This window comes from Lolium rigidum, chromosome 2 (genome assembly GCF_022539505.1).
Source record: "Lolium rigidum isolate FL_2022 chromosome 2, APGP_CSIRO_Lrig_0.1, whole genome shotgun sequence".
Lineage (NCBI taxonomy): Eukaryota > Viridiplantae > Streptophyta > Magnoliopsida > Poales > Poaceae > Lolium > Lolium rigidum.
This window is the reverse complement of record NC_061509.1, coordinates 14,176,871-14,321,049: the sequence shown is the minus strand read 5'-3', so window position 1 is coordinate 14,321,049 and position 144,179 is coordinate 14,176,871. Positions and strand designations below refer to the sequence as shown.

The window sequence follows — 144,179 nt, the reverse complement described above, 5'->3', positions numbered from 1 at the left end:
TGGGTAGCTAGAAGAACAAAATCATATATAGTATCATATTACGTGTACCAAATTAATGAGAACCAATCTTTTCCTAAGAGAAAGTAATTTTATTTTCCAACTGCTTAGTCTCATTGTAGCATTTTCTTCTATTCAACATTGGTAGTTGTAGGGATTCGTAGCATATAAAAAAAAATTCCTACCGCAAGAATGAATAACAAGCCAAGATAATCTAGTAGATAGTAGCAACGAGATGAGACCAACATACACTCGAAGATCGCTAAGTGTTAACGAGATAAATCTCATGGATGATGTAGTCGACCACTTGTCGCTCTCAAGAGCGCGTAGAGGATCTTGATGGTGCCGCAATCGGGCAGCACCTCCGCACTCGGTCACACGTACGGTGTCGATGAAGACGTCCTTCTCCCCGTTCCAGTGGGCATCAGAAGTAGTAAATCATCCTCGGAATCCCGGCAACACGACGGCATGGTGATGGTGGTGGTGGAGAACTTCGGCAGGGCTTCGCCGTAGCCATGCAGGAGATAGGTGGAGGAGGGTGTTGCTAGGGTTTGGAGAGAGGGGCTGGGGCGCCGGCTTGGAGCCCTTGAGGTGGTGCGGCCAAGGTGTGGCCGGCCCCTCCCCTCCTCTCCCATTTAAATAGGTGGAAACCCCTAGGGTTAAATCAAAGTCCTCATAGGGGTCCAATTGCAAAACCTACCATAATGGGAAACCTTGTCAAGGTGGGATTCCTCCCTTTCCTTGTGGTGTGGCCGGCCATGGAGGTGAAGTCCACCATGGACTCCACCTTCCCAGTTGGTGGTTCGGCTAGGGCTCCACCTGCCATAGTGAAATATTCCGGATGATTCTAGAACCTTCTAAAACCTTCCATAAATTCATCAGACCATTCCCAAACTTGGAAATTGACTTTCCATATATGAATCTTATTCTCCGGACCATTTCGGAACTCCTCGTGATATCCTGGATCCCATCCGAGACTCCGAACAATATTCAAACTCCATTCCATATTCCATATCTACTTAAAACAATATCAAACCTTAAGTGTGTCACCCTACGGTTCGTGAACTATGCAGACATGATCGAGACACTTCTCTGATCAATAACCAATAGCGGCACCTGGAGATCCATAATGGCTCCCACATATTCAACGGTGACTTCGTGATCGAAAGAACCATTAATATACGATACAGATTCCCTTTGTCACGCGACATTTTACTTATCCGAGGTTTGATCGTCGGTATCTCTATACCTAATCCGACCTCGTTACCGATAAGTACTCTTTACTCCTACCGTGATATGACATCCCTTGTGAGCCAGTCACATGCTTGTAAGCTAATTGGATGACATTCCACCGAGAGGGCCCAGAGTATATATATCCGTCATTTGGATGGACAATCCACTATTGATCCACGTGCTTCAACCTATACTTTCCGAACAATTAATACCACCTTTATAACTATCCATTTACGAAGTAATGTTTGATGTCATCAAAGTATCCATCTGGTGCAGGTGATTAACATGATCTCATGGTCGAAGGATTAGGTTACTATGTATCTTAAAGCTTGTAGCAAAATGAACTTAATGACTTGATCATATGTTACGCTTACTATGGGTGTGTGTCCATCACATTTTCACCTAATGATATGATCTTGTTATTAATAACATGCAATGTTCATGATCAGTAAACCATGATCATCTATTAATCAACAAGCTAGTTTAACAAGAGGCTTACTAGGGACTCTTTTATGTTTACAAAACACCCATGTATTAATGTTTCCGGTTAATACAATTATAGCATAGGATGTAAAAATTTATCATGAACACTAAGATATAACAATAAACACTTTTATTATTGCCTCTTGGCACATCTCCAAGAATCTCCCACTTGCACTAGAGTCAATAATCTAGTTTGAATTTGTAAAGATCTAACACCGTGGCCTTCTAGTGCTTATCATGTTTTCTCATGGGAGAGGTTTCAGTCAACGAATCTGACACGCTTAGAAACATATGTATTTTGCAATTTATTTGCGTCTCCACGCATCACTCATTTTTCAAATGAGTCGGCATTAATCGTATATGTTTGGTCTTCTGGTGAAACCTTAATTCCGAGGTCTGAAATATGTTACCAAAATTGTCACACACAATATAACTTTATAGTTCTGACACTACCGGAACTATACCAAGTTCTAAAAGAACTCCTCGACTCAAACACCCTCAGTCATTGTCAAAACAATGATATACTCTGCCTTCGTTTGTAGAATCCGCCATAATATTTAGAATTTATCTAAATCTAGCATAGACTTCTTCTAGCCCATTGTGCTACCTTTTAATGAACACTCGGCCTAATTGAGATTGAAATTCATTTTTATATATGATCAAAACTAATATCGGTGCAACACCTTACAACGAGTTATTTGTCATTACCCCATATAAAACTATATATTTATATCATCGGCACTGTCAAAGCACTCGGGGATATTCTTACTGTTGTCCAATGATCATCATATGAATCATTCTGATATATGCTCGTAACATCTTAGAGCACAGAACATCTAATTGTGTACATATTATTCGTGATCTAAAATCACTCATGTGTTTTTACTAATTGAGTGTCAAGTACTCAAGTCTTGTTAAAAATCCAAATGGAAAAGAACACCTTCTTGACTATTTCATATTGAACTACTTCAATATTTATTCTATGTATTTTGACTTAAACTTATTATGCGCTTCAATCTATTTTCATCGATCTTGGCGCTAAATATATTTTTAGTCCATATGCTTTCATTGAAGTTAATTTACAATGAAACCTTGTAATCACATCAAGTACATAATTACATCATTTCTAATCAACTTTATGTCACCCACATAAAATATTATAAATATGTATCACCGTTCCCCACTTAATTTCTTGCAAATGCAAGCATATTCATCATTTCCGATGAAATCAAAACTCTTTGATTATTTCATCCAGTGAAGATTCCAACTCCGCGATACTCACTTCATCCAGTGAAGTTTGTATATCTATCTAGTATTCTACGGACTGGCAAAACTCTCGGTTGTATCTTGTATACACCTTTAATACACACTTCTATTAAGAAATGTATTTCTGCCATCCTACTAACATAGCTCATAAAAGAAATATGTAGCGATTACTAGAATAATCCGCATAGGGTATAAGCATCGCTACGGAAGATCTAATCTTATCGCAGCCAACTCTTTGAAATTTGTCGTAAACAACCTTTCGACAAGTCGAGCTTGTCCAAGGAAATTACATCCATGTCCATTAATTTTATAGATCCACTTACTTTCAAAAAGTATTTATTCATTCAGAAGGTTTCTCATGCTCGAAGCTTGATTATAGATACTATCTTGGATTTCATGGCACTTAGTCATTTAACGGAGTCAGGGCCCATCATAGCTTCTTCGTATGTAGTTGGTTTATCATTGTTCGGAATCAATCCTTTGTCCATAAATCATTTATTTGATCACAAAGTAAACCATACCTACAAGGTTCAATAGGTACTAAGATCTCCATGGCTATAACACTTTGTAGACATGGGAGCCATGAGCGTCGTGGCTGCTTCCGGAACCATTTCCGACGTTGCGCTACTTTGCTCATCATGCTCAGTGTCGTTGCCTATTTGACGGTACCTCGGAGGAGGGATCCTCACTAGGGGTAGAAGAAGTAGGGGCCATCGGGCGGAGAGTCCTCGGGACGGTGGTATGCGATTTACCAAGCTTTGGAACACCTTCACGATGACAGGGCCTACTGGTGCTTGTCTGGAATTATCTGGGCGCTTTCACGTTGTTACAATGAGTTGTCGTCGTGCCTCTAGGGCTCCCGGGATCTGGCTTATAAAGGCACCAGGATCTAGGGTTTACACGGAGAGTACTAGCCGGAATACAAGTTTCCTAATTACGGAATATTACATTGCCGTCCACGTCAAGGATCCGACTTTCCTTACACGCCGTACTGGATCCTGCTACCCCTGATGGTCTAGCCCGGATCCAACTTCCAGGGTTGGTCGGTGGATCCGGCTCCTCGTTCCTGGGTTGGACTTCATCCATCTTGATCTACATCAACTGGGTCGCCCGATAGGCCATACGCCACCAGCACCATCTATGGGCCACCCGGGCTTGCAGGATCTAGCCACCGTCGATGGTACACCGATGAAGTATACCCACAACACTCAGGTTCATCAACCTTATCGAGTTCCACTGTCCTCTCACTCAAATATTTCCCGAGAAACAATTTCTTGGAAATAAACAAGAGACATCGACAAACACTTTTGTCTTTGACTTCATATTGGAAAGAATTGCCAATTTGTTCTCTGGGATAACCAACAAGGACATTCATCCGATTTTGGTTGTAAACTCATTTACTTATGATATGCATACCAAAATTAAGAAATGACTATTAGGGTTTATACCCATGCCATAACTCGTATGGTGTCATTTCGACGGATTATGATGACACTCTATTTAGTGTAAAACGGTAGTCTCTAAAATATAATCCACAAAAATATAATGGCATCATTTTATTTTATTTTATCTCATCCTTAATCTAACAAAGTTTGGATACGTCTCTTGAATACTCCATCATAAATATGGTATTCCGAGAAACGTAAGTTTTTGAACAATTTCACAACTCTTTAGATGTTCGCTAAAACTCGTAATTCAAATATTTCCACCATGATCCAATCATAGATATTTGATTTTTCCATTACGATGATTTTCACTTCATGCTGAAATTTATTTGAATCTATTCAAATGTTTTAGAATTCTTCCTCGATCATCGAATAAATATGTCCATATATATACACTCAATTCATTGTTAGAAGTTTTATGAAGTAGAAGAATCTTACGCACACAACTATACCTAATGAACCATATACATCATCATGTATGTTTCCACTAAGCTAGTTGCCCGTTCAACTCTTGGACTATGCATGGTGTTTCAGTTATTTTCTTTTAGAAAAGATTTGCAAGTGTCAAACGATCCAAAATCGAATGACTCCAAAAATCCATTTGCACGGAGTTTCTTCATGCGTTCCTTTCTAACATGACCTAAATGGAGGTTCCACAAATAAGTGAAATTCTGATCATTTGCCTTATGGCATTTTAGCGTCAGTGTTATGCATGTGTGTTTCACCACTAATAACTTATCCATCGTACATGAAGTATGGTCATAATTTGACAACTCATTGCATTCATTTGACCAGAGCAAAATAACAATTATTAAGTTCTTTATAATAAATCTCAAGGGCTAGGTAGAATGCCAACGACGAACATAATAACAATTTATTTTGTTCCGGACGTGCATTGTCACCATATTCCTTGTCAGTCACTTAGGCCATTATATTCTTATATTGTGTTGTATTGTATGACATCTCATACCAACCAATATGGTACAAATACCCAAGAATTCTATTATGTGACCAATCAAAGAATACATCCATAACTTGTATATCATTTATATACACCTGAGCTAGACTTTCTAGTATTTATTTCCTTTTGCCAAAATCTTTTGTAGTTTCTCTTTCGGTTTTCCTCATATTTCGGAAAACACTCAACATCAATAACTTCTAGGCTTGTTGGTCAAATACCAACACCCTTCAGTTTCGTACTTTGAAGTTGATCATCACATGACAAGTGTTCCGGATTTCACTAATAGTAACCTTTTAATATGATGAAAATTTTCACTCATAATTTTATCCATCAAATCATGACAACTTCATGATGAAGCCACTATGGTTTATATGTAGATACATGAATAACTTTAGTGCCCAACTAGTTGGAGGATCAGGATGCCTAGCGTCTTTGACCTTCGTACATTCCCATAAAACTTATGAGTTTATGCAGTCTCACTATTTTATATTCTATCATCTTGTAATAAGGTCTTAGATATCATATATATCTCCCACCTTGATTATTTCTGAAAACAAAATTTTCACCTCCTTACTTTTCTAATTGATTTGAACATCAAGTTTCATGGAGACAAGATAATTTTTGGATATTAATTGAAACCATTGCTCTTCGAATTAGCAATTTGAGGGTTACCAAAAGTTTGCAATAGAACTTAATCATTTCTTTATTCTCTAATAATACGGTTCCAGTCCGCAAAGTCACTTGTCAGATTTAACAGTGTTTCTATCTCAATTACAAGCCTAGCACAAGGTAGAAAACGGATGTCAATTCTACAAAATTTAATTCAAATACAATTCAGACTATGTTCAGGATAAATTGAGTTTACTATTAATTCTTAAGTTAACTAGGTGAACTCCCACTCAAAACAACATCCCCCACGTTGCCTTAGTGATTACGTGAACCAAATCCACTACACCAAGTCCGATCATCACGAGAGATGATGTAACTTCAATGGCGAACATCAACATGTTCATCATATCATCTATATGATTCATGCTTAACCTTTCGGATTGTCGTGTTCCAAGAATATGTCTGTACATACTAGGCTCATCAAGTTAAACCTAGGCTCATGCATGTGTAAATCTGGCTTGCACCCGTTGTATGCAAACGTTGAATCTATCACACCCGATCATCACGTGATGCTTCGAAACAACGAGTCTTAGCAACGGTGCTAACTAAGGACGAACACTTTATTATCTTGAGTTTTAGTGAGAGGGGTCATCTTATAATGCTACCGTCGTGATCTAAGCAATACAAGATGCATAAAAAATATTAACATCACATGGAGTTCATAATGTGATATGATATGGCCATTTTATCTTGCGCCTTTGATCTTCATCCCCAAAGCACGGGCATGATCTTCATCATCAACGAGCATGATCTCCATCATCATCGGCGGGGCATCAAGGTCAATGGTGTCATCTTCATGGTTGTCCACCACTTGTAGCAACTATTACAACTACTTTGAAATAAAACTACTACATGATGAATCGATATGAAATTAAAGACAACCATAAGGCTCCTGACGGTTGCCACAGTACAATAAGGATCATCTCATACATCAAATATAATCATAATCACATCATGTCCATATCACATCACCAACCCCTGAAAAAACATGTTAGACGCCTCTAATTTTGTTTGCATATTTTACGTGGCTTGGGGTTTTCGAGTAAGATCCGATCTACCTACGAACATGAACCATAACGTTGATACAAGTGTTGTCAAGTGCAGATTGTAAATTGGATCTTAACTATGGTGAGAAAGACAGACGCCCATAAAGCCACTTACGCAATACAAGTTGCATGTCAAGCGTGGAGCAAATATCATGAACGCGGTCATGTAAGGTTAGCCCGGGCCGCTTCATCCAAACATGCCGCAAGATGCAAAGTACTACTTCCATTTCAAGGAATAAGGCATCCTCATTTTACGTGCTTTTTGTTTGACCAAGAATTATTTTAAATAGATAAAATTTGTTTGTATGAAATTAGTATCATAAAAATGTTCTTTTCAATACGAATCCTACGATACTAATTACATATAATATAATCATGATTTTGTGCTCAATTTTTATAGTCAAAGTTCGTCTTAGAATACGTGTGCGCCTTGTTCCTTGAAACGGAGGTAGTACACGATAAGCAAACGACAACAAAAGCATCAACACCCATAAAATCATTGTGTTCTACTCATACAACTAATCTATGCATAGACACGGCTCTGATCCCACTGTAGGGATTCGTAGCATAAAAAACAAAAAAATTACTACCGCAAGAACTAATAACAAGCCAAGATCTAATATAGTAGATGGTAGAAACGAGATGAGACCAACATACCCTCGAAGATTTCTAAGCGTTAACGAGATAAATCTTGTGGATGATGCAGTCGATCACTTGCCGCTTGATACGTCCCAAACGTATCTATAATTTCTTATGTTCCATGCTACTTTTATGATGATACTCACATGTTTTATACATATTATATGTCATTATTATGCATTTTACGGCACTAACCTATTGACGAGATGCCGAAGAGCCGATTCTCGTTTTCTGCTGTTTTTGGTTTCAGAAATCCTAGTAAGGAAATATTCTCGGAATTGGACGAAATCAACGCCCAGGGGCCTATTTTTACACGAAGCTTCCAGAAGACCGGAGGACTTAAGAAGTGGGGCCACGAGGCGCCGCCACAACGGGCGGCGCGGCCCGGTGGCTGGCCGCGCGGCCCTGGTGTGTGGGGCCCTCGTGTGGCCTCCCGACCTGCCCTTCCGCCTACATATAGTCTTCGTCGCGAAACCCCCGATGCGAGAGCCACGATACGGAAAACCTTACGAGACGCCGCCGCCAATCCCATCTCGGGGATTCGGGAGATCGCCTCCGGCACCCTGCCGGAGAGGGGAATCATCTCCCGGAGGTCTCTTCATCGCCATGATCGCCTCCGATCGATGTGTGAGTAGTTCACCCTCGAACTATGGGTCCATAACAGTAGCTAGATGGTCGTCTTCTCCCCATTGTGCTATCATGTTAGATCTTGTGAGCTGCCTATCATGATCAAGATCATCTATTTGTAATCCTTCATGTTGTGTTTGTTGGGATCCGATGAATATTGAATACTATGTCAAGTTGATTATCAATCTATCATATATGTTATTTATGTTCTTGCATGCTCTCCGTTGCTAGTAGAGGCTCGGCCAAGTTGATACTTGTGACTCCAAGAGGGAGTATTTATACTCGATAGTGGGTTCATGCCTCCATTAAATCTGGGACGAGTGACGAAAGTTCTAAGGTTGTGGATGTGCTGTTGCCACTAGGGATAAAACATCGATGCTTTGTCTAAGGATATTTGTGTTGATTACATTACGCACCATACTTAATGCAATTGTCTCGTTGTTTGAAACTTAATACTGGAGGGGTTCGGATGATAACCTCGAAGGTGGACTTTTTAGGCATAGATGCATGCTGGATAGCGGTCTATGTACTTTGTCGTAATGCCCTGATTAAATCTTATAGTACTCATCATGATATATGTATGTGCATTGTTATGCCTTCTTTATTTGTCAATTGTCCAACTGTAATTTGTTCACCCAACATCTGCTATCTTATGGGAGAGACACCGCTAGTGATCTGTGGACCCCGAGTCCTATTCTTTACATCCGAAATACAATCTGCTCGCAATTGTTCTTTACTGTTCTTCGCAAACAACCATCATCATCCACACTATACATCTAATCCTTTGTTTACAGCAAGCCGGTGAGATTGACAACCTCGTTGTTACGTTGGGGCAAAGTTCTGTGATTGTGTTGTGCAGGTTCCACGTTGGCGCCGGAATCCCTGGTGTTGCGCCGCACTACACTCCTCCGCCATCAACCTTCAACATGCTTCTTGGCTCCTACTGGTTCGATAACCTTGGTTTCTTACTGAGGAAAAACTTGCTGCTGTGCGCATCATACCTTCCTCTTGGGGTTCCCAACGGACGTGTTAATTACGCGCAATCAAGCTCTTTTTCTGGCGCCGTTGCCGGGGAGATCAAGACACGCTGCAAGGGGAGTCTCCACTTCCAATCTCTTTACTTTGTTTTTGTCTTGCTTTACTTTATTTACTACTTTGTTTGCTGCACCTATATCAAAACACAAAAAAATTAGTTGCTAGTTTTACTTTATTTACTGTCTTGTTCTCCATATTAAAAACACAAAAAAATTAGTTACTTGCATTTACTTTATTTAGTTTGCTTTATTTACTACTGCTAAAATGGGTACTGTTGAGAATACTAAGTTGTGTGACTTCACTAGCACAAATAATAATGATTTCCTATGCACACCTATTGCTCCACCTGCTACTACAGCAGAATTCTTTGAAATTAAACCTGCTTTACTGAATCTTGTTATGAGAGAGCAATTTTCTGGTGTTAGTTCTAATGATGCTGCTGCCCATCTTAATAATTTTGTTGAACTATGTGAAATGAAAAAATATAAGGATGTATATGGTGACATTATAAAATTAAAATTGTTTCCTTTCTCTTTAAGAGGAAGAGCTAAAGATTGGTTGCCATCTCTGCCTAGAAATAGTATTGATTCTTGGACTAAATGTAAGGATGCTTTTATTGGTAGATATTATCCTCCCGCTAAAATTATATCTTTGAGAAGTAGCATAATGAATTTCAAGCAATTAGATAATGAACATGTTGCTCAAGCATGGGAGAGAATGAAATCTTTGGTAAAGAATTTCCCAACCCATGGACTGACTACTTGGATGATCATCCAAACCTTTTATGCAGGATTGATTTTTTCTTCGTGGAACCTATTGGATTCAGCTGCTGGAGGTACCTTTATGTCCATCACTTTGGGGGTGGCAACAAAGCTTCTTGATAATATGATGACAAATTACTCTGAATGGCACACGGAAAGAGCTCCACAAGGTAAGAAGGTAAATTATGTTGAAGAAACCTCCTCCTTGAGTGATAAGATTGATGCTATTATGTCTATGCTTGTGAATGGAAGATCTAATGTTGATCCTAATAATGTTCCTTTAGCTTCATTGGTTGCCCAAGAAGAACATGTTGATGTGAATTTCATTAAAAACAATAATTTCAACAATAATGCTTATAGGAACAACTACGGTAGACAATCGTAGGCCATATCCAGTCGCTTAATGGTAATAGTTATGGTAATTCTTATGGAAATTCTTACAACAATAATAGGAGTGTACCCCCTGGTCTTGAAGCCATGCTGAAAGAATTTATTAGTACACAAACTGCTTTTAACAAATCTGTTGAGGAAAAGCTCAATAAAATTGATATTCTCGCTTCTAAGGTTGATAGTTGATACGTCTCCGATGTATCGATAATTTCTTATGTTCCATGCCACATTATTGATGATATCTACATGTTTTATGCATACTTTATGTCATTATTATTCGTTTTCCGGAACTAACCTATTGACGAGATGCCGAAGGGCCAGTTGCTGTTTTCTGCTGTTTTTGGTTTCAGAAATCCTAGTAAGGAAATATTCTCGGAATTGGACGAAATCAACGCCCAGGGTCTGATGGCGTGTATTTCACACGTTCGTTGGGCAACCCCAAGAGGAAGGTATGATGCGCACAGCAGCAAGTTTTCCCTCAGAAAGAACCAAGGTTTATCGAACCAGGAGGAGCCAAGAAGCACGTTGAAGGTTGATGGCGGCGGGATGTAGTGCGGCGCAACACCAGAGATTCCGGCGCCAACGTGGAACCTGCACAACACAACCAAAGTACTTTGCCCCAACGAAACAGTGAGGTTGTCAATCTCACCGGCTTGCTGTAACAAAGGATTAACCGTATTGTGTGGAAGATGATTGTTTGCAGAGAAAATAGTAAAAACAAGTATTGCAACGAGATTTGTATTTCAGGATTAAAGAATGGACCGGGGTCCACAGTTCACTAGAGGTGTCTCTCCCATAAGATAAAAGCATGTTGGGTGAACAAATTACAGTCGGGCAATTGACAAATAGAGAGAGCATAACAATGCACATACATGACATGATAAGTATAGTGAGATTTAATTGGGCATTACGACAAAGTACATAGACCGCCATCCAACCGCATCTATGCCTAAAAAGTCCACCTTCGAGGTTATCATCCGAACCCCTCCAGTATTAAGTTGCTAAACAACGAGACAATTGCATTAAGTATGGTGCGTAATGTAATCAACAACTACATCCTCGGACATAGCGCCAATGTTTTATCCCTAGTGGCAACAAGCACAACACAACCTTAGAACTTTCTCATCACTGTCCCGGTGTCAATGCAGGCATGAACCCACTATCGAGCATAAGTACTCCCTCTTGGAGTTAAAAGTAAAAACTTGGCCGGAGCCTCTACTAGAAACGGAGAGCATGCAAGATCATAAACAACACATGTATAATAACTTGATAATTAACATGACATAGTATTCTCTATCCATCGGATCCCGACAAACACAACATATAGAATTACAGATAGATGATCTTGATCATGTTAGGCAGCTCACAAGATCCGACAATGAAGCACAATGAGGAGAAGAAAACCATCTAGCTACTGCTATGGACCCATAGTCCAGGGGTAGACTACTCACTCATCACTCCGGAGGCGACCATGGCGGTGTAGAGTCCTCCGGGAGATGAATCCCCTCTCCGGCAGGGTGCCGGAGGCGATCTCCTGGATCCCCCGAGATGGGATCGGCGGCGACGGCGTCTCGGTAAGGGTTTTCCGTATCGTGGCTCTCGCCTCGGGGGTTTCGTCGACGGAGGCTTTAAGTAGGCGGAAGGGCAGAGTCAGAGGCGGCTAACGGGGGCCCACGCTACAGGTCGGCGCGGCCGGGGCTTGGGCCGCGCCGCCCTATAGCCTGGCCACCTCGTGGCCCCACTTCGTGTGTTCTTCGGTCTTCTGGAAGCTCCGTGGAAAAATAGGGCCCTGGTGACGAGGGATCACCTCGGCAATGCCTACGTATTGTAGACTAGGGTTTTCGGGAGAGCGACGATGGAGATTCCGGGGTCGAGATTAGGCACACGACGTACCCAGCCTTCGGGTCCCTCGGTGGAGGATCCCTACGTGCCGCTAGCAATCCACTATATGAACATATGTTTTACATGGTGTCGCCGTAGGCGGAGCCGTGTTGTCTATATTCTCGTCTATCTATTGTCCCTCTTTCGGGTGCCCTGGCTAGCTTTATATATGCAACCAGCCTAGGGTTTTACAAGAGTCCTAGTCGACTACTTCTTCGGGTTGCCTTGTTGGGCCTTCTCCATATTGGGTCTTCTCCATATTGGGCCGAGCCAGGTATACTAATAATGAGTACCCGAAGGGTATGCCCATGTCAGTAGCCCCCGAGTTTATAGGGAAGTCGAAGACTTGCGTAGAAACTCCAAGCATTATCATTTCCGAAGTCGAAGAAATACAAGGCGAGGTCCATGTCGTAGATCATGTGTAGCGTAGATGATGTCGACGATTCTTGAAATTATCGGGTGCGCGGTAGCGCTCCCGATGGGAGTAGCCCCCGAGTCTATGGACAAGTGCTTGCACTTGGGCATAAACTCAAGTTGTACTACTCTATGAAGAACTTAACTATATTTCTGAAGGACTTGATGAAATCCATGGGCTCCCGATGGGAGTAGGCTCCACTCGAATCGTAGAATCGAGTTGAGTCTACAAAGCTTGATTGTCGTAGATGCTGTCGAAGTTATCTTTCTATCGGGTGCGCGACCAGCGCTCCCGATGGGAGTAGCCCCCGAGGCTACAGCCAAGTGTTTGCACTTGGGTGTAGGCTCAACTTGCTTTTAATCGACACCACAATTTTTCCTCTTGTATCTTGTCGGGAGAGTGAACAACGCTCTCGATAAGAGTAGCCCCCGAGCCTATGGGCAGGTGCTTGCACCTAGGCATAGGCTCAAGTTGTACTACTCGATAAAGAACTTGGCGCAGCCCCTCTTTTATCGAATCCAGGCCATTGCTATTTTTATTTGACATTGATATCTATATTGTACAGGGATAATGGTAATTGGGGCTAGTTCATCCGACGGATCGGTACTAGTTAACTCGCTCTAGTGGCAATCCGCAAAACCTACTTCAAGATCACGTCCCCGGACATGATCTCGGGATACTGGTGTAAACTTCGACAGGTGCCGCTTAAGGTCTTACCATTCTGTCGAGTCCCGAGCCATATTTATCGGGTACCTAACGCGTCCGTTAGATTTTTCTTCGTATCTCGTTGATACGGATAAAAGTAGCAGAGCGCAGTCTTTGGCGATGCCACGCCACACAGAACGGATCTGGGGTCTTACCTTCGCAAAGTTTTGCGGCATTCAGAAATTGTTCGCAACTTTGGCGTTCTGAGAATATATTGTCGAGTGCCTTGTTCGGCTGATGCAATGACCCATTTTGCGGGTTCTTCTATATTTTTTTTTTCGGGCGTGATGAGACAGCCGAATATATTGAGTTCTTCTATATTGTCGGCAGGCACATCGCCGATACTTTTGCTCGGAACAAATGACGAGTCAATGGACCCGAAGATTTGTCTATCCTCTCTCTTTTTTTTTCTCCTTGATGATAATTTTGTCGAGTTCCTCCTTCAGGAAAATTTCTTCGGGTCCTATTTGAGGACAATTCTTCGGGTCCTCCCTGAGGACAATTCTTCGGGTTCCTCCTTCAGGAAAATTTCTTCGGGTCCTATTTGAGGACAATTCTTCGGGTTCTCTTTGAAGATAATTCTTCGGGACCTCCTTGAAGATATTTTTTCGGGACCTCCTTGAAGATAATTTTTCGGGACCTTCTTTAAGATAATTCTTCGGCAACTCCTTGAGGATAATTCTTCGGCAACTCCTTGAGGATAATTCTTCGGCACCTGTTCTTTCTTGAAGACAATTTCGTCGGGTTCTCCCTTATATACTTTGAAATTTGCTTTCTCATGCACAAATAAACAAACTTTTTCTATCTTTTCCTTGACTCTCTTTTTCGCATGCGGTGTCAGATGCTCGGATTCAATGATATGTAAAGTGAATATATGTCGCGCAGCCCCCGAGCGTCGGGTGCGGCGAAAGTAAACGATAATCAACTTTGTGCAAAATAAAAGAACACTTAGCTTTTTGGACACGATGAAGTCGACGCGATGAAGTCTTCGAGTGCGGAGAAGAAGTCGAGCCGAAGTAGAAACCACCAAATAGCGAAAATAAATGCCGCCAAATTATTTGATGAAGAAATAGCCGAGCCCCCGAGCGCTGCTGGGGTGATGTCATGATTGTTGCTTAGACGCCGTGTCACCGTTGTTACTCAGGGCGAAGTCGTTGTCGAGCCCCCGAGTATTATCCGTGTCGCCGAAAGAAGGCCATTAAGGATGAAATACTGAAGATGAAGTCCGAGATGAAGTACTTGAGATGAATCCATATTAAAGATTACACCATCATATATTGAAGATGAATCCGTCGATATCATAGAGGATGAATCCATTGACCCGAAGAATCCAGTAATAACCATAAAAGATGAATCCGTTGATATCATAGAGGCTGAATCCATTGAGCCGGAGAAAATAGTTCCAGTAATAACCATAGAAGATGAATCCATTGACCCGGAAACGCGTCGGGTAATATTGTATAAGTGAACCAATGATAACCTTATAAGATGAATCCGACGAAGACAAAATCCAGTAAGCCGAAGGAGAGGGATCCACTGAGCCGAAGAAGATAATTTCACTATGCCGAACAAAATAAATCCACTGAGCTGAAGGAGATATATCCAGAGCCGAAGAAAATAAATCCACTGAGCCGAAGGAGATATATCCAGAGCAGAAGAAAATAATTCCATTGGTGTATTTGCGGTAACGATAGAATGGCGCAACCCCGGAGTATTTGAGTGTGGCAAAAGTAAACAAATAGTCGACTCTTTGAAGAGAAAAACTTAGCTGTTATCGAGTGCGACGGAGTCATTGCTGAAGCAAGTCGGACAGACGCAGTAGATCGGCGAGTCCATGCGGTGTTTTAGCCGAAAGTAGTTGACGAGGTGACACGGTCGAAACGGCGGGTCCGTGATGGGCGAGCCCCCGAGCGTAGAGAATATGCAACGGTGAAATAGTCGGAGCTTATTCCAATCTGTTGTGTTAATTAAGCGCAAAAATATGTGCACAAATAATAGTAGCTGAAATAAATTTGACGAATAATAATTAACTGGAAATATAGCACCTGATAGCCTTTGCGTCGGATGGAAAATTCGCGACACCGAGTGTCTATTGACGAGCGTATGCTGGCGGATCCACGATTACGAGTTCAACGGTATACGCAGTCTCAACAAAATATTCTTCTTGCCATGTACGCACGGCATGATAACTCGCTATTGTGATTGCAGCTTTAGCATCTGAAGTCTGCTCAATGTGCCTTCTTTATTCAATGTTTCTTGACATGCGAATACACGATCTTGTTTTGCCTTCTCCTTCTCTCCTTTTGTCTTGCTTGCAGGAAACACCTCCTAGGGACTTGGCCCATCACGATTATCTCTTTGATCACTTGTACCTTTTCTTCCATGATGCGCAGCCGGCAAAGCCAATGATCCAAGGAATCGTAGCAGCTAAAGTTGGCTCCAAAGCCTTGTACCGTAGACGGATCTCACAACGATTAGGAACGAAAAAAAAAACTTACGCCGCGCCGGTTAGATGTACAGCGGCTGGAGTCCCGATAACGATTTTTTCTTTGAGATGCGGTCTGCCTTCCGCCGCCGTGATCTTCGCAGTCAATTTGGCGACGATTAAGCGTATCATCATGGAGCATCCCGCGTACGTCTTCACGAAACACACTGTGAAGTTGTCGATGAAGTTGAATACGCCGGCGAATACAAATCAGCCAGATGCGATCTTAGCTTTTTCTTCGTGTTTTCCAACTCGTTGATGTTGTTGATGATGAACTCGACGGATCCCGCCCGGATGACAAAATCCAGTCGTCGCGATTCCCACAGACGGCGCCAATTGACGAGGGATCACCTCGGCAATGCCTACGTATTGTAGACTAGGGTTTTCGGGAGAGCGACGATGGAGATTCCGGGGTCGAGATTAGGCACACGACGTACCCAGCTTCGGGTCCCCTCGGTGGAGGATCCCTACGTGCTGCTAGCAATCCACTATATGAACATATGTTTTACATGGTGTCGCCGTAGGCGGAGCTGTGTTGTCTATATTCTGTCTCTCTATTCTCCCTCTTTCGGGTGCCCTGGCTAGCTTTATATATGCAACCAGCCTAGGGTTTTACAAGAGTCCTAGTCGACTACTTCTTCGGGTTGCCTTGTTGGGCCTTCTCCATATTGGGTCTTCTCCATATTGGGCCGAGCCAGGTATACTAATAATGAGTACCCGAAGGGTATGCCCATGTCACCTGGGTCTTCGTTTCGTCCAATTCCGAGAATATTTCGTTACTAGGATTTCTGAAACCAAAAACAGCAGAAAACAGGAACTGGCACTTCGGCATCTTGTTAATAGGTTAGTTCCAGAAAATGCACGAATATGACATAAAGTGTGCATAAAACATGTAGGTATCATCAATAATATGGCATAGAACATAAGAAATTATCGATACGTCGGAGACGTATCAAGCATCCCCAAGCTTAGTTCTGCTCGTCCCGAGCAGGTAAAACGATAACAAAGATAATTTCTGAAGTGATATGCCATCATAACCTTGATCATACTATTTGTAAACATATGTAGTGGATGCAGCGATCATAACAATGGTGATGACATGAGTAAACAGGTGAATCATATAGCAAAGACTTTTCATGAATAGTACTTCAAGACAAGTATTAATAAGTCTTGCATAAGAGTTAACTCATAAAGCAATAAATCAAAGTAAAGGTATTGAAGCAACACAAAGGAAGATTAAGTTTCAGCGGTTGCTTTCAACTTGTAACATGTATATCTCATGGATAATAGTCAACATAGAGTAATATAACAAGTACAATATGCAAGTATGTAAGAATCAATGTACAGTTCATACAAGTGTTTGCTTCTTGAGGTGGAGAGAAATAGGTGGACTGACTCAACATGAAAGTAAAGAGAATGGTCCTTCAAAGAGGAAAGCATCGATTGCTATATTTGTGCTAGAGCTTTTATTTTGAAAACATGAAACAATTTTGTCAACGGTAGTAATAAAGCATATGAGTTATGTACATTATATCTTACAAGTTGCAAGTCTCATGCATAGTATACTAATAGTGCCCGCACCTTGTCCTAATTAACTTGGACTACCGGATCTTTGCAATGCACATGTTTTGACCAAGTGTCACAATGGGGTACCTCCATGCCGCCTGTACAAAGGTCTAAGGAGAAAGCTCGCATTTTGGATTTCTCGCTTTTGATTATTCTCAACTTAGACATCCATACCGGGACAACATGGACAACGGATAATGGACTCCTCTTTAATGCATAAGCATGTGGCAACAATTATTATTCTCATATGAGATTGAGGATATATGTCCAAACTGAAACTTCCACCATGAATCATGGCTTTAGTTAGCGGCCCAAAGTTCTTCTCTAACAATATGCATGCTCCAACCATGAAGGTGGTAGATCTCTCTTGCTTCGGACAAGACGGACATGCATAGCAACTCACATGATATCCAACAAAGAATAGTTGATGGCGTCCCCGAAACATGGTTATCGCTCAACAAGCAACTTAATAAGAGATAAAGTGCATAAGTACATATTCAATACTACAATAGTTTTTAAGCTATTTGTCCCATGAGCTATATATTGCAAAGGTGAATGATGGAATTTTAAAGGTAGCACTCAAGCAATTTACTTTGGAATGGCGGATAAATACCATGTAGTAGGTAGGTATGGTGGACACAAATGGCATAGTGGTTGGCTCAAGGATTTTGGATGCATGAGAAGTATTCCCTCTCGATACAAGGTTTAGGCTAGCAGGGTTATTTGAAACAAACACAAGGATGAACGGTACAGCAAAACTCACATAAAAGACATATGGTAAACATTATAAGACTCCATACCGTCTTCCTTGTTGTTCAAAACTCAATACTAGATGTTATCTAGACTCTAGAGAAACCAAATATGCAAACCAAATTAGCAAGCTCTAAGTATTTCTTCATTAATGGGTACAAAGTATATGATGCAAGAGCTTAAACATGAGCACAACAATTGCCAAGTATCAAATTATCCAAGACATTATAGCAATTTACTACATGTATCATTTTCCAATTCCAACCATATAACAATTTAACGAAGAAGAAACTTCGCCATGAATACTATGAGTAGAGCCTAAAGACATATTTGTCCATATGCAACAGCGGAGCGTGTCTCTCTCCCCTGAAGTGAATGCTAGGATCCATTTTATTCAAACAAAACAAAAAACAAAAACAAACCGACGCTCCAAGCAAAGTACATAAGATGTGGCCGAATAAAAATATAGTTTCGGGGAGGAACTCGATAATGTTGTCGATGAAGAAGGGGATGCCTTGGGCATCCCCAAGCTTAGACGCTTGAGTCTTCTTAATATATGCAGGGGTGAACCACCGGGGCATCCCCAAGCTTAGAGCTTTCACTCTCCTTGATCATATTGCATCATACTCCTCTCTTGATCCTTGAAAACTTCCTCCACACCAAACTCGAAACAACTCATTAGAGGGTTAGTGCATAATAAAAATTCACATGTTCAGAGGTGACACAATCATTCTTAACACTTCTGGACATTGCATAAAGCTACTTGGACATTAGTGGATCAAAGAAATTCATCCAACATAGCAAAAGAGGCAATGCGAAATAAAAGACAGAATCTGTCAAAACAGAACAGTCCGTAAAGATGGATTTTATTAGGCCACCAGACTTGCTCAAACGAAAATGCTCAAATTGAATGAAAGTTGCGTACATATCTGAGGATCATGCTCGTAAATTGGCTTAATTTTCTGAGCTACCTACAGGGAGATAGACCCAGATTCGTGACAGCAAAGAAATCTGGAACTGCGCAGTAATCCAAATCTAGTACTTACTTTTCTATCAAAGACTTTACTTGGCACAACAAAACTTAAAACTAAGATAAGGAGAGGTTGATACAGTAGTAAACAACTTCCAAGACACAAATATAAAACAAAAATACTGTAGTAAAAACATGGGTTGTCTCCCATAAGCGCTTTTCTTTAACGCCTTTCAGCTAGGCGCGAAAGTGTATATCAAGTATTATCGAAGGGTGGTGCACCTACAGCGGGGTTTGGAGTTTTCTCAACCATGCATAGTATATTGGATACATAAGTTTCAGCGTCTCCATTTTCATTAGTCTTGGGCTTGCTACTCTCATCGAACAAATTTTCAGGAACAAGCCAAGCATAGTTATGTTCTAGTGCATCATTCATAGCTAGGAGTTTACATGGTATGGGTGCTTTGATCTCCCCACCATCATTAATATTATTAGTGTATCTTATTCTATCCATGTCCATCTTTTCAAGGAGACTAACAAAATTAGTATGAGAACCAAGCATATTAAATTTAGCAAAGACCTTCCTAGCTTCTCTTGCTAGACCACCAAATTCTCTAAGAAGGGTTTCTAAAACAAAATCTTTCTTTTCCCCTCTTCCATATCACCAAGTGTAAGAAACATGTGTTGGATTATAGGATTGAGATTAACAAATTTAGTTTCCAACGAGGCGAACTAAAGCAGCAGCAGCAATTTCATAAGTGGGAGCAAGGTCTACCAAGTGTCTATCTTTAAAATCTTCAACGGTACTAACATGGGTGAAAAATTCTTCTATATTGTTCCTCCCAACTATAGACCCTTGTCCTACCGGTATGTTCTTTGCGGTAAAATCAAAAGGAAACATGATGAAATAAGTAAAGTAAATGCAAGTAACTAATTTTTTTTTTTTGTTTTTGATATAGCAAACAAGATAGCAAATAAAGTAAAGCTAGCAACTAATTTTTTTGTGTTTTGATATAAGTGCAGCAAACAAAGTAGTAAATAAAATAAAGCAAGACAAAAACAAAGTAAAGAGATTGAGAAGTGGAGACTCCCCTTGCAGCGTGTCTTGATCTCCCGGCAACGACGCCAGAAAAAGAGCTTGATGGCGTGTATTTCACACGTTCGTTGGGCAACCCCAAGAGGAAGGTATGATGCGCACAGCAGCAAGTTTTCCCTCAGAAAGAAACCAAGGTTTATCGAACCAGGAGGAGACAAGAAGCACGTTGAAGGTTGATGGCGGCGGGATGTAGTGCGGCGCAACACCGGAGATTCCGGCGCCAACGTGGAACCCGCACAACACAACCAAAGTACTTTGCCCCAACGAAACGAGTGAGGTTGTCAATCTCACCGGCTTGCTGTAACAAAGGATTAACCGTATTGTGTGGAAGATGATTGTTTGCGAGAGAAAATAGTAAAACAAGTATTGCAGGCAGATTTGTATTTCAGTATTAAAGAATGGACCGGGGTCCACAGTTCACTAGAGGTGTCTCTCCCATAAGATAAAAGCATGTTGGGTGAACAAATTACAGTCGGGCAATTGACAAATAGAGAGGGCATAACAATGCACATACATGACATGATAAGTATAGTGAGATTTAATTGGGCATTACGACAAAGTACATAGACCGCCATCCAATCGCATCTATGCCTAAAAAGTCCACCTTCAGGTTATCATCCGAACCCCTCCAGTATTAAGTTGCTAAACAACGGACAATTGCATTAAGTATGGTGCGTAATGTAATCAACAACTACATCCTCGGACATAGTGCCAATGTTTTATCCCTAGTGGCAACAGACACAACACAACCTTAGGGGTTTCGTCACTCCCCAGGTGTCAATGCAGGCATGAACCCACTATCGAGCATAAGTACTCCCTCTTGGAGTTAAAAGTAAAAACTTGGCCGAGCCTCTACTAGAAACGGAGAGCATGCAAGATCATAAACAACACATGTATAATAACTTGATAATTAACATGACATGGTATTCTCTATCCATCGGATCCCGACAAACACAACATATAGAATTACGGATAGATGATCTTGATCATGTTAGGCAGCTCACAAGATCCAACAATGAAGCACAATGAGGAGAAGACAACCATCTAGCTACTGCTATGGACCCATAGTCCAGGGGTGAACTACTCACTCATCACTCCGGAGGCGACCATGGCGGTGTAGAGTCCTCCGGGAGATGAATCCCCTCTCCGGCAGGGTGCCGGAGGAGATCTCCAGAATCCCCCAAGATGGGATCGGCGGCGACGGCGTCTCAGTAAGGTTTTCCGTATCGTGGTTTTTCGCCTCAGGGGTTTCGCGACGGAGGCTTTAAGTAGGCGGAAGGGCAGAGTCGGGGGGCTAACGAGGGGCCCACGCTATAGGTCGGCGCGGCCAGGGCTTGGGCCGCGCCGCCCTATAGCCTGGCCACCTCGTGGCCCCACTTCGTGTGTTCTTCGGTCTTCTGGAAGCTCCGTGGAAAAATAGGGCCCTGGGTCTTCGTTTCGTCCAATTCCGAGAATATTTCGTTACTAGGATTTCGAAACCAAAAACAGCAGAAAACGAGAACGGCACTTCGGCATCTTGTTAATAGGTTAGTTCCAGAAAATGCACGAATATGACATAAAGTGTGCATAAAACATGTAGGTATCATCAATAATATGGCATAGAACATAAGAAATTATCGATACGTCGGAGACGTATCAATTACCACCACTAGCAATGCTAATGATTCACATGTTGCTGCACCTCCTACTATCCATGATAAAATAATTGGTGTTAGCAATGCTTCTACTCCTAGTGCAAAGCGCGCAAAATTACCTGAAACTGCTAAAATTGCTGAAACTGCCTGTGATAAAACTGCTGAAATTTTTTCCAACCTTGGGGATGATAATCCCATTGCTTTAGATTGTAATGATTTAGATTTTGATGATTGCCACATCTCTGAAGTTATAAAGTTCTTGCAAAAACTTGCTAAAAGTCCCAATGCTAGCGCTATAAATTTGGCTTTCACAAAACATATTACAAATGCTCTAATAAAAGCTAGAGAAGAGAAACTAAAACTTGAAACTTCTATTCCTAGAAAGCTAGAGGATGGTTGGGAGCCCATCATTAAAATGAGAGTCAAAGATTTTGATTGTAATGCCTTATGTGATCTTGGTGCAAGTATTTCGTTATGCCTAAAAAGGTCTATGATATGCTTGACTTGCCACCATTGAAGAATTGTTATTTGGATGTTAATCTCGCTGATAATGCTAAAAAGAAACCTTTGGGGAAAATTGATAATGTTCATATTATGGTTAACAATAACCTTGTCCCCGTTGATTTTGTTGTCTTGGATATTGAATGCAATGCATCTTGCCCCATTATATTGGGAAGACCTTTTCTTCGAACCGTTGGTGCTACTATTGATATGAAGGAAGGTAATATTAAATATCAATTTCCTCTCAAGAAAGGTATGGAACACTTCCCTAGAAAGAGAATGAAGTTACCTTATGATTCTATCATTAGAACAAATTATGATGTTGATGCTTCATCTCTCGATGTTACTTGAGATACACTTTACGCGCCTAGGCTGAAAGGCGTTAAAGAAAAGCGCTTATGGGAGACAACCCATGTTTTTACTCCAGTATTTTTGTTTTATATTTGTGTCTTGGAAGTTTTTTACTACTGTAGCAACCTCTCCTTATCTTAGTTCTATGTTTTGTTGTGCCAAGTAAAGTCTTTGATAGAAAAGTAAGTACTAGATTTGGATTACTGCGCAGTTCCAGATTTCTTTGCTGTCACGAATCTGGGTCTATCTCCCTGTAGGTAGCTCAGAAAATTACACCAAGTTACGAGCATGATCCTCAGATATGTACGCAACTTTCATTCAATTTGAGCATTTTCGTTTGAGCAAGTCTGGTGGCCTAATAAAATCCATCTTTACGGACTGTTCTGTTTTGACAGATTCTGTCTTTTATTTCGCATTGCCTCTTTTGCTATGTTGGATGAATTTCTTTGATCCACTAATGTCCAGTAGCTTTATGCAATGTCCAGAAGTGTTAAGAATGATTGTGTCACCTCTGAACATGTGAATTTTATTATGCACTAACCCTCTAATGAGTTGTTTCGAGTTTGGTGTGGAGGAAGTTTTCAAGGGTCAAGAGAGGAGTATGATGCAATATGATCAAGGAGAGTGAAAGCTCTAAGCTTGGGGATGCCCCGGTGGTTCACCCCTGCATATATTAAGAAGACTCAAGCGTCTAATCTTGGGGATGCCCAAGGCATCCCCTTCTTCATCGACAACATTATCAGGTTCCTCCCCTGAAACTATATTTTTATTCCGTCACATCTTATGCACTTTGCTTGGAGCGTCGGTTTGTTTTTGTTTTTTGTTTTGTTTGAATAAAATGGATCCTAGCATTCACTTTATGGGAGAGAGACACGCTCCGCTGTTGCATATGGACAAATATGTCCTTAGGCTCTACTCATAGTATTCATGGCGAAGTTTCATCTTCGTTAAATTGTTATATGGTTGGAATTGGAAAATGCTACATGTAGTAACTCTAAAATGTCTTGGATAATTTGATACTTGGCAATTGGTGTGCTCATGTTTAAGCTCTTGCATCATATACTTTGCACCCATTAATGAAGAAATACTTAGAGCTTGCTAATTTGGTTTGCATATTTGGTTTCTCTAGAGTCTAGATAACATCTAGTATTGAGTTTTGAACAACAAGGAAGACGGTATGGAGTCTTATAATGTTTACCATATGACTTTTATGTGAGTTTTGCTGTACCGTTCATCCTTGTGTTTGTTTCAAATAGCCTTGCTAGCCTAAACCTTGTATCGAGAGGGAATACTTCTCATGCATCCAAAATCCTTGAGCCAACCACTATGCCAATTGTGTCTACCATACCTACCTACTACATGGTATTTATCCGCCATTCCAAAGTAAATTGCTTGAGTGCTACCTTTAAAACTCCATCATTCACCTTTGCAATATATAGCTCATGGGACAAATAGCTTAAAAACTATTGTAGTATTGAATATGTACTTATGCACTTTATCTCTTATTAAGTTGCTTGTTGAGCGATAACCATGTTTCAGGGACGCCATCAACTATTCTTTGTTGGATATCATGTGAGTTGCTATGCATGTCCGTCTTGTCCGAAGCAAGAGAGATCTACCACCTTTATGGTTGGAGCATGCATATTGTTAGAGAAGAACTTTGGGCCGCTAACTAAAGCCATGATTCATGGTGGAAGTTTCAGTTTGGACATATATCCTCAATCTCATATGAGAATAATAATTGTTGCCACATGCTTATGCATTAAAGAGGAGTCCATTATCCGTTGTCCATGTTGTCCCGGTATGGATGTCTAAGTTGAGAATAATCAAAAGCGAGAAATCCAAAATGCGAGCTTTCTCCTTAGACCTTTGTACAGGCGGCATGGAGGTACCCCATTGTGACACTTGGTCAAAACATGTGCATTGCAAAGATCCGGTAGTCCAAGTTAATTAGGACAAGGTGCGGGCACTATTAGTATACTATGCATGAGACTTGCAACTTGTAAGATATAATGTACATAACTCATATGCTTTATTACTACCGTTGACAAAATTGTTTCATGTTTTCAAAATAAAAGCTCTAGCACAAATATAGCAATCGATGCTTTCCTCTTTGAAGGACCATTCTCTTTACTTTTATGTTGAGTCAGTTCACCTATCTCTCTCCACCTCAAGAAGCAAACACTTGTGTGAACTGTGTATTGATTCCTACATATTTGCATATTGTACTTGTTATATTACTCTATGTTGACTATTATCCATGAGATATACATGTTACAAGTTGAAAGCAACCGCTGAAACTTAATCTTCCTTTGTGTTGCTTCAATACATTTACTTTGATTTATTGCTTTATGAGTTAACTCTTATGCAAGACTTATTAATACTTGTCTTGAAGTACTATTCATGAAAAGTCTTTGCTATATGATTCACCTGTTTACTCATGTCATTACCATTTTTTGATCACTGCATTCACTACATATGTTTACAAATAGTATGATCAAGGTTATGATGGCATATCACTTCAGAAATTATCTTTGTTATCGTTTTACCTGCTCGGGACGAGCAGAACTAAGCTTGGGGATGCTTGATACGTCTCCGACGTATCGATAATTTCTTATGTTCTATGCCATATTATTGATGATACCTACATGTTTTATGCACACTTTATGTCATATTCGTGCATTTTCTGGAACTAACCTATTAACAAGCTGCCGAAGTGCCAGTTCCTGTTTTCTGCTGTTTTTGGTTTCAGAAATCCTAGTAACGAAATATTCTCGGAATTGGACGAAACAAAGACCCAGGGGCCTATTTTTCCACGGAGCTTCCGAAGACCGAAGAACATACGAAGTGGGGCCACGAGGTGGCGACACCACGTGGCGGCGCGGCCCGGGGGGCCCGCGCCGCCCTATGGTGTGGCCCCTCGTCCGGCCCCCGACTCTGCCCTTCCGCCTACTTAAAGCCTCCGTCGCGAAACCCCGATGCGAAAAACCACGATACGGAAAACCTTCCCGGAGACGCCGCCGCCGCCGATCCCATCTCGGGGGATTCGGAGATCTCCTCCGGCACCTCGCCGGAGAGGGGATTCATCTCCCGGAGGACTCTACACCGCCATGGTCGCCTCCGGAGTGATGAGTGAGTAGTTCACCCCTGGACTATGGGTCCATAGCGAGTAGCTAGATGGTTGTCTTCTCCTCATTGTGCTTCATTGTTGGATCTTGTGAGCTGCCTAACATGATCAAGATCATCTATCCGTAATTCTATATGTTGTGTTTGTCGGGATCCGATGGATAGAGAATACCATGTCATGTTAATTATCAAGTTATTACATATGTGTTGTTTATGATCTTGCATGCTCTCCGTTTCTAGTAGAGGCTCGGCCAAGTTTTTACTTTTAACTCCAAGAGGGAGTATTTATGCTCGATAGTGGGTTCATGCCCGCATTGACACCGGGGGAGTGACGAAACCCCTAAGGTTGTGTTGTGCTTGTTGCCACTAGGGATAAAACATTGGCGCTATGTCCGAGGATGTAGTTGTTGATTACATTACGCACCATACTTAATGCAATTGTCCGTTGTTTGCAACTTAATACTGGAAGGGGTTCGGATGATAACTCGAAGGTGGACTTTTTAGGCATAGATGCAGTTGGATGGCGGTCTATGTACTTTGTCGTAATGCCCAATTAAATCTCACTATACTTATCATGTCATGTATGTGCATTGTTATGCCCTCTCTATTTGTCAATTGCCCGACTGTAATTTGTTCACCCAACATGCTTTTATCTTATGGGAGAGACACCTCTAGTGAATTGTGGACCCCGGTCCATTCTTTAATACTGAAATACAAATCTGCTGCAATACTTGTTTTACTATTTTCTTGCAAACAATCATCTTCCACACAATACGGTTAATCCTTTGTTACTAGCAAGCCGGTGAGATTGACAACCTCACTGTTTCGTTGGGGCAAAGTACTTTGGTTGTGTTGTGCAGGTTCCACGTTGGCGCCGGAATCTCTGGTGTTGCGCCGCACTACATTCCGCCGCCATCAACCTTCAACGTGTTTCTTGGCTCCTCCTGGTTCGATAAACCTTGGTTTCTTTCTGAGGGAAAACTTGCTGCTGTGCGCATCATACCTTCCTCTTGGGGTTGCCCAACGAACGTGTGAAATACACGCCATCACCAAGTTGATAAGACTCACATTGGTACTCCATCTGTGAGCAATGAGGATGAGAAAGTTAGAGAAGTGATCAAGTGTGCAAACTTTTATGTAGAAATACAAGAAAAAGTAGAGCATGAATTTCTCATTTGGAAAAAGATCTGAAGGATAAGAGTGAGAATAATTTTTTTCACAAGTATTCACTTTATTGGTTTTGAAACTAAGTTTTTCAGACGTCCATTCTAACTAGGGTCTCCTAAGGTCAACAATGGCTCTGATACCAACTTGTCAACACCCGGATTTTTAAGTCAAGATGCCTATTATGCCATTCCTCGCAATCCCCGGAATATTGTTTTTGCGAGACATAATAGATTGATATCACAACACATCATTCATTACATACCATAATCGTCTTACAAACAAAGGATCACATGATCCAGTCTCATTACAATAATAGAAGTTCTATTGATCAATTACATAACACATAGCGGAAGCGAAATAGTGTAGTAGTAGTCCATCTATTCCACAGGCAACTGTTGACGTCAGGAGTGATCCTAGTTGTCGTAGACGTCCTGCTGTCCTTCTTCTGGGTTCTGATACTCCTCTTCATAGTCTGGCCATTTGAATAGCCAGGGACACAGCCATGAGTACTTTAAAGTACTCGCAAACTAATACTATTGTAAATACTAGCAACTATAGTAAGGGGGTGGTAAGCTCTAGTTTCATTTGCATAAAGCCAGTTTTATTTCATAAGCACTTTAATAATCAAAGCCTGTTTATTTAACTCAAGTGGGAACATTAGTGTCATTCCCACAACTCAGTTGTGATTCAAAGTCAAAGTCACCTTTCAATTCAAGTCACAAGTCACCATTCATATTTTTAGAAAAAAATTCTGATGACGGAACAGTATGGCCTTTCCAACTGTCCATGACCGCGGACGCGGCTATTCGAATAGGTTAAACTCTGCAGAGGTTGTACACCTGTGCCACAACAATTGCAATAGTTCGTCAGGGGTAACTGGCCCTGATTTATCATACGCAGTACGCGAACTACCAATCCTAACCTTTCATTTACATACCCTAGTATAGGAACTTCTCCCCATGAGCTTGGCCTCCCGGTGAAAACAAACCGTCAACCCGGGAACTGCACAGGGCTTGGGTAGGACATTCACCTCATTTCACGTTATTTCACTTTCGAGGGAGGCAGCCTCGGCATAACCCCTATGACGCTTGTTCAGAGGGAACCCATACTAAAATACATAAGTTTCCAGTTAAGCCTTACCCAGATTCAGGTATTGTGGGGATACTTAAGAATTGGAATGGTATCGCATCCAAACCCAACCATCAGTTTTTGGTAAGTTTCACCAAGTCATTCACAAGTCATATTCACCTTCAAAATCTTTCAATAGAATGACTCATCATTCCAAGGTTTTCAAAGTCATTGGTTTTTCACAAGTTCCCATTTAGAGTAGTCAATTTTAGTTTAGCACTAGCCACTAGTCATAAGGGGTGCTAATCAACTTGTATTGCTCTAGGCTAAGTTTTTTGCTCTTGTACTACTCCATAACTAACCAAGTGAATCATAAATCAAAAAGTAACTTTGATAAATAAATTTCAATAAAACTTGTAAAGTCAAAACTTGGGATAGGATCATTAGGCATAAAGTAAAAGGTAATGGTGCCTTGCTCTTGTAGAGCTTTGCATTATTCTAGTTGCATTGGTAATAGCTTGCCTTGATTGGGGTAGTGCTCAAAGTTCTCTTCTCCTTCCTCTTGGTAGAATACCTCCTCCTCTTGATAGTCTCCGGTACTAGCGTCTAAAAACGAATACGAGGATACAATCACCAAACAACACTTAAGTAAACTTAATTTGCCTTAATGTCTCACACAAATGATCTAGCATCACTACTTAACATTTATCAAAAATTAGGCTAGGGTTTCCTTATTTAGTATCAGGAAAATAATTTCCTCTCATTGAAATCGGAATTAAGGTTTCTATGTAGTTCTTTGGAGAAATACTTTCCTCTTATTGAATCTTCTTAAGATTTAATCTTCTCAAATAACCATGTATGATCACATGTTGACCAGGTCAACACTTCACACTTATCATTTGAGAAAAAATGATTTAAATGAGATTCATCATCTCATGTGATTTACATACTCCCTCCGTTCCTTTCTATAGTGCCTATAGATTTTTGGCATCAATTGCCCCCTCCCCCGTTCAGCTCCCACACAATATGCGTGAGAAAAAATCCATACAAAATTGGAAACAATTAATTGAGATTCCTAATGCATGACCCAACGATTCCTTAAAATAAGGCAGCAATGTTTTACTTTCCTTAATTGAACTTGGCTGCACATATATGGAGAATCAACAAGAGAGATTTGTGGGATTTGTTATGATAAGTTAGGAAGATATGGATTTCCCAATTTTACGTTGATTTCAAATCGTTCAGCTAGGGGGTCTTGTGTAAAAATACTATTGCGCTAATTTCCGTGCCAAAAAACTATACGCACTATAGAATGGAACAGAGGGAGTACTACTTTGATTTAAGTTCCACAAGTGAGCAAGTATGAGACCATCTAACTAAGGACCTCACATTACTTCATAACACTTGGGAATGTGATTTAAATGAGGTGCTACACCTCATAGATTTAAAATCCTAAAATTTGAAATGGTTTAAATGGGCTAGTATTGACTACATAGCCAATATTTTGCTTCTAGCCCATGATCATGTACAGAACCCATATCATATTTTTTACATAAACAATTAAAGTTTGTGAAATGTGAATTATAGCAATTGGATTCACTTCAAAATTCAAATTGGTTGATTTTTAAGATTTGTTTGAATACTGAAAAGTCTCTAACTTGTTATTTTTGCTATTCAAATTCTACAAAAGCTATGAGGTTGAAACCAGTGGGGTTAGCTAGATAATTTCATAAGGATTCTGGAACATTTTGAATCACTAAATTTGGGTTTGTAGATTTGAAACTATTTAAATTCTAGCAAAGCATCTGCAAACAAAATTGACTGAACCGATCTATTTAAATTCAAAACTTGGGCCAAGGCGGGAAGGTAGATGGGCCGAAAGGTTTAAAACGCAGAGGGGCCAGCCCAACTATCGCTGCGGCCAACTGACAGTGGGTCCCAGCGGTCAGCGACAGTTAAACGCCAAAGCGGTACCTGCGAATAGGAGCCGTGCGATTAGATGGCGATCGGACGGTGCAGCTGCGTCGTCTTCGTCGACGAGATGGGGTTGCTGTCGCGGCGGAGGTAGGGGGTCGGCGGCGAGCTGGGGCTCCCGCGATCAACGGCGACGAGGCAGGGCGACGTTGTCGAGGACGGGGAGTGCACTGGTAGTCGCGGCGAAGCTTGAGGTGGCCTAAATCGACGACGTCGATGAGCTACTGGCGCAGCGGACTACGATAAAATTCCGGCGAAATGGGAGCTAATTGAGGAGGGGAAGAGGTTGAGGAGGATCAGAGAGAGGAGGGAAGCTTGTTGGTGTGAAGAAATCATCCAGGGGAAGCCGGTATTTATAGGAGCGAGTGGTGTCCGAGGGTGCGGGGCAGGCTCGACGACGGCGATGGCGCTACGGGCTGCGAAGGGGCAAGGCGATGGGGGCGTGGTGTTGCAGGCATCATGGCGGAGCTAGGGAGCGTGCTGGCGCAAGAGAGGGAGGAGGGGACGGCTCAGATAGCTTCCGTGTCTGCGGCGGGTACTGGCGGCTAAATCGTCGATCATGGCGACGGCGATGGGGCATGCGCGAGCTAGCGAGGTTGTCTAGCAGCTAGAGGGGAGTGAGGTGATGCTTGATGCAGAGCCAGGGCTGCAGGGGAGGGCGAGAGCGATGGCACGACGGCGTGCTCTGGCGCGTCCAGGACGGTGCCCGTGCGTGCTCTGGCATCGTACTGGGCGTGTCGGGGCATGCGTTGTGTGGCCAATGCCGTGCGAGTTTCGAGCCAGGGAGGGTACTGCCGTGCGTAGGAGAGTGTGGGCGTGCTTGCTGACATGGTGAGAGGGATAGGAGAGGACCAGGGAGATCGAGTGCTTGTGTGTGGGCATGGTACACGACATGGTTGAAATCTTGATTATTGCTTCACTTTTATCAGTGCAAAATGGTAGGGCTTGATGCAGAGGAGGTACAGGAGCAACAATGATCAAGGATCAAAAGGGGTTTAGGCAATGGACCAGTGGTTAATAGAGTATATGTCAAATGCCAAAGTGTGCCTTCCAAGTGCTCGACACAATGGCCGCATGAGATTTTTGTTTGAATTTTGAAAATCTTTTTGGTGCATCTCATTCATATATTTAAAGAGGTAGAATGGTGGTGGTGGTGGTCAATTTGATGTAGGTTTGCAAGATTTCAAAATGGGGGTTGATCTTCTCTTTGTTTCAATGTCTCCACTTGGCATCTCTATTCTGGTCAACCTAGGCAGAGTCAACACTGGTGGTCAACATCAAAGTGGTTCACCTTGACATAGTCTTGGATGAGGTGGAAGAAGGTAGGAGGTTTTAGTTTAGGAAACTTATAATCCAGGGGTGCAAAGAGGGCAACATTTTATAAAAGGGCCAAATGACCATTATCACATGTATGTGGAATTTGAATTTTTCTTTGATTTGAATTGGGTTTCTTTGATGCAAAAGGGTTTGTTTTTGATATATGAGTGTTTTACATGCAATGGCACAAGCAAAGGTGGCCTTGGTTAAAGATTTGAAAAGTGGGCCAAAGTGTATGTGAGTGAAATTGGAATTTTCTCACTATTTAATTTCTCTCTATTTGATTTGATTTTTCTTGACTCCAAAGTGATTCTTATTAGTTTAGGAACATTTCCAAACCATTGAAACCATTCCTAAAGGTCTAGTTGAAAGATTTGCAAAAATGGCCATAAACACATAAGAGGTGATATGTCAATTTTCCTTATTTTCCTCTTTTGTTTATCTTGCTTTACTTGGGCATGGGTTAGGGTCCATTTAGTGTGAGATTAATTTTAGAGATGGTTTCACACCATTTGGGTAAGGTATAAGTGTATAGAAAAAGATTTGGGTAAAATGGCTATGTGCCACATATGCCTCTATGCATATGTTGCATTTGATTTTTAATTTGATTTGGCTTGACCCAATTGATGTTGTTGAGTGTTGAAATGGTATAGAGGAGTGACCCAACCATTCACAACCAGTCTTAGGGTCAAGATTCTCAATTTCACAAATTTGCTATTTGCTCTCATATGCCTCTATGGCATTTTTTTTCTTTTTAAAATCTTTTGTTTCACCTTGGATTTGGTTTGATAAGTACTAGGTGAAGTTTATGAAGGTTTTCCAAACCTCTAAACAAGGTATAAAGGCCTAGGGTAAAGTTTCACAAAAATAGCCATAGGCACATAGGCCATTTTCTTATTTAATTTCTTTTTATTTTTATTTAACTTGGATGATCGAAAGAGGGGTGAGGTTTAGGGTTTAAGATTATCTCAAAGTAGTTCAACAAGCAATCATGGCAATATCACAAGAATTAAGCATGAGTACTATGTATCAAACTTAATTTAAGAAAAGTTTTTGTTGGTTTTAAAATTTGGAAAAAGGGAAATTCATTTTCTTTGTTTTGAAATTTTTGGGATGTTACAGTTATCACTCTTGCATAAAAAGCAAAACCACTATTTTCATTACTATGAATATGACTATGTGGTTGGCAATGGAACCATGGAATGTGTTGACATGGTGGAGGTTCCATTGCAATGGGTTTATATCCATCTGGGATTAAAACAACAAATATCGTCCAGTGATTCTTGTGTCGTAGAACTCGTGTTAACCATAAGATCTGGAGTGGTACGGAGTAGTCAATTGTATTTCCACCTCTCGTACATCAACAGATGCGCTTACCGTAGACACTTGATCCCGAGGGACAAGTGGTGGGGTGGGGATCCCATTCTAATTCCCCACGGTAATGCGGTCTATGATGGGTTGCATCTATCGGCGAAGGAGTTTATGGTAGTTAGCCCAGAACTGTCGTCGTGGTCGGGGGCCATCCTTAATTGGTATAAGTACACCGGCGTGGACCCAGGGTCGGGGATTGCAACAAAGGGTGGGTGTGCGAGGTAGCGGAGGAATATGATTGGCTAAGACCTTATACCGGGCCTCACACCAAAGGAAGTGTGGACGGGAAAGCTGCCCGGTTGGCACCATGGTTAAGCTCTCTTATGGGTAAAGCAACACACCTCTGCAGAGTGTAATGAATTGTGACCTGTCACTCCCTGTTCCGGGTTTGGAACTGCGAACGCTGCCGGAGAGGAACTCCATGAAGTTCTAGTAAACCGGTGAAGGCTGACGGACATAGTTCTTCTAAATAAAAGCAACCTCTTGAAGAAATGATTATCAAAACCTGCATTGGTATTAGACTTTCTGGTCTAGTATCGTAGTTAGTGCATTAAACACCTCTTTTCTAATATGAACTTGTTGAGTACGCTCGTACTCATACCACTCTTAAATCCCCTGCTTAGATTGCCTGAATCGTCTTGAGGAGGACAACGACAACCAGGAAGGAGCAGAAGAAATCTGCTATGAAGAGCCAGACCTCTCCGGAGGTGTAGAAGGTGTAGACTATCTCATAGTGTAGCACCCTACCTTTTAATAAAGGCAAGATACCTGTGTATAGTGCTATTCCCGGGATCACTGATAGCAGACACATTACAAAATGTAGTAATCATTGCAGTAGTATCAAATTAATACATCGTTGATCCAAAGGGTAAAGTAAAACCTTACAAATTGCATAGTCACATGGACTAGCTCAACAATGTTCAGAACAAACACAGCGGAAAGTAAATTATCAATGAGCCTTCATCATATTCATGTGCCACAGGCAGTCATGTTGGAATGTAGACTCGAGATCCTACCACGTACTTCTCCTCAGAAAATCCTGCACGTTTGAATATGCAGCCCCACGAATGGAGATCAGTACAATGATGTACTGGCAAATGACACTTATTTGGTGGCAGTTTTAGACATGACTATCTACATGATATTTGGCTAGTGGAGTTTATTTGCAAAAATCCAATTTTATCCTATATTTATTTTAAAACAAAAAAAAAATGAATTTTCGAAAAGGTTTTACACCAAAATGGGCACATGGTTAAATCCACCATGCACACCAAGTCGATATGACTCCCAAGTCACCACCATATACTATGGTTAAATCCACCATGTACATAGCCCCGGGGTCACTCGACCGGGATAATCCTCAGGTCACCACCACATACTATGGTTAAATCCACCATGTATGTAGCCCTGGGAGAATCCAGTCCTGAGATTGTTTCTACACAAGTTTTAATCATTCAGAAAAGGTGATGAGATTATTCCGTACATCCTTGTTTAGAGACTCAAGTTGTCCATAACCGGGGACACGGCTAAGATCTTAGTTTTTAACTCTGCAGAGGTTGTGCACTTTCACCTTACGACCCATTCTACCCAGAGAGAAGAATGAGACGAGACCTTTCATAAGGAGAGAGCAACCATACACGCAAGACTCGTTCCCACCTATAATTCTGCTACCAGCCAATGTCTTGCAACAAGTTGAACCCTCGCATCTTACTCAATCAAGACAGAGCCCATAATATCATAAGGCTGCACTGGAAGTACACTAAACACGGAAGACATAGCAATCTCTTTGTTCCTGGGTGGCAAACCACAAGTGTACTAACCCTCAGGTCACCACCACATACCATGGTTAAATCCGCCAGGTATGTAGCCCCGAGTAGCCACTCAACATAATCCAAACCACTCAAATTCCACCCAGGTGTTTCATTAAGGTTATTAGTTTTCAATTTTTCAAACAACACTTTAACCAACAAGTGAAACAAAGCATTGCCATCAATTTTATAAATCACTTCTGACAATCCTAGCAAGTTGTGTTTAAGGGGTGGATACACACTACTAGGATCTAAGCATAGCATATATGCTTTACTTTTGAAAACAAAAACCCTACCATGCATACTAATTGAAAACTCTAATGCATAATATAAAATAGGTAGGATTTGAATGTCACTTGCCTTTTTGGTAAATGAAGATTGTTCACTTCTCTCAACAAAACACGTCGCTCTTCACACGAACTATAAGATAAAAAAAATATAGCATAACATAAACACACCATCCAACAACAACAACAACAAAATCAAACAAGACAACAATCGGAAATTGCTCTATGGTACTAGGGTGTGGCATGTGGTTTGGCTTGCAAGATATGGCCTTGGGAGATGGAATGGTCAAGTCAAAACTTGGAAAGAAATAAATATTATCTAATCCAAATGCTTAGAAGGAAAAAAGGTTGACAAGGAACTATGGTCAAGAGTTGTTTCCTACATAAGTGGGTACTTGGAATGATCCATGTGAAAAAATCACATGAGTCGCAAATGATACAACTACAAATATTATTTAGGAGAGTGTGAAAACACTTACTAAGATAGTATGAGTTACACATAGGTTTGGGGATGAACTAATGATATGTGGAATTACTCAATTTACCCATTTGTAAGTTGAATAATTTCATTTAGAGTAACGGTCTAAATGAGGTTGGTTAGGCATGATAGATATTCGGATTGGGTTCGAGGATTCTAATGGATAACAAGGGTTTAACTCATGGGATATGTGGTAGGGTTTCTCGACCTCACCGGAGCAAGGTGAAAGTCTAAAATAGAACATGTCACATTTTACTCAAATAACTCAGTTGTTATTTAAAAATATGAACTAGGATAAAAAGCTTTGAAAAGATATGATCATGGAACATGATGAACGTGTCTAAATGATCTGCATAGTGGAAGAACTATATTGCGGATCATATAAATACCGCGAAAACAAGGCGTGCGAATCCGACATGCAAAAAGTCCAGAATGATCTAGGCAGTTTACTGATTCCAACGGCATAAAGTTTGTTGAAAACCGACGTGTAGAACTCAATGTATGGATTTTACAATACGCGGTTAGGATTCTAGTGGTATCCGAAAAGTTGTCCGAACAAGTTGCTCGGATGGAAAAACTTCCTACACGAAAGTGTAGAGAATATAATTACGAACTTAACAATAGAGAAACCATCTAAAACGGAGCCCTAGATTTATTGTTATGGAATTTCAAAGTTTATTTATGTGGAGCAGCTAGCACTATCCGCATTGATCAAACGATCGGAAAAGGAAATATGAACCGGTTCAGTTTAGGCAAAATACGAACCATCTGGTCTGGATCAAACGGACTACAACCGAACTGCCTTGACTTTGTCTAAATATATATGAATGATTTCAAGTAACGAGCTGCCCACGACTTACAGCGGCAGAACGAGGCCGACGTCGACGAAGGATATGCTGCAGTGGTCGGGTGTGGTTCTTGGCGTCACCCCAGTGATCTCATGGCTCGGCAAGGAGGCGTATGAGATGCTCTCGGCAATGGCATGTACACATGTACTGATGTACATGGTCTACATCTTCGGCTGCTCATCCCGTGTAAGCTACACCCGACCTAGTTGTGGGCGACCATGGCGCGGGCGAACGGAGCAGCGGCCGGCGGCGGATATCGATGCGGACGATGTTTGGCTGCACGAGATAGAGGCGCGGGGGCATCAGATAGTGTGCACGGACAAGAGCGGCAGAATATAAGAGATAGTTGGGTGCATGGCTACCTGAGTCCGTCGGAATCGATGAGAGAAGGCGTCGGACGGCGCGGTCAAAGGCAACAAAAGGATGAACCACCATGTCACCATGTCCTGGAGGTAGGCGACGGTTAGGAGAGCATAGTGGTAAAAGGAATTGACGAGAAGATTACCGTACGTGACATAATCAACCGATGAATTCCGATGACGTCGCGGCCAACAGCGACAAGATCATGCATGACCATGTCCTGGAGGTAGAGCTGGATGAGGGGCGTCTTCTGGTGAAAGGGTTCTACGAGATGGCTACTGAGGGAGTCAAGATCTGATGATGAACTCGAGTTCATCGGTGAGGTTGGCATGGTTGGTACGAGCTATACCGAAGCTCTTCTCGGAAAAGTTTTAGAACGAAAATGATGGAGAAGGATAAGATACACACGGTGCTCCTCTCGGTTTGCATCGATATGGACTAAGGTGGGAGATCGGAAGAGCTATGCCGACCGGTGGCATTCGGGGCGCCGGTTTGACGTGGCCAATAAAGACCATAAAGAGGAGAAGTAATTCCCTGAATTGAATCTTCATTGAATTTGGAGCAATTTTGGTGTTGAAGGTGGATGGAAACGTTCACTAGAATTGATGATAGAAAGAGAGGAAAGGTTACAGCAGCCATGGCTGTAACGTGCATCTTGTACGTGAGGAGGAAGACGAGTCGTGCCTCGTCTCGTTCGGCCGGGTGAGTGGTTCTGCTGGGCTGGGGTGCGTGCGTGAGTGGGCTGGGTGTGGCCAGAAAATAAAACAAAAAAAGGCTGGGGCAGGGGTCTGGCCGAGTGGGCCGGAGTGGCCAGCGCGGCTGGGCCGCTGGGCTGGAGTGGCTGGCGCGTCCTTTCCCTTTTTTTGTAAACAGAAATTGGAAATTTACTTTGGGGTTTCAAAAAAAATCGGAAAAATGCAAATGAGGTATCGTTGGATTCGTCGTGAAAAATACTTTAATATGAGATCAAATTTGGGACAAAAATATAAAATTTATAAAACCAAAATTTGACATACATGTCTATGTCACTATAGTGACTTTTTAGGGTTTAATATTTTCTCAAAATAATAATTTTATAATTTTCAAAACCTCCGAATAAAATAGGGTATCGTTGGCAAAATATTTTGAAAACCAAGGTTTATGAAAATTCTATTTTTTTAAATATCTTTTTAATAAACAAAAAGTTTTAAATCCTTGTGAAATTTCAATCAAGTTCAAACAATCAAGCGTTAAATTTATTTTATTTTACATTCCAAAATTTGGAAAATTTCGGGATGTGACAGACTACCACCCTTAAAAGGAATCTCGTCCTCGAGATTCGAGAAAGGCTAGAAAGTTTTGGGTTCTAGATGGGCATGTGTGCTACCACCCTTAAAAGCGACTTTTGTTAGGTAGTCTTAGGTTTAGGCTAAGCTCATCTTAGGTGTGACTTGGCACATCCGAGGATATTACTTAACCTCAGGTCATCTTTTGAAACGATCTATGGCTTATGACTTCTGAGTTAAAATCTAATAAGTAAATGTTTATTCACATATAGTGAACAACATATCTCTCCAAGGTGAGTCGAATAGGTTTCCTTCATAATAGGGCTTCTAATCCAAATGGTTAGTTGTTGAATTACATTTGATACTGATGGGTCACTCTTTGGGTCAATCAGGAGACCAAAATATGAAAACTTCATCAGATCCTTCATCCTTTTCTTCTTGGTGTATTCGACATCCTTCCACCACTGTAAACTAGTGGTTGGATCTTTGATCTCGTTGTAGTCCTACGCTTGGCAACACTTGCCTACTATAAGGGTATAATATTTCTCCACCCTAAGGTTCAGGCTTATTCGCCGACATCTCTTTGTAGGTATGTCTCTCTAGATTTACCATTCCTCATAACAAGAGCAAACAATATGAGTAGTCATCATGGGGGCCAATCCATGTCGCACCCAATCATTACCTTGTTTTCAGTTTGGTATATCTCGTATTCTAACTCTTGGTCTACTCACCATTTGATAAAAAAATTGCATGGAGAACTGAATCAATTTTTCAAACCCCCTTATTAAACTATTTTGAAAACATTTCTATCGATCATTAACTAGGGTTTTGCGTATCTCGCACTATATCCTTCTTCACCTTGATAGGAAACATCAAGGTTGGTTTTGCTAAAATTGTCTTTATGGCGATTTGCCGAGAAAACATTTGCTGGGTTGGGTATAGATGAGAATAGATGGAAAGATTCTAGAGAAGATTCCTACCCAAACACAACAGATCAAAGCAATTCAGCAATCAACAAACATCTAACAAGCATCAAGCACTATAGTACAAACACAATCAAACTAGTATGGTCATACCACAATTTGGTAAGATCAATACTTTCTAATGCTAGCGTTGTTTCAACAAAAAGAGAGCTAATGGTGGTCTGGTCTATTTCTATATTGGATGCATCAACTTTCTATTCTAGTCCTTCGGTGTATCTTCGCGTGTTGTGTAGTCTGCATCGGAGTCTTTCTTCAAGTTTCTTCATTGGTCTTCCATGAAACACTTCTTGTGGAATTGAAAATATCATATGAAGCATCAGTCCCTCAGTTCATGCACAAGGTTATCCTCTCTACCTCCTTCATGGTTTTCATGAAGTGGGACATCTAAGGTGAGAGGAAAACAATTTTGAAGATGGAATAGATGAGAATACCAGAAGTTCACAAAGCAAACATATTTTTAATTGAAATAGGATTAAACAAAATTTTCATCCAAGGGTCTTCCTATTTCTAATCCAAACCTAGGTCTCGATCCTACAGGCAACACTATGCTCTGATACCATTCTGTAGCACTCTACCTTTTAATAAAGGCAAGATACCTGTGTATAGTGCTATTCCCGGGATCACTGATAGCACACACATTACAAAATGTAGTAATCATTGCAGTAGTATCAAATTAATACATCGTTGATCCAAAGGGTAAAGTAAAACCTTACAAATTGCATAGTCACATGGACTAGCTCAACAATGTTCAGAACAAACACAGCGGAAAGTAAATTATCAATGAGCCTTCATCATATTCATGTGCCACAGGCAGTCATGTTGGAATGTAGACTCGAGATCCTATCACGTACTTCTCCTCAGAAAATCCTGCACGTTTGAATATGCAGCCCCACGAATGGAGGTCAGTACAATGATGTACTGGCAAATGACACTTATTTGGTGGCAGTTTTAGACATGACTATCTACATGATATTTGGCTAGTGGAGTTTATTTGCAAAAATCCAATTTATCCTATATTTATTTTAAAACAAAAAAAAATTGAATTTTCGAAAAGGTTTTACACCAAAATGGGCACATGGTTAAATCCACCATGCACACCAAGTCGATATGACTCCCAAGTCACCACCATATACTATGGTTAAATCCACCATGTACATAGCCCCGGGGTCACTCGACCGGGATAATCCTCAGGTCACCACCACATACTATGGTTAAATCCACCATGTATGTAGCCCTGGGAGAATCCAGTCCTGAGATTGTTTCTACACAAGTTTTAATCATTCAGAAAAGGTGATGAGATTATTCCGTACATCCTTGTTTAGAGACTCAAGTTGTCCATAACCGGGGACATGGCTAAGATCTTAGTTTTTAACTCTGCGAGAGGTTGTGCACTTTCACCTTACGACCCATTCTACCCGGAGAGAAGAATGAGACGAGACCTTTCGAAGGAGAGAGCAACCATACACGCAAGACTCGTTCCCACCTATAATTCTGCTACCGACCAATGTCTTGCAACAAGTTGAACCCTCGCATCTTACTCAATCAAGACAGAGCCCATAATATCATAAGGCTGCACTGGAAGTACACTAAACACGGAAGACATAGCAATCTCTTTGTTCCTGGGTGGCAAACCACAAGTTTACTAACCCTCAGGTCACCACCACATACCATGGTTAAATCCGCCAGGTATGTAGCCCCGAGTAGCCACTCAACATAATCCAAACCACTCAAATTCCACCCAGGTGTTTCATTAAGGTTATTAGTTTTCAATTTTTCAAACAACACTTTAACCAACAAGTGAAACAAAGCATTGCCATCAATTTTATAAATCACTTCTGACAATCCTAGCAATTTGTGTTTAAGGGGTGGCTACACACTACTAGGATCTAAGCATAGCATATATGCTTTACTTTTGAAAACAAAAACCCTACCATGCATACTAATTGAAAACTCTAATGCATAATATAAAATAGGTAGGATTTGAATGTCACTTGCCTTTTTGGTAAATGAAGATTGTTCACTTCTCTCAACAAAACACGTCGCTCTTCACACGAACTATAAGATAAAAAAAATATAGCATAACATAAACACACCATCCAACAACAACAACAAAATCAAACAAGACAACAATCGGAAATTGCTCTATGGTACTAGGGTGTGGTATGTGGTTTGGCTTGCAAGATATGGCCTTGGGAGATGGAATGGTCAAGTCAAAACTTGGAAAGAAATAAATATTATCTAATCCAAATGCTTAGAAGGAAAAAAGGTTGACAAGGAACTATGGTCAAGAGTTGTTTCCTACATAAGTGGGTACTTGGAATGATCCATGTGAAAAAATCACATGAGTCGCAAATGATACAACTACAAATATTATTTAGGAGAGTGTGAAAACACTTACTAAGATAGTATGAGTTACACATAGGTTTGGGGATGAACTAATGATATGTGGAATTACTCAATTTACTCATTTGTAAGTTGAATAATTTCATTTAGAGTAACGGTCTAAATGAGGTTGGTTAGGCATGATAGATATTCGGATTGGGTTCGAGGATTCTAATGGATAACAAGGGTTTAACTCATGGGATATGTGGTAGGGTTTCTCGATCTCACCGGAGCAAGGTAAAAGTCTAAAATAGAACATGTCACATTTTACTCAAATAACTCAGTTGTTATTTAAAAATATGAACTAGGATAAAAAGCTTTGAAAAGATATGATCATGGAACATGATGAACGTGTCTAAATGATCTGCATAGTGGAAGAATGATACGTCCAAATTGCATCACTATTTTATATCATAATTTGCTGTTATTCATTGATATATTTCATATTGGAACACAATACTTATGTTATTTCATCTATTTTGCATGTTTCATGATTATTTGGAGATCAAGCACCGAGCCGGGATTCTGCTGGAAAAAGCACCGTCGAGAATGCAATATTTCGGAAGATCAACTGTGGAAGGGAGTTTTACCAAAAATCCTATTTTTCCAGATGACGAAGGAAGCCAGAAGGAGGGGCCAGGAGGACCCAGGGTGGGCCCACACCCTAGGGCGGCGCGGCCCATGCCCTAGCCGCGCCACCATGTGGTGTGGGGCCCCCTCGGCCTCTTTCGCCTCCTTTTCTTCGCGAAACCCTTCGTCCCGAAGACCTAAGCCACAGAGGAATCCTCACGAAGGGTTACAGCCGCCTCTGCGGGGCGGAGAACACCGGAGAGAAAAGAGCTCTCCGGCGGGCAGGAATCCGCCGGGAAAATTCCCTCCCGGAGGGGGAAATCGACGCCATCGTCACCGTCATCGAGCTGGACATCATCTCCATCACCATCATCATCATCTCCACCATCATCACCGCCATCTCCTCCGCAGCACCTCGTCACCGCCGTAGCAATTTGGGTTTGATCTTGATTGTTTGATAGGGAAACTCTCCCGGTATCTATTCATACTTGTTGTTGATGCTATTGAGTGAAACCATTGAACCAAGTTTATGTTCAGATTGTTATTCATCATCATATCACCTCCGATCATGTTCCATATGATGTCTCGTGAGTAGTTCGTTTAGTTCTTGAGGACATGGGTGAAGTCTAATTGTTAGTAGTGAACTATGGTTGAGTAATATTCAATGTTATGATATTTAAGTTGTGGTGTTATTCTTCTAGTGGTGTCGTGTGAACGTCGACTACACGACACTTCACCATTTATGGGCCTAGGGGAATGCATCTTGTACTCGTTTGCTAATTGCGGGGTTGCCGGAGTGACGAAACCTAAACCCCCGTTGGTATATCGATGCGGGAGGGATCGCGGGATCTCGAGTTTAAGGCTGTGGTTAGATTTATCTTAATTACTTTCTTGTAGTTGCGGATGCTTGCAAGGGGTATAATCACAAGTATGTATTAGTCCTAGGAAGGGCGGTACATTAGCACGAGGTTCACCCACACAACACTTATCAAAACAATGAAGATTAATCAGTTTGTATGTAGCGAAAGCACTAGACTAAAATCCCGTGTGTCCTCGAGAACGTTTGGTCATTATAAGTAAACAAACCGGCTTGTCCTTTGTGCTAAAAAGGATTGGGCCACTCGCTGCAATTATTTCTCTCGCATTTTACTTAGTCGTACTTATTTCATCCGTTACATCAAAACCCCCGAATACTTGTACGTGAGCATTTACAGTGAAACCTTCATCGAAACTGTTTGTCAACACCTTCTGCTCCTCGTTGGGATCGACATTCTTACTTATCGAAGATACTACGATACACCCCCTATACTTGTGGGTCATCAAAGAACTATATTGCGGATCATATAAATACCGCGAAAACAAGGCGTGCGAATCCGACATGCAAAAAGTCCAGAATGATCTAGGCAGTTTACTGATTCCAACGGCATAAAGTTTGTTGAAAACCGACGTGTAGAACTCAATGTATGGATTTTACAATACGCGGTTAGGATTCTAGTGGTATCCGAAAAGTTGTCCGAACAAGTTGCTCGGATGGAAAAACTTCCTACACGAAAGTGTAGAGAATATAATTACGAACTTAACAATAGAGAAACCATCTAAAACGGAGCCCTAGATTTATTGTTATGGAATTTCAAAGTTTATTTATGTGGAGCAGCTAGCACTATCCGCATTGATCAAACGATCGGAAAAGGAAATATGAACCGGTTCAGTTTAGGCAAAATACGAACCATCTGGTCTGGATCAAACGGACTACAACCGAACTGCCTTGACTTTGTCTAAATATATATGAATGATTTCAAGTAACGAGCTGCCCACGACTTACAGCGGCAGAACGAGGCCGACGTCGACGAAGGATATGCTGCAGTGGTCGGGTGTGGTTCTTGGCGTCACCCCAGTGATCTCATGGCTCGGCAAGGAGGCGTATGAGATGCTCTCGGCAATGGCATGTACACATGTACTGATGTACATGGTCTACATCTTCGGCTGCTCATCCCGTGTAAGCTACACCCGACCTAGTTGTGGGCGACCATGGCGCGGGCGAACGGAGCAGCGGCCGGCGGCGGATATCGATGCGGACGATGTTTGGCTGCACGAGATAGAGGCGCGGGGGCATCAGATAGTGTGCACGGACAAGAGCGGCAGAATATAAGAGATAGTTGGGTGCATGGCTACCTGAGTCCGTCGGAATCGATGAGAGAAGGCGTCGGACGGCGCGGTCAAAGGCAACAAAAGGATGAACCACCATGTCACCATGTCCTGGAGGTAGGCGACGGTTAGGAGAGCATAGTGGTAAAAGGAATTGACGAGAAGATTACCGTACGTGACATAATCAACCGATGAATTCCGATGACGTCGCGGCCAACAGCGACAAGATCATGCATGACCATGTCCTGGAGGTAGAGCTGGATGAGGGGCGTCTTCTGGTGAAAGGGTTCTACGAGATGGCTACTGAGGGAGTCAAGATCTGATGATGAACTCGAGTTCATCGGTGAGGTTGGCATGGTTGGTACGAGCTATACCGAAGCTCTTCTCGGAAAAGTTTTAGAACGAAAATGATGGAGAAGGATAAGATACACACGGTGCTCCTCTCGGTTTGCATCGATATGGACTAAGGTGGGAGATCGGAAGAGCTATGCCGACCGGTGGCATTCGGGGCGCCGGTTTGACGTGGCCAATAAAGACCATAAAGAGGAGAAGTAATTCCCTGAATTGAATCTTCATTGAATTTGGAGCAATTTTGGTGTTGAAGGTGGATGGAAACGTTCACTAGAATTGATGATAGAAAGAGAGGAAAGGTTACAGCAGCCATGGCTGTAACGTGCATCTTGTACGTGAGGAGGAAGACGAGTCGTGCCTCGTCTCGTTCGGCCGGGTGAGTGGTTCTGCTGGGCTGGGGTGCGTGCGTGAGTGGGCTGGGTGTGGCCAGAAAATAAAACAAAAAAAGGCTGGGGCAGGGGTCTGGCCGAGTGGGCCGGAGTGGCCAGCGCGGCTGGGCCGCTGGGCCGGAGTGGCCGGCGCGTCCTTTCCCTTTTTTTTGTAAACAGAAATTGGAAATTTACTTTGGGGTTTCAAAAAAAATCGGAAAAATGCAAATGAGGTATCGTTGGATTCGTCGTGAAAAATACTTTAATATGAGATCAAATTTGGGACAAAAATATAAAATTTATAAAACCAAAATTTGACATACATGTCTATGTCACTATAGTGACTTTTTAGGGTTTAATATTTTCTCAAAATAATAATTTTATAATTTTCAAAACCTCCGAATAAAATAGGGTATCGTTGGCAAAATATTTTGAAAACCAAGGTTTATGAAAATTCTATTTTTTTTAAATATCTTTTTAATAAACAAAAAGTTTTAAATCCTTGTGAAATTTCAATCAAGTTCAAACAATCAAGCGTTAAATTTATTTTATTTTACATTCCAAAATTTGGAAAATTTCGGGATGTGACACATAGTCTACGGAACCGGGAACGGTTTCGAAGGAGAACAAGCTTAGGAAAGTGGAGTAGTAGTAGTAACCGAGCAGTGTGAACACTTAGTACTTAGCTGCTCGAGGAGAATAAATGTATAACCTGCTAAGACTTATATATTGTCAGTTAAGCTGGGTTCACCTCAAACCCAGGAGTATTCCTCTCGGGACCCAGGAGGAACTCCGTGATGATATGTACATATGGTTTGTAATAATAAATGAATGAGTTATGGACCTGCTATGTTCTGTTGTACTACTCTAAGGGATGTAATATTTGCGGATTGGTACTTCGTGAATGTTATATCAACGACTGGCATACTACAACATGCAGTGGTATGCAAGATCACCACAGTTGGTATCAGAGCAAAAGCTTTGACCTTAGGTTGGAACCTAGTAAATGGGACCGAACGTTAGGAGTCAAATAGGATTAGTAAGAAATTCTCTAAAAATATGGTGTATATTCACTTGAGAATAAAACAATCATATCTTTTAGTGCGATAATTCTTTATTATCTCTATTATGATGCATTATTACTAATATTATATTCTTTCTTATCCATAGCCTAAAATGGTCAGTTCACGTTCCGGACGTAACGTGAAAGTGAAGGAATCAACTCTGAACGATTATGACGGAGGACTCGCGGATATTCTCCGTGCAATGTTGCTCGAATTTGGGTGCGTTCCCCAAATCCGAGTAATGAAATACATGTACTACGATGGTGCAGTATTGGCGAAGTGTAGGATAGGACTACAACTACCAGAATCACTAGGAATGAGTGCAATGATGCCAGCAGGAGAGGCTAGGACCATAAGAACAGCCTATCACATAGCCATAATGAAAGCCATCACAGACATTCGGGAACATAAGACCAAGAATCTTATTGGTTCCGAATTCGCACGTATTACACATATGGAGGAGGAAGATGATCCTATGTTGAACCACTTTAAGTTTGCAAAGCGAAAGCCTACAGAAGCCGCTAAGTACATGGATAACTGCCGAAACCTACTGACATTGTTCTTTCAGTTGAACCGACATCTGTCGGGGGCAATTGACACAATGTTGGATGAATTCACTGAGCCCAAGGAGGAGTCGAAGGGAAAGGAACCAATGGAGGGTGAGGTTCACTCACCAGTTTACTCAACTAGTGATTTTATTAGCATAGACCATCCAGAACCCCAAACCACACCTATAACACCTAGGTACTTTCCAAGTAGCTCCCAAGGTGGATATGAGGGTGGAGAGGAATCCGGAAACCATCAGCGTTCCGAGACTCCTATTGAGAACTCCACAGGTTGGCGTTGGGGATCATTCATGGGGACGGATAGTGATCTAGTAAGATGTAATCCCGAGATGGATCAAGATGCCATAATCCAGTATCAGAACCATCAGTACAGTAGGGGTGATTATGAGGAGTATCTGATAATGATAGAGTCAGACACAGACGGAGGGAATGCTTATGATGGAGTCACAGGAGAGTACACCCCTGGGGAGGATTATGCTTCATTAAATAATCATTTTATGACCACGGATTTTTCCCTAGGATCATCCTCTGATTCTGACTACCACCCGACTGGGAGACCCTATGTCCCAGACTCTATCAGGAGGATTACTCGTTCGACCGGACGAAAGCCTGGGATGTACCAGGAATGAAGCCACGACTAGAGACCACCACGGGAGGCGAGACTACAATACAGTTGTACCACATGTATTGTAGTATGTAATATTTGCATAAGTGTAATTATACTTCAATAAGTGAGTTTGCGTACTCACACTACTACTGAGTATTGTAATAAACCACTTAAGTATGTATATACATGGTATATGTTTTGTATGATTTGGATTTGCTTCTTGATTTCCATTGCGTGACTAGTTCTGTGCACAAAGTTGAGCTCAGAAAACTTGCGCATGGAGTAACTATGAGTACCACTTTGTGTTACAGAAATAGGGGAAGATGTCGGGAACGTTAGGCGACGAGAGTGAAGCACAACGCCTCGAGCGCGAGGCAAAGCAGAAGGAGGAGGCGGATGAAGCCGCCAGAAATCAGTTTCCACCACCACCACCATCCATGACGCAACAGAACTTCCTCCAATACATGCAAATGTTGGAGGAAAGACAACCTCTCACTATGGAGCAGCAAAATAAATTATTTCAAGACTTGCTGCAACAGAACCGAGTAGAGAGGCCAGAGAACCAGGGTGTTACCTTGTCAGATTTCCAGAACACCAAGTCAATCTCATTCGCCTACGCGCCTGAACTAATGGACGCGGAGGATTGGCTGATGGATACAGAGCGAAAGCTCAACACCGTTGGATGCAATGACCTGGAGAAGGTCAGATATGCTACACACTTATTGTGTGGACCCGCCGCATCTTGGTGGGATAACATCGTTGCCGTTTACCCAGCTGAGAAGGTGTTCACCTGGGAGGAGTTCAAGAGGAAGTTCGGGAATCCAATGTCCCTGAAAGTATAGTTGAGTTGAAACGTCGGGAGTTTGAAAGCCTTGAACGGAAGGATAAGACTATCCGACTTATGTCGGGGAGTTTTCGAGGATTGTCTCGATATCTTGTTGAAGAGGTCAACACGGAGGACAAGAAGAAGAAGAAGAGGTTCATGAGGGGATTGAATCCTCAGTTTAAGGTACAGCTCAGAATGTTGAGAGCTACCGAGTTTCAAGAGTTGGTGGATGCAGCCATCACTCTAGAAGATGATTTTAAACAGCTGCAAGAGAAAAAGAGAAAGAAGGCCAGATTTGAGCCGAAGAAGTTCGTCAGTAACAAGCTCAAACAACAACAACAACAACAACAACAACAACAACAACAACAACAACAACAACAACAACAACAACAACAACAACAACAACAACAACAACAACAACAACAACAACAACAACAACAACAACAACAACAACAACAACAACAACAACAACAACAACAACAACAACAACAACAACAACAACAACAACAACAACAACAACAACAACAACAACAACAACAACAACAACAACAACAACAACAACAACAACAACAACAACAACAACAACAACAACAACAACAACAACAACAACAACAACAACAACAACAACAACAACAACAACAACAACAACAACAACAACAACAACAACAACAACAAACCAAGGATTTCAGTCGGTAAACCTGATCATTTGCCATAACTGTGGATTTAAAGGACATATCTCGAAGGATTGTCGTAAGCCCAAAATCATATGCTTTGGGTGTCGTCAGGAAGGGCACATGTTGAAGGATTGCTCTAAGAAAAGAAATGGAGGAGGACAGTCAGGGGGAGGAGGAAATCGTAGTGGGAATTCCGGAGGGAATTGGAAAAATAAGAAACCCTTCGGAAAGTTAAATTGCACGAGCCTGGAGGAGGTGGTAAACTCGGATCAAGCAGTTATAGGTACGCTTCAGATACTCACTCACCCTGGCAAAGTACTTTTTGATACTGGTGCAACTACATCATTCATTTCTCAGCAATTCATCATTAAACATGGGATTAGTTGCACTAAGTTAGATACACCTATCACCATACTATCTGCGGGGGGAACGATAGTAGTAACCCACATTAAACAGTGATAGGTCATTATGATCAATAAATGTGCGTTTGACGCAGACCTGTTCGTTCTACCTATGAAGTACATAGATGTCATTCTTGGTATGAACTGGTTAGAGAAAAATGGAGCCTTGATAAATTGTGCGAACAAGACAGTGTCTTTGAAAAGCCCAGATGGAGGCAGGATGATTTATCAAGGAGATAGCATACCCAGATTGAGGTTGAGTTACAATTGAATAGAATGAAGGAAGTGAAACTTGAGGACATACCCGTAGTTAATGGGTTCCAGGATGTTTTTCCAAAGGAATTACCTAGAATGACACCAGATAGGGAGATAGAGTTCACTATCGACCTAATCCCGGGAACAGCTCCGATTGCTAAGGCACCATACAAGATGGGGCCTAAGGAGTTGAAGGAACTCAAGGAACAATTGGATGACCTAGAACAGAAAGGATTCATTCAAGAGAGTATTTCACCATGGGGATCACCAGTTATATTTGTGGACAAAAGAGATGGAGGTCGAAGGATGTGCGGAGACTATAGGAACTTGAACAATGTTACTATCAAGAACAAGTATCCACTTCCCAGAATGCAGGATCTATTTGATCAAGTTAGAGGAGAGTATTTTCCAAGATAGATCTGAGATCAGGATACCATCAGATAAAGATCAAAAAGGAAGATGTTCCTAAAACTGCCTGTGTTTCAAGGTATGGACATCATGAGTATTTAGTAGTACCTTTTGGGTTAACTAATGCCCCAGCAATGTTCATGAATCTCATGAATAAGATCTTCATGCCATGTCTGGACAAGTTTGTCATCGTGTTCATCGATGATATCTTGATATACTCTAAGGATAAAGCTGAACATGCAGAGCATCTTAGGATAGTGTTGCAAACACTAAGAGAACATCAGCTCTATGCCAAATTCAGCAAATGTGAGTTTTGGCTAGATCAAGTAGAATTCTTTGGTCATGTTATCAGCAAGGATGGGATAGCAGTAAACCCAAGCAAGGTAGCAGCAGTTTTAGAATGGGAAGCACCAAAGAATGTCAAGGAAATCCGAGGATTCTTAGGAATGGCAGGGTACTACAGAAGATTCATCGAAGGATTCTCCAAGATAGCAGGACCAATGACTAAGTTGTTAAGGAAGAACACACCGTTCGTGTGGTCTGATGAGTGTGAGCAAAGTTTTCAGACTCTAAAGGAGAAGCTCACCACAACACCGGTGTTAGCGGTTCTAGAAGTTGGCAAGGATTACACCGTGTATTGTGACGCATCCAAGCATGGATTAGGTTGCGTACTCATGCAGGACCGGAAGGTAATATCTTATGGATCGAGGCAACTCAGACCTAATGAAGTGAACTATCCAACACATGACCTAGAGCTAGCAGCGGTCGTATTTGCACTAAAAACTTGGAGATATTTTCTCTATGGAGCCAAGTGTGAGCTTTATACAGACCACAAGAGTCTCAAGTACTTCTCCACTCAGAAGGAACTGAATATGCGACAGAAAAGATGGCTCGAGTTAATCAAGGATTATGACACGACCATCAATTACACTCCGAGGAAAGGCTAACGTGGTAGCGGATGCCTTAAGTAGAAAGAGTACTTGGAGGAGTAGAACAAGAAATAGCACCGGAGTTGAAGAAGGAAATAAGCCAAGCACGGATACAACTTTGGGAGAAGGAAGCACATGAAGGACTATCAGCACTACAAGTTGCAGATGAATTAAGTGTGAACTTAAGGAATGAAATTATCATGGGTCAACTTGATGATCCATTTATCATGGAGGAAATGAGAAGGATCGACGAAGGAAGACCATCAGAATTCCACCGAGGAGAGTCTGGATCATTATGGTTCCAGAAAAGGATTTGCGTTCCACATAACGCCGAGATCAAGGAAGTTATACTTAGAGAAGTTCATCAAACACCGTATTCAATCCATCCAGGAAGTACAAAGATGTACATGGACCTAAAAGAGATATTTTGGTGGAATAACATGAAGAGAGAAATTGCACAATATGTGGCGGAGTGCCATACTTGTCAAAGGGTGAAGGCAGAGCACCAAAGTCCAGCAGGACCATTACAACCTTTACCAATCCCAGAATGGAAGTGGGAAGAGATAGGAATGGATTTCATCACCGGACTACCCATGACCAATAAAAAGAAGGACATGATATGGTTAATCGTGGACCGGTTGACGAAGAGTGCACATTTCTTAGCCGTAAACCAACAGGACAAAGGAGAAAAACTCATAGATCTTTACATCAAAGAGATAGTAAGTAAACATGGAGTTCCCAAGAAAATAGTGTCAGATCGAGGATCTGTGTTCACCTCAGCCTTTTGGAAGCAACTTCATGAAGCTTTAGGATCTAAATTGACTTTAGCACTGCATATCATCCTCAAACGGGAGGACAAACGGAAAGGACAAACCAGATACTCGAGGATATGCTTAGGGCTTGTGCCCTAGATTTCGGAGGATCATGGGACGAACACTTACCTTTAGCAGAGTTATCTTACAACAACAGCTACCAAAGCAGCATCAAGATGGCACCGTTTGAAGCTCTGTACGGAAGGAAGTGTAGGTCACCTATCTGTTGGTACGAGGCAGGTTCAAGCAAGGATTTTGATCTAGATTATGTGAAGGAGAAGCAACAGATAATTGATGTGATAAGGGACAGACTCAAGATAGCTCAAAGCCGACAAAAGAGCTATGCAGACCAAAAGAGAAGGACATGGGAACCAAAAGTAGGAGACATGGTTTATCTTAAGGTAAGTCCGATGAAAGGTCTCCAGAGATTTGGAGTGAAGGGGAAGCTTAGCCCTAGATACATCGGACCTTTCAAGACAACGAGTCGAACCGAGGGTAGCCTTTGAATTGGATCTACCGGGAAGATTAGCCCGGGTACACAATGTGTTTCATGTGTCGCAACTCGGAAAATGTCTAAAGACACCAGATGAACCAGTATCCCATGACGAGTTAGATCTTCAGCCAGATCTGACTTATATTGAAAAGCCAACAAAGATTCTCGAGGAGAACTAGAAACAACTCAGGAATAGAGCTATTAAGTACTGCAAGATACAATGGAAGCATCATCCCGAGAGAGAGGCCACCTGGGAAAAAGAGGAAGATTTAAGGAAGTCATACCCAGAACTGTTCAGGTATTACAACCACAACTTCGGGACGAAGTTTTCTTTAAGGGGGAAAGGCTGTAATGTCCCAGGTTTAGAGACGATCGAGGGGTAGAAAGGGATGTGCATTGCAGCGTAAAATCTGGGGAAATTTCGCGCTTTTATAAAAACTTGCATCTTAGGGGGGACAAGTTTCTCTCTCGACACCATATAGGATTAGGGTTTCGAGAGTGCGATAAACTTGGACCTATCTAAACTCAACTAGGGTTTTCGAGAAGAGAGGGGAACAATATACCTCTCAACTTAAGTTGCATGTTAGAATTCAAATAAGATAGGTTTGAAGTTCAAATTCAAACTCAAATAGGTATATTATAATTCAATTAATAGATAATTCATTAAACAAGTGAATACCCAAGAATATAAGAGAATAGAACATATATTAAAAGCTCATTAGGGAAAACTTGAGCTTTATTGATTAACACACAAGATACAATGTCAATTTACATTATCCAAATTGAATTATAAATATTACAACACATTACACAAATTAAATAAATGAAAAAGAAAATGAAAATTACAAAGATATGCAAATGGCTAAACTACTAACTAAATTCTTCAAGAATTCTTGATCAACACTTGATGAAGAGTTTCTTGAGCATCCATATGATCCCTGCAAGCAAAACATCAAAAAGGAACAAACATAATGTCAGGTGGCAATATCACTTGGTAGGTTAGTGTAAAAAAAAGATGGAATAGAGAGGATAATATCAACACTGCCGGGGAAACCAAGCCAAGGACCAAGTCCCAACCTGTGAAGCACACAGGTAACTCACAGGGTGTGTTGCATGCTCAACAGCACACACAGACCAGGGGAGAGTCACCAAAGTGACCTGGTGGAGCTGTCGACCAAGGAAGCAAGGTAAAGGGGGTATAAAACCTTTTCACAGCCCAAACCCTAGCTGTTCATCGACAGCAGCTCCAAAGGGTGATACGCGTACAACACGCGTCCGTTGGGAACCCCAAGTGGAAGGTGTGATGTGTACAGCAGCAAGTTTCCCTCAGTAAGAAACCAAGGTTTATCGAACCAGTAGGAGTCAAGAAGCACGTCGAAGGTTGATGGCGGCGGGATGTAGTGCGGCGCAACACCAGGGATTCCGGCGCCAACGTGGAACCTGCACAACACAACCAAAGTACTTTGCCCCAACGAAACGAGTGAGGTTGTCAATCTCACCGGCTTGCTGTAACAAAGGATTAGATGTATAGTGTGGATGATGATTGTTTGCGGAAAACGAGTAAAACAAGTATTGCGATAGATTGTATTCGATGTAAAAGAATGGACCGGGGTCCACGAGTTCACTAGAGGTGTCTCTCCCATAAGATAAATAGCATGTTGGGTGAACAAATTACGGTCGGGCAATTGACAAATAAAGAGAGCATGACAATGCACATACATGATATGATGAGTATTGTGAGATTTAATTGGGCATTACGACAAAGTACATAGACCGCTATCCGAGCATGCATCTATGCCTAAAAAGTCCACCTTCGAGGTTATCATCCGAACCCCTTCCGGTATTAAGTTGCAAAACAACGAGACAATTGCATTAAGTATGGTGCGTAATGTAATCAATAACTACATCCTCGGACATAGCATCAATGTTTTATCCCTAGTGGCAACAGCACATCCACAACCTTAGAACTTTACGTCACTTGTCCCGGATTTAATGGAGGCATGAACCCACTATCGAGCATAAATACTCCCTCTTGGAGTTAAGAGTAAAAACTTGGCCGAGCCTCTACTAATAACGGAGAGCATGCAAGATCATAAACAACACATAGGTAATAGATTGATAATCAACATAACATAGTATTCTCTATCCATCGGATCCCGACAAACACAACATATAGAATTACAGATAGATGATCTTGATCATGTTAGGCAGCTCACAAGATCCGACAATGAAGCACATGAGGAGAAGACAACCATTAGCTACTGCTATGGACCCATAGTCCAGGGGTGAACTACTCACTCATCACTCCGGAGGCGACCATGGCGGTGAAGAGTCCTCCGGGAGATGAATCCCCTCTCCGGCAGGGTGCCGAAGGTGATCTCCAGAATCCCCCGAGATGGGATTGGCGGCGGCGGCGTCTCAGTAAGGTTTTCCGTATCGTGGCTCTCGGTACTGGGGGTTTCGCGACGAAGACTTTAAGTAGGCGGAAGGACAACGCGGGGGGCCACACGAGGGCCCCACACACCAGGGCCGCGCGGCCAAGGGCTAGGCCGCGCCGCCATGTTGTGTCGGTGCCTCGTGGCCCCACTTCCTTTCCCCCTCGGTCTTCTGGAAGCTTCGTGCAAAAGTAGAACCCTGGGCGTTGATTTCGTCCAATTCCGAGAATATTTCCTTTGTAGGATTTCTGAAACCAAAAACAGCAAAAAACGACAGCTGGCTCTTCGGCATCTCGTTAATAGGTTAGTGCTGGAAAATGCATAAATACGACATATAATGTGTATAAAACATGTAGATATCATCAATAATGTGGCATGGAACATAAGAAATTATCGATACGTCGGAGACGTATCGGCATCCCCAAGCTTAGTTCTGCTCGTCCCGAGCAGGTAAACGATAACAAAGATAATTTCGGAGTGACATGCCATCATAACCTTGATCATACTATTGTAAGCATATGTAATGAATGCAGCGATCAAAACAATGGTGAATGACATGAGTAAACAACTGAATCATAAAGCAAAGACTTTTCATGAATAGTACTTAAAGACAAGCATCAATAAGTCTTGCATAAGAGTTAACTCATAAAGCAATAATTCAAAGTAAAGGTATTGAAGCAACACAAAGGAAGATTAAGTTTCAGCGGTTGCTTTCAACTTGTAACATGTATATCTCAATGATAGTTTGTCAATGCAAAGCAATATAACAAGTGCAATATGCAAGTATGTAGGAATCAATGCACAGTTCACACAAGTATTTGCTTCTTGAGGTGGAGAGAAATAGGTGAACTGACTCAACATAAAAGGTAAAAGAAGGGGCCCTTCACAGAGGGAAGCATTGATTGCTATATTTGTGCTAGAGCTTTGGTTTTGAAAACAAGAAACAATTTTGTCAACGGTAGTAATAAAGCATATGTATCATGTAAATTATATCTTACAAGTTGCAAGCCTCATGCATAGTATACTAATAGTGCCCGCACCTTGTCCTAATTAGCTTGGACTACCGGGATCATCGCAATACACATGTTTTAACCAAGTGTCACAAAGGGGTACCTCCATGCCGCCTGTACAAAGGTCTAAGGAGAAAGCTCGCATTTTGGATTTCTCGCTTTTGATTATTCTCAACTTAGACATCCATACCGGGACAACATGGACAACAGATAATGGACTCCTCTTTAATGCATAAGCATGTAGCAACAATTAGTGTTCTCATATGAGATTGAGGATATATGTCCAAAACTGAAACTTCCACCATGATTCATGGCTTTAGTTAGCGGCCCAATGTTCTTCTCTAACAAAGATAACAAAGATAATTTCTGGAGTGACATGCCATCATAACCTTGATCATACTATTGTAAACATATGTAATGAATGCAGCGATCAAAACAATGGTAATGACATGAGTAAACAACTGAATCATAAAGCAAAGACTTTTCATGAATAGCACTTCAAGACAAGCATCAATAAGTCTTGCATAAGAGTTAACTCATAAAGCAATGATTCAAAGTAAAGGTATTGAAGCAACACAAAGGAAGATTAAGTTTCAGCGGTTGCTTTCAACTTATAACATGTATATCTCATGGATAATTGTCAACATAGAGTAATATAACAACTGCAATATGCAAGTATGTAGGAATCAATGCACAGTTCAGACAAGTGTTTGCTTCTTGAGGTGGAGAGAAATAGGTGAACTCACTCAACATAAAAGTAAAAGAAAGGTCCTTCGCAGAGGAAAGCATCGATTGCTATATTTGTGCTAGAGATTTTATTTTGAAAACAAGAAACAATTTTGTCAACGGTAGTAATAAAGCATATGTATTATGTAAATTATATCTTACAAGTTGCAAGCCTCATGCATAGTATACTAATAGTTCCCGCACCTTGTCCTAATTAGCTTGGACTACCGGGATCATCGCAATACACATGTTTTAACCAAGTGTCACAAAAGGGTACCTCCATGCCGCCTGTACAAAGGTCTAAGGAGAAAGCTCGCATTTTGGATTTCTCGCTTTTGATTATTCTCAACTTAGACATCCATACCGGGACAACATAGACAACAGATAATGGACTCCTCTTTAATGCATAAGCATGTATCAACAATTAGTGTTCTCATATGAGATTGAGGATATATGTCCAAAACTGAAACTTCCACCATGATTCATGGCTTTAGTTAGCGGCCCAATGTTCTTCTCTAACAATATGCATGCTCTAACCATTAAAGTGGTAGATCTCCCTTACTTCAGACAAGACGGACATGCATAGCAACTCACATGATATTCAACAAAGAGTAGTCGATGGCGTCCCCAGGAACATGGTTATCGCACAACAAGCAACTTAATAAGAGATAAAGTGCATAAGTACATATTCAATACCACAATAGTTTTTAAGCTATTTGTCCCATGAGCTATATATTGTAAAGGTAGGGAATGGAAATTTTAAAGGTAGCACTCAAGCAATTTACTTTGGAATGGCGGAGAAATACCATGTAGTAGGTAGGTATGGTGGACACAAATGGCATAGTGGTTGGCTCAAGGATTTTGGATGCATGAGAAGTATTCCCTCTCGATACAAGGTTTAGGCTAGCAAGGTTATTTGAAACAAACAAAAGGATGAACCGGTGCAGCAAAAACTCACATAAAAGACATATTGTAAACATTATAAGACTCTACACCGTCTTCCTTGTTGTTCAAAACTCAATACTAGAAATTATCTAGACTTTAGAGAGACCAAATATGCAAACGAAATTTAGCAAGCTCTAGGTGTTTCTTCATTAATGGGTGCAAAGTATATGATGCAAGAGCTTAAACATGAGCACAACAATTGCCAAGTATCAAATTATTCAAGACATTTTAGAATTACTACATGTAGCATTTCCCGATTCCAACCATATAACAATTTAACGAAGAAGATTCAACCTTCGCCATGAATACTATGAGTAAAGCCTAAGGACATATTTGTCCATATGCAACAGCGGAGCGTGTCTCTCTCCCACACAATGAATGCTAGGATCCATTTTATTCAAACAAAAACAAAAACAAAAACAAACCGACGCTCCAAGCAAAGCACATAAGATGTGATGGAATAAAAATATAGTTTCGGGGGAGGAACCTCGATAATGTTGTCGATGAAGAAGGGGATGCCTTGGGCATCCCCAAGCTTAGACGCTTGAGTCTTCTTAAAATATGCAGGGGTGAACCACCGGGGCATCCCCAAGCTTAGAGCTTTCACTCTCCTTGATCATATTGTATCATCTCCCTCTCTTGATCCTTGAAAACTTCCTCCACACCAAACTCGAAACAACTCATTAGAGGGTTAGTGCATAATAAAAATTCACATGTTCAGAGATGACACAATCATTCTTAACACTTTTGTACATTGCATAAAGCTACTGGACATTAATGGAACAAAGAAATTCATCCATCATAGCAAAAGAGGTAATGCGAAATAAAAGGCAGAATCTGTCAAAACAGAACGGTCCGTAAAGATGGATTTTATTGAGGGGCACCAGACTTGATCAAAAGAAAATGCCCAAATTGAATGAAAGTTGCATACATATCTGAGGATCACTCACGTAAATTGGCATAATTTTCTGAGCTACCTATAGAGAGGCAAGTCGAAATTCGTGACGACGAAAGAAATGCGTTTCTACGCGAGTAATCCAAATCTAGTATGAACCTTACTATCAACGACTTTACTTGGCACAACAAAGCACAAAACTAAGATAAGGATAGGTTGCTACAGTAGTAAACAACTTCCAAGACTCAAATATAAAACAAAAATACTGTAGTAAAAACATGGTTTGTCTCCCATAAGCGCTTTTCTTTAACGCCTTTTAGCTAGGCGCAGAAAGTGTGTATCAAGTGTTATCAAGAGACGAAGTATCAACATCATAACTTGTTCTAATAATAGAATCAAAAGGTAACTTCATTCTCTTTCTAGGGAAGTGTTCCATACCTTTCTTGAGAGGAAATTGATATTTAATATTACCTTCCTTCATATCAATGGTGGCACCAACAGTTCGAAGAAAAGATCTTCCCAATATAATGGGACAAGATGCATTGCATTCAATATCCAAGACAACAAAATCAACGGGGACAAGGTTATTGTTAACGGTAATGCGAACATTATCAACTCTCCCCAAATGTTTCTTTATAGCATTATCAACAAGATTAACATCCAAATAACAGTTTTTCAATGGTGGCAAGTCAAGCATATTATAAATTTTCTTAGGCATAACGGAAATACTTGCACCAAGATCACATAAAGCATTACAATCAAAGTTATTGACCTTCATCTTAATGATGGGCTCCCAACCATCCTCTAGCTTTCTAGGAATAGAAGTTTCAAGTTTTAGTTTCTCTTCTCTAGCTTTTATGAGAGCATTTGTAATATGTTTTGTGAAAGCCAAGTTTACAGCACTAGCATTGGGACTCTTAGCAAGTTTTTGTAAGAACTTTATAACTTCAGAGATGTGGCAATCATCAAAATCCAAACCATTACAATCTAAAGCAATGGGATCATCATCCCCAATGTTGGAAAAAAATTCAGCAGTTTTATCACAGGCAATTTCAGCAGTTTTAGCAGTTTCAGGCAGTTTTGCGGGCTTTGCACTAGGAGTGGAAACATTGCCAACACCAATTATTTTACCATTAATAGTAGGGGGTGCAGCAACATGTGGAGCATTAGCAATACTAGTGGTGGTAATAGTCCAAACTTTAGCTACATTTTTCTCTTTAGCTAGTTTTTCATTTTCTTCTCTTTCCCACCTAGCATGCAATTCAGCCATCAATCTTATATTCTCATTAATTCTAACTTGGATGGCATTTGCTGTAGTAACAATTTTATTTTCAATATCCTCAGGTTTAGCAGCCATTTTATTAATTAAAGAAGATTGTGACGCAGACATGTATGAGATTCGGTTTTCAGCATTTGCAAGTTTAGTTTGCAACCCAGAAATCTCCATATTCAGATTTTTCAAGTTGATTTCCTATATTCTTCAACAAGGTAGATTGTTCATTCATAGTTTTAGTAAACAATTTGTTTTGCTCATATTGTGATTGCATAAAGCTCTTGGTGGATCTTTCAATTTCTAACATCTTTTCCTCATTAGGTGAAACATATCTACCATAAGAGTTACCATTAGCAGGATATGGCCTAGAATTTTGAGCAACCAATGAAGCTAACGGAACATTATTAGGATCAACATTAGTCCTATCATTCACAAGCATAGACATAATAGCATCAATCTTATCACTCAAGGAAGAGGTTTCTTCGACGGAATTTACCTTCTTACCTTGTGGAGCTCTTTCCGTGTGCCATTCGAGAGTAATTAATCATCATATTATCAAGGAGCTTTGTTGCTTCACCAAGAGTGATGGACATAAGGGTACCTCCAGCAGCTGAATCCAATAGGTTCCGCGAAGAAAAGTTCAGATCCTGCATAAAAGGTTTGGATGATCATCCAAGTAGTCGAGTCCATGGGTTGGGCAATTTTTAACCAAAGATTTCATTCTTTCCCAAGCTTGTGCAACATGCTCATTATCCAATTGTTTAAAATTCATTATGCTACTCCTCAAAGATATAATTTTAGCAGGGGGATAATATCTACCAATAAAAGCATCCTTGCATTTAGTCCATGAATCAATACTATTCTTAGGCGAGAGATAGCAACCAATCTTTAGCTCTTCCTCTTAATGAGAAAGGAAACAATTTTAATTTTATAATGTCACCATCTACATCTTTATACTTTTGCATTTCACACAATTCAACAAAATTATTGAGATGGGCAGCGGCATCATCGGAACTAACACCGAGAAAATTGCTCTCGCATAACAAGATTCGATAGAGCGAGGTTTAATTTCAAAGAATTCTGCTGTAGTAGCAGGTGGAGCAATAGGTGTGCATAAGAAATCATTATTATTTGTGGTTGTGAAGTCACACAACTTAGTATTTTCAGGAGTGGCCATTTTAACAGTAGTAAATAAAGCAAACTAGATAAAGTAAATGCAAGTAACTAATTTTTTTTTGTGTTTTCGATATAGAGTGCAAGACAGTAAATAAAGTAAAGCTAGCAACTAATTTTTTTGTGTTTTGATATAATGCAGCAAACAAAGTAGTAAATAAAATAAAGCAAGACAAAAACAAAGTAAAGAGATTGGATTGTGGAGACTCCCCTTGCAGCGTGTCTTGATCTCCCCGGCAACGGCGCCAGAAATTTACTTGCTGGCGTGTAGTTGACGTGGGAGTTAGAAAACTTTGTGGTGTAACTTTTCTTCACTTCCCCGGCAACGGCGCCAGAAATTTAGCTTGATACGCGTACAGCACGCGTCCATTGGGAACCCCAAGTGGAAGGTGTGATGCGTACAGCAGCAAGTTTCCCTCAGTAAGAAACCAAGGTTTATCGAACCAGTAGGAGTCAAGAAGCACGTCGAAGGTTGATGGCGGCGGGATGTAGTGCGGCGCAACACCGGGGATTCCGGCGCCAACGTGGAACCTGCACAACACAACCAAAGTACTTTGCCCCAACGAAACGAGTGAGGTTGTCAATCTCACCAGGCTTGCTGTAACAAAGGATTAGATGTATAGTGTGGATGATGATTGTTTGCGAGAAAACAGTAAAACAAGTATTGCGGTAGATTGTATTCGATGTAAAAGAATGGACCGGGGTCCACGAGTTCACTAGAGGTGTCTCTCCCATAAGATAAATAGCATGTTGGGTGAACAAATTACGGTCGGGCAATTGACAAATAAAGAGAGCATGACAATGCACATACATGATATGATGAGTATTGTGAGATTTAATTGGGCATTACGACAAAGTACATAGACCGCTATCCAGCATGCATCTATGCCTAAAAAGTCCACCTTCAGGTTATCATCCGAACCCCTTCCAGTATTAAGTTGCAAAACAATAGACAATTGCATTAAGTATGGTGTGTAATGTAATCAATAACTACATCGTCGGACATAGCATCAATGTTTTATCCCTAGTGGCAACAGCACTGTTGACGTCAGAAACCCCCTGGCGGGCAGAGACGGTCAACACGGTAGAGCCGGGAACAACTAGGGCTGCGGCTGGCCCCAGTCCCTCAGAGCGACGGCCCGCAAAGCCTCCTGGTCGCACGCGCCGATGCCAGCTGCAAGGGCGTGCCACCTGACCTATACCTGGTCGGGAAGGTGTGGATGATGCCTCGCTTAGTTTCTGCGGGGCACACACGTAAACGTTAAATACGAGCCTCGATCGGCTCTCGGGTTATCTCGTGAATCGGCTCAAAGAGCCGATCCACCCATGATTCGGACGGGGTGTCCGAATATATGGTGGTCCTGCTTGATCAAGGTAAAGCTAATGAGATCTACGACGATTTAGGGTTTTCACCGCATAATCGGATCGTCCTACTCCGGAGTTGGGCCTCGCGGCCACGCACGGTGATCGTAAGCCGATCCTAAACAAGGCCTAAAAACCAACACGAGGTTGATCCCCGGAACATCCTGCTTAGGGCCAACGAACGACACCCTACGTGCCGCTGGATCCTCCCCCTTTGTAAGGCCTAACTATTGCAGATATTAAACTAATCCTTGTAGAACAAGGAGCAATCGTAACGGATCAGATCTACTAAACTATGATCAAGCGGGGTGCCGCCCTACACCTAAGATAGGTGTAAGGGCGGATAGACATGCAAGGGTTGCACTACGAAAGCATGTAATATGAAGAACAATGCTAACCCTAACATGTCTAAGATAACTACGTTGCTCGCCATCAAAAAGGCTTCGAGTACGAGCAACGCATGAACAACGTGGGCAGGCTTGTGCTGCCTAGATCGCAAGATGCGATCTAGGCAGCATGGTGCTTACCGGTAGAAACCCTCGAGACGAAGGAGTTGGCGATGCGCCGAGATTTGTTTGTGGTTGAACGTTGGTTGTTGTTTATTCCATAAACCCTAGATACATATTTATAGTCCAGGGGACTTTCTAATGTGGGCGTGCACTAAACCATGCACGGGTAAAACGCTAACTTCTAAACTAAGATGTGATCTAATATGTTACAGATACATGGGCAATTAAGCCCAACTTGATATAAAAGGCCGATTCACGTATTTCCTCTATATATATTCTTCAAGTCCATCTTGATCGCGGCCCACCTCTGACTTGGTCAAATTCTGGTGATAACACATGCCCCCCTGGTTTTGGAAATGACATTTCCAAAATCATTACGCTTTTCTTTCGTCGGGTCGTGTCATGGCAGCACCGTTGCAGTATCCTTTACCATGATGTCTTGTCTCCCCGCCTTTTTGCAAAACTTGATAATCTTAGCACCATTTCCTTGGAAACCGCAATGGCTTTAAATCCCCCATTAGTTTTCTCCTTATTAAACTGCGCCGAATGACTCCCCCTCCTCCACTGGATACCCGCCGGCGAAGCGCCTCCGTGTCTGGGCAGATAGTGAAGCTGACTATGACGACGTAGAGGAAGAAAAACCCCAGTCGAAAACTGGAGCAGCAGTGATGAGGAGTTCTCCAGAAGTAGCGCTGGTGACAGCTACGATGCTGACAATGAGGGCAGCGAGGATTATTGACATAGCATCAGTAGTATGCAAGCAATCGGCTCTTCTTGAGTAATCGGCTCTTCATTAAAAACCCCTCCTTTGTTAATGAAGAAGCGTTTCCAGTCAATTGTTTTGCCGATAGTCAAAGTCACACAATCTTCAAAAAAGAACCGATGGCATCACATCGGTCTCTATCACAAAAACACTGGGTAACGTCGACCTAGCCGCCCTTCCAAATGGTAACCCGCGACCTTCATCTGAAAAGGCAAAGTTAGATCCCCAAATCGCCGCCTGAGCAGTTCCAATCCACAAACACCTACACAGATCTCGACCGCGCCGCTCCCAATTCCTTCAACGCATCTCATGGCGGAATCATCCAATACCGATACCACGGTTTCCGGACTGAAGGTAATCCTCAACCTCCTCTCGCAATTGACTTGATATGGGATTAATGGCAAACACCTGAATTAATGTCTCGCTCCGCTATTAATTTAGGTTTCAGACATTCTTCTGCCACATCCTTCTCTCGCAAATTCGATGTGCCTCGGTCCTCGTTCTTCTGAGAGTCCTGCCTCGTTAATTTCGTGCGAAGCTAACAGAATCCCCTTTGTGAACCAGAACCTAGATCTGACTTCCTGGGCCGACTGCTTGCGAGCCTGGCCTAATCCCCCTGAGGGTTGGGTGGCATGGTACAATAGAGTATCAAAATCCCACTATGCCACTTGGGAAACCGTAGGGATAGCCGATGCTCTGTCATTATCATTATCTCCTCTTGAGAAGAATGAGAACATCCTGAAAACCATCGGCTATTTCTGGTCTGATGCACTGAACTGCTTCATGTTTGGTCATGGCCCTATGACCCCGACCCTGCTAGATGTGGCCATGATCACGGGGCTAGACATTGCATCCCCCGGCCCTATACGCATTCAAACTGCCAAAAGTCCCTTTCACTCTCTCCTCTAAAAAGAGTGTACCAGTGTGGGCGCCTATCTCAATCGTTATATGAAAACCAAAGGCCCCGTGACAGAGAGGGAGCACACAGCCTTCCTGAATTTCTGGCTGGAGCACTTCATATTCTGCGGCCCATCACTTGCTCCCACCAAGAATTACCTCTCCCTGGCCTATGAACTTGCTAAAGGCACCCAACTCGGCCTAGGCAAACTATTTCTTGGAGAGATTTATCGATCCCTTCAACTGATGTCTGTCAAACTGTTCTCTCGCAAGACAGTTAAAACTGGCGGCCCCTGGTGGTTCATTCAGTTGTGGGCCCAACTATACTTCCAAAACCAAATCCCAGACTTCCCATCGCTGACCACTTGCACCTTTCCGGATGCAAATGGAAAGGAAATTCGATGCACCAACTACGGCCAAGCCCTGTATGGTCTCCCAGGCAGCAGGTTGATCCCCAAGGAAGCGGCAGGGTGGTTTAAGATTTTCTTTCAAGGTTTGGACAACCCCCTGTTCCACCCTTATTCTGAATCGGCAAATTTCGAAAACCCAGTCTCTTTCCGATTGGATGACTTTGCCGATGACGCCAGCACACAGCACTTGTACTCCCTCATGATTCGTCCTTGCTTCCTCCCTGTTGGCATGAGTACCTCGAACCGGATCATCAAGCCCGGTTATGAGTGTTATCAACCAGTAGTAGCAGCTCGGCAGCTTGGTCTCGGACAGGTGCCTCCACACTTCTTCTTACACCACCTGACAGCAAGTAGAGCCGATCTGCCTGACATCCTCACTGCCCAAAGGTGCTATACCTTCTTTGACGCCTTGGCCATCCCAATTCCCCATAACCTCCGTTTCTCCTTCACCACCGACGGTTTCGAGACTTGGTGGTCCATGTGGAAGACCCATGTCTTCAGAAGGGCTTTGGGACCGCTGTTGAGACAACTCGATGCCGAGTATGACATCCCCGCAGACCAGGTATCATCACTCACATATTTCTTGTAATTGCTTATGGTATTCGCCTGGTGACCTGACTCTGTCTTCCTAGCAGCAACAAGAGGGCCCGGTTCCCAAGCAAGCCGACGGTTCTCCCTTCGTATTTCTTCCCCCGGCCCCGGTGGTTCTCTTCTGCCAGAGCTCGCCACCCCTGAAGAAAGTCATAATGCAGGGCCAGCCGCAGGGCCAGCCGATTCCTCCGAAATCGGCTCCCAAGAGTAAAGCCACTTTGGGGCCAGTTGCCCCTCGAGCCTCGACTCAGGCGAGGACGGTAGTGAGGAAGGTGGCTGTCAGGAAGACCCTGAAGCGCAAAGCTCCCGCTCAGGAAAGCTTGCACGTAAGTTGATCCGTGCCTTAATCGAACACATCTGCCTTCCCAATCTTTGTAACACGGTTGTACCCCTTCTTTCAGGCTTCTACTGAAGAGAACTCCCGTGAGGGAGCACAGTCCAGTCCAAGGGACTCTTCCCCAGATGTCACAGAAAGGTCCACCACTCAGAGCCAGACGGACTCGCAGACGGATTCGCCAACGTCGGCTTCTCCGAAAAGGTCGACTTCGAGCCGGCTGCCCTTCAAGTTCCGATCCAAACGAGGTCGCGCATGAAACGTCAATGCTTCAAAAGGGCCCGCTCAAACCCGCAAGTCTCCTCGCCGAGCCAGGAAGTTTCAAATGTAATATACTCAGCAGTTCGTGTTCCATATCGTCTTGCCACTAACTGGATTGCCCTACCATTTCCCTTGCAGACTGATGGGGTTCCTAGTGGGGATGCTGAAGAGGTATCGACACCGCCTGCTGCCCTAGGCCTGTCCAATTCGCCAGGCGCGGTTGACCAAGCAGTTAACCTAGCCCAAGCTGCCGTAAAGCCGATCATCACAACATCGGCCCCCCTTCCTTTCTTAGGAGAGGTAAGCTTCCTCCCTCTCTCTCAAGCCGGCTCTTTTTTTCTTTGTCGTATGCTCATGCTGCTCTTGTTCGCCTGTAGGGGTGTGATCCTTCAAGCTTGTTGACGTTCGACCCCGACTCCATCGAACCGGTCGTTTCTAAAACAGGTGAGGAGCCAGACCCTAGCGCAATCGACGGCCCCCTCCAGCGCCTCAAAGACTTGCTTTCCTCCTCGGTTGATACGCTGGTCGAGAACCCTGAGGCAATCAAAGGCATTCTCGAGGACACCCAGCCCCGTCTCCCAGTACCGCTGCAAGTTAAGCTCTGGCAGGCCGTGTCTCTGCCAGTTTTCAGGTCAAGGGTGCAGTCGGCTCGTCAAAGGATTGCTCTTCGCCGCGCCCAACTCCCTTTGAGAGCCGATATCGCAGGCAAATGTCAACGGCTCAATGAGAAGAAAGCCGCTTTAGACGCCAAGACCGACACTTCCACCCGCAGTGCCAGGCTTGAAACCTTGTGTAAGGAGCTGGAAGATCTCGAAAAGAGGACCAGGGAGACCAAACAACTTATCCAGGATGAGAAAGCCCTTATTGCTCGCTCCCAACAGGAAGCACAAGGTCTCACGGCTGATCTGAAGACCGACCTGGCTGAAATTCGTGCTCTGAGCAGCGAGCTGGTGATGGGGAGGGATGAGGATGACGAGGCCGAGATCGCCGAGGTGGATCGAATCCGTGCCGATGCTCTTTGCGCCCTCGAGGCTTTTCTTCAGTAGGGCTTCCTTGTGTGAACTGATGCATGTAAAACTTGCTTCGCCGTAAGGTTGATCACCGTGTACACTGATGCATGTCTCGATTTCTGTAGTTTTTTTTTTTTACCAGCCGATTTCCCTATCAGCCACCAATATTTCTCCACACATGTTCAACAATGTCGCGCATGCTCATGTACTTCGGTGCCCCCCGAGCCGATTACGCAGTGCAATCGCTGAAATCGGCTCTATGGTCGGCCAAGGTCCTACGATGTGAACGTCGGCTTTGTTAAGAGCGCAATGGGTTTTTCCCAGTGAATCAGCCGACGTTCCTATTGCACATGCATCGTGTTGGAGCAGGTCGCGCGGAACGGCTTCCTCCTCGTCTCCACCGTGAGAAACGGTTGCTTGGGTCGGCCTCCTCCTTATCCCTGCCACGGGAGTGGCTGCTTTCTGCTTCGTCTTTGTCATGGCGGATTGCAAGCCCTGCCATGTTGACACCAAAGGAGAACTTTGGCTGGCCTATGGAGTGGCTGAGATCCACCATGTTGACGCCAGGCGACGGACTTGAGTCTCTACCGAGCTTGATATCGTGCGGCGGGGCCTTCTCGGAGGAGCCGATGAGTTCGGCTTCGAGGGTTTCCTTGATCTCGTCATGTTTCCTTTTGAGCTCATCAGGCAGATCCTCGTACGTGACCGGAGTGTCTTCCGCCATCTCGGATGTAGATGGCGATGTCGTGGATGTCGAAGGTAGTCCCACCGGGCGTGCCAGAATGTGTTGACGTCAGAAACCCCCTGGCGGGCAGAGACGGTCAACACGGTAGAGCCGGGAACAACTAGGGCTGTGGCTGGCCCCGGTCCCTCGCAGCGACGGCCCGCAAAGCCTCCCGGTCGCACGCGCCGATGCCAACCGCAAGGGCGTGCCACCCGACCTATACCCGGTCGGGAAGGTGTGGATGATGCCTCGCTTAGTTTCTGCCGAGGGCACACACGTAAACGTTAAATACGAGCCTCGATCGGCTCTCGAGTTATCCCGTGAATCGGCTCAAAGAGCCGATCCACCCATGATTCAGACGGGGTGTCCGAATATATGGTGGTCCTGCTTGATCAAGGTAAAGCTAATGAGATCTACGACGATTTAGGGTTTTCACCGCATAATCGGATCGTCCTACTCCGAGTTGGGCCTCGCGGCCACGCACGGTGATCGTAAGCCGATCCTAAACAAGGCCTAAAAACCAACACGAGGTTGATCCCCGGAACATCCTGCTTAGGGCCAACGAACGACACCCTACGTGCCGCTGGATCCTCCCCCTTTGTAAGGCCTAACTATTGCGAGATATTAAACTAATCCTTGTAGAACAAGGAGCAATCGTAACGGATCAGATCTACTAAACTATGATCAAGCGGGTGCCGCCCTACACCTAAGATAGGTGTAGGGCGGCTAGACATGCAAGGGTTGCACTACGAAAGCATGTAATATGAAGAACAATGCTAACCCTAACATGTCTAAGATAACTACGTTGCTCGCCATCAAAAAGGCTTCGGTACGAGCAACGCATGAACAACGTGGGCAGGCTTGTCTTGCCTAGATCGCAAGATGCGATCTAGGCAGCATGGTGCTTACCGGTAGAAACCCTCGAGACGAAGGAGTTGGCGATGCGCCGAGATTTGTTTGTGGTTGAACGTTGGTTGTTGTTTATTCCATAAACCCTAGATACATATTTATAGTCCGGGGGACTTTCTAATGTGGGCGTGCACTAAACCATGCACGGGTAAAACGCTAACTTCTAAACTAAGATGCGATCTAATATGTTACAGATACACGGGCAATTAAGCCCAACTTGATATAAAAGGCCGATTCACGTATTTCCTCTATATATATTCTTCAAGTCCATCTTGATCGCGGCCCACCTCTGACTTGGTCAAATTCTGGTGATAACAAGCACATCCACAACCTTAGAACTTTCTGTCACTGTCCCAGATTTAATGGAGGCATGAATCCACTATCGAGCATAAATACTCCCTCTTGGAGTTAAGAGTCAAAACTTGGCCAGAGCCTCTACTAATAAAGGAGAGCATGCAAGATCATAAACAACACATAGGTAATAGATTGATAATCAACATAACATAGTATTCTCTATCCATTGGATCCCGACAAACACAACATATAGAATTACAGATAGATGATCTTGATCATGTTAGGCAGCTCACAAGATCCGACAATGAAGCACATGAGGAGAAGACAACCATTAGCTACTGCTATGGACCCATAGTCCGAGGGTGAACTACTCACTCATCACTCCGAGAGCGACCATGGCGGTGAAGAGTCCTCCGGGAGATGAATCCCCTCTCCGGCAGGGTGCCGGAGGTGATCTCCAGAATCCCCCGAGATGGGATTGGCGGCGGCGGCGTCTCGTAAGGTTTTCCGTATCGTGGCTCTCGGTACTGGGGGTTTCGCGACGAAGGCTTTAAGTAGGCGGAAGGGCAACGCGGGGGGCCACACGAGGGCCCCACACACCTGGGCCGCGCCGCCCTGTTGTGTCGGCGCCTCGTGGCCCCACTTCCTTTCCCCCTCGGTCTTCTGGAAGCTTCGTGCAAAAATAGAACCCTGGGCGTTGATTTCGTCCAATTCCGAGAATATTTCCTTTGTAGGATTTCTGAAACCAAAAACAGCAGAAAACAAGCAATCGGCTCTTCGGCATCTCGTTAATAGGTTAGTGCCGGAAAATGCATAAAGACGACATATAATGTGTATAAAACATGTAGATATCATCAATAATGTGGCATGGAACATAAGAAATTATCGATACGTCGGAGACGTATCAAAGGGTAAGAACACAAGAACATGAAGAACACAGAACCACCACAAAACCTTCAGAAACAGTTCAGTTTCACCAGAACTGATCACTGTGTTCAAGCCACCATGGAGTAGATCAAGCACCGGCTAGCAAGGAGGAGCGGGGCAAGCACGAAACCATCCAGAAGCAAAACCTCTACACCAACACCAATTTCTAGGAGCTGGAGTGAGGTATATCATGATCATGAACAAACCAGATGGTTTTGTTCACTATTTGCACAACCATGATCACACAGACACACAGAAAGGGTAGGAAACCCTGGTTGTATCATCACTTGGTTGCAAAACCATTTGGTGCCAGCAAACAAAAGAAAGGCTAGCAGGAAAACAACCAAGGGAACACTGGTTGTGTCAACACGATGACACAACCAGAGAAATCCAGCAAGGATTTAATCCTATTTAGCCACCCAAAGTCACCAAGCACCTAACAGTTTAGCTACACCATCAGAATGGCAGAAATATAAGTTTTCTGCAAGAATTTGTCAACATCAAAGGCTTTTGGCAATCAAATATGATCAACCAGTAAGCAATTATCCATAAACAGCAAGCCACCTGAGGTGGGAGCTACCAAAACAACAAGGAATTGCTGTTGAGGTCACCTCAACCACAAAACCTTCAAAGCCATGCACACAGATCATTACCCAGAGGGTTCAGAGTAAGCTGGGGTTCCCAACCAATGGTTGGCATCCCTCTAGCTTCAATTTATCAAGCAATAGGATCATCACTAACAAGCAGTTCACTTCATTTATCCAGCTAATTAAACAAGGCTACACAGATAAATGAGACATATAAATAAACAGTGCACAGACACTTGCAAATGATCCAGAAGATCACTGCAAGCATCATCAGATGCTTAAGCAAATAAAATTATGCACCAGCACAGGCCAGTGTGTCACACAAACACAAGGAGGAGCATCAGTGAGTCACAAGTCATAAGACAGCAACCATCTCCAAGCATCTCATGATCATATGATCATCAGGGCTTGGCAGGGCATGCAAGAGCATGCTAGAACTAAGTCTAGCACTAATCCATGCACCATATATACTAAATAGCCATAGCTCATGATTAATTGCATCACAGATAATCAAATGAATCATATATAATTGTATCCAGAAGCACACCATCAAGGGATGGAGCCGTCTAGCCAACAGCTATGCTCAATAGAGCATTTCCATGATTTACAACTCAATAAGCAACATACCAGGGGCACTGGTTCTTGCGGATTGCAAGGAGTACCACGGTAATCAAGCCAGGGGCCAAGAAGATGAACACACATGTTAGCCTAGCAGCAGTAGCAATAGCAGGAACAACCTGGTAGGCCATGAGCATCATAGGATGCTCATGGGCATGTATACATGAGCTACAACAGCAATAATGGCAAACACACAAGCATGAGCCAGAGAGAGGAGAGCACCAGTACAAGCACAACACTAGAGCTAGGTCATGGCACATAGAGCAGCAGCAGCTAGCACACCATGGCAGCAATAGAGGTAGCACGGCACAGAGCACATAGGCGCAGGAGCGACGACGGCGACAACAACCTGGATGCCAAGGCATCCAGTGGAGGAGGAGGAGGAAGAACAGACAAGAGAGAGAGAGAGAGTGGAGCACATACCAGGGCGAGCAGACAGCAGTCGCGGCCACGGCGGCACACGCCGAGCGCACGGCAGCGCCAGGCTAGGCCAAGCCACGCCTCGACCAGCGCCGCAGCACCCAGCACCACTACGGCGGGACTCACGGCGGCGCCGTAACGCCAGGAACGCCAGCGAGCAGCGAGATCGCCGCGGATCCCGTAACCCTAGCCACGGAGAGGGGGTCGGGGACGAGCGGGAGTCACGCCAGCTCCAGATCTACACGGAGGAGCATGACCGGCGTCGTGGGCGGATCGATTGCGCCCCATGGCTAGAGCCAAGACCGCCGGAATCCGTCAGAATCGGCCGGCGACGGCGGAGGCGACGCGGGTCGCCAGAGAGAGAGGGGATTAGGGTTCATCGAGTCGACGCGGTGAAGAGGTAGAGTGAGCGAACGCACGGGTCGGTTGGACCCGAGTGGGTCTAACCCAACCCGATGGGCTCCACTGACAGGTGGGCCCAGGGACAATTCTGTCTTTTCAAAAAATTCCCAATTAATTAAATCTTTCCATGAATTTTAGAAAATAAATGTAACTCTAAAAAATAAATAAAAATATGAAAACCACTCAGCATAAAATTCTCTATCATAATAAAATATGAAAAAGAATTTTTGAGACAAATGAGACTAAGTCATAATTTGATGAATATAATAATCACTAAAAATCACACCTCATATTTTTAATGATAAATAAGTCCATAAATTCTTTTGGACTTTAAAAACACCTTGACAACATTTCAAGGTGGTATTTTACCCTAAACAGAGTATCCCTAAATCATTCTTAGTAAACACCTCTTACATGAAATAATAAAGCGTCGGGAAGGGGGGAACAAACCCTAAAAGCTGAATCATGCATAATTACTTCTTTAACCATTGCCCTTATCGGGCAATGATGCTATCTTTCAGCAACAGAGGACAAGGGTCAGTCCACACCATCGAACTGCAACACTTCGCAGTCTTCAGGCAAGTTCATCGCTTGCTCATGTCATTTGAGTATTTTTATCAAATTACTTGCAAATACTATGTTATCACTCTTGCATAAAAAGCAAAACCACTATTTTCATTACTATGAATATGACTATGTGGTTGGCAGTGGAACCATGGAATGTGTTGACATGGTGGAGGTTCCATTGCAATGGGTTTATATCCATCTAGTATTAAAACAATAAATGTCGTCCAATGATTCTTGTGCCGTAAAACTCGTGTTAACCATAAGATCTGGAGTGGGACGGAGTAGTCAACTGTATTTCCACCTCTCGTACATCAACGGATGTGCTTACCGTAGACACTTGATCCCGAGGGACAAGCGGTGGGGTGGGGATCCCATTCTAATTCCCCACGGTAATGCGGTCTATGATGGGTTGCATCTACCGGCGAAGGAGTTTATGGTAGTTAGCCTAGAATTGTCGTCGTGGTCGGGGGCCATCCTTAATTGGTATAAGTACACCGGCGTGGACCCAGGGTCGGGGATTGCAACAAAGGGTGGGTGTGCGAGGTAGCGGAGGAATATGATTGGCTAAGACCTTATACCGGGCCTCACACCAAAGGAAGTGTGGACGGGAAAGCTGCCCGGTTGGCACCATGGTTAAGCTGTCTTATGGGTAAAGCAACACACCTCTGCAGAGTGTAATGAATCGTGACCTGTCACTCCCTGTTCCGGGTTTGGAACTGCGAACGTTGCCGGAAAGGAACTCCATGAATTTCTAGTAGACCGGTGAAGGCTGACGGACATAGTTCTTCTAAATAAAAGCAACCTCTTGAAGAAATAATTATCAAAACCTGCATTGGTATTAGACTTTCTGGTCTAGTATCGTAGTTAGTGCATTAAACACCTCTTTCCTAATATGAACTTGTTGAGTACGCTCGTACTCATACCACTCTTAAATCCCCTGCTTAGATTGCCTGAATCGTCTTGAGGAGGATAACGACAACCAGGAAGGAGTAGAAGAAATCTGCTATGAAGAGCCAGACCTCTCCGGAGGTGTAGAAGGTGTAGACTATCTCATAGTCTACGGAACCGGGAACGGTTTTGAAGGAGAACAAGCTTAGGAAAGTGGAGTGGTAGTAGTAACCGAGCAGCGTGAACACTTAGTACTTAGCTGCTCGAGGAGAATAAATGTATAACCTGCTAAGACTTATATATTGTAAGTTAAGCTGGGTTCACCTCGAACCCAGGAGTATTCCTCTCGGGACCCAGGAGGAACTCCATGATGATATGTACATATGGTTTGTAATAATAAATGAATGAGTTACGGACCAGCTATGTTCTGTTGTACTACTCTAAGGGATGTAATATTTGCGGATTGGTACTTCGTGAATGTTATATCAACGACTGGCATACTACAACATGCAGTGTTATGCAAGGTCACCAAAAGTCCCTGGCTGGGGATGCCCAGCGCCGTCAGGCTTGGGTGGCGGAGGAGGAAGCCCACAGCTACGCGATGGCCATGGCTCGGGGGTTAATGTGTTCCGACCTGGACTCGCTCCAGCGTAGGGGCCCTTCTCCCGTGCAGGTCGAGCAGGAGAACCGCGAGCTGGAGGCCGCCATCGCCGCCAGGGACGAAGCGGTGGCGGCGGCGGCTAGGGACAGGGCCCGCTTCGTCGCCGACGTGGCGGCGATCCAGGTGGCGGCCCAGGCGAACGAGGACGCGGCGGCGGCGCTCCAGGCGGCGACGGAGGAGGAGGAGGCCCAGGCGGCGGCGGAGGCGGCTGCTGCCAAGGTGGCGGAGGCCCTGGCGGTGGCCCTGTGGGACAGCACCCTGGCCGAGGCCCTCGAACGGCGCAGGCGGCAGGACGAGATGTCTGTTCGCCGCCGTGCGCGGCGCGCGGAGTGTGCGAAGCGCTCCCGCTTCGACGACGGCGCCGGCCCTTCCGGCGGCCAGTAGTAGGGCACGCGACTGCGAGTAACCGAGGCCGGTGTAGGCCACGCGACGGCGAGTAGGTACGGCTGTTGTAGTTTTAGGTTAACTCGACTAACCATCTCTGTAAAGATGGTCCTTTTGGCCAATCAATAGTAATGAAAAATCTTTTGCTTACCTACTCACTGCCGACCAGGCCCGGATGCACCCAACGCGGACAGATTCCGCGACCGCCGAGCGTCCGCGGAGACGCAAACCTGGCGCATATTTGGGCCAGGTTTGCGTCTTCGCGGACGGCCCAGTCACTATGCGTTGCCCCGCTGGAGCAGGCCCCAGATGCATTTCCGGTCACGACGGACAAAAACGGTCGCTCAGCGTCCGTTTGCGTCGCGCCGCTGGAGATGCCCTAAGCTCTCTTGGTCGTGCCGCACCCTACCGTCCGACTCTGGGAGCACCTCCATCTACATGAACCTATGCGGCGGCTCGCATTGCGTTCCAGCCAAGCAGGAGTCATCTTTGGGATCCCTTACTGCTGCCCACTAGCGCACACTGGTTGGTGGCGGCTTGCCGCCTTGCAGGGTCGAAGCAGCAGGCTGGAAGCTCCTTCCGGTGGATACCGTCTCTGAAAGGACACGGATGTCGCCTAGAGGGGCGTGAATAGGCGGTTTAAAACTTTTACGAGATGGGCTTAAAAAATGCGTAATAAAACTAGTGTTTACTTTTGTCAAGCCGAAAGGCTATATACTATGGTTCACCTATGTGCACTAACAACTTATGCTAAGAAATATAAGCAACTATGTGATAGCAAGATATATAACTTCAAGCACGATGGCTATCACAAAGTGAAATGCATAAGTAAAGAGCTCGGGTATAGAGATGACCGAGGCACGTGGGAGACGATGATTTATCCCGAAGTTCACACTCTTGCGAGTGCTAATCTCCATTGAAGAGGTGCGGTGGTTTAGTGCTCTCGAACGACACAAATGGCCTCACCTTGAGGTGTGGTTGCTCGATGCACACCAACTCCACAAAGGCCTCACCCCAAGATGCGGTAGTCACACCACACACCGAGCGCCACGAAGGCGCATCACCTTATTCTCCGGTGACCCTCACCACAAAGGCCTAGGTCACGGTTCCCCTAAGAGATTTTCGTCGAGGCGGAAACCGGGCCCTACACAAAGGTTGGGGCACACATCCACAACTTAATTGGAGGCTCCCAAAAAATCACCACAAATGCCTCAAATCCGTCTAGGGTTCCAAGAACCCAAGAGTAACAACTTTCTTGCTTTCGCATCCACGAATCACCGTGGAGAACTCAAACCGATGCACCAAATGCAATGGCAAGAACACCACAAAGATGCTCAAGTCCTTCTCTCTCAAATTGCAACAAAGCTACAAAAGCTATTGGGGGAATAAGAGAGGAAGAACAAATAAGAGGAGGAACACCAAATTTCTCCAAGATCTAGATCTAGTGGATTCCCCTCACAAAGAGAGGGATTTGATTGGTCAAGATGTATATCTAGATCTCCTCTCTCTTTTCCCTCAAATAGGTGCAAGAATCATGGAGGGATTAGAGGGAGATGAAGCTTCTCAAGGTCAACAATGAAGTAGAGAGAGAGTGGAAGAAGCAACCAGCCCAAGGAGGAATAAGGCAGTCTTATATACCCCCCCCCCCCCCGGGCTTCAAAAATCGCCCCTGGATTCGGACCGGATATTTTGTATCCGGGCCGGATTATCCAGCCCAAAAAAACTGGCAGAAACATCAAACTAAAACGGGCATAAATTTAGCATCCGGACTCCGATTTTGGGCTCGTTTTGAAGCTAGGAACAAGCTCTACAAGATCATGCAGGGAACTATCATAGTCCAACAAGGTAGGTTATAAATAAATGATTAAAGGTTTGACCTATCTAAAAAATACATGCCGGTAAAACCTCCAACCTCGAAAATGCAACAAGTTGCCCGTGCAAAAACCATTCTCGATGAACTAGAGCTTGTCATGAGAATAAGTACAAGCTCTAAAACATCACATGAATAAGATCCAAATAACAACCAAGAAAGATGATGTAAGGATGCAAATGTTTGCGCTCTCCGAAGGATACGATCGAGTTACTCACTCGAGAGCCCTCTTGATAGTACGGCAACTAAACTATAAACCGGTCTCTAACTACATCATGATACCGGTGAGAAAGAAACCCTATCAAGAGCAAACCTTAATCTTCCGCATTCCACTTGAGCTTGATGATGACGGTCTTGACCGCAACAAGATGGAACGCCTTTCTTTATTGTGCTTGTTTGATGAAGTCATACGAATTGCTCCCCCATACTCCACTATGGGAGAGCTTCTTCTTCGGCGGATCTTCACATATCCATAATAATCATATGGATGTCAAGACTCAAGCAAATGATCTCTTCGAGATGGCGCATCCTGAACTTGCACTTCATTTCTTCATTCTTCATCGTTGATGTCTTGAAGTTAAACTTGAGAGCTCACTTCATCTTCATCTTCAAGACATACTCGACACTTGATCTTCTTCATTTGCTTCTTATTGCAATCTTGAAGCCAACATATGGTTCAAGCATTGCCTATGGACAACTCTACAAATACAACTCAATGCAAACATTAGTCCATAGGGATTGTCATTAATTACCAAAACCACACATTGGGGCTACATGCACTTTCAGTCTCGATCCCTTCGTCAGCTCATCGACTACATGGTTGTGATAGGCCTCCAAACCAAGTGTTGAACGGATTTTTTGTCAAATGGGCTACAAACCCCCCCCCCCCCTCACATTACAGCGACATAACAGAAATACAAGTATTCGACAAATTAGCACCCATGTAGTAGAAAAGGAGACAGGAAAGAGGCCGCCCACGCACCAGATATTCAAAATCGAGCATCCACTATGGGGCAAAAACTTAACAACACTACAGCAAACTCTAACAAGAAGTTGAGAACAACACACCCACAGAACTAGCAGCTGCTTCGCCCCCTTCTTGATCTTCTCAGCATCAGCTTCATCATAAAGACCTGCCCAGTAATTCTAGAAAGATCACACATTATACATCATTGTAACGGATTGTAAAGCACAAATCCCTCAAAGGTTATCTTGTTTCTGGTCATCCAAATGGACCAGAAAATGTCAGCCATTAACAGGGTAAATTTTTTTTATCTCATGGCATATAAGCATACAGCCAAGGCAGTGCCTTCATCTGTTAGAAGGGCAACTATCAGCGCCACACATGCACCAATGCACCCTCAAGTTACTCTTACAATAGCACAAGAAAAGAAGAGATGATTTTGGATTCTCGTAATTATCACAGAAAGAACAAATAGGAGACCCAATCCATTTCCTTTTCTTAAGATTGTCTCTGGCTAGGATAACATCATAGCCAAGTTGCCACAAGAAAATTTTGATCTTCAATGGTAGCTTGGCTTTCCAAATCCACCTATTATTAGGCCCAGCAAGATTTTGCTCCAAAAACTTGTACATAAACACGGTAGAAAAGAATTTATTAATAGACAACCTCCATCTAATTTCACCAGGTTCAGTAAACCTAGGCAATTGAAAGATAGCAAGTTTTATACCATTCCTCTGGTTGAGAAGGTCAATGATAGTCTTCTTTTGAAAGGCATATTAAAATTTGAAGATACCACCTGATAGTTAGTAACCTCCTGAGTCAAACTGATTTGGAATAAATGAGGGTATTTTCACAAAGTTTATCACCATTTAACCAAGGTTCTAACCAAAATATAAGAAGGGTTCCTTCTTCAACACAACTTCTATTCCCTAAAGATAAGATTCTCTTACTTTCAATAGAGTTTTCCAACAGGGGGGTCATTAAATCTGGGTTATTTCTCAGATATTTTTTGCCTTACAATTCTCTGACATAAACCATATCTTGAGTTTCTAGCTTCCACCACCATTTAGTGAGGAGACTAATATTCTGTTTTCTCAGATCTTTCACCCCCAGGCCCAATTTTCTTTTGATTTACAAAAACCATACAATAGGCTTTTTTCTTCTTCTTTCTAGCCCAAAAAAATCTTCTCCTATGCTTATCCAACTTTTGAATATAAGTTCTATTTAACAGAAACATTGCCACATAATAAGAAGGAATACCAGATAAACATGCATCCAACAAAGTAAGTCTAGCACCATAGGAAGCAGAATCACAAATCCAAGCTTCCAACTTTTTGATCATTTTTACATCTAGGAAATCCCAATCGATGTTTTTCAAATTGGAAAAGGTTACAGGTACCCTTAAATATTCATAGGTAGTTTGCCAATTTGGCAATTAAACATCTCTAAATAGGTTTCCATGGTATGGAGATCACCACCAATAACTAACTATCTCACTTTTCATGTAGTTAATTTTTAACCCTGACATCAACTCAAACATATAAAGCAACACATTTAGGTTTACAACCTGTTCCACATCATGTTGGATACAGAAAGTTCTATCATCGGCATATTGTAACACAACCACCCCTTTATCAATTATATCATTAGCAAACACAGTGATCAGGTTAATTATTTTCCTGGGCTTTAAGAACCATCTTTGTAAGACATTCTACAACCATATTAACTAGAGTTGGTGAGAAAGGATCTCATTGTCTAACCCCCTTAGCACTTTGAAAATAGGGGCCAACCACATTATTCAGCTTAACACTCATTGTTCCATTGTGCAGAATATTTCTAGACCATAAGACCATTTCTCAGAGAAACCTCTTGCCCTATGACAACAATTAAAAAGTGCCAATTCACCTTATCATAAGCTTTTTCAAGGTTAATTTTGAAAATAACCCCCGCCTGCATTTTACTATGAGCATGATGCATTAATTCATGTAAAGAAAGAACTCCATCCATAATGTTTCTTCCTTTGATAAAAACATTCTGATGAATACTGAACAATTTATCATCATAAAGATCCAATCTAAGAGATAGCACTTTAGTAATCAATTTATAAATACATCTCAACAAACAAATAGGTCTAAACAGTTGAATTCAAGGATCAAGTGAAGAAGAAAAGCAGGTGTGCAGGAAATAAGGCACACAGTAATTGCAGGAAGGAAGACAACTTGGCGCTTTTCTTTTGCTGCAATACAAGATGAAATTCAGAGCTTAAGATTTATCTTTGCCATTAAATTTTTAGAGCTTCGGTGTTGTCTACTAAGAGATTCAACATTGTATTTTGAAAACTTGCTATTTTTAGTCTCTCCTTGTTTATTTTCTCAATGCGCAGCTGAAGTACTCTAGTAAGATACCATTGGTCTGTACCATGAATTATGCACCACGCTACAATCAAGATTTCCGACGGTCTGTATTTTAAATTTAGTCCAAATTTGAACTAGAACTGCGGCACTTATTATAGATCGGAGGGAGTAATGTAATCTTATCACCTTTCATAAATACGGAGTAGAAGCAACAGCTAACGAATTAGGAAACATCCTTTACTGAAACTTTCCCAGCTTCATTCAGAATGTATCAAAACACCAGATACAGTTATACATTCAGATTTTTTCAGTCGATTCAGAACAAAATCATTGAAACTTTCACAACCCAGTCAAAAACAAAGCCAAACTATCAAGTACACCAGCTACGCACAAGCGCTGTGGCTACTGCAGAGAGCAGCAGCCAAGCTGTACTGCCATTATTTCACAAGTACTGTAGCACATAAGTTTCTATGGGATACAACGATAGCAACTTCAACATTAAGAACTGAACTTTGTCACCTTTTCTATGGTAGACACTACTGATGAAAGAGGTTCACAAGAAAAAAAAATTGCATCGTTGGTCTAATAGACAATAGAAGAAAATATTGTGACGGGAAAATTCATGCACCATTCAGTCATTACAAAAGAAGGAAACATCAGGAAACAAAGCCTAAGCTCTCACACATATGTACAAGATTGTTTTTTCAGGAACCAAGTTACAGATGGAGACTAGATCTCCTAGGAATTCATCACTGTCAAAAAAGAGACGGCATCATTGTATTCCCACATTCTCTAATAAGAATGTGCTGAGGTAGCATTGCAAAAAACTGAGGCAAGGACAAACACATCAAACTATAAGCAGAAAGGTTCAGAATGTGCTGAGGTAACACTACAAAAGCTTGATCCAACGTCAAACACATCAAACTATAAGCAGCAAGATAGGAATGTACTGGAGTTCCAACAATGTTCTCTGGTTGCACATCAAACTGTAAGCACATAGGTACGAATGTGTTGCGGTAGTAACACTATGGAATCCTCATAAGATGGAACGCGCATGCCTCGTCGCAATCAGCTCACCTAAGAGTCGTCCTCCAGGGAATCCAACCATGCCTTGAAGCTCGAGGTCTCGCTCTTGTCCCCCTCCCGCTGACGACGAAATGCGAGGGCTCCCGAACAGCTAGCAGAAGGGTCTACCTGTGGGTATGGAAACAACAAGACTAAGAATTTCATCTAGACTACAGTTGAAATCAAAGAAATCGAAACTAAAGCAAAGAGTCAGCGCAGGAAGCACACGAATCAAACAAAATAAGAATTGAGCAAGAAATTGAAGAGGGGGGGAGAAACCAACCGATGGTGGTCGCTCGAGTTCCGACAGTCGCTCTACGGGCAAGGAGGAGGGGGGAGATGGAGCAGGGCGGCGCGGTGATAGGCCTGAAGAAGTAGGTACCTGTAGAAAAGAAAGGTCTAAGAAATGCGGGAACAGAGAAACGAGACGAAATGAAGATGATACTGTACGATCACAGGAACCACAAGAAACTGCAAGAAAGCGCAAGCAATGGCTGGAGATTCACCTCATGTGGTCCCTCGAGTGCTAACAGTCGCTCTACAGGCAAGTAGGAGGGGGGAGATGGAGCAGGGCGGCGCGTCGATGCGTCTGAAGAAGTAGGTACCTGTAGAAAAGACAGGACTAAGAAATGCGCGAACAGAGAAACGAGACGAAATCAAGATGATGCCGTACAGTCGCAGGAACCACACGAATTGACCAAGAAACTGCAAGAAAGCACAAGCAATGGCTGAAGATTCACCTCAGTTGGTCCCTGGAGTGCCTGCAGTCGCTCCACAGGCGAGGAGGAGGAGTAAGACGGAGCAGGGTGGCGAGGCGATGCGTCTGAAGAACTAGCCTTGGCCACCTGTAGTGAAACGAAACTGGAATCAAGATGGATCGCGGACCCCGAAGCCCCGAATGGACTGGATCGTTTCTGCCAACGAAACTGACCAAGAAACTGCAAGAATTGACCAAGAAACTGCAAGAAACCAGGCTGGAGAGTCACCTCGGTCGAGGTCGAGGGACGGCGGCAATCTGCGGGGATGTGGACGAGGTAGGGCCTGGTCAGTCCCGGTGGCGGCGTTGTACGGCGAGGCGAGCCACAGAAGGTCATCAACTCGCCCTGCCTGTTGCCACCTGGCGAAGAAGAAATGGGTTGCGGGGAATGCAAGAATGGCTCGGGCGAAGGGCAGACACGCAGGTGAGCATGACGGCGCCGTGGCGCACGTCGCGGCCGTGGCGGACGTCCTCGCGAGCGCGCGAAGGAGGCGGGAGCAGTCGGGGTCTTCGGGGGCGCTGGCGGTGGCGCGCGTCGCTTCGAGCTCGCGGACGAGGAAGGCGCGCAGGAGTCATGCCGCGGCGGAGGCGGGGGTCGAGGCAGCGGCGGGGTGGGACTGGGGAAGAGCCTCCGCGGTGCCAAAGCGGCAAGGCGAGGCCGTGAGCCATACCTCGGTGGTGGCGCGGAAGAGCAGGAAGGGGGGCGCGACGAGGCTCTCGGCGACGAGGGTGGCGGCGGGCGCGGCGCAGTGGTGAAGCGAGGCCGTAGCTGCGGCGCGGAGGAGGACGAAGAGGGGCGAGGGGAGGCGCTCGGAGGCGAGGGTCGCGGCGAGGAGGCACTCGGCGACGAGGGTGGCGGCGGGGGCGGCGCAGTGGTGAAGCGAGGCGGTGGCGGTGGCGCGGAGGAGGACGAAGAGGAGCGAGAGGAGGCGCTCGGCGGCGAGGGCGGCGGCCAGGAGGCGCTCGGAGGCGAGGGTGGCGGCGGAGGCGGGAGACGAGGCTGCGGCCGCGGCGGAGGTGGAGGGTGGAGGGCGTGGTCCGGTGCCGGAGCGCCGAGCCGGGGGTGAAGCGGGTCAAGGTAAGCCCTGACGAGTCTACGGCGGGTCCCAGGAGCAGCGGCTGGCTCCACCGGGCGGTGGGGAGGGCGTGGGGGCCGCTCTGCCATCGCTGCTGACACGTGGGATTTCGTTTTGGAAAGTACCGGACGTGGCATTTTATACACCCTTAGATCAGGTTGGTTCATCCCGCCGATTTGTTTCCACCGTTTCAGTCAGGCCATCTCCAACGGGCGCGACCTATTTCGGCCGCCCAAAAGTGATCACGAGCGTCCGTTGTCGCCCTGCGGATATATTTTATCCGCGCGTCCATTTGCATCTGAGTGTGCTCCCAAGGGTGACCCATTTTTAGATTTGCAACGCATTTAAAAATATAAAAAGTAGTACATTTAAATGCATAAAAACTATACAATGTAGATCGACAAGCCTAAACTACTTGCTTCCGGATGGGCCGGTCCCGTCGTTGCGTCGCTCCATCGCTTGCTTCTCTGCCGCCTCCCGTGCGGTTGCTATGGCTCGGTGCGCCACCGCGTCCTCTTGCAAGCACTGCTGCAGCCTCGCGTTGGCGGCGTCGTCCTTGAGCGTCTCGAAGGACTCAACTATAGCTCTCTGCTCCGCCGCACTCTCCTCCGGGGTAGGCGCATCAGGGTCATCGGAAGACCATGATATGTCGGAGTCGGACTTCTACGGCTGCGGCGGCCGCCAGCCTGCGTTGTTCCATCTCGGCGTCGAACACCGCGTGGGCCGCCCGCTCCTCCTCTGCTTCCTTCTCCACATCAGCCAGGTACTTCGCGACCCTGACCAGGTCGAGGAGGTCGCCCGTGTTGTCGTCGGAGTCGAACTCCTCGTCGGAGCTCGGGGCCGGGGGAGGTGGAGTGGGAGGTGTAGGTGGAGGTGGAGGCGCGGTAGCCTGGCCGCGGCCGGCGTTGCTCATGGTGGCTGCGGTGGAGTCTGAGCGGCAGTGACGCTACGGTGGCGGTTGTGCGGCGGCTAGGGTTTTGTGGGGAGGAGATGAGATGCTGGCGCCCCTGTTTATATTGTTATATAGATCAGAGGCAGGGCGACGGCCGCGGCACGCGTGGCAATGCCATTACTTCGTACGCAGAGGTAGGCGACGGTCGCGCGCCACGCGAGACATCGCCATTTACGCGGCCGCAGACTGCCGAAGCGACGCCTCGGTGCCAGTATGCGGCGGAGAAGACGCATCGACGCTGGGTCACTGCCAGGCGGGCCAGACAAAACATCCGCCAGACTCGAGCGGACACTTTCCGCGTCCGCGCAGCGTCTGCAGAGACGCATCCCAGACGCATATTTGGGCCAGGTTTGCGTCTCCGCGGACGGCCCGGTCACTTTGCGTCGCCCCGCTGGAGGTGGTGCCAGACGCATTTCCGGTCACGGCGAACGAAAACGGTCGCTCAGCGTCCGTTTGCGTCGCGCCGCTGGAGATGCCCTCATGTGAACAGGAGGGGTAAAAATCACACACAAAGGATCATACTTGTTGCTCTTTTCATAGTATCCGTTCCTTAAAAAGTTGCTCAACTTTATCTATGTAGCGAGGTATATGGATAATTTTTTTGTTATAGATACATCCACATCTAGAAAAAGTTGAGCAGGTTTTTAAATAACTGGACGGAGTAATAATAGTTTCAGGAACCATGGAAAGTCCTCGATCAACTAAGGGACCTTAAGGGTGGTCATAAACCCGCACAAAATTTGGGGCAATCTCTGTAATTTAATTGAAGGTTCCCAAAATTCGCCATAAAGGCATCGCCACTTAAGGAATCTCCACAACTTAAGTGGAGACCCCAAAAATATCAAAGATCACCAAACTGTCTAGGGTTCAAAGACCCAAGAGGACAAGCTCTTGGAAGAAGCTCCCAAAGAGATGTACTCATAAACTTTCACTTCTGTATATCACCGCGGAGAACTCAATCAGATGCACCAAATGCAATGGCAGGTTCCTTATTCTCAAATTCCAACAAATCTACAAAAACTATTGGTGGAATAAGAGAGAAAAAATAAAGGAGGAGCACTTAATTTCTCCAAGATCTAGATCTAGTGGATTTTCCTCATAAAAAGAGAGATTTTATTGATGAAGATTTAAATCTATGCCTCCTCTATCTTTCTAACAAATAGATGCAAGAATCGTGTGAGGTAGAGGGAGATAGCAAGCTAAAATGAATGTTAACAATGGAGGAAAAAACGAGCTAGAAGAGTTGGAAGCCCCTTAAATAGCCCCCCCCCCCCACTGAAAGTGACTTTTGCTAGAAATTTCCCGCAGTTTAGACCTATTGTCCCTTGGCCGAACCACTCTGGCTGGCCGGACAAGCCGGAACAAGGTCCAAACTAATTTTCGCGCACCCTGGACCAAACCCTCCAGGCTAGCCGACCACTCCAACAGTTGCGCAGGAACAAACCCAAAAATGGCATAACTTAAGCATCCACACCCCAACTTTGATGATCTTGCGATTATTTATAGCAGAAAGTTGTACAAGAGAATGCAAAAAAGCCATCGTATTCCAGCAAGGGAGGGTAAAACTAAATGAAGAAAGGTTCAACCTATCTATAAGAGACAAATCGGTAAAACCTCCAATATGAAAAACACAACAAGTTGAGTTATGAAACTCCGATTTAGGTGAAACCAATTTTGTTGGAAATAGGATGACAAGAGATACCCTCATAAAGAATGAAAAACTTAAAAATAAGTGGGGTAGATTTTTTCATAAATATAAAGGTGAAACCTCTCAATATGAAGAACTTGGAAAAATACCAATATCGAAAACGCAAGAAGTAATTCACCCGAAATTATTTTTTGATACACTAGAGCTTATCGTGGAAATAAGCACAAGCTCTAAAGCACCACATGAAGAAGCTCCCAAAGAGATGTACTCACAAACTTTCACTTCCGCGTATCACCGCGGAGAACTCAATTCAATGCACCAAATGCAATGACAAGTCCCTCACTCTCAAATTTCAAGATAGCTACAAAAGTTATTGGGGAATAAGAGAGGAAAAAACAAAGAAAAAGCACTAAATTTCTCCAAGATCAAGATCTAGTGGATCTCCCTCACAAAGAGAGGAATTTTATTGGTGAAGATTTAAATCTATGTCTCCTCTATCTTTCTAGCAAATAGATGCAAGAAGCATGTGAGGGAGAGCGAGATAGCAAGCTAAAATGAATGTCAACAATGGAGGAAAAACGAGCTAGAAGAGTTGGGGAAGAAAGTATCAACACCCGGATTTTTAAGTCCAGATGCCTATTATGCCATTCCTCGCAATCCCAGGAATATTGTTTTTGCGAGACATAATAGATTGATATCACAACACATCATTTATTACAAAACATAATCGTCTTACAAACTAAAGGATCACATGATCCAGTCTCATTACAATAATAGAAGTTCTATTGATCAATTACATAACACATAGCGGAAGCGAAATAGCGTAGTAGTAGTCCATCTATTCCACGAGCAACTCGTTGACGTCGGAGTGATCCTAGTTGTCGTAGACGTCCCGATGTCCTTCTTCCGAGTCCGGTACTCCTCTTCATAGTCTGGCCATTTGAATAGCCAGAGACACAGCCATGAGTACTTTAAAGTACTCGCAAACTAATACTAATGTAAATACTATCAACTATAGTAAAGGGGTTCTAAGCTCTAGTTTCATTTGCAGAAATCCAGTTTTATTTCATAAGTAGTTGAAATCAAAAACTCCTCATTTGTCTAACTTAACTCAAGTGGGAACATTAGTGTCATTCCCACAACTCAGTTGTGATTCAAAGTCAAAGTCACCTTTCAATTCAAATCACAAGTCACCCTTCATATTTTTAGAAAAGTTCTGATGACGGAACAGTATGGCCTTTCCAACTGTCCATGATCGCGGACGCGGCTATTCGAATAGGTTAAATTCTGCAGAGGTTGTACACTTGTGCCACAACAATTGCAATAGCTCGTCAGGGGTAACTGGCCCTGATTTATCGTACGTAGTACGCGAACTACCAATCCTAACCTTTCATTTACATACCCTAGTATAGGCACCTCTCCCCATGAGCTTGGCCTCCCAGGTGAAGACAGACGGTCAGCACTGGGAACCGCACAGGGGCTTGGGCCGGACATTCACCTCATTTCACGTCATTTCACATCATTCCTTTTGTTGTAGAGGCAGCCTCCGGCATAACCCCGATGATGCTTGTTTCAGAGGGAACCCATACTAAGACACATAAATTTCCAGCTAAGCCTTACCCAGATTCAGGTATTGTGGGGGTACTTGTAAAATTGGAATGGTATCGCATCCGAACCCAACCATCAGTTTTGATAAAATTCACCAAGTCATTCACCAGTCATATTCACCTTCAAAAATCTTTCAATAGAATGACTCATCATTCCAAGGTTTTCAAAGTCATTGGTTTTCACAAGTTCCCATCTATAGTAGTCAACTTTAATTTAGCACTAGCCACTAGTCATAAGGGGTGCTAAGCAACTTGGATTGCTCTAGGCTAAGTTTGATACTCTTGAACTACTCCATAACTAAACTAAGTGAATCATGAATCAAAAAGTACTTTGATAAACCAAATTTAGTAAAGCTTGTAAAGTAAAAACTTGGGATAGGAGCATTAAGCATAAAATAAAAGTAATGGTGCCTTGCTCTTGTAGAGCCTTACACATGGGAACCTTGCAAGAGTGTTAGCTTGCCTTGATTGGTGATGTGATCAAAGTTCTCTGGCTCTTCCTCTTGGTAGAATACCTCTTCCTCTTGATAGTCTCCGGTACTAACGAATATGAGGATACAATCACCAAACAACTCTTAAGTAATCTTAACTAGCCTTATTGGCTCACACAAATGATCTAACATCACTACCTAACATTTATTCACAAATTATGCTAGGGTTTCCTTATTTAATATTAGGAAAATAATTTCCTCTCATTGAAACTTGGAATTAGGGTTTCTCTTTGGTTTGGGAAAAAATAATTTCCTCTCATTGAATTCTTCTTAAGATTTAATCTTCTCAAATAACCAGGGATGATCACATGTTGACCAAGGTCAACACTTCACATTTATTATTTGATAAAAGTGCTTTAATTGAGATTCATCATCTCATGTGATTTAAATAACCATTGCACTTTAAATACTGTATTGATTTAAAAATCTACAAGTGAGCAAGTATGAGCCTAAGTGAATAAAGGTCGACACATTACTTCATAACACTTGAGAAAATGATTTAAATGAGATGCTACACCTCATAGATTTAAATTCCTAAAATTTGAATTAGTTTAAAAGGACTAGTATTGACTACATAGCCAATATTTTGCTTCTAGCCCATGATCATACAAACAACCTATCTATATTATTGCATATTAAATTAGGGTTTGTTAAATGTGAGTTAATGCAATTGGATTCACTTCAAAATTCAAATTGGTTGATTTTCTACATTTATTTGAATACTGGAAAGTCTCTGTTTTGTTATTTCTGCTATTCAAAAACTACACAAGATATGGGGTTGAGACCAGTGGGGTGGGCTAGGTAAATTCATAAGCTTTCTGGAAAATTTTGAATCACTCAAATTGGATTTGTATATTTGAAACTATTTAAAATATAGCAAAGGTCCAGTATTGAAATTCTCTGAAACGAAATAATTCGAAAGTCAACTAGTGGGCTAGGCGGGAAAAATAATGGGCCGCAACGGTTTGAAACAAAGAAACTGGCCCAACTAACGACGCGGGCATGCTGACAGATGGTCCCACACGTCAGTGACTCGACTCGACCGAAACGGTACCTGGCAACGTGCGCCGTTGGATTAGAAATAGATCCTGCGGTTGAGGGGGGGTCTTCTTCTCCGGCGAGAGGAAGACGTACTGGCGGCGGAGGGAGGGGGTCAGAGGGCGTTCCAGGCCGCCGGCGATCGAGGGCGAGGTGCGAGGCATCGTTGGCGAGGGTGAAGAGGTCCCTGGTACAGTGGCGGAGCTTGGGGAGGCGCGGATCGATGGCGATGATCTGCGGACTCCGGCGGAGATGACCTCGCAATTCCGGCGCTGGAGGCAGTAATTGGAGTGGAGAAGGGGTCGAGGAGAGCGAGGGAGAAGTGGGGAAGCGAATGGTGTGAGGAACTCGTGCTGGGGTGGCCTCTATTTATAGCTGCGCGCGGTTGCTGTGGGTGCCCGCGGAGGTCGTCCATGGCGCCGGCGTTTGGGGCGGTGAAGGGGCAAGCTAGGGGGCGCGCTAGGTAGCTGGGATCATGGCGAGGAAGATTTGCAAAATTGGCCCTAGGTGTATGAGAGTGAAATTGGGATTTTCTCCCTATTTAATTTCTCTCCACTTGATTTGACTTTTGTTGACTCTAATGTGATTCTTATTAGTTTAGAAACATTTTCAAACCATTGAAACCATTTCAAAAGGTCTTGTTCAAAGATTTGCAAAAATGGCCATAACACATAAGAGGTGATGTGTCATATTTCATTATTTTTGTAAATTGTTCCCCTTGCTTTACTTAGGCATGGGTTAGGGTCAATTTAGCATTAGATTAGGTTTAGAGAAGGTTTCCCATCATTTGGTCAAGGTTTAAAGTCATAGGGCAAAAATTGGTGAAATGGCTATGTGCCACATATGCCTCTATGCATATGTTGCATTTGAATTTTAATTTGACTTGGCTTGACCCAAATGGTGTTGTTGAGTGTTGGAATGGTATAGAGGGTGATCCAACCATTCACAACATGTATTAGGGTCAAGGTTCTTAAATTCACAAATTTGCTATTTTACTCTCATATGCCTCTATGGCATTTTTAGTTTCTTTTTATTTTCTTTGGAAACCACCTGAATTTGTTTTGCTAAGCACTAGGTAAGGTGTATGAAGGTTTTCCGAACCTCTAAACAAAGTGGAAAGGTCTAGGGTAAAGATTTATAATTATAGCCATAGGCACATATGCTTTTTTCTTATTTAATTCCCTTTTATTTTATTTTAACTAGGATGGTGAAAAGAGGGGTGAGGTTTAGGGTTTAAGATTATTCCCAACTATTTAACAAGCAATCATGGCAATAGCACAAGAATTAAGCAAGATCACTATGTATCACACCAGTCGTCTGGGCGTCGTCTGGGCGTCGTCTGGTGAAGATTTGCAAAATTGGCCCTAGGTGTATGAGAGTGAAATTGGGATTTTCTCCCTATTTAATTTCTCTCCACTTGATTTGACTTTTGTTGACTCTAATGTGATTCTTATTAGTTTAGAAACATTTTCAAACCATTGAAACCATTTCAAAAGGTCTTGTTCAAAGATTTGCAAAAATGGCCATAACACATAAGAGGTGATGTGTCATATTTCATTATTTTTGTAAATTGTTCCCCTTGCTTTACTTAGGCATGGGTTAGGGTCAATTTAGCATTAGATTAGGTTTAGAGAAGGTTTCCCATCATTTGGTCAAGGTTTAAAGTCATAGGGCAAAAATTGGTGAAATGGCTATGTGCCACATATGCCTCTATGCATATGTTGCATTTGAATTTTAATTTGACTTGGCTTGACCCAAATGGTGTTGTTGAGTGTTGGAATGGTATAGAGGGGTGATCCAACCATTCACAACATGTATTAGGGTCAAGGTTCTTAAATTCACAAATTTGCTATTTTACTCTCATATGCCTCTATGGCATTTTTAGTTTCTTTTTATTTTCTTTGGAAACCACCTGAATTTGTTTTGCTAAGCACTAGGTAAGGTGTATGAAGGTTTTCCGAACCTCTAAACAAAGTGGAAAGGTCTAGGGTAAAGATTTATAATTATAGCCATAGGCACATATGCTTTTTTCTTATTTAATTCCCTTTTATTTTATTTTAACTAGGATGGTGAAAAGAGGGGTGAGGTTTAGGGTTTAAGATTATTCCCAACTATTTAACAAGCAATCATGGCAATAGCACAAGAATTAAGCAAGATCACTATGTATCACATCTAATTTAATAAAAGTTTTTGTTGGTTCCAAAATTTGGAACTAGGGAAATTCATTTGTTTTGTTTTTGAAATTTTTGGGATGTTACAGAAAGCCCCTTAAATAGCCCCCCACTGAAAGTGAGGTTGGACCTATTGTCCCTTGGCCAGACCACTCTGGCCGCCCGGACAAGCCGGAACAAGGTCCATACCAATTTTCGCGCTCCCTAGAGCAAGAGACCGAACCTTCCAGGCTGGCCGGACCACTTCAACGGCTGCGCAGGATCAAACCCAAAAATGTCATAACTTAAGCATCTAGACCTCGACTTTGATGATCTTTGGATTATTTCTAGCAACAAGCTGTACAAGAGCATGCTGAAAACCATCGTATTTCAGCAAGGGAGGGTAAAACTAAATGAAGAAAGGTTTAACATATGTATAAGAGACAAATCGGTAAAACCTCCAATATGAAAAACACAACAAGTTGAGTTATGAAACTCTGATTTAGGTGAAACCAATTTTGTTGGAAAGAGGATGACAATATCTACCCCCACAAAGAATGAAAATATTAAGAACTAGTGGGATAAATTTTTCCATGAATTTAGAGGTGAAACCTCTAAATACGAAGAACCGGGAAAAACTCCAATAAGTAATTCAGGCGAAATCAGTTTTCGATACACTAGAACTTGTCATGGAAATAAGCACAAGCTCTAAAGCACCACATAGATACGATCCAAATAATAACCAAGAAAGATGATGAAATGATGCAAAGGTTCGGGCTCTCTCAGAATGATATAATCAAGTTACTCACTCGTGAGATAGTACGACCAACTATCCTACAAACCGGTCTCTGAAATACACCATGAGACCGGTAAGGAAAAAAACTATCAAGAATAAATCTTAACCTTGCGCATCCCACTTGAGCTAGATGATGACGATCTTGACCGCAACAAGATGGAACGTCTTTATTGATTGTGCTTGCTTGATGAAGTCTTGCGGATTACTCCCCCATAATCCACTATGGAAGAGCTTATTCTTCGGCGCATATTCACATATTCATGATCACCATATGGATGAAAAGCTTCAAGCTCATGATCTCCTCAGGATGTCTCATCTTGAACTTACATACATTTTTTCATCTTGTTGATGTCTTGAAGATGCACATGAGAGCTCACTCAATCTTATTCTTCAAGACATACTTATCACTTGATCTTCTTGATTTTCTTATTCTTGCAACCTTGAAGCCAACATATGGTTCAAGCATTGCCTTGAATAAATCCTACAAATATCAAACATATATAGTCAATAAGGATTGACATTAATTACCAAAATCACACATGGCGGCTCCATGCACTTTCATTTGTCTCTTATCCTTCATAAGATCATTTGGATAGGAGGAAAATGCTCAAAGTGGTGCTCTTTGGGGCCTTAGCGCAACTACTTCCCGCATGTCTACTACAACATACGACGAACTTTACCTGGTTCAGGTGATGGAGGGGCGAGGAGAGCGTCGTGCCTTCGGCTCATGCTAGTGTTTGTAGTCATCGCTAGGTGGTCCAAGTAAGTATTTGTATATTTTTTATTACTCTATTTGTACTAGTGTTGATGGTTATTAATAGATCGGCATAACTTTCGCAAAAAAAATACATTGTTTCCTAGGCTCTTGAGACCTCAATACAATTCACGGTTGCATCCCTATAACATAAAATTCTCATAGAGACACCTCTACAATCCCAAAGTTCCTTTGGTCACCAAAGATCCCCCTTAAGATCATTTCTTACCTGTCAGCTAGCAAGAGGTCGCATTCATGCAAGAGATCAAATTCGGATTCGTGATGGCCCATCAGCAAGCAAGTCTCCCCTCTGTGGTAACAGCGAGGACACCAACCACATCTTCTTCACTTGTAAGCTTTCTAGGTTCATTTAGGGTGGTGTTAGAGATTTTCTCGGTGTTCAGTGGAACCCGATGTATTTCTCGATGTCCTGGTCCATCGTCCTCTTGCTAACACCTAAAGATCGGAATTGTTCAACACATGGTGCTCGGTGCTTGGGAATATTCAAAATAAGTTTTCTATTGAGGGAATGTTTTTAAGAAAACTAGCATGTTTTTGCAGCGCTAGTGGCTTGTACCTCAATCCAAGAACCATGAGATCATCGACTTCCTCTTGCCGCAACTTCATTGTCTCTATAGAGTTATCTAGTCCCCGATGTTCGCAGTATCACAATCTACTTGGCAGTTTTGTTTTAGCCGGTCAGTAATCTTAGATGTCTGCTTCACCCTGCAAACTCATCTTGGCTTTATCAATCTAAATTCGGATAGCTACTGCCTTTTATCTATAAACAACAACTATCGCTACGTTCCACCATCCTCAATGAAGGTTGGGACGGGTCCTAGAATTTGCGCTTGTCGCCCCCGCTCTAGGGACACTCGGTTCTATGCACTTCATCCGTGGAGCTTCTAAACCACCAACTCGTCCTCCATGGATGGCCCTGCAATGCTCAAACAAGGGTGTTTTTAGGTTTTATTTTCCGGTTCTTTTCAGATTCTAACAAAAAGAGGTTGGGACGTTATATGTTAGGCCCTTGTTGCTCTATGACAGCGACCCCAGTTTTCTGGATTGTGGGCCAACTACGGTGATGGTGCTATATATTCTTGGCCGCATCGTGTGGCACAAGATGATCTTCTTTCGAAGTTGTGGAAGATGGCTTTGCCGATTTCCTTTCATCGCCTATTCTATACGGTTAAGTTAGTTTGTTCCTTCTCTTGCGGTATGAAAAGTGTTCCAAGCTTCGTCTCCGGCTTTTGCAGGCATGGAAGTGCTGGTCTTTAGTCTATTTTGCTAAAGATCATCATTGCCACAAAGAATTTGCCTACACTAGGCTCACCCGCAAAATGTTGGCATTTTGAATCCAATGAGTACTTACTTGCAAGATTTATACACTAAAGCAAAGTAAATAATATCATGGACATGGACAAGAATTAGTGGTGGAGGAGGTCAACACCGGAGGGCCTCTGTCCCACCGGTGGCTAAGACCAGACAAGACAGGGTCCATGGCCAAAGTTAGGGAAAGATGAGTTCCGATCTCACTTCTCTTGAAGAGCATCCAAAACCTTCCGCGAGTAGTATAACATGCTAGGACTGCTGCTTCAACATTTTGACAGGACACTCACACATGATATGGAAAAGAGAATGAAATGGAGAATTCCTCTCAGCTGAAGATGAAAGACTGGCATTCCAGGATTATTGTTGTGACCAAGTTGCTGACAATTATTTTTATTTACTATACTTTAACTATGTCAAATTTCAATGAATTGCATCAGCTGATGCAACCTGGAGGAAATATTCTGTTTCAGTCCAAAATTGGATTGCCTTAAACCATACAAACCATTTTGGGTCGTTACACTTAACATTCTATGGATATAGACATTACGCATGGAGCTGAGTCTCGCAGAAAATATCAACCATACAGAGCCTACGTTTCTCAGGAAAAAAGCAAAACCATACAGGACCTACATACAAGATACAACAAAGCTTGGACTGCTTAATCCATAACCAACAAAATCTCAGCTGCTTTGGCTCTCCACTCCTTGACCCCCTCCAACAGATGACAGCACGTCTTCTGAATCGACAACCACCTAATATCACGCAAACAAAATCGAATCAGCACCAGATATGGGCAGAATTGGAAGTACTTTACTTTAGATGCACTAACTTGTTGCAAGTGCTTCATCAGGGCTCCATGCAGCAACTTCTTGAGTCTATCACACTGATCGGCGCTATGGCCAGCACTTTGCATCTCTTCAAGCTGACACCAAAACCTCTCGATTGTGGTGTACGGAAACCAGGCGGCAGACATCTTTTTGCGGTGGAGCACGTCCACCGGTCTCTGGAAAAAGAGGAGATTTCAAAGGACGTAAATGTCAACATGTGCTCACTGACATCTGGTGTTTGGATATTTCGGGTTGTCAATCAATTACCGATGATGCAAAAGAATCCAGGTACTCCACCAATAAGTTGGCTGCTTCTGCATGCCGGCCATAATTTGTATACAGTCGAAACAATGCAGCTGGATCTGCCTCTTTGCCGCACATTCCCCATGAAATCATCCTATTTCCACCCTTGGTAGTCTAAAGATACAACGAGCAACCAAACCAAAAGTCAGTGGTCAATCAAACAATAGAGTTGACCGAATTAATAGGTATACAACAGAAGTCACCTTGAACATCTGAACCAGCCAAAGAGGTAGCTCAATCTCAGGATCAGCGTAAAGAAGTGTTTCAGCAACAATAACAGGCAACCTCGGATGCAAATCTTTATATTTATCCTGCACAATAAGGACGCAAATAAAATAACTGTAATATGTGCAATTCATGGATAAGCTGCATGCATACAATTGTTTTACTAGCGCGTAAGGCTTGGCCTAGTTTCAGCAAGAACATATAAGCAAGTTCAGCAGTACAGCCACAGGTTAAGCAGGTGGCAGTTTGTTTTCTTGGTAACAAAGATAAGTTCCAGTACAGCATCTTTTCCAGTTATGATTGCTGACAGAACATTTACCAACGAACAAATGGTGGTCACTGGGTGGAAACTACATCAGGTGGAGGTTTATTGTATAGATGCAGCAGCACAAAAGTGGGAGCTTTTCATTTTTGTTGCAGCGATCATAGTTACCACCAAGATACTAAAAGCAGGTTTTTGTGGTAAATATTTGGGGTCACAAGAGGAGGTAGTATTCTTTGACGAGCTAGTTTTGAACAAGGAACGTAACGTCAATGAATCAAGGTAGATGACCCAGTTACAGAACTAAGTACTAAGTACTAAGTGTTTTCGAAAAATAAAATATAAATGAAACAAAAGGAGAATCTCACTTACTGGGAAAAGTAATGGAGAAGTAAAATGAAATAAGAATAAGAATAAGAAAAGGAGAATAATTTGGAAGCTGGACTTTGCTTGGCCAAATTTTTCTCTTCCCTCCAGAACACAACAGACACTGTCTGCTCCCTGCTCCCCAGCACTACTTTCTTCCCACACAAAGAGAAAGCAGATAAGGGAGATGTGAGAGGCAAGCTGCCTGACCCGCAGCAACCCCAGTCTGACGTCATTGTCGGGCCAGTTAGAGGCCCTGCCAATCATGGGCTGATGCAGGGGACGGGGCAGGTGGGCCGTGGGACACCCAGAATTCTGGGAAAAAAGTGATATAACCCTAAGCTTTTCGTGGTCATGGTCCAGTTTTGCTCCCCTGTCTAGTCGTGGTCGACCACCGAAGAAATCGAGAGCCAAGTCCCGAGCGTTCCCTTTGCGGCTTCTCCCTCGACCTAGCTCCGGTGGCTGCTGCCCCCTCCGGCCGCCCAGATCCCCTCGACCCATCCCAGCCTCCCCGGCTCCCCCCGCCAGTCGTCGGCTGCCCCGATCTGCCTACAGCAGGCTGGCCTCCCGCAGTCCCGCTCCGCGCCTACCCTACTGTCTCCAATTCTCGCCGGTGCGCCTCCGCGCCTCCAGCAAGCCGAGGTTGCACTGGGGAGCAGCAGCAAGCAGGCAGCACCGCAGCAAGCCAGCAACAATTCAGCAAGAGCTAGACTAGCAATGCTGAATTTTCTCTACAAAACAATCAAATTACCCCATTATTTGTGTTATTACTGTGAAAATGTTTTTGGTATTAAACAAATTGGTTGAATATAATTTATGATTTCTGTTTATAAATGACAATGGCTCATATATATGTTGCATGTTTGATGTTTATATGTTTCTATCGTATTTGTACAGTTGATTCCGACGAGGCATCAATGATGAACAAACCGAAAGGCATTGGGCATATGTGAGAAAATTGCAAAATAGTACTACCTCTGTCCATAAAAGGATGTTGAAATTTTATCTAAATTTGAATATATCTAGACACTTTTTAGTATATATAGATACATCCGAATTTGGATAAAACTTCGACATCCTTTTATGGACGGAGGAAGTACCATATTTCAGAAAACGACTTCAAAAAATACCACAATTCAAATTTATCAGAAAAGTACCACCCGTCCCTCTAATTATTGCAAAAATTTATCAGAAAATGCGAGACCTTAGAGTGAAGAAACAGAGTTATCTAATTTTCTATTCATGCTTTGTTCCATCGTGTAAGCCTTTTTATGTTTTGATCTATTTATATTGTAACCATGCATATTTGATGTATATATATGTATATATATTAAATTTCGATGTCGACAATGATTAGTCTTATGTATTATTCCTTTGGCAAACTTTTATCACAATTAGAAAAAGCAATTTTTTTGGTGTGCCCACCCACAATTTTTTTCCTGCGTCCGCCACTGCTGCCAATGAAGCCATCCATGGTCGATCTCACATGACCATTCCATATCTGCAGCAACGGTAACGACTTGAACAACGGTGGCAGCTGACAGGCTTCTCTCTCTTCCTCGACACCATCCTATCGACTCGTCTCACCATTCGGGATACTCTTCTGACAGAAATACATTGGGATCTGACATAGGACGCACGGACCAGGGGTGTGGGTCGCAGCATCGACTTACTATGCCAGTCATGGGCGGAGCCACAGCTAAACAAGGGTGTACAAATGAACACCCATTATCTGGCCTAACTCTATTCTAAACAGCTAACTCACTCGGTCTTGGCCAAACCAACAAGCTAAATCCATAGTGCTTTTGAACTTTGTACACCCATATTCCAGTAAATCTGGCTCCGCAAATGATGCCAGTGACTGGTAGTGGCTCTAAGTGGTCAACAACAAAACAAAGTTCCATTGGAGATTTTCTTAATAGTGAAGGAAGGAAAGAAGCTCATTTGAAAGCAATGAAGGTGTGCCCAATGAGATATAGGAAGAACAAAAATGCACATACCAAATATAGTTCAAGAGTTTCCCACTGGCAACTTCCCTGCACTTGATGGGCCACAGCAATGGTCTTGCTACCGCCATCCCGTGCATCATCCTCAGAAGAAGGTAGCAGTAGCAGTTGTTGGGTGTCAGTAAAATTTCTCCTGTAATAAGATCAGAAGTCCTTTTTAGTACACTGCAGTTACTATAATCGATAACCATAAGTGTCAACTAGATGAAAATTAATTCTAAAACACAAAATATACAGTTAAACGCACCCTGAGTTGCCTACTCTGTTCGGGCAGCACTGCTGTGCAATGGCTGCAAAGACACGTTCCAATTCTCTGCCATAGAAAAGTGTAACCAACATATATAGTCAGATAAAATCAAAGAAGTATAAGTAGTGAACAATAATCTAGTAATACAAGGCTGCAAGTAAAAAAGGCAACGGAAAAAGAGGTTGTCTATTAGAGTTCCAGTTTACCTTTTCATTCCTGACTCCTTCCAAAATTTCAGTACAATGGTGAATGCCAGGTCATACAAATTCTCATTTATAAGAATGTCCGTCAGGGCTTCAATAGAATGGCTTTCTGCAGTACCACAAAAATTAGAGCTTGTTAGGATATTGATCTTCAAAATCAAGAAATACAACAGTTTTGCATGATTCGTTGGGAGCGCACCGTGAGATTTGGATCTAGAATTTACAGTGTTAAGCATATAAAGTGCTTCTGTTAGTGTATATTCCTTTTCAAGAATTTCGATGTCAACACAAAACTGCAATCTAGAGAGCTCTGAATCTGTGCCAAACGCAGCTGTACACAGGAAATAAATGTTAAATCAAGCACACTGTTGTTGACAGGGATAAGGTAAGCAGAATTGAAAGCTTAGGTGAACATACAGTTCTCCATCAAAAGATGATTACGAGGCTTTTTGCTTGGTGAAGTTTGATCATCAGCTTCACAAACTGAATCGAGCCAGGCACATGAGGGTTCAACAAGCTGCAACGAGTTGATAGCAGTAGACAGAGCATGCAGCTTCTCTTGTAATACATGAGAAAGTTGGCGGCTTCCACCTGCATCCCCCTCTCTACTCAATCTAACAAAATACCTGTACATGTATGCAGCTGCTTTCCTCCAATTGTTCCTATAGGCTTCAAATGAATAAAGGACTTTGTATAGATTTGGTCTAGAAGATAGATCTGAGCGCTCAGCCTGGCAAATAAAACGAAAACAAATGAACATCTGTGCTAGGATAATATACTTTGGGGTTAAAGTTGGTAATTATGTGCACAAACCTTCCAGAAGAGTTCTTGCTCCACTTTTTCCAACAAACCAGTAAATGGTATCTCACCATTACAGATGACCTGATTGGACAAACCCAAAGTAAGATATCATTGCACCGAATTTAAGAATAGAATGTGGGACACAGTCAGCTGTACTTGAACATGCAACAACCAACCTACAAGCTCTATATGGCAGGTTAACAGGTATAATGTACATTATGAAGAAAAATGCTAAACAAACAAGGTCAAACCTTAGTCTCGCCAAGCTCACAAAGAACTATGATGAAACGCCTCAAACAGACATACTTGCTGTCATCATCTGGATTTGAGACTATAGCGCAATAGGCATCTCGGAAGTTTTTCAAATCCAAGCTATACTTGAATACATTGGCCCATAGTCGTCCTTTAATCATCTGTGCAGTTTCTGTGAGACCCTCAACTTCACTTCCATTGTCCAAATCAACAATGCTATCAACTTGTTCAAGAGCAGCAAGAGCAAACTGGCATGCTCCCTCACTCATGGAGTTCTGCTCAAATTTTTGCATTGCCCACTCGTAGTAATGAAGCCTCCATAAGGAAATAGATTTACACTCCCCTGGAAAAGATTCCAAAAGAAGTTAGAATATGTGAATATGAATGAAATGGAATATACTACAAGCAAGGTCAGGAAGATGATGTCACCGAAAATTTGAAACCCTGTTTCTGAAGAGAACTTCTTCAACGCCTTTGGAGCTTCTTGCCCAGATGCAGCTCTGTTATTCTCCATAGGCACCACATTAACACCATCGAATAAGTCAGCCAATACAACATGAGATATTAGCAATGTGAAATTGATAAAACTAGATATACATATAAATTCAAGCATCTTTCTCATGATGGTTTTTCTCCTTTTAGTACTTTCTCCTAAAATTTTCCTTTTAGAATTTTGGATTCCCATCCCTCCCCTCCAAACCCTAAATAATATGCTGCAATTTTCATCACAAGGTGATCCTGGCATTGATATTTGATCTGATGAGAGAAACTAATAGTTTGGTGGTGCCTCTGTTCTAGATTAATTTACCAAGTCCATAAGATAATGCATTACAAACTCACAACCAAGAACATCACAGGTAATAAAGATTTCCTCGTAGTTTTACAGGTATCATCATGAAACATGTGCCATTTGGAAACCTGTTTACTTCAGTCCAGAGGTCCATAGAGTACATCCGCTAAGAAGTAGCATAGCAGGAAGGTAGTACCTGAAGAAGCATCTGATAGCTTCATGGACCCTGGATTCTCTCAAAACTATGTTTGCTTCATCATGTGCAAGCATCAAAAGGCAAAATCCATTGAGATGTAGGCGAGCCGAAGATGCAATATCCGTATCCTGGTCAGTTTGGGATGCTCTCGCGTAGTTCAAGTATGTATCAAGAATGCCCAGAAGATTCTTTTGGAGAGAAAAAGGTAAAAGGATAAATTAGCACTTTTTATGAGTAATGAAAATATATATAATGAATTTAGGAGTATAAACAGAAAAGGTACCTGAGCAGCTTCATATTGACCATGTCGGACGAAAACTGCTGCCAGATTTATTGTGGAACCCAAGAAGCTGTTTGCATGGTCAAAATTATTTCTGCGCATAATCGAACTGATAAATTGCCTGACCAAGTCGATCACCTCGGCCGTACTAGGAAAACAAGCTGACAGATGATCCCCTTCAGCAGATTTAGGAAAATCAAGCAAACAAGCCAATGTAAAATCAGAGGATCCAAGCTTTCTGTGCAAAGATACCTCATCAGCTATACCTGTGAAGATTGGCAAAATTAATGGAGTTTCTTGATTGGAAAATATACTTGAAAAGCAACAAACTATAAATATTTATAACACAAATAACTGCAAAAGTTACAAGTTGAGGAAGCAAACTGTAACCTACTTGCAGAATGTACAGTGCCTCTACTTGCAGAAACTATCTAATGAAGAGCTATTCCCTTGCAAGCAAAACATACAAATAATACCCACTAAAATTATTAGAAAACACACCGAATATTTAGTTTCTTAGCCAACTATCCACAAGGTTTATGCTCCAAGTCATCTCATCATTTCCTATTCATATAATGTTAGTTGAAACTTGAAAGGTTTACTACAACACAACAAAGATTTGATCGTTAGTTTAGAATTGGCAGGGAATTACATGCCTAATATTGTACTAGTATCAAAAGAGGAAAGAAGTGGAATGTGCTATTAGTATATTAATAGATACAGAACTATATTTTTTCTGCATATGCAAATTTGTAGTTAAAACAACCGAGAACATTGGATCTCCATCAGGGCCAAAACAAGGTGACACCCTGGCCCTCAATTTTGATCTACAGTCACACAAACATGGCAGACAACTTTCAATCATTAGATGGATACAAGAGACATTTTTCTGATCCCTTGCAAATGCAAGACTAGTAGGCTACTTGGCCAAATTCGCAGTTTGCTAATGCAGATTCCCCAATCTCAATAAAGGCCAGGGTGTGCATTGTCCCATACACCACAGCCACTACACAAAGAAACTTACACGCATACCAGGTTTACTATAGAATACCAAATGGCATACCTATAGTCCTTTTAAATGGACTTCTTAGTTAGCTATTACTTTATAATAAAATAGAAAATAGAAAATTTGAATATAATGGCTATGGAAAGGCCCCAATAAAAAAATTGGCATGTCAAAAACCAAAAATAAGAACACATATGTTTCATTCAGGCATTTCTTACCTAGCTGGAGGTAAGAAAGTTGATAGCTGAAATCCTCCATGGCTGGTGGCGTGGTTGGTGAAATTCCTACAAAATGGAGAACAATCCACTGGCCCAATATGTCTTGAATCATTGGAAACAACTTCAGTTTTATCCTGGAAACATCGCTTTGCAGCAATGATACCTGATTTGGAAATTAAATTATCCTTATCAAAGGAAGCAATAAAATATTGTTTACCTTCGCAATAGCATGTACCAGTGAGAAAGCATTTATTTGTACTTCAACAACAGAAGGACCAACAGATTCAGGAAATAATAGACATAGCCTCTACAATAACCAATGCTCAAATGAGCATGAAAAATAGCATATATTAACCTGAACCATTTAACGCATGGTAGAAGTTGGGATGTGATGTGTTCCTAAAAAGAAGTCAGGACCTGACATGTTTTCTCAAGAAAAAGGTTGGGATGTGAACTCTGAATTCAACAGTGAACTAACTAATATGCGCACAATATTGATGGAGTGACCATGATAACCTGTCATGTCTTTCTGATTGATGCAATGATCAGATAACAAGCCAACAACTTGGCATCTTCCAATAAAACTGAGAGTGCTGACCAACTTATGAAAGCTAGAAGCGAGACAACTGAGAACCAAGCATGTGTGCTCATAGTCTCAGTAAGAACTATGTTAAGAGAACAGACGAAATTTTGGATATGGCCAGTCCCCAATATGAAATTTTAACCGGTACCCTTTTTGTACAAACATGTAAGTAAAACAATTTGACTTCCTATATTGCGAAGATATTTTAATGACAATTAAATAAAAAATATATATTTGTAGTCAAAGTTTGAGAAGTTTTATTACAGGTTTCGTAGAAAACTGTTAATTACTGAATGGAGGTAGTATGTATCTTCATACTATACGGCAGTCACTTGAGTACTTGGCAGTTAGCAGCAGGTTTTTTGGTGACAGGAATAGTAGTTACAAGAGGTGGCAAAGTTGAGAACAACATAACTACATCAGACAGAAATGTTAAGATTGAAAAAACATGGCATACCTGACCACCAACACCAACCAGATAACTGAGGAACAGAAATAGATCAAAAGCAGACTCAAACATGGTTCTTGCAACCTGTGAAGTAGCCTGAACCAATATCGTAGAATTTACATTACAAAGTCTTTTCAATTCATGCTCTTGTATGGTGACCTTCGTATTCAAACACTTCATGAACTTCTCGATCACATCAAATACTGCTGACCAGGATGTGGATCTTGATTGCAACTTATGGAAAGATAGCAGCATCTCAACAGAAAACTTCCTTTGGCTTTTGTGGGCCATCTGCCTTCTTTCTACATAAGCATCTGTTCCAAGTAATGTAATGAGGGGAGACGAAGATTGAGGACTAAAACCACTCTCTAGAATCTTTAATATCTGAGAAGCAATTTCATCTGGTGATATAACAGAACTGATGAGGGACTCGTAATATATTGCAGCAGAAGACCTCCCAAGCAAATGGTTTATATGGCCCATGCACCTGAGAACTTCAATAAGGGTTTCAGTATCAGATGCATCATCAAATAAGTTCATTTCGAGGCCTTCCAGATTTCCCAGTTCATCAGAGGAACCTGATATCTTAAGCTAGTTAGTATCCCCTCGTAAATAATGAGTTAAAAATTCAGTAAGAGATGTCGAATGCTAGAATAGAAACATACCATAAATAAGTTGCTCCACACCCTCCAAACAACGGAAGAGAGAAAATGAACCCTTTCTAACTAAACCAAACACCTCGCGGTTCGTATCAAGAAACAACCCATATGGCCTATTGTTCTCGCACCATTTATGGAGATACCGTGCAGAAAACTTTTTCCAGTGATAAGCAGTAGAACTTGCGGACTGTGAACTTCCCTACAATAAAAAAGAGGGTTATTGCAATTCAGCTATAAAGTATGATTAGAAGTAAGGAGGCCTCAAAGAGCAAATAGAAAAACAGAGTACCTCGAGTTCTATAATGGATAGTATTTCTTTCCGTAGCCCACTAGTAGTTAATGATTGGAACTCCGAATCAGATAGAAACCTTTTATACTCCAGTAAGGTTTCACGAAGAGCAGAACAGTGGTTCACTCCTGGTTGCAGCAGCCTCCGCAGAAACATTGACGAGATAAAACTGAAACTATGCTCCTACAGATACCGAAGAAAAGTACATGGCTTAAGAACGTTAAAGAGCCCCACGTAGGCACATAGCACAAAAAAGAGGATTAAAATACAAGAAAGAGCTCTACAGTATAGATCAAAATACTCTGTTCATGTGAATATGTCAGATGAACATATGATATAATCTGAAAAGACAAGTTCAAAACTCGCTAGCCGAATAGTGGATTACCAAATGACTACATGCGCTCACTTGTCAGTTGTCACAGTTGGCAGTTCATAGTATTTTTTTAACCATGGTCACAATATAGAAACAGTAACAGTAAACAGTTATAGTGCCTAGATTAAAAAAAATATATATATATATAAATTGCCACTAAATATGTGACTCTACAGATAAGGCTTAATAGTTGAAACTGATTGTTATGTTTAGGAATATCTAGAGTTGGGAACAACTAGATCTCTCAAGAATTTCTGGAGTTACTTCAAAATTAACGTGCACTAGGATACAAAGCAATGTAATGGAGTGGAGCACAAGAAACTTAACAATAATGCCAAAAAAGGCAAGCTCAAAATTGAAGCTGAGAAACAGAGAAAGCCATTATCATAAATGCTAAGTTTAACAGAGACATGTATCTGTACATGCCAGGTTGTATCAGAACAATGAATAACCTTAAGAGAATTACATTTACCTTCATAGATGAGAATATTGAATCAGCAGTCCAAACCAAATCATCCAGTGCACTTTCAGAACTTTGGAACATTTGCTCACTGATAGCATCTTCTTGTAGCACATATGAACATATTTCCTCACTGATCATGCCATTTGAATAAGCAATTATTTAGTTCATGAGGCAACAAGACAGAATAACCACTAATTGAAGGATTAGAAGGGGTCAGTGTGACAGCAAACGAAGTAACAACAGACTTACCCATCAGAGTCATACTGCACTATTTCATACAGCATTGGTCCCACTTCTTTAAGAATCCAAAGCTTTTCTGTGCTTATTTTCAAATCAATGAGCTTCCCCTGAGTAAAAGGCAGTATCCATCAACAGGTGGGCACGATTAGCTCCTTCGACCTTCCAACATAATCGCTGAACTACGATAAGTTGCTACAAGCCATTCTACACTAGTTGGTTTCTAAACTTGGGAAGACCATATTCCAGTAACAAAATCAATTATGATTCAACAAAATTGTCCTGAAGGAACATGCATACAACAATTTTAAACTCCACAGTACCAGGATTTGCTAGTCCTAAGCTGAATCTCCAGCTAATTTTAAAGAGAGCTCAAATTTACTGATGGCATTGCCAATAATAAGTATTAAACAAGAACTATGGAAGTATGATGGTGGTCCCTAGACAAGTACAAGCTAATAAATGCTGGTATGTCTCTTATTTTTCTGTTGGAGGGTATTGTGCCTTCGTGCACATCAAGCAAGATTCGATTGACTGCAGAAGTTATTAAATAGTGAGCCAGGAGATTCCTCCGTAATCCATATGGGTGGTAAATAGCTACATAGGAGTGCACAGCATGTGATAGAAGCTGTCCAGTCTTATGGCAGTCAAAGTCCTAATGCCATTTTCCTCCTATACTTTACAAGGCAGGATGACCAAATAATATGAAGGAATAGCAGGACGAGTGATGCTTTTGATTACCTCCAGCAAAGGTATAGCAGAAACCAAAGGTTCAGGAGACAGCAAGAACCTTTCACCAACACCAAAACTGAAGCCATATACAACAACACGATCACAAGCTGGAACCTTTACAATGTCAAAATGCAAACAGTCAGTTACTTCCAGCAATACTGATGAGAAAACATACAGCAACAAGATCACAAGCTAGAACCATTGCAACTGAAAATGCAACAGCCAGTTACTTTCAGTAGCACTGACTTTTGACTGGATATTGTTGCATGATGGTATAAGCCAAAAGCCAAAGCCAAATGCACCTATTTAGGTGCTTTTTTGGCTTATAAGCCGGAGTCCAAAAAGGCAAAAGTAAGACTAACCAAACACCCACGATAAACAAAACAAAAGAATCATAGCGACAAACATAAGCATGAAAACATAGCAAAGTTCTAACATTCAAACTGCAAGGTTGGCCCCAGTTTCCTTTAGGTGATGCATCAGTGCATCTAGCCAAATGCTGACATGATGAGTATCAACTATCGAATATCTACTGCCAGAACTGGAAAACTGCTGCAACAGCTTACCAAAAGGAAATTAAAAAAATTTCATGATATTTGTTAGCATGCTAGACATCCAGGTGTAGTAATTCATAACCAATAAACTGTAAGCAAACCATGTTTCACTACTGATGCATATTATCCAACCAATTACTATATTTCAGCATTCCAAACTCCACCTCATCGAGAAAAGTTCAAGCCAAAATCAAATAACCATAAACATATCTTCCTGATTCCTCCATGACCTCAATAAATCTTAAACTTCCATCTGATCCCACTACAAGTTTCAGTGAATGACTCGTGAAGCACAATGCCTTAGTTTGGAGGTACATGGGCACACCATATAGACCAACTTCAATTCACACTATGCCTAGAACGCTATGTTGTCTGTTATAAACAGAGTTACTACTACAACCTAAAACTTTGCTCTTATTTTTATATATCATATGTTTATATGGTTCAATACTTCCTACTCCTGGGTGTAGTTACACCCATGTCTCATATACTACCATACGGAAGTATATATGATACTTTATCGGTTTGAGTATGTTCCTACACTATATCTAAGATACTTCAAACCAAGTTTGGTGAAAACACTGCAAGTGAACCCATAGTTTGCAATGTATATCCGAAATACATGTATATTTATACGTAAAAAAGGGAGTATGTGTAAAAAAATTACATACTACCTACAAAGTATTATATATACTGCCCAAATAGTCTTATATACTTCATATTGCATGTACATACTCTCCGGTATGATAGATACTACCTACATTGTGTGAAACACGCGTGGGTGTAACTACACCCGGGTGTAGTATGAATATGTCCATGTTTATATATCAAATGAAAAGGTACAGCAATAAAACTTGTGCATTGCAGACAACCAAGTGCATACCATAGTGCCTTGATGGAGAACAGCCAAAGATATCAGCTCTTGATCATCATCAGCCTCACCAACCCATACCCTAGAGGGTTGCCCTGAAGATGAAGAGAAAGGGTTCAATTGAAAGGTACTACTAGTTGAAAGGGGTAAAGAAAACAACAAGAGGTTCAGAAATGCATGAAAGCAAAGCTTAAAGCATGTCCTGTTTGAATGCAATGATGCCAAAACAAAACAGATATTGCAGAAGCAGCTGCTATACTTGAGGCGGTGACAAAGCACACCTAGAGTGACTCTTATGAACTATTGCAAACACGGACCCCCCACTTTCTTCTCCTTTTTCCTTCATGGTGCTTATTTTCCTCCATCATATAGAACTGCCATGGAGTTCGCTACAATAAACATGCAGACTATGCTAGCATCACCAGTAATTACCGCACTTGATTAACTACTATGATAGACTTTAGTAGCACAGCTGAAATCATCCAACCATTTGTTCGCAAATCCCAACGAACAGACATGCCCAGCAGCTTCTAGATCAGATGCAACTTTAGCAGAGTGGTTTCAATGATATAGGAGCAACAACTTTAGAGTCTAGGTTTTTGCTTGCATGTGTATTACAGTGGCACTACATGCAATGTACATATAATGTACAACAGTAAAAACGAATTCTTTCAAAGAACCCATATACCATTAATAAGAGCTCAGCAGAAGATCTTTGATCTTTCATGCAACAAATAAACTCGGCACAGAGATTACCTTCAAAATCATTCGAGTGAACGTTATAATTAAGAAGTTTTGTGTGACTAGAAATATCCCATACACGCAAACTTCCATCCAAATGAAGAGCAAACAACAGCTCCCTTTCATTTACAGTAGCTGTGTCTATATCTTGTACAGGCCCCAGAGCCTTTGTTCTGCAGAAGCAAATAAGCATATATGTTACACAAACTGATAAGCAAAAGAAAGTGTGACATGGTATACTGATCAACTGGACAAACTTTGACAATGTACGGCACATGAATTCATATATAAGCTGATGAGCTCAGATTGAAGTGTCAAGACTACACAATTGTTCTGCTAGGGCTACGACGCTATGGTGGCTTCAAAGGAGAGCTATTTAGCTCCATGTGAAGCCGATGGAACAACAATGAAGATGACACATTTTGTAGCAGCAATTTTGGTGGACCTCAGTTGCAGGCATGAGTTATCACTGCTTAGTGGACAGAAAAGTAAGTACCTCGACACGAGAGTCCACAAACGCCCAATTCCAGCATCATCACGGAGCTCATTTGAGAAACCTAGAGCAGAAGAAATATAAACAGTCAGAAAACCTTGTTGAGAGCTACAGAAGGTATAATCATCCTACAACTCATTTAATATGAACAAAATAAACATACAGCTAGTTTCCAAATTGAAATTAGAAAACTTGCCTGGTGAACTAGGAGCTAGTTTGCCGAGACTGTAACAGCAGATTGACCCATCTTGCCGCCCAATTACTAGACACCCTGGTTTCGCTTGTACAGCTGTAACGTTAGCACTCTGTGTGTGAGTTTGAAGACTAAACTCAAGAACATCATTCTGAGACAGTATTGATCCAGATACATAGGAAAATGGGCTGCGCAAGTTGCACAGAAGAGCAACTCCAGAAATAGTGAGCACATATAGAAGATATACAGATTCGCCTCGCCTGGCACCCTGTATTACAACGGAAGTGATTGAGTTTCTTGTGCATTGATGTTCTAGATTGACATAAGATATCATAGAAGCTAACCTCACTTTCACACATAAAAGCGAATGGACATAGAGCCTCCTGGAATACCAACCGCAGTCCAGAGCTTGGGAACTCCTTCGAAGCACAGAGTTCAATGACCTCTAGCACATTTTGGTGTTCTTCATGAATCCTCCTGTAAAACAGAAAACATCTTCCTTTATAAATATGACATCAACAGGTGAAGTTCTCATATTAGCATAGCCTTTTCTGGTTTTTCAAAAACAAACATATCGTAATGATGGATAGTAGCCTAAAAAAACATTTCACCATCAGGCTGAAATAACATTATGGCTGATGAGTCTCGAAAATTCTTCAATTCGTACATTCCAACATAATCAGTCAGTAGCAGGATGCTAGTAAAGGAAGTGTAGGAAATTTATATATCTTCATTTGCTTTGTCAGATTGTACATATAGATCGCTTCAGTTAGGGAACCGGACTATCAGGATTCAGGACATGACCTTTTGTCTCAGATAGTTAGAACTGACATTTTATCCACTAACTTTTTGTTGTTACAGTCTACCAGAGCGACAATGTCACCATGTCATCGCCACGCTTATTTCGTGTGCAGTTCCAACGCAGTGCACCGGGCTGGGCCTCCACTACGATATGATGATAAAAGGCTCTATAATGCAGAAGAGTAAACTGGCACAAACAATACGTATTAGGAATTTGATAAACAAGTCTGCGTCTTAGGTGGGAGCTAGTGCTACCACGAACCTAGGGTTTCTCTAAGCATGGCAACAGCCACACAAACATGGGCGTGCAATGAAATTCTAAGTTCTAACGAACCTATACAGTAAGATCAAGTGCCCCTTAGCTAAAAGCTCCACGACGCCCAGGTAGCACAACCGAGCAACCCGGTCAAACAGAACAAAAATGGCGGAGAGAAGCTCCATACAGCACGAGGCAATGGGGTGAGGGCGGCGTCACGCACCAGGCAAGGTATCGTTGGGATGCGCCACCGGAGGATACGACGTGGCACCCCGAGGCAGCGCGCGGGGGCACGGAGACGAACGGGTCGGCGGGGCTCGCCGGCGCGGCGGAGGGGGAGGACGGGACGGTTAGGTCGATCCACCGCACCTTGTCCGAGCCCGTGATGGGGACCTCGGTGCCCGCTATCTTGCGGGAGCCGGCGGCGGGGGCGGCCATGGCGGTTTCGCCGTCGGCGGCGGCGACGGGAAGGGGGCCGGCAGGGTTTTGGTCGGGGGAGTGGGTTTTGGGCGGCGATGTGGGGAAAGCTCGGAGAAATTTTGAGAGCTTGGATTGGAGGGTTGGGGCCGTTGAGGTAGGTAGCGGTGGCAAATTGGGCTTTTCGGGTTTCCTTGTTGGACTTTATGTCTTCTGAGATTCTGGCCCAAATTTGTTTGTTTGTTTTTTGGCACAAAAGGAGCTTTTCACATTTTGTATTGCTGCTTTTTAAAAACAAATTGTATTGCTGATTTTGAATTTTCGTTTTTCTTCATAGAGCAAAGGAAATAATGCACACGACCATACATATAAGTGGAGTATCTTTTTTTAAAGTAATATATGTTAAGCTAGCAAGTCGCTTCATTAAAAATCTTTCAATCCCCTAGGTATCCTAGTAAATAAAAGAGTGTGTTTGAAACTTGTTGCTCCGAGATCAAAGTATGCTTACATCGTTCAGAAGAGTTTGCAAAGTGAAGTTAGAGGGTTCATCAACCCAATTACAAGAAGTTTGTCCTGAAAAACTATTTCTAGCTAGCTCGTGCGTCACTTCATTAGCTTCTCTTGGGCAGTGTTTGAAAATGATCTTATCCATAAGTGTTGCCAAATCAAAACAATCAGCAAAAATGGTCGAGGATTCGAGGCCCCACTAGATTTCATCACCTGAGCAAGCATCCACCGTCTCCAGCGAAACAGATTCCATGCCAAGGTCAATCCCTCCCTCGTTGACATAGCTTCAACCGCAGCTGCCGACATTACATTTGGAAGGAAGATTGTGGAAGCCGCTACACGGCTTGAAGTACCCATGATGAGAAAAATAGTAAATAGCAAAAGCTTCCTTACCAAACCACTTACCAATAGCGCTACGCTCCCCGAAAATGGGACCAGAAAAGTGTCTTGATGGCTCCCAAGTATACGAGATCAGTTGTAGTACTTTTCAATAAGAAAGGTTGTCGAGGAGCTGAAGGTATTGGTTAGAGAATTTGACAAGTAAACAATAATAACAATGCAACTGTTTTTTGTGTTTTGGGTGTATAGTTTGCAATGAAATAAAATGCAGAAAGTAAATAGCAATATGTAAATGCTCTCAATGAGAGAAAGCTCAATCATTTATGCAGCAATAGAACAAGCTCAAATATGTGTGTGCTTATATGAGACAAGTGTTTCCGGAGACGGCATGGATAAACTAGCATTAAAAGTTCTACACAGCATGGTAAATATTTTGTCAAGTTTCATTCTCTTAGGGCGGAGCCTAAATTAGGTGTAGCCATAGATATGAGCAAATGCACCCCTTATGATGGGTCCTAGAGCCATTCTCATGTGCAAATATAGGAAACATTAAGATATAAATGCCCCACCATAGCAATTAGATCATTGGTCCCCGACATAAATCCCTCTAATGCAACTCAAAGTATTGGAAAACAATTTCTATTATTTCTTCTCTTCCAACACTCATTCATTACATTAAAGTGTAGCCATATGAGCCCGATGACTATGTTCCTGCGATCAACAACAGGTTGTTGCATTATTTGTAACAGCAAATATTATTTATTTAAGTTCGACCCTGAGAAGCTTTGCAAATGACTATAAACACAACCTCGTAACTGCGTTGTCAGGCGCAACCACGTTCGCACCCAAACCGTGGTTTGAAAATAGCCTATACTATAAGTTGCTAAGATGGCAAATATTTAAGAGTTTGAAGTAACTAAAAGCAAGTAAATAATAAATGTAAACTAAAGCTAGAGAGCGTTGATTGATAACCCACAAGTATAGGGGATCGCAACAGTCTTCGAGGGAAGTAAAACCCAAATTTATTGATTCGACACAAGGGGAGGTAAAGAATACTTATAAGCCTTAACAACTGAGTTGTCAATTCAGCTGCACCTGGAAAAGCACTAGTAACAGGGGTAATGTGAAAGCAACAGTAATATGAGAGCAGTAGTAACAGTAACACAGCAGCAGTAGCAGTAATATGAGAGCAATGGCACCGGAAAATAGTTGATACTACTTCCAATGACATGTAGAACGAGTATATGATGATGAGAGATGGACCGGGGTTCCCAGCTATCTACACTAGTGGTAACTCTCCAATAACAAGTGTTGGGTGAACAAATTACAATCGGGCAATTGATAGGATTGAAATAACATTAAGACAGAACATCAAGATTATTAATCATGTATGCATGTTTTCCATATATAGTCATACGTGCTCGCAATGAGAAACTTGTACAACATCTTTTGTCCTACCAGCCGGTGGCGTACTGGGCTCTAGGGAATCTATCGGAAATTAAGGTACTCCTTTTAATAGAGCACCGGAGCAAAGCATTAACACTCCGTGAAAACATGTGATCCTCATACCTAAGTCTTCCCCTCCAGTTGTCCCAATTTCTATCACTTTGGGGCCTTTGGTTCCGGACATAGACATGTGCAAACAACTTGTAGATACAATCTAAGCAATAAGTATAGAGCTTAAATCTAAGATCATGCCACTCGGGCCCTAGTGACAAGCATTAAACACAACAAGATTGCAGCAACAATAACTTCACAAACTTTATAGATAGACTAATCATAATGTAACAATCCATCGGATACCAACAAACACAACACCGATTACACCAGATGAATCTCAATCATGTAAGGCAGCTCATGAGATCATTGTATTGAAGTGCATGGGGGAGAGAATACCAACTAGCTACAGCTAGAACCCGTAGTCCATGGGGGAACTACTCACGGAGCATGATGGAGGCGGTGGCGTCGATGGAGATGGCTTCCGGGGGCACTTCCCCGTCCCGGCGGCGTGCCGGAACAGAGATTCTGTCCCCTGAAACGGAGTTTCGCGATGGCGGCGGCGCCCCTGGAGTCTTTCTGGAGTTTCGTCAATTGGTACCGATGTTTTAGGTCTGGACGGCTTAAATAGGCGAAGAGTCGGAGTCAGAGGGGCCACGGGGCCTCCTCACACTAGGGTGGCGCGCCCCCCTCCTGGGCCGCGCCGCCACCACGTGTGGGGCCCCTAGGGCACCCCTCTGGTCCCCCTCTGACTTTCTGGAAGGTTCCGGGAAAAATAAGGTTCCGGGCGTTGATTTCGTCGAATTCCGAGAATATTGCCCGAACAGCCTTTCTCGGAACCAAAAACAACAGAAAACAAAGAACTGGCCCTTCGGCATCTCGTTAATAGGTTAGTTCGGAAAATGCATAAAAACATTATAAAATGCAAGCAAAACATGTAAGTATTGTCATAAAACAAACATGGAACATCGAAATTATAGGTACGTTGGAGACGTATCGGCATCCCCAAGCTTAGTTCCTGCTCGCCCTCGAGTAGGTAAACGATAAAAAGAGTAATTTCTGTAGTGACATGCTACTTACATAATCTTGATCATACTATTATAAAGCATATGAGATGAATGCAGTGACTCAAGGCAATGATCTATAGTTGCTAACAAATAGGTAACATATAGCCAAACTTTTTATGAATAGTACTTTCAAGACAAGTGATGTCTACGGGTGCTTCTATTCTTGTAGACAGTGTTGGGCCTCCAAGAGCAGAGGTTTGTAGAACAGCAACAAGTTTCCCTTAAGTGGATCACCCAAGGTTTATCGAACTCAGGGAGGAAGAGGTCAAAGATATCCCTCTCAAGCAACCCCGCAATCACGATACAAGAAGTCTCTTGTGTCCCCAACACACCTAATACACTTGTCGGATGTATAGGTGCACTAGTTCGGCGAAAAGATAGTGAAATACAAGTGGTATGAATGAATATGAGCAAGTAGTAACGGCGCCGTAAAAGTGCTTGTCGGCGTGCGCTTGATGGTAGTAATATTGCAGGAAGTAAAGATGCAGTAAAACAAGAAACAAGCGATGATTGCAGTATTTGGAAACAAGACCTAGGGATCATACTTTCACTAGTGGACACTCTCAACATTGCAATCATAATGGAATATAAATAAGCACTTCACTATGCTATTCCGAATTACTCTCTAGCAAGATGACGAACTCTAATTCATCATGTAGGCAAACCTTAAAGATGTATTCCCAAGTACTAATGAACACCCCACGCTGTCACTTTGAGCATTCATAGGAGGTACTAACACACCACAATTTCATAGAGACATCCAACTCAAATCATAACTCAGTGAATAAGTATTCTGTGAAATATAGCCTAAGAGACCCACACGGTGCACACACTGTCACCTTTACACACATGGGACAAGGAGTCTCCGGAGATCACATAAGTAAAATCCACTTGAATAGCATAATGACATCTAGATTACAAACTCATCATATGGATCTCAATCATGTAAAGCAGCTCATGAGATCATTGTATTGAAGTACATAGGAGAGAGATTAACCACATAGCTACCGGTACAGCCCTTAGCCTCGAGGGAGAACTACTCCCTCCTCATGGGAGACATCAGCGTTGATGAAGATGGCGGTGGTGTCGATGGAGAAGCCTTCCGGGGGCACTTCCCCGTCCCGGCGGCGTGCCGGAACGGAGACTCTCGCCCCCAGATCTTGGCTTCGCGATGGCGGCAGCTCTGGAAGGTTTCTCGTACCGTGGCTTTTTCGTATCGAAGATTTAGGTCAGGGACCTTTAAATAGGCGAAGAGGCGGAGTCGGAGGGGGTACGGAGCCACCACATAATAGGGCGGTGCGGCCAGGGCCTGGGCCGCACCGGCCACATGTGTGGGCCCCCCAGGGCTCCCCTCTGGCGGCTCTCGGGTGTTCTGGAAGCTTCGTGGAATTCTAAGATGCTGGGCGTTGATTTCGTCCAATTCCGAGAATATTTCCTTACTAGGATTTCTGAAACCAAAAACAGCAGAAAACAGGAACTGGCACTTCGGCATCTCGTCAATAGGTTAGTTCCGGAAATTTTGAGAGCTTGGATTGGAGGGTTGGGGCCGTTGAGGTAGGTAGTGATGGCAAATTGGGCTTCTCAGGTTTCCTTGTTGGACTTTATGTCTTCTGAGATTCTGGCCCAAATTTGTTTCTTTTTTTTGGCACAAAAAGAGCTTTTCCCATTTTCTATTGCTGTTTTTTTTAAATTGTTTTGCTGATTTTGAATTTTGGCTTTTCTTCAAAGAGCAAAGGAAATAATGCAAACGACCATACATATAAGTGGACTATCTTTTTTTAATTAATATATATTAAGCTAGCAAGCCGCCTCATTAAAAACCTTTCAGTCCCCTTAGGTACCCTAGTAAATAAAAGAGTGTGTTTGAAACTTATTGCTCCGAGATCAAAGTATGCTTACATCGCTCAGAAGAGTGTGCATAATGAAACTAGAGGTTAATCGACCCAATTACAAGAAGTTTGTCCGGAAAAACTATTTCTAACTAGTTCGTGTGCCACTTCATTAGCTTCTTTTGGACACTGTTTGAAAATGAATTTATCCATAAGTGTTGCCAAATCAAAACAATCAGCAAAAATGGCTGAGGATTCGCCCCACCAGATTTCATCACCTGAGCAAGCATCCACCGTCTCCAGCGAACCGAATTCCATGATCACATCTTTGCAGCCTAATCTATTGGCCAAGGCTAATCCCTCCCTCATTGCCATAGCTTCAGTTGCGGCTGCCGACGTTGCATTTAAAGGAAGACTGTGGAAGCCGCTACAAATATCCCATCAGAGTTCCGAATGACGGCTTGAAGTACCCATGATGAGACAAATAGTAAATAGAAAAAATAATAAAAGTTTCTTTACCAAACCACTTACCAATAGCGCTACGCTCTCCGGCAACGGCGCAAAAAAAGTGTCTTGATGGATCCCAAGTATAGGAGATCAATTTTAGTACTTTTCAATAAGAAAGGTTATCGAACCCACGAGAAGCTAAATGTATTGGTTAGTGGATTTGACAAGTAAACAATAATAACAATGCAGGAGTTTTTGTGTTTTGGGTGTATAGTTTGCAATGAAATAAAATGCAGAAAGTAAATAGCAATATGTAAATGCTCTCAATAAGAGAAAGATCAATCCTCTATGCAGCAAGAGAACAAGCTCAAATGTGTGTGTGCTTATATGAGACAAGTGTTTCCGAAGGCGGCATGGATTCACTAGCATTAAGAGTTCTACACAACATGGTAAATATTTTGTCAAGTTTCATTCACTTAGGGGCGGAGCCTAAATTAGGATATACCGTAGAAGTCTTAGCCATAAGGCATACATGTGAACCGAGAGACGATGAAAATGAAGAGCTACTTGAAGCTCCGTTTAAGACCTCTTCATTACAAATATAATCTTTGGCTTTCTCTATATTGTTAGAAACACAACAACTAGAGATAATAGAATAATTTATATCATGGAAACATATTAGGGTCTCTGGAAGCAAACGTCGGCAAAAAAGTAAACTACCCACACTGGTTAACCCCAATAGCATGTGCCGACAACAAATTGTTGAGGAGAGAGAGTGTTTGGATGGTCGGTGGGGAATTAAAAAGAAAAGAGAGAGAGAGGGTAGGTGGGATGGGGGAGGGAGAGAGAGGCTGACATGTGAGCTGATGGGAATCTTCATACAAGGAGTTTGTTGCCGACAGCTGCCAACACCGTCGATATCCACCCCAAGTACTAGATTCCTTTGAGGTTTGCCAATGCTTGTATAGGGCTTATGATGACGTGGATTTTCATTGGGAGCGTCAGTGTGAGCAATTTCTCTGGCCAGAATCCCCAAATCGTTGTCGGCTACAATTTGGAGCTCTCGGTGGAGATGCTTTAAACTCTTACTCTTTACTGAGATGTGTAATCTTGTATCGTGCATGGTTTTTAAGGCGTCGCTTAGTCGTCGCCTAGGCGACGCCTAGGCGTCGCTTAGTCGTCGCCTAGGCGACGCCTAGGCGTCAGAGCTCCCGGCAACGTCAAGGCGTCGTCTTCGCCTTAGATTTTTGTCTAAGGCGTCCGATTTGGTGTTTTGAGGCGTCCAGGTCGTCGCCAAGGCGGAGAAGGCGTCGCTCTGGTCGAATTTCGACGCCATGGACAAGGTCGAGCGGGAACACAGAAATTAGGCCAGAAGGGAGGGAAATTGGGGGGCCAGAGAGAGGGAAAATATATAGGAAAGATAGAGGAGAACAGACCAGTCATAGAATCGAATCGATTGAATGAGAGAGAGAGGAGCTCTCTCCTCAGGCGGCCAGCTCATCCTATGCTAGATCTTGTCTCGGGCGCCCAAGCCCAACAGGGAGGCAGCTGCTTCGTCGGGGACGATAGGGGCAAGTGGGAACTGGGAGGGGTCGCCGTCGGTTGGATCGCCGCCGGTTGGGTCGCCGCCGTCGGCTGGATCGCCGCCGTTGGCTGGCTGCAGGCTGCTTCATCGGGAAGAGGTATGGACGAGCGGTTGCAATGTTGCATCGTGGATTCTGGTAGGGTTAGGCACATCTGGGTTGGGCCTTATCCTAAACTGTGTTGCTGGGTTAGGCATAACTGGGCTGGGCTTCCCCTCAATAAAAAAAAACTTGTCTGGGCTGGGCCTCTCTGATAGATGGCAGTCTATGAATAAGGCGTCGCCTCGCTTTGCGCTTTGAATGTCTAGGCGTTGAGGCGCCTCAACGCCTTGAAAGCCATGGTACCGTGATCGGTAAGGTATATCTTTGATGTTAAGAAAAAAGAGAACGCACACCCGCATGCCACATCCACACCACAGCAGGCCAACATGACAGTCCTAAAAGGCTAAAAGTGTCGACCCCACATGTAAGTAGGAAATAGCCCCACTCGCGTTTTCTAGAAGGGGGAATTTTTTTGCCCCTCTTATCGTTGTACTTTATCATTTGCCCTTCTTTACTTACTTATTTCTTTTTTTGCCCCATATAACTCCGGAACTTTAGTATTTTCCCTTCAACGGCTGATGTTCGCGTACAATAACAATTTTGACCCTTTACTCTTCCTTGCACAAACAAGACTAGAGCTGCCGATGCAGCCACTGCTCCCAACACATTGCACCGCCACTTCCCGATGCGATGTCCACGCTAGCGTTGCAAGGCCATGTCCTTGCACCGCTCCTCCCCTGTCGTGCCTCTTAATTGCGCCCATAGCTTCTCATGCACTAGGTCATGGGCCAACATATTACACCACGGACCGGTCGTGTCCGTCACCGCCCGACACCCCACCTGCGCTGCTACCCCATCCGTAGCCGGCAAGCTGCTGCTCTACGGTAAGGCTCCGCCAGTTTGCTCGCTACCCACACCGAAAGCCGCCAAGCAAAGGGGAGTGGGACCTAGTAGGCTGCAATTAGGAGATTGGATGGGAAGTGAGGAAAAGGAAGCACGTTGGCTATAGCTGCTCGGAGTGAGGGAATGGCGGCGACCGAATCTCAAGACGAAATTGATTCGGGTCCGATGCAGCCATGGGTATTCTCGTCCTGCAGTTTTGTCTACATGCTTAAAAAAGGAAATAATTCAGATAGATTTTAAAAAGGGGCAAATAATAAAATTCCAAAGTAATATAGGGCAGGAAAGAAGTTACCAAATAAAGAAGGGCAAATGATAAAGTAGCAAAGAAAAGAGGGGCAAAAAAATAAAACCGCCCTTCCAGAAGCATCCCCACCAAGCGCGAACCGACCACATCCCACCCGCCCCGACCCGCAACCGCAAACGAAACCCTCTCCAGGATCCCGCGAAGCGAAACCCCCCCTCTCTCTCTCCCTCCCGCTCTCCCGCCGCGCCCCCAAATCCGATCGGCGGCCACCCGCCGGCGCCGCCCAATCCGAGCCGCCGGAGCTCGATTCGAGCCAGCCCCGCGAGGAATCCGAGGGATTCGGGGCGGATTTCCCCCCGGGGGCTAGCGGGCCAGGATGATGGCGGGGGGCTTCATGGGGAAGAGGAAGGAGCTGGAGCAGGTGGTCGACGGCCTCCTCGACTTCTCCCTCTCCGGCCCCGCCGCCAAGAGCCGCAGGCTGGTAAGCGCCCTCGCCGCCGTTCCCCCACATTCTCCTCCCCGTTCTCGCGCGTTTCTGCGTGTTCTACCGTCCGTGATGCGCCCCTGCTTGCCTGTGTGCAAGTGGCTAGACTTCAGAGGCGCGGGTTCGATGCCTCCGGTGCAGTTCATGCTGGGATTTATCGGTTTGGATTTTAGAATCCGCGGTTCAGCTTAGGCATTTGTCTGTAGCTTTGCCGGTTGGACAGAGTAGCTGCCTGACGCGCGTGCATGCTAGGTCTGCTACTGGCTAGGCGGAGTGAACTTGTTGTGTTAGGGGATCTGGTGCAGTCTAGGTGCTATCCACGCTGTAGACATGCAATTTTAGTTAGTGTTTAATTCGTATTTCTCAACGGGTACCATTTTCTGTACCTACTTCGACCTGTTACCCCTTATGCCATGCTTCTACTACTTCGTTTTCAGAAGCATGATGAAGTACATCACTCAATTGAATGTTATTGAGTTTGTGTGCGCTTCGGTTCTGTCATATCCCTGCGTATACGAGTACATTGGGAGTTCTTTGATGTCATATGCATGTGGTTTTGAGGGTGTTTATGCATGTTGAATCTAGTGGATAAGATGGGCCATCTGACGAATAGACCCGCATACAGTGTCGTGCTTCTCTATTTTGCATAATTACAAACTCTGAGAAATGAAATAATGGCAACACAATGGCAACGTTACCTGGACTGTACCTCAGTTCATTGCTACAAATTATGTATTGTCGCCAAAAATGCCTACTGTCATGTCGACGAGTCGTACTCAGCTCCTGCTTGCTTGATGATTTTATATTATGGGGTTTCAGTCAACAACATGCAATAGTATGTGCACCATCTTTTCGTTACTGCTTTATAGTTAGTTGATGGTACATATTTTTTCTTATTGCTGTGTGGGTCAACATATTTCACTGGGATGTCTTTTCTTGATTATAAGCAGTTACGCTTTGATAGCAATATACCTGTTACCTAGTAAGTATTATTTGTTCATCTATTTTGTAATGCTTGTCATGTACTGTACATATTGTCGCCAAAAATGCCTACTGTCAATTATGTCGATGATTCGTGATCAGATCCTGCTTGCTTGATGATTTTATATTATGGGGTTTCAGTCAAAAACATGCATAGTATGTGCACCATCTTTTCGTTACTGCTTTATAGTTAGTTGATGGTACAGAATTTTTCATATTGCTCTTTGGAGACACTGTGCAATGAACCACATCGTTCTGTGGGTCACAACATATTTAACTGGGATCTCTTTTCCTGACTATAAGCAGTTATGGAAATACTTTGATAGCAATATACCTGTTACCTAGTAAGTGTTTTTGGTTCATCTATTTACTAATGCTTGTCATGTACTGTACATATTTGTTGATATATTCTTCTTAATGAACATCCTTGCATTCACTTCTGATGACCAATATTATATGTTGCTCTAGGTTGCATTTTCCATTGGTTCCGTGTAAATGTGCATTCTGCCAGTTACAGGATTTATCTGTTGTTGCCAGTATTTTATTCACATTTCTTGCAGCTGTTAAATTTTTCTGATAAATGTTACTTACTATTTGAAGGACCCTGGTCTACCACCTATTTTGGAAGAACCACATGCTCATTCAACCCAATATCAACATGAGATGCTGGGAGAGGAAATCAGTGGTGGTGTTACAGTGCCCATTATGGAAGATATGGTACAAGGCGCCATGCCATGCCATCTGTCTAGTGAGGACATGTCACTTGTTTTATACAAACCAGTAAATAAACCTGCCCTCGTAGGTCTCAATATCGCAAGCCCTTCAATCATAGTCAGTTCAGACTTGATACGTAGTCTAAAGAGTAAGTTGATTATGAACAAACTTTTATTATATTTGGATTTATCTTCTTCTGCATGTTTAGTATTTATATTATGTACTGCAGTACTGCACATTGTCCATTATGTCCTGGATATTAAATGTCACAGATAAGCTAAGTTATTGTATTAACATTGTGCAATCATAGCTGCATAAGTGTGTACATGCCTTGATTAGTAAGTTGGGGGGGGGGGGGGGGGTTAAGGATTATTGGGAAATCGTGAGGATTTGAGGCTAGGAGTTGATAGAATTTGGGGAAGGTGGAAGAATAGACAGGAGGGAGACAGGTAGAAGATGAGGCACTTGCTTGCTTCTGTCGGGTTCTGTTCTATTCGGTTCGGTTCTCTTCTCTTTTCTCTCTCTCTAATCTTACTTCACGGGGGCCAATTCACCCTAATGTCCTACAAGCCCCTGTGGTAGTTTTGTCCCTTCACTGTCACATGACTCACAGTCCATAACATTAGGATACTTGTGGCATAATACTTCCAGGGATGCTTGATTCTAGTATGCACGGAACTGTGAAGGCCCAGATGTCTAGTAGTGCCATGTGGCTAGTACAGATGAACATAACTGGATTCCTGCGCACATGCTTTCCTTCTCTGTTGTATGCTGTTTCCTCTTATGTGAGCGCTTTTTACTGTACCATATGTGCCGATGATTTTGGGAGATAAGAAGATGCTTAATTCGTAATGAGACATCACATTCTGCATTCACATACATTTGTGCCCTGTTGCACAGCATGCTGTGCTTTATATGAGTTTTGTTTTCTTAGTTTTCTTGTGATGCCCTAGTTTGCCCCCTGCAGTGCAAGATTTATCCATGTTATGAATAATCATCTTATTCATTTCCTTTCTGTTGGTTCTGTTATCTACACGTTGAGCATGTTTGCTTTGCTTCTGTTTTTTTTACGGCCTTCTATTTGCACATCACATAATACTCTGTCTAGTTGTCTTGTTGATGACATATAACCTCATCATTTTCTTTCTCTATCAGATCAACCTTTCAATCAAGGGAATTGTCATGGGCTGGAGGACAATTCTCCTGAGCGCAGCAATTGCTTGGCATTGGTTCCTTGGGCGCCACAGCGGATTGCTGTGACATCTAATTGGTCAACTTGCCCACCAGAAAACACAGAAATGCTAGAAGAGCCAATGGATGCTGATGAGACAGAAGTTACTTCCATGGACTTCGAGGAAGCGCCTCAAGCAACTCCTGGGGGAATCGATGCCACGAACCTTCACCAGTGGCACCAGCATTGTATGACCCCACCATCGCTGCCGAACCCATCAGCGCCTGTTATGTGGTCATGGTGACAATCTGGCAACATTGCTCCCTAACTGCATGTTCCTCACACGAAGGATTGAGAAATCCTGTAGTTGGCCTCCACCCGGTGTGGCTGGTTGTTTTAGATGGTCTGAGAAATGGTTGCTATGTGCATAATAGCTCCTCCTAGCGTAGCGCTGTTCTTCAGCAGTAATGGTAGCAAACTTGTGTGTTAGAAACATCCCCGTTACAGTTATGTCAGTGGACTTTTGTGTTAGAAACGACCACGTTACCAATTCTTTACCGTTAACATTTATGTACACATCTACTCCGTATCTTCGTGCAATGCAATTGAGGTCAAGATACTGGCAAAGGGACTCTTATGGCTGATGAGCTGACCCTGATATCTATCGGCTCTCCTTTGTCCAAACTTCAAACCATTGAGGACGCCCAGCCTTTTCTAGAGCTTTATGATGTCCTGGACATTATTATGCAACCTTTCTTCAGATAAGAATGGTCGCCACCAGCATGGTCAAAGGAACTTCTCAATGCGAGCAGGGAGGTATTCCTCGTGCAGGTTCTTATAAGCTTATTATTATGTGTTTGGAGTTTCCGTGTCACCGTTGCTGAAGAACCAAGGACAAATTAGATTTGATGATCTGTCTATAGAATTAGAATCGCAAATTCGTAGTGTATGTGAGGCCAGCGAATATTAGTGCTCCTTCCATAGAGTAAAAAATTAGCTCGTCGATCTCTTCCAGTTTCGAACTCAAAAGAGAACAGGGAGAAAATGTCATCTTATAATAATACCCTACATTGGTCGTAGAGTTAACTTAGTTACCTAGCTAACCCAGTGATCACACTTGTTGTGAATGAGCAAATAGTATTCACGGAGGGTCAAAGACTAATACATGTACAAGTGTTACAATATGCAAGTAAGCCTCTCGTACACTGGGGAATACAAGAAAGGAGACTATACAACTATAACACCCCCTCAAACTCATGGTGAATCAATAACACTGAGTTTGGAGAGGAAGAACCCATGGTGCGCTCTAGTCTGGGTCTTCGTGAAGAAGTCAGCGAGCTGTAACTCGGAAGGCACATATTGTAGAGCCATAACCTCATCCGCATAGAGAAAGCATCAACACCTATGTGCTTGGTGAGCTCGTGCTTCACCGGGTCACGGGCAATGCTGATAACACTAGTACTGTCCGGCAAGAGAGGAATCAGTGCGTCAGCAGAAACACCAAAGTCCTGTAATAACCAACATAACCAAGTCACCTCTGCCGTCAAGAGAGCCATCGCTCGCAACTCAGCCTCTACACTCGAACGAGAGACTGCTATCTGCTTCTTGGTCTTCCAAGCAATGAGAGAACCACCAAGAAAGACACGGTAGGTAGAAAGAGACTTGCGATCCGATGGATCACTAGCCCAGGTAGCATCGGAGTAGGTCTGGAGCTGTAAGGAGCTGAAATTAGGAAAGAAGAGACGGCGAGAGATGGTGCCACGAAGATAGCGTAGGACACGAAGGAGATGCCTATAGTGGACACTAGTGGGAGAAGACATGAACTGACTCAGAATGTGGATTGGATAGGAGATGTCAGGACGGGTGACAACAAGATAGACAAGGCTCGCGACAAAGTGACGATAGCGAGTCGGGTCCGGTAGAGGATCACCATCAGTGGCACCGAGATGGATATTGAGCTCCATAGGAGTCTCGATTGTGCGCTTATCACCAAGAGTGACACGAGTGAGAAGGTCCTGAATATACTTCTCCTGGGAGATATAGAAGCCATCGGAGGTAGAAGAAACCTCAATCCCAAGAAAGTAGCGAAAAGGACCAAGATCGGTCATGAGAAACTGCTCACGAAGACGGGCCTTGACAAAAGCAATGTACTCAGGGTCGTCACCTGTGATGATCATGTCATCGACATAAATAAGAAGGAGAGTCCAACCACGAGAAGATTTGTCAGATTGGAGAACAAATCATCAGCACACTACGCATATAGAAAGTCAATCCCAACTTCCGCGGGCTCATTTGTAAATAAGTCCATGCGCTGACAAAAATGAACAATAATGGGAACTGAATTAGAAGGTTAAGAAAAACTTTTACCTTCTTAATTATATTTAGCATTATACCTCAATTTCTAAAACCTCAAGTTTCCTCCTCCTATGTATCTAGATACCTTTTAGTGAATAGATACATTCGAATTTGGACAAACCTTCGACATCCTTTTATGGATGGAGGGACTAGGACTTCTGAAAGCAGAAAACATATCCAACACAATGACCTCACCTACGCATAATACCTGATGGTGGCGGCGCTCGTCTGAGATGCAGGGCCGGGCTGATCTAGTGGCGGCAGGGGTCGCACGAGATGACATTGCGTGCTCGGGGATGAAGGAGGGGGTGTCTCCTCAATGTTGGGCCAGGCTGAATTCTGTTAGTGTACTTCTTTTGTCTATTATCTACGACTTGCTGGGCTGCCAGATCTAATCTAAGTCGTTCAATCCTAACCGTTATCTCAAATCATACCTCTTCCAGTTTAGAAGTGGTAAAAGGTACCGTAAAAGAAAAATGATGTTCCACTGCTTCTCTCCTTTTGTTGAGTTGAACCGTCGCAACTTAGCCCCTCCCGCAAGTCTTTTATCTTGAGCCGAGCATTTCTGTCTCTCTTCCACATTGCGCCGACGCAGGGCCCGTCCTCCTCCTACGCCGCTGCGCCGACGAAGGGCACGGGCTCCTCCTACGCCGCTGCGCCGCCGCAGGGCACGGGCTCCTCCACCGCCGCTGCGCCACGGCAGCCGCAGCCCGTCTTCTCCCACGCCGCCGACACAGTACGAGGGCCCGCACCACCATCGACGCTCCAGGCAAAACGGCGACGCCTCATCGATCAGGACATCCGGTCATTCTACTACCGCGCGCCATCGGTCCCGTTCGAAGGGCGACCGAGGCCATCTGCTCCTCGCGGGCCTGCAGCTCCAAGGGCTTCGAAGCACCGCACCCAAGTGCCGTCGGCTCCCCCAGGTGCAAGGATCAGCCAAATCATGGACATGACCGACCCGCATCGCCAGAACCGCCGGGAACAGCGAATGCCCAGTGGCCCCCTTCCGCGTGCGCCGCAGGGTCAGGAGGTCGTCATCGTCCAGGAAGCGCAGGACCTCGAGGAGCACCCTCTCAACCATCCACCCGATGCTGTTCAAGGGGAGGGTCCGGAGGTGGTCCAGGACGTCGACGAACATCCTCTCGAGCATCCACCCGAGGCTGTTCAAGGGGAGGGTCCGGAGGTGGTCCAGGACGTCGACGAGCATCCTCTCGAGCATCCACCCGAGGCTGTTCAAGGGGAGGGTGAGGAGGTCTTCCAGGACGTCGAGGACCAGGAGGAACTCGAGGACGCGGAATACATTGAGCAGCCGATGGAGGAGTCTGATGCCGACGACGAGCCTGCACCGAATGATGATGACAAGGACCTTTCCTCCCCGCCCTCGACGAGCCATCCTTCAGGAACAGTGGAGGTGATTCACAATTCTTGTCCACTTTCTTGTGTTTTCAGTTCTTGTGATCAATCTTGATGTGTGTGTCCCAATGTGATCAACTTTTCGTTGTTCTGGTTACAGTACTGCGGAATCTTATGAATTGTGCAGAATTCCGATTGTCTAACACCACTTCTGGGATCGATTGAAATTTTGCCATTACTGTTTCGGTTCAGTACAGTTACAATTTTTGTTTCATTTCAGTAGTGCTAAGAAAGAAAGATTGCAACACGATTTTGTACAAGATAACTCACTTGCTGCACATGCTTGTAAGGGTAATGTAACCAGTCTTGCTATTCTCACTCTACCTTGTCTTGTTTTGTGAAGGGTAATGCAAGCAGTATTGGAGCTAATGACGAACATCGGAATTTGGGGTTGTTATACGGTTCCGATGATGACTAACTCAAGGTAAGGGCAAGATGTTCAATCGTGTTCAGTGGTTTTCACCCATAATATAAGTCTAAATAATAACTGTTCTATAACTGATGTTATAAATAATGGGTGGCAGTTCATGGTTGTGGGTGATACTCTGATGTTATGGGTAGAGATAAAAGATTTAATGAAGTTACTTTAAGTGTGGGTGTGGATACAATTCAATGGTCTTTGACAAAATATGAGGTTTTCTCTGTTAGTTCTCTGTGTAGAACGAAATTCTGAATGATATTGGTTACCCACATGAAATGAAGGTAATTTTGTGGTTGGTTCAGCATACTAACACAAGACAATTTTTGAGGATAGGGTGGCAGGGGAGTGATACCTGCCATTTCTGGGGAATGAAGGAAACTGTTAATCATCTTTTTATGTCTTGTTCGGTGGCTAAAGTGATCTGGAGCATCTTATAATGATATTTTCGTTTCAGAAACATTCCTTAGAATGTACAGGATTTATTTGGAGGTTTGCTTGCTGAATTTGGTAAGAGAAAGGAACTTGTCATGGTAGGAATAGCTGCTGTTTTCTGGACAATATGGATATAAGATTATTGGAGACCCTTTTGTTCTGATTCACATCATTGGCCACAGGCTGAAGTCTTGGTTGATATTACAAGTAAATATAAAAGTAGAGATACTTTATGGAAGGATATAAGCAGTGCATGTTTTCATAATAAGAAAATAACTGACCCAATTGTGTTGGTTAACATGGTTGGACATTGGATTAACAGGAAAAAAGCGAGAGCCAATGATGTTGGGGGCAAAGCTAATTGAGCAATATAGCAAATGAGGTCTTGAAGGCTTTGTGAGGACAGATGATTATGATCAGGATGATCATGCAGGATAATAAAGACATTCCGAGACCCTTTCGCATCATAGACTCTTTAGGATGGCAGTTTAGATGATTCTGTGTTGCTTTGATTTGGTCTTGTGGCGAAAACTGACGGTTGCCTGAGGGCTGATATATGCGTTCTAGATTCAGATTGCTGTTTTTCGAGATCCTCTCTGATTGTTGGTGATGCTGAGAGATGCAGTTTGTATATATAGAGACAATCTGGTTTCTGTATTGGAAATCCGAGGGATTCCCCTCAAGTAAGACTGTTCGAACAGGTGGCAAGTGAAGTTTTCATAGCGGCAAAGGGATGGCGGGCAGGAATTCCCAGGTTAATATGATAGTTTCTTTGCCGAGCGGTTTTATCCTGTTTTTGTTGTTCTTGGCTTAGGTGGCTGTAGTGTGATGGTTTCATTTTGCTTGTACAAAAACTTTCTCTTTCTACAAATATCAGGTTCCCGTATGGTAATTCTATCCCGAAAGCCAGATAAAGGGACCAGGAGCGAGAGAGCGTGAGCGAGGTGAGGTCCCCCAACCCTAACCCGCCGCCACGGCGGCGGCGCTCCAACCATGGCCTCACCACCACCTTCCCCCACGCAGTCCCTCTCCCCGTCCCCTTCCCCGGCGGCGAGCCCACGCGGCCGCGCTGACAGGTGGCGTGGGGGGCAGGGCTCGGACTATGAGGAGACCCCACGGTCGTACTCCGACGCGCTCTCCAGTGGGCGAGAGGCGGCGCGCAGGGACGAGCCGGAATCCTCGCGAGCTCGGGTGGAGGTGCGGTCAGTGGTCCGCCGAGCCTAGCGCGGCCATCGACGACCTTGACGACTTGGACAACCCGCTGGAAGACGAAGACGAAGCTACAAAGGAGGAACCCTCCCATGTCACCGCAAGTGCGCGAGGACGTCGTGGCGGGAAGAAGTGGCGGCGAGGGCGGCGCGCCCTGGGCGTGTCGCCGACGCCTATGATGAGGTCCAAGGGCAGTGCTTGCTGTGCACTGAGCCGGGCTATCACGCTGCCGAGTGCACCAGGGGGCCGGTGTGCCTCCGGTGTGGCGAGGTGGGACATATGTCCAGGGAGTGCGCCCTCCCCCGCCCACCGGTCGACGGCGACGAACCCGCGAGGAAGAGAGTGAACGACGGTGGCCAGGCCCGTCGTGTGGATGAGGGCGCCAACTTCGCTGCCGCGGAGCCGCCTGGACGCGCTCCTGCACTGCTGGTCCGTGATGGCGACAGGAGGGTGGAGCCGCGTGCGCGTGATCCTGCGCCACGTCGTGCCGAGGCGCCGTTCAAGAACGTGGATGCGCCGCGCAGGATGGCAACGCCGCACAAGGACGCCGTCGTACCTCGCCGCGAAGCTACGCCACCGAGGGCTGCTGCACAGCGCCCCGGCGACCAGTTGCGCCAGGTTGGGCACGACTCTGGGAACGCTCGCGCACTGGCCTCTATTCCAGTGGGCGCCGATCGTGTCGTGGCCCCGGTGCTGCCGGCAATGCGTCGAGTGGCGGAAGTTACGCGGTCACGTCGGAGCAACGACGAGCAGGTCCTTCCTCTCGGTCTGCGCTCGACGGCGGTTGGTGGCGAACTTGCACGTTGTCCGGAGCGTGCGGTCTGCATCGTCCCACGCACGCCGGAGATGGATGAGGCCGAGGATGCGCTGTCGCGTGCGCTCCTTGCGGTGATCGTTGGCGTCCGTCGCACGGTTACCACGGAGGAGGTCGCCATTGCGCTGGAAGAGGTCCATGACCTGGCGCCCGGAAGTTTCTCGATCCATTGCCATCGACCTGAGGATTTTCTGCTGTTTTTCGCGACGAGGGAGGGCCGAGACCTGGTGCTCAGAGATGAGGTGTTGGCATCGCCCTACTTTCGGGTGCTTCTCCAGCCATGGTCGCGGCGCACTCATGCCGCCTCCGGTGGGCTTTGTGTTCATACCAAACTGGAGATCGAGGGGATACCGACGCATGCGTGGAACCTCTCCACGGCGGAGGCGGTGCTGGCGCCGTCGACTTGGGTGGAGCGCTTGCATCCCCTGACCTACAGCCGCACCGACATGGGCATTTTCCATCTCACCGCATGGAGCTTGGACCCAGCAACGATCCCTCGGGAGGTTTACCTCCATGTCATCGAGCCGGATGATCCTCCGTCGGTGGTGGACATGGCGGCGCCGTCGCAAGCTGTGGTACCACCGCATGTCAACACCCTTGCCTACCCCCTGCTCGTTCACGTGACACGTGCGGTGGACTTCCGGCGCCCTACTCCGCGCGGCGAGACTGGCGACCGCGATGATGGCGACGACGGGCGCACGGCGGCGTGGCCAGCTAGGCGCCAATACTCCTACACACCTGGCGCGCCAGACATGCTGCCGGGTGCTGGTAATGGCGGCGGGGCCCCATTGCCTGGCCAGGCTGGTGCGGGTGGGCACGGGAGTTCGAGGATGCTCCCGTCAGGGGTTGTTGTTGGAAGCCTCGACCCGTCCACATCGCATGCAGCACGTAAGAGACGCAGAGGACGTGGTGGGCGCAAGATCATGCGGCTGAAGGCGACTGAGCGCCTGTCGCTAGGAAGAGATAGGAACAGCTGGTTCCGAGCCGTTGGAAGGAGGAGATGCGGTCAAAAGCCCTGCCGCATCGGCAGAAGACAAGCTGGAAAGCAATGAAGTGGAGGGCGGGCTGGTCAAAAGCTCCGGCGCCGGTGCACTAGGAGACGAAGTGGAAGATGCCGAGGCTGACGCGGTGGGTGCTTGCGCCGTGGTGCGGGTGGGCTCCCTCGTGGTCCTGCCCATCGCTTGCCGAAGCTTGTTGATGACCGAGCCCCCTTCAGTCCAAGGCGAGGCGCGGGAATCGCGGGCGGGCCAGGACGTGGTGCAGGACATGCTGGCAGGCCAGGATGTGGCGCATGACATGCTGGCGGGCCCTCTCCTACCTGGGCTGGTGTTGGGCCAGACTGCCACCTCGGCTACGTCTTGGCAAGCCTAGGATGCCGTTCCGGACGTGCACGATCTGGGTCTTGGCGCCCTATCGCTCGTCGATGGCGCGGATGCACAGGATCAGGGTCCGATCGATGGGTGCATGGACCCAGTGTTGGAGCTGGCCACGACCACCGCGTCCACGTCGCTGGTGCATGGCGAGGTTGGCGAGGAGGGTTCCGATGATGAACTGGTTGACGAGGAGATTGTGGTGGATCCACCTCCGGCGCGTGTGAACCGCGACGAGGATGTGGTCGCACCACCACCTGTTGTGACTCCGACGGTGTGCCGCTTTGTCTTACCATCGCTGGTGTTCGACAGGACGCGCCACCCAGTGGTCACCAGGCCATAAGTGCCTCCGACGAGACCTAGGACGCTCGGCGAGTTCCTCATAGCCGCGAAATCGCGCTCTGATGCTCTCATGCAAACACCGGCTGTTAGGCGTAGATTGGTGGAGCTTAACTTCCAGCCGCGATGCAGCTCAAGGATCGCAGGACAGCCAGGTGGGCTGAGCACGGAGATGAAGGCGGTGCGTAACTTGATGCGCAAGCTTGGCCTTCTCTCGGGGGATGAGGCGCCGTCAGCGGCAGCCCTGGAGGCTTATCACAAGATGTACGAGCTGCCCCTCACAGATGACATGATCGAGGCCATTGCAGAGTTCTACGGGTGGACGCTGGACAAGATCAGAGGCTGTTCCCCACCCTTGTTGGGGATGTCGGGTGGTCGCCTCATTGAGGCCTGACCCCGACGCTGCTCTACGGGTGTACTAGCACAGTTCCAATGTTGTACGAACCTAAGATTTTTGTGGCCAACGTGCGGGGCCTCAATGATCGCACACGATGTTCGGGTGTTAGTAGTGTAGTGGGGACTACGGGTGCGTCTATTGTATGTCTGAAGGAAACTAAGCTATTGGATGTAACTCTTGCCATTGTTATGGAAACGCTAGGTGCGGACTTTGATGCTTATTTCTGCTTGTCGGCGGTTGGTACGAGAGGTGGGGTGATTGTTGCTTGGGGGAGCCGGTTGGTGCCAACAGTGTCACAGCGAGGGTGTCCCCCCTTAGGGGGTGAACCATGGTGGTGGTTGACGTGTGTCTATGGTCCACATGCTGAGGCTGACAAGGTCGCCTTCCTCGTGGAGCTTCGCGACATCCGCAGGACTCACCAGGGCCCATGGGCCCTATGTGGGGATTTCAACATGATCTACCGCGATGAGGATAAGAACAACGGGAATCTGAATCGCAGGATGATGGGCAGGTTCCGCCGCTTTTTGAACGACTGCGAGCTCAAGGAGATCTACCTGCACGGGCGTCGGTACACTTGGTCTAACGAGAGGGACACGCCCACCCTCGTCCGGCTGGATCGGGTGTTTGCTACGGTTGCCTGGGAAGAGATGTATAGCAGCTGCACGTTGCGCTTTTTGGTGACGGTGGTGGCGGATCACTGCCCCCTTCTCCTGGACTGTACCACTAGATCGGCATGACGGAAACGGTTACAGTTCGAACGTGTCTGGCTAAAGTTGGATGGTTTCGATGAGGTGGAGCAGAATATCTGGGATGTGGTTGAGGGAGACCCGGACCCCCTCCGGAGGCTCACCGCAAAGCTCAAACGTATGGCGCGCGGCCTTATGAGTTAGAGCGACAAGAAAGTTGGATGTGTCAAACTGCAGCTGATGATAGCGCGGGTGGTTGTGCTGAGACTAGATGTTGCCATGGAATCACGACAATTGTCCCCGGATGAACGTCGACTCCAGGCCCATCTTAAGCATGTCTATCTAGGACTGGCTTCCCTCGAGCGCATGATGGCCCGCTAGTGGGCAAAGATTGCTTGGCTGAGGGTAGGGGACGCCAACACATCCTTCTTTCACCAGCACGCGACATATAGGCGCCAGAAGAACGTGATCCATAGCCTGTAGGTTGATGGCGCGGTCGTCTCTGACCATGCAGCCTTGGCTGAAGCGACCTTTACTCACTTTGAGGGTCTGTTGGGCACATCGGTGGACCGACTGCACTCGCTGGACTTGGACTTTCTAGGTACCCACTCAGAGGACCTCTCCGAGCTGGAGGTTGCGTTCACGGAGGATGAGATCTGGGAGGTGATCAGGCGCTTACCATCAGGCAAAGCACCAGGACTCGACGGTTTCACGACCGAGTTCCTGCAAAAGTGTTGGGGGTGGTCAAGGGCGATTTCATGGCTGCCTTCGACAAGCTGTTCACGATGTGTGGGCGCGGATTCTAGGGCCTGAATCAGGCCCTCTTGATCTTGCTGCCTAAGCGCCCGGATGCGATGGCGCAGGGCCGATCAGTCTTATCCACATCTTCGCCAAGCTGGTGGCTAAGACATTGGCTTCTCGGCTGGCCCCTAGGATGGAGTCGCTGGTGGATCGTAACCAATGCGCGTTCATTCGCAAGCGGTGCATCCATGACAACTTTATGTTGGTCCAGCAGACAGCTAGATTCCTGCACCGACGGAAGGAGCCACGGGTGATGCTCAAGTTGGATATAGCTCACGCGTTCGACTCTGTATCGTGGGGGTTCCTCATGGAGGTCCTCCGGAAGATCGGATTTGGCCCACGATTCCGCGAGCTTGTGTCCATCCTGCTATCCACGGCAAACACTAGGGTGATGCTCAACGGCGAGCCACCCCCCATCTGGCAGGGGGACCCCTTGTCGCCATCGCTGCTCGCCTTAATGATGAACTCGCTTAACAGGCTGCTGGCTAAGGCCATTGAGTTAGGTATCCTGAGACGCTTGGCACGACAGGACCTGGTGACGTCGGTGTCGTTGTATGCGGATGACATGGTGATTTTCAGCCACCCAGATGAGACGGAACTGTGCGCACTCCGCGACATTCTGGAGCTCTTTGGATAGGCATCAGGGCTACACACTAACTTCGCCAAATGCTCAGTCTCCCCCATCGCGTGTTCGGATGAGGAGGCCGCTGGCGCCGCTGGGCTCATGGAGTGCCAGCTGGCGCAGTTCCCGGTCAAGTACCTGGGCATCCCACTCGGCTGCGTCCTTCCAGCCCTTGGTGGACAGAGTATCTGACAAACTTCCTACCTGGCGGGCATCCATGATGCCGCTGGCAGGGCGTTTGGCGCTAATACGCGCGGTTCTCGCTGCTACCCATTTGCACCAGCTGATGGTGCTAGGCCTCGACAAGAAAATACTGAAACAAGTTAACAAGATCCTGCGCGGGTTCCTTTGGGCTGGCAGGGCAGATGCCAATGGTGGCCACTGCCATGTTAATTGAGCAAGGGTGTGACGGCCGCTGCGGTTGGGAGGGCTGGGGATTCCTGATCTAGCGCGCACCGCGATTAGCCTGAGGGTGCGTTGGATTTGGAGGATGCGTACAGATCCCTTGGGACCATGGCGCAGGCTCGATATGCAGTTCTCGAAGGTGGAGTTGGATGCCTTCGCAGCCCCCACCTTGATGGTGGTTGGCAATGGAGAATCCGCCCTCTTCTGGGAGGACAGATGGCTAGAAGGCAGATCCATCAAGGAGATGGCGCCTGAGGTGTACGCGCTAGTACCTAAGCACCGCAGGAAGGCGCGTACGGTACGGGAAGCGCTAGTTGATCGCGCTTGGGTCCCCGACATCGCTGGTGCGCCAATTGCCCTCGCACTATGGTAGTATGTGCAGCTAACCAGGATCGACTGCTTTGGCGCTGGACGACGGATGGCCAATACACCTCTCGCTCCTACTATGACACCCTCTTCCAGGGGGCCATCATCTCAGGTTCCTGGAAGTTGAATTGTAAATCCTCGGCGCCGCCGAGGGTGAAGTTCTTCATCTGGCTGGCTTGCCTAGACAGATGTTGGACGGGTGAGAGACTGGCGCGATGTGGTTTACCACATGCGCCTAGGTGTCCGCTCTGCGACCAGTCGGTGGAAACCATGACGCACCTTCTCACTGGGTGCGTTCTCCAGGACGATCTGGTATGAGGTTCTCTCGTGGATTCGATCCACCTAGGTCCTCCCACAGTTGAGGGTGACTTCGCGGAGTGGTGGTCGCTGGTGGTGCGGACCGCCCCTCACCAGCTGCGCAAAGGCACCTTGTCGATAATCATGCTCACGGCGTGGTGGATATGGAAACACCGGAATGCTGCGGTCTTTGACAACGCACGTCCGTCAGTGGCATCCTTGTTCAACGACATTAGTTCCGAAGCGCGGCAATGGGCGGACGCGGGGGCCTGAGGTGTTCGCCAACTCCTCCCCTAGGATAGGTCCTATTTCTTGGGTCGAGTTGTAAGGCAGGGTGTGTGTTCTCTCGAGGACCTGTTGTTATGACCGGCCTGGTCTACCGCCGGAGGGGGCCCATTGGCCCAACCGGCCAAGCTTAGTTAGGGGCTTAGCCCAGTTAGCAGATTAGGGTTTCGCTAGTTCTCTTATATATACAAGTTGTAATAGACTAAATCAATCAAGCAATAATCAGATATCATTATTGCCGACTCCCAGAGGAGTCGGCCTTCTCCCGTCCGCGCCGCCCAAGCCCTAGCCGCCGCCACCGCGTGCTCGCGACGGCGCCCTGCCGCCGGCGCCGCCTTCCTCCCTCTGGCTCTCCGCACTTCCACCCCTACAATCTACGCCCTCGCCTCGGTAGAACCCTAGTTTCTACCAATTTGGTATCAGAGACATCTACGATCATGTCTTCGGGCCAGACCACCGCCACCTCCGCCGCCGCCTCCGAGACGCCGCCGGCCTCCTCCGCTGCCGCGCAACTGCCGCCGCCCTCCACGGGCGCCGCGGCGCCCCTGGCAGATGTCGCCGGCGCCGCCCCCTCCTCTCGTAGCAAGAGCTGTCGACGGCCATCCGCGACCTCGCCACCGCCGTCCAGGGCATCCGTCTGTACCTCATCGGTACGCAGGGGATGACTACGCCGGTCCTGTCGCCACCCCTCGCCGCATACCCGGCCGCGCCGACAGCCCTCCCCGGCCAGGGAGCGCCCACTCCGCCCCCGGCCTCACCGCCGCCGCCACCATGGGCGTCCTGGCCGCCGGCCCCCAGCCCGGGCCCCGCCTCGCTGCCCCAGGGGGTGCCCATCCAGCGGGTCCAGTTCCCGCCATCGCCCTCCCGACTCCCGGCGTGGGTGACCGCGACGGAGCCCCCGCCGATCCACTCGGCCGCACCGGCGCCATCCCCCGTCTACACCACCGCCGGGGACCCTCCGCGCCCGTCCTTCCCGGACCCGCCGCCCGCCCGCTTCGCCGAGCCGTCCGCTGGTCGCGCGGAGTACCCCGCCCAGGGCGCCACCGGCCTCGCTCCCCCACGCTACGCCAAGCTGGAATTCGCCACATACGACGGCGTCGAGGACCCCCTCAACCAGTGCGAGCAGTTCTTCCGGGGACAGCGTACCCTGGCTTCGGACCGGACGTGGCTCGCCTCGTACCACCTCCGCGGCGCCGCCCAGACGTGGTACTACTCCCTGGAGCAGGACGAGGGTGGCATGCCTCCATGGGACCGGTTCCGTGAGCTCTGCCTTCTCCGCTTCGGCCCTCCAGTTCGCGGCAGCCGCTTGGCGGAACTTGGGCGTTTGGCGTTTACCACCACGGTGCAGGACTTCGCCGACCGCTTCCAGGCCCTCGCATGCCATGCGCCCGGCGTGACGGGCCAACAGCGTGCCGAGCTCTTCATTGGCGGCCTCCCGGACCATATCCGCGTGGATGTCGAGCTACAGGCCCCGCGGGACCTCCAGACGGCGATGCACTACGCGCGCGCTTATGAGCGTCGCGCTCAGGCGGTTCAGCAGACGCCCCTGGCCCGCGGCAGCCGCGCCGCCCGACCTCCTCCTCCGGCCGCGGCCGCCACCCACCCCGCCCCACCTGGACCGACTGGCCCTGCCCCCGCAGCTACCCGCACGTTCCGCCGCCTCACCCCGGCGGAGCAGCTCGAACGCCGCCGCCTGGGACTCTGCTTCAACTGCGACGACCCATACACGCCCGGACACGTGTGCCCTCGCCTCTTCTACCTGGAGACCGTCGACGTAGAGGAGGGCGACCCGATGGCCGGGCCGGTTGCCGCGGCATCCGAGATGGCCGGGCCGACCGACGCAGCTGCCACGGCCTTCGTCGTGTCCCTCCACGCGCTCGCCGGCATCCGCCACGAGCGAACGATGTTGCTTCCGGTCACTATCCAGGGCGAGCCTCTGGTGGCGCTACTGGACACGGGGTCTACGCATAATTTCCTCCCCGCCGCCACTATGCGCCGCCTCGCGCTACAGCCGACAGGTGGGGATACCCTCCGCGTGACCGTGGCCAACGGTGACCGCCTCCACTGCCATGGGGTGGTCCAGCACGTCCCCCTTACCATCGGCGACGAGCACTTCGTCATCACGTGCGCCGGCATCGACTTGGGCTGCTTCGACTTCATCCTTGGCGTCGACTTTCTGCGGACGCTCGGACCCATCCTCTGGGACTTCGACGCCCTGACGATGACCTTCTGGCGCCAGGGACGCCACATTCGCTGGGAGGGTCTCGGGGGCACATCTCCCGCGCCGCAGCTCCAGCTAGTCTCTGGGGCCGACGACGCCGACCACCCCCTCCTGACGCACCTCCTGCAGCAGCACGGCGACATCTTCGAGGAGCCGCAGGGCCTGCCGCCCCCACGAGCATGTGACCATCGCATACACTTGCTCCCGGGGTCGGCGCCAGTGGCGGTGCGCCCATACCGCTACCCCCAGCTGCAGAAGGACGAGCTGGAGCGCCAGTGCGCGCTCATGTTGGCGGCAGGCATCATCAGGATCTCCACGTCCCCGTTCTCCGCGCCGGTGCTCTTGGTGCGCAAGTCGGATGGCACGTGGCGATTCTGCATCGACTACCGCGCCCTCAACGCCATCACGCTCAAGGACAAGTTCCCGATTCCGGTGGTTGACGAGCTGTTTGACGAGCTCCACGGCGCGAGGTTCTTCACCAAGCTCGACCTCCGCTCAGGCTATCATCAGGTGCGCATGCACCCGGAGGACATCGCCAAGACGGCGTTCCGGACACACCATGGCCACTTCGAGTTCGTGGTGATGCCTTTCGGCCTCACCAACGCGCCCGCGACCTTCCAGGCCCTGATGAATGATGTCCTTCGCCCATACTTACGTCGTTTTGTGCTGGTTTTTTCGATGATATCTTGATCTACAGCGCATCATGGGCGGAGCACTCGCAGCATGTCGCCATCGTCTTCAACGAGCTTCGAGCGCATCGACTTCACCTCAAGCGCTCGAAGTGCTCGTTTGCGACGACCTCGGTGGCCTATCTCGGTCACGTCATCTCCGCCGACGGGGTGGCGATGGATGCGGACAAGGTGGCAGCGGCCGCCGCCCGGCCGACGCCGCGTTCACCACGCGCCCTCCGCGGGTTCCCGGGCCTCGCCGGCTACTACCGGAAGTTCATCCGGGATTTTGGCCTCATCGCCTCGCCGCTCACGCGCCTCGCTGCGGCACGAGGCCTTCGCTTGGGACGATGAGGCTACCGCTGCCTTCGAGGCCCTCAAGGGGGCCCTGACGACGGGCCCCGTTCTCCAGATGCCGGACTTCGACAAGCCGTTCATCGTCGACTGTGACGCCTCCGGGGCGGGGTTCGGTGCCGTCCTTCACCAGGGTGACGGGCCGCTCGCCTACTTCAGCCGGCCGTTTGCTGCACGCCACCTCAAGCTTGCGGCGTACGAGCAGGAACTCATTGGCTTGGTCCAGGCCGTCCGCCACTGGCGCCCCTACCTATGGGGGCGCTCGTTCCGCGTACGTACGGACCACTACAGCCTTAAGTTCCTCTTGGACCAGCGGCTGTCGACGGTGCCCCAGCACCAGTGGATCAGCAAGCTGTTTGGCTTCGACTTCACGGTGGAGTATCGTCCGGGGCGCCTCAACACGGTGGCCGACGCCCTGTCCCGCCGCGACGCCGATCCCGACGCCACTGAGGGAGACTCGGATGGACGCCTGCTCTGCATCCGCTCGGGTCCCTCCTTCATCCTCTTCGACCGCATCCGCCAGGCGACGGTGTCCGCGCCGGATGCCCAGCTTCTGCGGCAGCAGCTCGACGCGGGTGAGCTGGACGACCCTTGGCGCGTCACCGACGGCCTTCTCCTCCACGGGCGCCGCGTGTTCGTCCCCGACCATGATGACCTCCGCCATCAGGTGCTGCTCTTGGCGCACTCCGCCGGTCATGAGGGTGTCCAGAAGACCCTCCATCGCCTTCGCGCGGACTTCTACATCCCTGGCGATAGGGCCATGGTCCAGGATTGGGTGCGTTCGTGTGAGACGTGTCAGCGCAATAAGACGGAGACTTTGCGTCCAGCTGGTGTCTTGCAGCCGCTTGACGTTCCTTCGCAGGTGTGGGCCGACATCTCCATGGACTTCATCGAGGGCCTTCCGAGGGTGGGCGGCAAGTCTGTCATCCTTACGGTGGTTGACCGCTTCTCCAAGTACGCCCATTTCATCGCGCTCGGCCATCCCTACACGGCGGCGTCTGTGGCCCGCGCCTTCTTCGATGGTATCGTCCGCCTACACGGGTTTTCCTCATCCATCGTCTGTGATCGAGATCCGGTGTTCACAGGGCACGTGTGGCGGGACCTCTTCCGCATGGCTGGGGTCCAACTCCGGTTCAGCACGGCGTTCCATCCTCAGACGGACGGCCAGTCCGAGGTGGTCAATAAGGTGATCGCCATGTATTTGCGCTGTGTTACAGGTGATCGTCCTCGCGCTTGGGTGGATTGGCTTGCATGGGCGGAGTACTGCTACAACACCTCCTACCACTCCGCCCTGCGTGCCACGCCATTCGAGGTGGTCTACGGTCGACCTCCACCACCTATCCTACCGGTGGATCCAGCGACAGCGCGGACGGAGGCAGCTGGCGAGCTCATCCGCGCTCGCGACGAGATGCTGGCCGAGGTGCGGCAGCGTCTTGTCCAAGCTCAACAGGTCGCCAAGCACTACTATGACGGGCGACATCGGGAGGTTGAGTACGCGGTGGGTGACTGGGTGTGGCTTCGCCTGTTGCACCGCTCTCATCAGTCCCTCGACCCGCGTGCCAAGCGTAAACTTGGTCCGCGCTATGCGGGGCCCTTCATCATCGTCGAGCGGATTGGGACCATGGCGTACAGGCTTCAGTTGCCGGAGGGGGCTCGCATTCACGACGTATTCCACGTGGGCCTGCTGAAGCCCTATCGCGGTGCCCCGCCGGTGGCCACTCCACCACTTCCGCCGACGGCCGAGGGTCGTCTGCTGCCCAGTCCGGCCAAGGTGCTCCGCGCTCAACTACGTCGTGATGTTTGGCACTTGTTGGTGCAGTGGGAGGGCCTTTCCGAGGAGGAGGCGACTTGGGAGCCCCGCGAGGAGTTCCAGCAGCATTACCCAGACTACCAGCTCGAGGACGAGCTGTTTGCGCAGGCGGGGAGAGATGTTATGACCGGCCTGGTCTACCGCCGGAGGGGGCCCATTGGCCCAACCGGCCAAGCTTAGTTAGGGGCTTAGCCCAGTTAGCAGATTAGGGTTTCGCTAGTTCTCTTATATATACAAGTTGTAATAGACTAAATCAATCAAGCAATAATCAGATATCATTATTGCCGACTCCCAGAGGAGTCGGCCTTCTCCCGTCCGCGCCGCCCAAGCCCTAGCTGCCGCCACCGCGTGCTCGCGACGGCGCCCTGCCGCCGGCGCCGCCTTCCTCCCTCTCGCTCTCCGCACTTCCACCCCTACAATCTACGCCCTCGCCTCGGTAGAACCCTAGTTTCTACCACCTGTACATATAACCTTCTTTCTAACAATGCATCGAAATGCAATGCTTTTGCGTTTTCGCGAAAAAGTAATTCTATCCCTCTGATGGGTTTGGCTTTTGAACCTGCAAGATGGATCATGATGTCCTTGGACAAGTAAATGTGGCTTCTCAAAAATTTGTGTACATACAATCTTACTTTGAGCTGAAATGGCAATTATGCAGTGTCGGTGCTAATATTTCAGAAGTTCTGACAGTGGCAATCAAGAAATTTCAGTAGGATGGCATATTAACAGTGACAATCCTCCTATGCGACCTATGCCCCCCTCCGATGGCCTGCTCCAACAATCACGGGCTTCTTGGAGCTGGCAGCCATGAGGCAGGAGCCTAGCAGCGATTCACAGTGCAGTTTTTCAGTGGACGACTGCAGACAGATACGAAATTCAGACAAACACCAAATTCAGCTAACTACAGATATAGACCAAATTCAGTAAGTCTGAATGGGCAGAGGCAGTGGACAACTCGCTATCTTCCTGCCGCTTCCTTCAGCTTGGCCGCGCTTACGCGTGCGCAACGAAGAACGACAGGGGATGGGAGAGGCGTATTCTAGCAGTTGCACAAATATTTTATGTCGAGTGCACTTGTTAGTAGACCTCTAAGTAATTCCATGATCAGACTACTCTCTCATGTGCCAAGTTATTGTGCTTTGCAAATGTGCTGTTTTGTGCTTCTTCCCATTTGTTCATCTACTTTTTCTTTCGCATTTATAGAGACCTTTTTGCTTGCTGCATCAACCCTATTTATAAAAGTTGCTATTATTTGAACATTTCACTTATTCATGTGAACTTTTGTAGAGGCTACATCTTACTGCAAGATTGGAGAAGCTGCTAGGACACTTCCTGTAGACTAAAGTTACATATGGTTGGCCAGGCCGTATCATTTATGATGGCATGATGGTTCAGAGTCGTGCTTCTCTTTTGATGCCTTTTCAATTATACTTGGTGATCTATCTCAGGTCTCTAAAGTTATCCTTTCTTTAACTTTATAAACTATTTTATTTATTCTGCAGTACTACCATACAAGTGTATTATCTTTGTCAGCATCGAGGAGGTTTCTCGCAACGAATCTGTTGGGGAGGAACTCACTGTCGTCGGATCTCTATGCACGGAGTCCCTCCCTTCGCATTCATGATGGTGGCTCCATGTGTTGATGGGCTATCCAGGCTCCTTTACAAGAATGTCTTTCTCATCTTATTTTGTTATGCTGATTCAAAGCGTGATTTTGTTACCTCTTACAATGCCCAATGTTACATCTGATTTTATAAGCATAATGATGGAAATGCAGGTTCATGGAGAGTATCTTGCGTGTGGGTAGTCACAGAGGCAAAGGTATAAGGTGTTCTCTGTTCCCCGAACTACTTACAACATCTGGGAATTCAGTGAAAGGGTTCTCCACAAATATTAAGTTTTGTTATACATTAGGGAACTAACCATGTTGTTCCATATGCCATACCCTGTTATACACGGGATGTGGCTTCGCATATTCAACTTCACCTGTCAATTTGAAGCTCATTTTAGTTTGGATTAAAACTTCAATTGAAAAATGGTTGTTGTTTATACAAAGTGGCACTTTCAATTTATCTGTTAGCTTTACTGGAACCTCTTGCTTTTTATTGGAATCTAGGTCTTTAAGACTAATAAAGGGCAGCCCGGTGCATGAAACTCCCGCTTTGCGCGGGGTCTGGGAAGGCGGGAAGGGGTCGGACCGCATTGGGCCATTGCACGCAGGCTTTACTTACAATTTTTTGCAAAAGGCTGTTTCCACAACTTTAAGACTAATTTTTTTTCGAACTGGGGATTCAAACCCCGGCTTGATAAGGGGTGACCCGATCTTCTCAGTAAGCAACAGTGGTGATGATGATCACGGGATGAACACAGCGGAGATACACGATGATGAAGTGGATGATAACTTGTATGACGCAACGAAGTCTCTCGATTGGTCCCTGTCGCCAATGCAACAGCTCTCAACCCTGCAAGATATTCGTAACAACACACACTTGCGCACGTAGCCGCCTACCACAAAGCGGTAAGTTGCAACCGTCTAATTCCCAATGGAACAGCAGATCACACAAGACTTTCAGGGGTTTACACCAAATCAATGCAATATGGTGTAGAGATTCAATAGAGTTCCAAAGCAATCAACTATGAACTAGGGTTTATCTTAAACGTGGTCTAGCCCTAATTTGGGGGCGTCCTAGGCACTTATATAGGGGTTCAGGACGACCTCAGGTCGAAAAGATACATAGAAAACCGACCCAGATCGGATTTGGTCGAGACAGACTCGGAGTCGGCCGATCATACGGCCGGTTGACCGGGCCTGGGATCGGGGCATGCCGGTCGAAACCGGACCTGGCACCGGGTGGTGACCGGAGTAGGCGTCCGGGCATACTGGATAGTGCCCGGTTGGCACAAGCTGGGGATCCGGTCGGCGCCGGGCTGGGCCGGTCGAGCGCCCGGTTGGACCGAGCCTAGGACCGGGCGCGCCGGCCGGTCTGGCTGGGCCTGGCACCGGCCTGGACTTCTTCTTCTCCCCTCGCGCATGCCTCCCTTTCCTCCCTCGCGCTTTCATGTGATGTCTTCATGTCCAGCTTCATGGCCAGCTCCATGTCCAGCTTCACGTCCAGCTTCTTGTCCAGCTGCTCCTCTCCTCCTCGTGCGATGCTTGCTCCCTCCTCATACCTGATCATACATAAGTAATAGGACTTAGGCAGTATAAAGTTCTCATCGATCAAAGTATCACTTAGGAACAAGTTCACCTGTTGTTTGAGTAGCTTCGCACGAGCTCGTGTCATTGGTCCAATCCTGACTTCATTGGATTTGAGTTTCACAGCAGCATCGTCTTCATCTTGCAATGACGGAGGTAGTAGTGTAGTAGGGATGTCCTCATCATCTCCCCCCCCCTTCAAAAGGCGTCGACCTCGATGCTCCAAGGTCTTCTCCGTCATAAGGTGTCAAATCAGCAACATTGAAAGAATTACTGACACCAAACTCATCAGTTGGAAGATCTATCGAGTATGCATTATCGTTGATCTTGGCAAGCACTTTGTAAGGACCAGCACCACGAGGAAGCAACTTGGACTTCCGTAGCTTCGGGAACCTATCCTTGCGAAACTGTATCCATACCATATCACTAGGCTTGAACAACATCTCCTTGCGCTTCTTGTTCATCCTTGCAGCATTGCTCTTGCCTTTCTTCTCTATCAACTCTTTAGTCTTCACATGAATCTTTCGCACAAATTCTGCCCTCTTTGATGCCTCCATATTGACTCTCTCATGTATGGGTAGAGGCACAAATCAAGCGGAGTAATGGGTTTGAAACCATACACCACCTCAAAGGGACACAACTCTGTGGTAGAATATACCGCGCGCCAAACAATCTTCCCACTCCTTCAGGTTCTTCTTGATCATGGATCTCAACAGTTGGGACAATGTTCTATTCACCACATTAATTTGACCATCAGTTTGGGGATGACAAGTAGTACTGAAAAGTAGCTTCGTCCCCAGTTTTGTCCAAAGCGTCTTCCAGAAGTAGCTCATAAACTTCACGTCACGATCAGAAACAATAGTCTTCGGGACTCCATGTAGACGTACAATCTCCCTGAAAAACAGATTAGCAATATGCGACACATCGTCGCTCTTGTGGCAGGCAATAAAATGCGACATCTTAGAGAATCTATCCACTACCACAAATATAGAATCATGGCCTCTCTTAGTACGCGGCAAACCCAACACAAAATCCATACTAATATCTTCCCAAGGTGTAGTAGGTGCCGGTAAAGGAGTATACAAACCGTGAGGCTTCAGCTTGGACTTGGACTTGTTGCAAGTAATGCACCTCTTCACATATCTGTCCACATCCCGCCTCATCTTTGGCCAATACAAGTGGTCAGCTAGCATGAGTAGCGTCTTCTCACGCCCAAAATGACTCATCAAACCTCCAGCATGAGATTCCTGCAATAAGAGCAAACGCACAGACGATTCTGGAACACAGTTGTTAGCTCTAAACAAGAACCCATTATGTATGTGATACTTTTCCCATGCTTTACCAATAGCACATAAGCGATATGGTTCAACAAAATCATGATCAGTAGCATACAAATCACATAGTATCTCTAATTCAGGAATTTTAACATCAAGTTGAGTTAATAGCATATTCTTCCTAGATAGAGCATCAGCAACAATATTATCCTTTTCCTCTTATGCTTAATAATGTATGGAAAACACTCAATGAACTCAACCCACTTAGCAAGACGCCTATGCAAGTTAGATTGAGCTTTCAGATATTTTAAAGCTTCATGATCATAATATATGATAAATTCTTTTGACCACAAGTAATGTTGCCAAACCTCAAGAACTCTAATTAAAACATATAATTTTTTATCATATATAGGATAGTTCAACTTAGCACCAGAAAGTTTCTCAGAAAAATAGGCAATTGGGCGACCCTCTTGCATCAACACACCACCAATTCCAATACCACTAGCATCACATTCAATCTCAAATTGCTTATTGAAATCAGGAAGTGCAAGCAACGGTGCAGAAGTTAACAATCTCTTCCATCAAAAGCATGATCTTGGGCTGCGCCCCACTCAAATACAACACCCTTTTTAGTCAATTCATTCAAAGGTGTGGCAATAGTACTAAAATTGGGCACAAATCTTCTATAAAACCCAGCTAGACCATGAAAACTTCTTACTTGACTCACATTCATGGGAGTAGGCCAATTTTGAATTGCTTCAATTTTAGACATATCTACTTCTACTCCATGCTTAGAGACAACATAACCCAGAAATATGACCTTATCTTTGCAAAATGTGCACTTCTTAAGATTACCATAGAATTTATTATCACGCAACACTTGCAAAACATATCGAATATGTATAGTATGATCAGATTCATTGCATCGAATATGTATAGTATGATCAGATTCATTGCGGCTGTAGATTAATATGTCATCAAAGTACACAACCACAAACTTGCCAATAAAATCACGCAAAACATGGTTCATCAGTCTCATGAAAGTGCTAGGTGCATTAGTTAAACCAAAAGGCATTACTAACCACTCATATAAACCAAATTTTGTTTTAAAAGCTGTTTTCCATTCATCCCCCTCTTTCATTCTAATTTGATGATAACCACTACGCAAATCAATTTTAGAGAAAACAGCAGCACCACTCAATTCATCTAGCATATCCTCTAAACGGGGAATAGGATGACGATATCGAATAGTAATGTTGTTTATCGCTCTACAATCTACACACATGCGCCATGTACCATCTTTCTTAGGAACTAGAATAACAGGAACAACACAAGGACTAAGGCTTATGCGGATATAACCTTTGTCGAGTAGCGCTTGTACTTGCTTCTGTATCTCCTTCGTATCTTCGGGGTTCGTCCTATATGGCGCCCTATTGGGCAGCGAAGCTCCGGGGATCAAGTCAATTTGATGCTCAATACCACGCAATGGTGGCAATCCTGCGGGTACCTCCTCCGGAAACACGTCGCTGAATTCCTGCAACACATTAGAAACACCAAGAGGAATAGGGGTCATGTCGTTAGAAACCAAAACCGTACCCTTGTACATGAGCACAAGAGGCATGGCTGTAGGATCCTCACTAAATTCTCTCATATCTTCTTTGGTGGCTAATAAGACTAAGGAATTCACTCTCTCACTTTTCGTTATATCACTCACGACATTACAATTCTCTCACCTATCTATAGGTGCATCCTCCAAGTTTACTTCAACTTTCTGACGAGATTCATTGACAATTTGCTGTGGTGACATAGGCTGCAAGTTTATTTTCTTGCCCTTGAACTCCAAGTGATATGTATTGGCACGGCCATTGTGTTGCACAGAACGTTCATAGAGCCAAGGCCGACC

General features: G+C 44.7%; 2 protein-coding genes and 1 pseudogene across 2 annotated transcripts; 2 read left to right on the top strand and 1 right to left on the bottom strand.

The window, feature by feature from the left end:
• Positions 1 to 93,114: 93,114 nt before the first annotated feature.
• On the bottom strand, positions 93,115 to 108,751 carry LOC124691319 (nuclear pore complex protein NUP160). Its single transcript, XM_047224593.1, has 27 exons — positions 108,537 to 108,751; positions 107,601 to 107,733; positions 107,260 to 107,524; positions 107,067 to 107,127; positions 106,586 to 106,743; positions 105,842 to 105,924; positions 104,414 to 104,518; positions 103,685 to 103,782; positions 103,445 to 103,565; positions 102,600 to 102,782; positions 102,317 to 102,509; positions 101,661 to 102,229; positions 100,621 to 100,783; positions 99,400 to 99,662; positions 99,117 to 99,304; positions 98,560 to 98,630; positions 98,130 to 98,473; positions 97,891 to 97,959; positions 97,495 to 97,807; positions 97,277 to 97,408; positions 97,081 to 97,186; positions 96,875 to 96,940; positions 96,622 to 96,760; positions 93,972 to 94,079; positions 93,733 to 93,882; positions 93,468 to 93,641; positions 93,115 to 93,390 (listed from the first exon to the last, which is right to left on the bottom strand). The coding sequence occupies exons 1-27, from the start codon at positions 108,749 to 108,751 to the stop codon at positions 93,319 to 93,321; spliced, it is 4,542 nt and encodes a 1,513-aa protein (XP_047080549.1). The 3' UTR covers positions 93,115 to 93,318.
• An 8,789-nt stretch (positions 108,752 to 117,540) lies between these two features.
• LOC124691318 lies at positions 117,541 to 121,091 on the top strand. The gene is made up of 3 exons (XM_047224592.1): positions 117,541 to 117,669; positions 119,254 to 119,515; positions 120,523 to 121,091. Exons 1-3 carry the CDS (start codon positions 117,565 to 117,567, stop codon positions 120,840 to 120,842), a joined length of 687 nt encoding a protein of 228 aa, XP_047080548.1. The 5' UTR covers positions 117,541 to 117,564; the 3' UTR covers positions 120,843 to 121,091.
• Positions 121,092 to 133,414: 12,323 nt separating this feature from the next.
• LOC124689237 lies at positions 133,415 to 138,493 on the top strand (annotated as a pseudogene).
• The last annotated feature ends 5,686 nt before the right edge of the window (positions 138,494 to 144,179 follow it).

Bases quoted from the DNA above. Each gene is read 5' to 3' on its own strand.
- LOC124691318 (XM_047224592.1), top strand. From the start codon at position 117,565: ATGATGGCGGGGGGCTTCATGGGGAAGAGGAAGGAGCTGGAGCAGGTG. The intron at 117,670-119,253 runs GTAAGCGCCCTC...TACTATTTGAAG, and splicing joins CCGCCAAGAGCCGCAGGCTG to GACCCTGGTCTACCACCTAT. The intron at 119,516-120,522 runs GTAAGTTGATTA...TTTCTCTATCAG, and splicing joins CTTGATACGTAGTCTAAAGA to ATCAACCTTTCAATCAAGGG.
- LOC124691319 (XM_047224593.1), bottom strand. From the start codon at position 108,751: ATGGCCGCCCCCGCCGCCGGCTCCCGCAAGATAGCGGGCACCGAGGTC. The intron at 99,663-100,620 runs GTAAGAAATGCC...CAATCTTCACAG, and splicing joins ACTTTCTTACCTCCAGCTAG to GTATAGCTGATGAGGTATCT. The intron at 96,941-97,080 runs GTAAACTGGAAC...TTTCTATGGCAG, and splicing joins AAGGAGTCAGGAATGAAAAG to AGAATTGGAACGTGTCTTTG.